The sequence below is a fragment of the Salmo salar genome, chromosome 07 (assembly GCF_965601325.2).
Source record: "Salmo salar chromosome 07, fSalSal1, whole genome shotgun sequence".
Lineage (NCBI taxonomy): Eukaryota > Metazoa > Chordata > Actinopteri > Salmoniformes > Salmonidae > Salmo > Salmo salar.
In genome coordinates this window covers 30,468,296-30,612,474 of record NC_138297.1, presented here as the reverse complement: position 1 = coordinate 30,612,474, position 144,179 = coordinate 30,468,296, and the positions used below count along the sequence as shown (strand labels likewise).

The 144,179-nt window shown below is 42.5% G+C and overlaps 6 protein-coding genes and 3 non-coding genes across 12 annotated transcripts; 2 read left to right on the top strand and 7 right to left on the bottom strand.

Moving 5' to 3' along the window:
- The first annotated feature begins 763 nt into the window (after nt 1-763).
- On the top strand, nt 764-4,679 carry LOC106608952 (mannose-P-dolichol utilization defect 1 protein). The gene is made up of 7 exons (XM_014207205.3): nt 764-938; nt 1,384-1,449; nt 2,631-2,763; nt 2,851-2,936; nt 3,096-3,214; nt 3,514-3,624; nt 4,446-4,679. The coding sequence occupies exons 1-7, from the start codon at nt 809-811 to the stop codon at nt 4,569-4,571; spliced, it is 771 nt and encodes a 256-aa protein (XP_014062680.1). The 5' UTR covers nt 764-808; the 3' UTR covers nt 4,572-4,679.
- A 20,102-nt stretch (nt 4,680-24,781) lies between these two features.
- Nucleotides 24,782-30,698, bottom strand: LOC106608953 (transcription factor Sox-19b). The gene is made up of 2 exons (XM_014207206.3): nt 29,621-30,698; nt 24,782-27,528 (listed from the first exon to the last, which is right to left on the bottom strand). The coding sequence occupies exons 1-2, from the start codon at nt 30,247-30,249 to the stop codon at nt 27,282-27,284; spliced, it is 876 nt and encodes a 291-aa protein (XP_014062681.1). The 5' UTR covers nt 30,250-30,698; the 3' UTR covers nt 24,782-27,281.
- A 23,229-nt stretch (nt 30,699-53,927) lies between these two features.
- Nucleotides 53,928-62,111, bottom strand: LOC106608954 (eukaryotic initiation factor 4A-I). The gene is made up of 11 exons (XM_014207207.3): nt 61,977-62,111; nt 60,538-60,589; nt 60,240-60,372; nt 59,657-59,796; nt 58,960-59,128; nt 58,361-58,470; nt 57,682-57,825; nt 56,639-56,776; nt 55,610-55,699; nt 54,920-54,999; nt 53,928-54,354 (listed from the first exon to the last, which is right to left on the bottom strand). Exons 1-11 carry the CDS (start codon nt 61,997-61,999, stop codon nt 54,210-54,212), a joined length of 1,224 nt encoding a protein of 407 aa, XP_014062682.1. The 5' UTR covers nt 62,000-62,111; the 3' UTR covers nt 53,928-54,209.
- Nucleotides 54,630-54,772, bottom strand: LOC123743896 (small nucleolar RNA SNORD10). Its single transcript, XR_006770747.1, has one exon. It is a non-coding gene; the product is annotated as a small nucleolar RNA SNORD10 (small nucleolar RNA).
- LOC123743897 (small nucleolar RNA SNORD10) lies at nt 57,081-57,194 on the bottom strand. Its single transcript, XR_006770748.1, has one exon. It is a non-coding gene; the product is annotated as a small nucleolar RNA SNORD10 (small nucleolar RNA).
- On the bottom strand, nt 58,643-58,785 carry LOC123743895 (small nucleolar RNA SNORD10). Its single transcript, XR_006770746.1, has one exon. It is a non-coding gene; the product is annotated as a small nucleolar RNA SNORD10 (small nucleolar RNA).
- Nucleotides 62,112-63,279: 1,168 nt separating the features above from the next.
- Nucleotides 63,280-82,787, bottom strand: LOC106608956 (sentrin-specific protease 3). The gene is made up of 11 exons (XM_014207208.3): nt 82,611-82,787; nt 81,049-81,813; nt 80,595-80,753; nt 79,831-79,942; nt 78,783-78,930; nt 70,420-70,467; nt 68,651-68,728; nt 68,247-68,384; nt 64,898-64,981; nt 64,718-64,768; nt 63,280-64,425 (listed from the first exon to the last, which is right to left on the bottom strand). The coding sequence occupies exons 2-11, from the start codon at nt 81,773-81,775 to the stop codon at nt 64,315-64,317; spliced, it is 1,656 nt and encodes a 551-aa protein (XP_014062683.1). The 5' UTR covers nt 81,776-81,813; nt 82,611-82,787; the 3' UTR covers nt 63,280-64,314.
- Nucleotides 82,788-82,800: 13 nt separating this feature from the next.
- Nucleotides 82,801-110,311, top strand: acox3 (acyl-CoA oxidase 3, pristanoyl). Of its 3 annotated transcripts, none has more exons than XM_014207108.3 (18): nt 82,801-83,027; nt 83,541-83,694; nt 83,868-84,101; nt 84,792-84,866; nt 85,249-85,338; nt 85,593-85,736; nt 85,926-86,014; nt 86,440-86,536; nt 87,805-87,987; nt 88,592-88,714; nt 88,835-88,955; nt 89,263-89,385; nt 89,704-89,817; nt 94,040-94,155; nt 100,628-100,802; nt 101,142-101,209; nt 101,947-102,033; nt 109,579-110,311. In XM_014207108.3, the coding sequence occupies exons 2-18, from the start codon at nt 83,575-83,577 to the stop codon at nt 109,696-109,698; spliced, it is 2,079 nt and encodes a 692-aa protein (XP_014062583.1). In that variant the 5' UTR covers nt 82,801-83,027; nt 83,541-83,574; the 3' UTR covers nt 109,699-110,311. The 3 variants fall into 3 exon arrangements, with proteins under 3 accessions (XP_014062583.1, XP_014062584.1, NP_001158825.1); XM_014207109.3 differs by having other exon boundaries at nt 82,894-83,161; NM_001165353.1 differs by lacking the exon at nt 82,801-83,027 and having other exon boundaries at nt 109,579-110,309.
- Nucleotides 110,312-128,012: 17,701 nt separating this feature from the next.
- On the bottom strand, nt 128,013-142,701 carry LOC106608957 (serine protease HTRA3). 2 transcript variants are annotated; one of them, XM_014207211.3, is made up of 9 exons: nt 141,019-142,701; nt 134,501-134,600; nt 134,006-134,228; nt 130,859-131,053; nt 130,606-130,638; nt 130,166-130,361; nt 129,837-129,894; nt 129,647-129,742; nt 128,013-129,383 (listed from the first exon to the last, which is right to left on the bottom strand). In XM_014207211.3, exons 1-9 carry the CDS (start codon nt 141,437-141,439, stop codon nt 129,215-129,217), a joined length of 1,491 nt encoding a protein of 496 aa, XP_014062686.1. In that variant the 5' UTR covers nt 141,440-142,701; the 3' UTR covers nt 128,013-129,214. The 2 variants fall into 2 exon arrangements, with proteins under 2 accessions (XP_014062686.1, XP_014062688.1); XM_014207213.3 differs by having other exon boundaries at nt 130,166-130,280; nt 141,019-142,699.
- Between the last annotated feature and the right edge of the window lie 1,478 nt (nt 142,702-144,179).

Sequence of the window (144,179 nt, the reverse complement as noted above, 5' to 3'; positions counted from 1 at the left end):
ATTGGCATGCTGACTGCAGGAATGTCCACCAGAGCTGTTGCCAGATAATTTAATGTTCTGAAATAAAGCTGAAAATGTCCCAGTTCTTCCATGGCCTGCATACTCAGACATGTCACCAATTGAGCATGTTTGGGATGCTCTGGATCACGTACGCGTACGACAGAGTGTTCCAGTTCCCGCCAATATCCAGCAACTTCACACAGCCTTTGAAGAGTGGGACAACATTGCACAGGTCACAATCAACAGCCTGATCAACTATGCGAAGGAGATGTGTCGTGCTGCATGAGGTAAATAGTGGTCACACCAAATGGTGGTCACACCAGATACTAACTGGTTTTCTTTTCCACACCCTTACTTTTTTTTTAAGGTATCTGTGACCAACAGATGCATATTGTTATTCCCAGTGATGTGAAATCTATAGATTAGGACCTAATTAATGTATTTCAATTGACTGATTTCCATATATGAACTGTAACTCCCTAAAATCTTTGAAATTGTTGCATGTTGTGTTTATATTTTTGTTCAGTGTATGTGTAACTGATAAATGCAAAAGAATACTTACTACATGTTCGTGTTTTTAAATGTATGCAAATTGTAAAGTATTTTATCTGTATTGGCTTGTTCGTTATGTGTCGGACACCAGTAAGACTAGCTCTCGCCATTGGCGTCGGCTAATGGGGAAGCTAATGAAATCAACAACAACAAAAATCACAGTGAGCTCTGGAACCATTGGCAGTGCATATGTGTCCGTGTAGCATGAGGGAACAGTTATTATTTGCACACTGCGACGTCACGTCACAGTTCCACAATGGCGAGCCATGTTATGGAAGAACTTCCAAAGACTTCTGTGTTGGACCCACTGAAGGGGCTCCTGCTCACTTATTTCATGCCAGAATCATGTTACGACGAGTTTTTTCTCAATTTTAACTTTCTGGATGGTAAATCAAGTTGTTACATAATTGACTGACGTTTGATTGCAAGAGCTAACTTAGCTAGTTAACGTTAGCTAGCCAGGGCTTCAACGTTGAATGGATGAGCTAGCTAGGTAACGTTAGCTTGCAAGATTTGCGTTTTTAATCGATATTTCACAATGTAACTTCTATGTTATCTTTTGCGTTTACAGTTACTGGATATAAAGAAATATATTGGACGGGATGTACGTAGGGATCGTACCCTCTAAACAGGCTAAAAAGACAGAAGAGGAGCTAACGTCAGTAGCTAGTTGGACGTTTTGTTTTGACAGCGTTCAGAGGCGGGGCTATCTCATGCCAGTGTTCCTCAATCTCTTGTAGTTCCTCAATAATTCTAGATAGGAGAAGAATGACATATCTATCTGTTCTCTCTGATAATACCCGTTAAATCATTGATTGTTTCTGTCTGCAGTGCCATGTCTAAAGATTGTGCTGAGCAAAGGTCTGGGCATTGGAATCATCCTGGGGTCTGTGATGGGTAAGACTAAGATTCTCTTTCTCCTCTCTCTATCTCGTTCTCTCTATTTCAATTCAAAGGACTTTATTGGCATGGGAAACATATGTTTACATTGCCAAAGCAAATGAAATAGATAATTAACAAAAGTGAAATGAACAGTAAACATTACACTCACTCTCAATCTTTATCTCTGTCTCTCTCTCCCTATGTGTGCAAAGCATAACTCCCTGCCCCTCTCTTATATACAGGTAACTGCCAAAATAAAGGAAACACTTGAGTAAATGATACAAAGTACTGTACAGGTGTGGTTCCTGAGTTAAAGCCCATCAGACTGTTAGATAACCATCACTAGCACATTAGAGGCTACTGCCTATATACATAGACTTGAAATCAGTAGCCACTTTAATAAATGGAACACTGGTCACTTTAATAATGTTTACATATTTTGCATTACTCATCTCATTTGTATATATATATATATGTATGTATTATATATTTGTATATGTATGTATTATATTATATTCAACTGTATTTTAGTGTATGCAGCTTATATATTCTTAATTCCATTCCTGTACTTAGATGTGTGTGTATTGTTGTGAAATTGTTAGATATTACTGCACTGTTGGAGCTAGAAACACAAGCATTTCGCTACACCCACAATAACATCTGCTAAACATGTGTATGTGACCAATAACATTTGATTTGATTAAGCAATTTACATCCCATCATGCTTAGGGTCATGAATAAAAATGCCCAGTTGCCCATTATTTTGGCTACCATGGCTAGAAGAAGATATGTCAATGACTTTTAAAGAGGGGTCTTAAAGGAGCATAGGGGGTTTAAAGTGTGTGTGTGTCTCAGTCACCAGATGTCAACCGAATTGATTCTGGAGCAGTGCCTAAGACAGCGTTTTCCACCACCATCAACAAAACCCCAAATTCTGGAATTTCTTGTGGAAGAATGGTGGCGCATCCCTCAAATAGAGTTTCAGACACTTGTAGAATCTATGCCAAGGTGCATTGAAGCTGTTCTCGGTGCTAGTGGGGGCCCAACACACTATTAAGACACTATGTTGGTGTTTGCTTTTGTTTTGGCAGTTACCTGTAGATGGAAAGATATTTACAATAGAGTTCGATCCATCCACACATTTAGATAATACATAACCCATATCTCGCTCCCTCCCACTCTCTCTCCCCCCACAGTAAAGCTGCCTCAGATCCTGAAGCTGATGGGGGCTAAGAGTGCAGATGGTCTAAGCTTCAACTCTGTTTTGCTGGAGCTGCTGGCTATCACCGGCACCATGGCCTATAGCATTGCTAACAGCTTCCCCTTCAGGTACTGAGTTGTACACACACACGGAGACATGCACAGTCACACACACAGACACGCACAAGTTAACATATTTTGCGTTTTCTCTTTCAGTGCCTGGGGTGAGGCCCTCTTCCTCATGTTACAGACAGTAACCATCGGGTTCCTCATAATGCATTATGGAGGCAACACAGTCAAAGGTAAGACACACACACACACACCTACCTGACGATAAGACTTGACACTCACTACTAACACTTCCTTTTGAGCTTACAATGTACGACTTTAAGTTAGCATACAACTAGCTGCCCTCACAAGCAGTGGCTGATGTTCTATTTCTGTGTGTCTGCTCCCTCTAGGTGTGCTGTTCCTGGTGGTGTACTTTGGTCTGGTAGCTCTGCTGCTCTCCCCTGTAACGCCAATGCCTGTGGTCATGGCCATGCAGGCATCCAACATGCCTGCTATCATCATTGGCAGGGTACGTGAAGCATTAATAGATTTTCTAACATGTATAACATAGTCATCGTGTTGTATTGTAATTATAGCGTTGTTCGAGCAGCACATTGGACAATAAATGTATTTCATATTTTCATGTTATCCTCTAGGATTTATTTGTACTTTAAATAGTTCAACTGTAAAAATGTACCCCAAAATAAATCAATAATAAAGTCAATTTGTGTTATAAATGTGTTTATTTATAGGAGTTATCATTAGTTAACAAATAATGTTATCGTTGTATTAATCTGTGATCATGTTTATTTCTCCCTGTGATTGCAGCTTATTCAGGTAGTGACAAACTATCGTAATGGACACACAGGTCAGCTGTCTGCCATCACTGTGTTTATGCTGTTCGCTGGCTCCTTGGCTCGCATATTCACCTCAATACAGGTATATATGTGTGTTCAGTGAATGTACACTGAGTATACCAAAGATTAGGAAAATCTTCCTAATATTGAGTTGCACCCCTCAATTGGTCAGGGCATGGACTCTATAAGGTGTCGAAAGTGTATGCTGGCCCATGTTGACTCCAATGCTTCCCACAGTTGTGTCGAGTTGGCTGGATGTCCTTTGGGTGGTGGAACATTCTTAATACACACGGGAAACTGTTGACCGTGAAAACCCAGCAGCATTTCTTGACACAAACCGGTGTGCCTGGCACCTACTACCGTACCCCATTCAAAGGCACTTAAAATATTTTGTCTTTCCTATTCACTCTCTGAATTGCAAGCATACGCAATCCATGTCTGAATTGTCTCTAGTCTTAAAAATCCTTCTTTAACCTGTCTCCTTCCCTTCATCTACACTGATTTTGAAGTTGATTTAACAAGTGACATCAATAAGGGATCATAGCTTTCACCTGGTCAGTCTGTCATGGAAAAAGCAGGTGTTCTTAATGTTTTGTATACTTAATGTTTTGTTACATGTACATTTTTAGTCATTTAGCAGACGTTCTTATCCTGAGTGACTTAGTCGGTATGTGCAGCTGTTGTGGGTAAAATGTGCTACTGTGTATAAAGTGTGTGTACTGTATGTGAGAGGGTGGATACGTCTTAAACAGCACACTATTCCTTATATAGTAGGTAGAGTGTCTGCTAAATGACACCTAAAGGGAAAAGGGTGCCATTTGAGGCAGTCTGTGTGTGATCCTGTCCTAATCCAACATGCCAATAATTTCTACTTTTCACTTCCTGGTTTCTCTCTACCAACAGGAAACAGGTGACTCCCTGATGGCCCTGACCTATGTCATATCCTCTTCCTGTAACGGTCTTATCGCTGCCCAGCTCCTGTACTACTGGAACAGCAGCCCGGCACTGAAGAAGAAGAAGAAGGTGTAGATAGACAGGTGCACATGAAATTAGTTGCCTCTAAATTGGCACCCTATTTCCCAATATAGTGCATTACTTTTGACCAGGATCCATAGGGCTCTGGTCAAAAGTAGTGCACTATATTGGGAATAGCGTGCCATTTTGGGATGCAGACAATGGTAGAGAGAATATATAGACAGGGTGCAGCTCAAATGGCACCCTATTCCATATGTAGTGCACTACTGACCAGGGCCATGGACTCAAATGGGGAATTGGGTGTCATTTGAGATTTGCACAAATTCACATCTAGCAATTCATACACTCTGCACTCCCCTACTGTAAGCTTAGCTCTGGACCAAATATTCTATTCCCACCACCCAAACCAAGGAACTCTCTACTTTACCTGACTTCAATGATACTGTGACTACAGCCCCGTTAGACTAGCTCACAGAGAAATCTTTAGTTTTGCCTCAGTGTTTTAGCTCAGGGAAGGGAAGGCTTGACACTCTTATTTCTCCATCCTGAACGCTGATTTTACTAAACGCCACAGAAGTGCCGATACGGAGTAGGGTGAAGTTGACGCTGATCCTGAGTCGTTTTGCATTTTTCCAACTTATGGTTAAGGTTAGGATTCTGGGAGGGGAAGCTGATCCTATATCTGTACCTAGGGGAACCTTTACCCCGGAGCTGTCAAAACACCCACTATGGTCAGTTTTCATCGTACTCCTAAATCTTTATGCCTCCCTAACAATGCACTCCATTGTTCCAGTTCTAGTACACGGGTTGTCCTCGGATCATAATCTAGAATGAAAACGCATTCCAGAACACAACCAGGAAGTCAACTATTCTAGCTATAATCAAGGGTTGAAGCAATAGAGGTTTACTGTGAAATTCTCTGTCAGTATGTTTGGGTTAAATGTTCGACCTTGAAGTTGTTGAAGCTTTGTTTCCTGAGTGTGATCTAAAGCAGCCTGGTCTCAGATCCTTTAATGCTTGTGCCAACTTCATTGCTGTACTTGGTAAACCATGTTTGGCGTGACAGAGTTACAAGGATTTGGCATTATTGCACAAACAGACTGGCACACAGGCTAGATCAAAATAACTGTACTGAATCAAATGGTTATCAGTCCAAATTATGTTTTTCTGTGTTTCTTTGTGCATATCGATGCTGTATTTGTTTAATGATATATCACATCTTTTATTGAATTCAATGAATGAGTCCACAATACTAAATAATTCATTCCAATTTGATTCAGATTAACCTGGGAGCAGAAATTTGGGGTCATTATAGTGTTATGTTGAAGTCCAATTTCTCTGTTTAGTTTTAGTTTACTTGTTGAGATTCAACTTCTCATGTTAAGGTGCTGCTCGCACTTGTATGCGTCTTCTGCGAGTGCTACAGTTCTGAAGATGGTAAGAGTTTATTTTAATGGGAAAATGTAATAAAATATGTTTTGTTTTTGTTGGGACAGCTCAGGTGTCTGTAGTTTTCTCTTATGTTTTCAGAACTCCAGTCCAAGAGAGCCTGTGGGTTGTGCAGGCTTTCATTCCAACCCTGCAGTAACATCCCTGATTTAGCAAGTTATATGATATAATGAAATAAAACTCAACTCAGTTATTTTCATTAGGTTTGTTGTTTAAGGAAGGGCTGGAACAAAAGTCTGCATACCCATTGTTCCAAAATGATTGGGTGTCATTCATTTTCATGCCACTAGATAGAGACAATTGTTCACCCTCTATTTTGTTCACTCTACTAGTTCTCCAAAGTACAGGCATTTAAACTAAACCAAAATATAAATGCATCTTGCAACAATTTCAGAGATTTTACTGAGTTACAGTTCATATAAGGAAATCAGTCAATTGAAATAGATTAATTATGCCATAATTTATGGATTTTATATGACTGGGAATACCAATATGCATCTATTGGTCACATATACCTTAAAAAAAAGGTAGGGGTGTGGATCAGATAACCAGTCAGTATCTGATGTGACCATTTGCCTCCTTCAGCACGACACACATTCTTCGCATAGAGTTGATCCGGCTGTTGATTGTGGCATGTGGAATGGTGTCCCACTCTTCAATGGCTGTGCAAAGTTTCTGGATATTGGCGGGAACATGCTGTTGTACACGTTGATCCAGAGCATCCCAAACATGCTCAATAGGTGACATTTCTGGTGAGTATGCAGGCAATGGATGAACTGGGATATTTTCAGCTTCCAGGAATTGTGTACAACTCCTTGCGACATGGGGCCATCTATTATGCTGAAACATGACGTGATGGCGGCGGATGAATGTCATGACTATGGGCCTCAGGATCTCGTCACGGTATCTCTGCATTCAAATTGACAGTTTGTGCTGAAATTCTTCGGTTGTGCAAACCCACAATTTCATCAGCTGTCCGGGTGGCTCGTCTCAGACAATCCCACAGGTGAAGAAGCTGGATGTGGAGGTCCTGAGCTGTCGTGGTTACAATTGGTCTGCAGTTGTGAGGCCGGTTGGACGTACTGCCAAATTCTCTAAAATGACATTAGAGGCGGCTTATGGTAGAGAAATAAACATTAAATTCTCTGGCAACAGCTCTGGTGGACATTTCTGCAGTCAGCATGCCAATTACCACATCCCGAAAAACTTGAGACATCTGTGGAATTGTGTTGTGTGACCAAACTGTGGCCTTTTATTGTCCCCAACACAAGGTGCACTTGTGCAATGATCATGCTGTTCAATCAGCTTCTTAATATGCCACACCGGTTAGGTGAATGGATTATCTTGACAAAGGAGAAAAGCCCACTAACAGGGATGTAAACAAATTTGTACACAACATTTTAGAGAAATAAGCTTATTGAGTTGAGTGTATGGAACATTTCTGGGATCTTTTATTTCAGCTCATGAAACATGGGACCAACAACTTTACATGTTGCTTTTATATTTTTGTTCAGTATGGGATAATTTGTCACTGCTTATACTCTTATTTTAACCACAAACTTGATAATTATTTTCCACCTCTTTTGTGATGTAATAAAAAAAATTCTATTTTTCTGCATGCCCTCTTTACCATACCATTATTTGTCACTATGTTTGCCCCCCCCCCCCCCCCCCATTGAATAGACCCTTCTCTCCTTTCCTTTCTCAAGTCCCATGTGTGTCGTTCCATCGACCCCCTGCCTCTCTGTCCTCAATCACACTGACATCATCAACACCCCCGCAACCGAAAAGTCCCACAATTGGACAACGGAAGTTTCTTAAGAAACAACTCAAAACACCATTTTTTTTTGTGACAAACAGACTCCAAAGGTTAATTAAACTTGATAGAAGGGTTGAGCGGAAGATATCTGTAAGATACACTTGTTTATTTCCACCTTAAGCCACAACAGTGACCATCTCTCTCCATCTCTCTCTCTCTCTCTCTCTCTCTCTCTCTCTCTGCAAAGTACGTCTTTCTCTTTTCATCCCTTTTCTCTCATCAGTTTCCCTCATGCTTTGTTTATCACTCACTCACCAACTTTTGTCCTTTGTTTCTATGACGGGAACGAAAGAGAGGAGCCAAACCACATGAGAGGGAAGAGAGCGAGTAAAAGGGGTAAGTAGAGAAATTATTGTCTTGGAAAGAAAGAGAGAGAAACGCCGGTTGTAGCAGGCCAAGGAGTAGGAGAAGCAGGAGGGAGATCGACAGAGGCAGGCAGTTAAGAAAAAGAGTTTGGAGAAAATAAAAATCATTTTTTTCATTGAGAGAGGGTGAGAAAGAGCGAGGGGGGGGGGGGGGGCAGAGAGAGAGAGGGCCCCGGCAGGCATTTCTGATGGTGATTGTGCAGCGGAGATGGCAAGCTCCAACTTTGTTAGTCCGTATCACCTGTGAGATAGATGCATCTTGGGAGGTCTGACTGAGCTTAAGAAGAGGCCAGTTTTGTTCCACTGCGCTCAGTTCACACACATGCACACACTCATCGCCTCCTTTAATCTCTTTAATGTGTGGGCCAATCTTTATCTACCTGCTGATTGTTAGGCCTGCATTTCCCATCTCCCCCTATCTGGCCATCTGTGAAACACCCCACCTCTGGCAGAACCTGGCGGAACACGCCATTGCCCCACCTCAGCGGTGGTGTTTTGGTGAATGCCTCAGCTGGCTGATAAGGGTAAAGCCCTTTCATCTCCCCAATGGTTTAGTCTGTTTAGTCACAGGATTAAGATCAAGTGTAGCAAACTTTTCCTCTCCCTTGTTCATCCTCTAATCACAAAAATGGATGTTTGCACCAGATGTGTTTCAGTAAGAACACACACACACACACACACACGCAAACAAAAACACATACGCATTCGCATACATGCGGGGTTCCCGAGTGGTAGAGCGGTCTAAGGCACTGCATCGCAGTGCTAGAGACGTCACTACAGACCCGGGTTCGATCCCAGGCTGTATCTCAACCGGCTGTGATCGGGGGTAGCATAGGAGCGGCGCACAATTGGCCCAGCGTCGTTCGGGTTAGGGGAGGTTTTGGCCGGGGGGGGGGGCTTTGTAAATAAGAATTTGTTCTTAACTGCCTTGTCTAGTTAAATAAAAGTTTAAAAAAATACGCTAGAACTAAAAAGGCTTGTCTCCCAACAACCATCCCACCACTCTCTCTCTTGCTCGCAGACCTGTTGAACTCTCCCACCCCTCTCACTCTCCCTCTCTCTTTCAGACCTGTTGAACCCCCTCTCTCTCCCCCTCGCTCTCCCTCCCTCTCAGACCTGTCTACCTCAGGGTGTGTCTCTACTAGCTCATTAGGGTTACCTGTCACTCTCTCACTCAGAGGTTGGCAAACATTTCCTCTATTAGCAGCATTATACCCCTGTCGAATGTCTCCTATCTGCCATAGCTACACGCCACAGCTATGTGAGACAGATCTACCCAACCTGGGACACCTCCAGTCCTGACAAAGACAGCAATACTTTCTATGATCAGTCGGTGAGTGTACATACCACCCATGGTCTTGACAGACTTTGTAAAACGTTGAGCTTGTTTTTGGTTGTTTTGGCTATTATCTGAAAAATAACATCCGTGACACTTCTCAAATATCGGTAATTTTTTATTTCAAATGCTTTTCTCATATTTCAAACCACGCATTCAACAGGTGATTTTTTTTATTTATTTTTTCATGGCGGCTAATAGATTTCGTCCCATTCATATCCACGATTATATATCTTGACATTTTCATACAGTATCTACATCTTAATGATACTGTTCTGTGAAACAAACAAAAATTGTGGGGGAAATCACCATCGTCATTCCTGTTGGGCTGTGAGTGTGAACTGTGAAGTCTTTTAAAGCTTCGGAGATTCGGAGATGATTCTGTGATGTTTCACTGCAGACGGGAGCCAGACTGCCAGACAGTCTTTCCTTATCGTTTGTGAGTTCCTTGAATTAGCTAGGGTGCTGCAAACAAAGCGGCACTAAATAGTACTATGCTAGGCAGCCAGGTAAGCCTCATGCACATACACACACACTATCAGCAGAGATCTGGCTTCTTTGACTGCAACTGTTGAGAGATGTGGGAGGGAGCAAACACACACACACACCTCCCTACCGCAGAAAGAGGAAGAAAACCATCACTGTTTTTCCATAACCTGTTAGGCCTACCTGGTTCACTCAGACCTGCAGTGGTGGAAAAAGTAACCAATTGTAATGCTTGAGTAAAAGATACCTTAAAAGAAAATGACTCAAGTAAAAGTGAAAGTCACCGAGTAAAATACTACAGTAAAATACTACTTGAGTAAATATACTTTTTAAATATACTTAAGTACAAAAGTAAATGTAATTGCTAAAATATGCTTAAGTTTAAAAGTAAAAGTATAAATAATTTCAAATTCCTTATATTAAGCAAACCAGGCGGCACAATTTTCTTGTATTAGAAATTTACGGATAGCCAGGTGCACTCTCCAAAATTCAAGATATAATTTACAAATGAAGCATTCATGTTTCGTGAGTCCGCCAGATCAGAGGCAGTAGGGATGACCAGGAATGTTCTCTTGATAAGTGTGTGAATTTGACAATTTCCCCGCCTGCTAAGCATTCAAAACCTTACAAACACTTTGGGATGTCAGTGAAAATGTATGGAGTATGACTGATGACTTACATGGCCTTTGGACCTATTATATTATGTAATGTTAGGTGTTTATTTAACCTTCTTGATGACTCCCAATAGACCTACCCAAACGGCAGGCCATACGAACGCCTTGCCCTGAAAAAACAAAACTGTTGGAGGAATATGTTGCTCATGTCTATGGCCAAGGTATTGGATAGCACATCACTCAGTCAGCCCTCATAACTCCAAAACCTCCACTGCTAATTATAGACCTAACAGGGCAGACAAGTAGACGAGAGTGGGGTAAGTTGAGCCAAAGGGTTAGTTAAGCCACCCTTTGTTTCTAGAAAACCATAAACAAAATGAATCTTGTGAACAAATATTTAGGAAGAGGTCATGATTTCATAGAGTCTGTGAATTAAGAAACCACATGGAAAAAGTGGTTAAGCAAGTTAGAACCAAAAAACAGATTTTCACAAAGTCAAATTAATTTATTGTGTTATAGGTTTCATGATGCTTGTATCTAAACCAAAGTAAATAGTTCTAAGATTGTCTTGTACATGAGTTGGGGTCTCTATACACTACAATGTGTGTAGTAAAAATAGTTGAAAGTACTACTTAAGTTGTTTTTTGGGTTATCTGTACTTTCCGATTTATATATTTGACTACTTTTACTTTTACTTCACTACATTCCTAAAGAAAATGTTGTACTTTTTACTCCATACATTTTCCCTGACACCCAAAAGTACTTTAGCAGGACAGGAAAATGGCCTAATTCACACACTTATCAAGAGAACATCCCTGGTCTATTCGAGCAGCAGCAAGGGATGAAAAAATAGACAATGACACTGAAAGAGGTACATTGATTAGAAAATAACATGTACCTGTGCTTAAAATCTCTTATGGATTAGCCCCTTTTTTTCAATTTTCGCCTAAAATGACATACCCAAATCTAACTTTCTGTAGCTCAGGCCCTGAAGCAGGGATATGCATATTCTTGGTACCATTTGAAAGGAAACACTTTGAAGTTTATGGAAATGTGAAAGTAATGTAGTATAATATAACACAATAGATCTGGTAAAAGATAATTACAAAGAAAAAAACAACCGTTCTTTTGTATATTTTTTTGTACCATCTTTGAAATGCAAGAGAAAGGCCATAATGTATTATTCCAGCCCAGGTGCAATTTAGATTTCGGCCACTAGATGGCATCCGTGTATGTCTAATGTTTTAGACTGATCCAATGAACCATTGCATTTCTGTTCAAAATTATGTATGAAGACTGCCCAGATGTGCCTAATTTGTTTATTAATAACTTTTCATGTTCAAAATTGTGCACTCTCCTCAAACAATAGTATGGTATTCTTATTCTATTCTATAGCTACTGTAAATTGGACAGTGCAGTTAGATTAACAAGAATATAAGCTTTCTGCCAATATCAGATATGTCTATGTCCTGGGAAATTTTCTTGTTACTTACAACCTCATGCTAATCGCATTAGCCTACATTAGCTCAACCGTCCCGTGGAAGGGACACCAATCCCGAAGAAGTTTTAAAAAAAAGCTATGATAGCAGAGAGAAACAACCCACTGGGCACAGACGTCAATTCAATGTCTGTTCCACGTTGGGTCAATGTAATTTCATGAAATGACGTGGAAACAACTTTGATTCAACAGGTCTTATCTGTTGACATGGAGTCTGAGCATGCTAAACATATCAAGAATCTCGAGGACCAGTTTCATGGGCTTAGTAGCCTCAAATGTTGAGAACTTGCCTTTGAATTGGCACATAAAAACAACATCCCTGTCTCAGACAACTGGTCAAGAAATTGAAGGGTTAGTGATATTGAACCGATATCTATATCTGAATGTAGGCATATATTTAAGATATACCACAACATTAAACTTTGACCTACCAGCACCATCACAGGACACCATCTCCTACTTACCCCGTGAGGCACAATTTTACTCTGTCCCCATGCTCAATTTACCCCATACCCGGGGTAAATTGTGCCAAGAGACCACTTTTTTTGACAAGCTAAGTTTTCAAAACTGTTATGTTTACATGAATTCGGATTATTTCCAGGGATAGACAACATCCTGAAATACAGTAGATGTAGATACCTTTGGTAGAAAGAATACTGTATTTCCCTTGATGTAGCTGAATTTAAAACATGGCTCAACGTACCCCACTCCCCCCTACCCATAGAACGTATGCTGTTGTCAGTCATAAAACGGAATCTTATAGCCATCCATGATCAGGCTTCCACGGTAGCCTCCCCTCCCCCTGAGCTACCTTGTTATTACCCAGTTTTATTTGATGTGATTTTTTATTAAATCTTTAATGCTGCATTGTTGGAAAAGGACCCGTAAGTAAGCATTTCACTGTTAGTCTACACCTGGTGTCTATGAAGCATGTGACAAAGAACATTTGATTTGATTTATTGTGTGACTTGGGGTACTCAGGTGCGAACATGCGAAAATGCGGCAGATCCGGCGTTCAGTGACATTGCAGCCAACCGTGTGTGAGTGCGTGTGTGTGTGTCGTGGCATAGTGTGTGTGTGTTGGTTCTGCGCCAGAAACGGACACCCACTCGCTCACCTGTGAGCAAACAACGCAACAAGCAGGTCTTTCAATGACCTGTGCAGAAAGGTGTGGTTGGTTTGTAGTCAGTCACAGACAGTCAGTGATGGGGTATGAGCTTATAGGTTTTGGGGCCTGCGTTTCTGTAGTTAACCTCCCCATGACCAGTAATAAGCCCCTAGGCCCCTTACCTACTGCAGTTGTTAGTCCCCCTATCTATTAAAAGCTTATTTAAAATGTGCACATTTTATGTTCTTAAAGGGGCAATCAGCAGTTGCTACATCCATTTTTGTGATATGGACCCATTGATTCTTGAATAATATAACTTATAAAAGGCTCATGAGATTGGTCCAACTGCCATACCCCATGTAAACATAATCATGTTTTGAGGCTAAAACTATCATTTGTATATAATGGATGGTCAGTCCTTGCATCCATAGCTCTGTCTATTAATTTGAGAGTGGTAACATTTCTCCTGCCCCATCCTTAGCTTTTTACTGAAACAAGGAGAAAACGCGATGTTATTGTTTCTACTGTTGATTGCCGCTTTAATATGTGTGTCGGGTTGTGTTTTGTTGGGATACTGTTGCCCAACTTATATTTATGTATTGTCCAAGTAAGCTTGTGTGTAAACCTCAAATAGCGGTTTGGATAAATTATTGGACATGTAAAAGAATATGCACATAAGACATGAGAAGTTGTGCAATTGCAATTGACTGTGTTCAATTGTATTATAGCATGGGTTTTCTGTGACGCTCAAACCCTTGCCTATAGCTCTACGTAAGCTATGTGTGCGCACTGTGCGGGCGGGGTTGCAGAAAGGGAGCGTGAGGAAGGTGTTTGCTCTGTCCTGCTTTGCGTGCAAGAGAGGAGTGGTTCGTAGGCTTCAAGGAATGCAGGTAAATAATATGCACAAGGAGTTTCCATGACGACTTCTGATGTGGTGAGGTTTCCTGCAGCAATGTTGACTAAATAGAAAAAGGGTTTCTCTTTTTGTGTTTAGATGATTCTCAATCTCCACCTTTGAGTGCTCTCTCTTTGAAAAATAACAGACTCAATTAGGCCAGTTGGTGCACATGAATTAATTAAAAGCAGGAACGGTTACATCCCACTGGGCAGAAATTAGTTGAATCAACTTTGTTTCAAAGTAATTTGTCAACATAGTGTGACATGGAAAATACATTGGATTTGAAAAAGCAATCAGGCAGAGGCTGTTGTTTTGAGGGTGACAATTCAACCACAGGATTATGTCATCATGGTAACCAAATTTCAACATAGACAAACCGTGTATAAAATATGTTGGATTTGTACCTTAAAACAATGTCAGATCTCAACTTATATCCACTTTCAGAAATAAAAGAATAGGCTGGGCAGCACCTCCTACTGGAGAATGTACAGTGCGTTTGGAAAGTATCCAGACTCTTTGACGTTTTCCAAATTTTTTTTAACGTTACAGCCATTCCAAAATGTATTAAATTGCATTTTTCCCCTCATCAATCGACACCAATACACGAGATTTTTTTTTTTTACATATTTGCAAATATATACAGTTGAAGTTGGAAGTTTACATACACCTTAGCCTATATGTACATAGCTAACTAAATTACCTCGTACCCCTGCACATCGACTCGGTACTGGTACTCCCTGTATATAGCCATGTTACTTTCACTCGTTATTGTTCAAGTTTAAAATGTCATGTTTTTAATGTCACATGCACAGTACAGTGAAATGCCTTTCTTGCAAGCTCCAAACCCAACAATGCAGTAATCAATATTAATGTAGCATTAAAAATAACATAAGGTAGAACAAAAACACAAGAGAAATAGAAATAAGAAGAACACAAGAAAGTATGAAGTTATATACAGTTGAAGTCGGACGTTTACATACACCTTAGCCAAATACATTGAAACTCAGTTTTTCACAATTCCTGACATTTAATCCTAGTAAAAATTCCCTGTCTTAGGTCAGTTAGGATCACCACTTTATTTTACGAATGTGAAATGTCAGAATAATAGTAGAGAGAATGATTTATTTCAGCTTTTATTTCTTTCATCACATTTCCAGTGGGTCAGAAGTTTACATGCACTCAATTAGTACACTGCTCAAAAAAATAAAGGGAACACTTAAACAACACAATGTAACTCCAAGTCAATCACACTTCTGTGAAGTCAAACTGTCCACTTAGGAAGCAACACTGATTGACAATAAATTTCACATGCTGTTTTGCAAATTTGAATAGACCACAGGTGGAAATTATAGGCAATTAGCAAGACACCCCCAATAAAGGAGTGGTTCTGCAGGTTCCTATGCTTCCTGGCTGATGTTTTGGTCACTTTTGAATGCTGGCGGTGCTTTCACTCTAGTGGTAGCATGAGACGGAGTCTACAACCCACACAAGTGGCTCAGGTAGTGCAGCTCATCCAGGATGGCACATCAATGCGAGCTGTGGCAAGAAGGTTTGCTGTGTCTGTCAGCGTAGTGTCCAGAGCATGGAGGCGCTACCAGGAGACAGGCCAGTACATCAGGAGACGTGGAGGAGGCCGTAGGAGGGCAACAACCCAGCAGCAGGACCGCTACCTCCGCCTTTGTGCAAGGAGGAGCAGGAGGAGCACTGCCAGAGCCCTGTAAAATGACCCCCAGCAGGCCACAAATGTGCATGTGTCTGCTCAAAAGGTCAGAAACAGACTCCATGAGGGTGGTATGAGGGCCCGACATCCACAGGTGGGGGTTGTGCTTACAGCCCAACACCGTGCAGGACGTTTGGCATTTGCCAGAGAATACCAAGATTGGCAAATTCGCCACTGGCGCCCTGTGCTCTTCACAGATGAAAGCAGGTTCACACTGAGCACATGTGACAGACGTGACGGAGTCTGGAGACGCCATGGAGAACGTTCTGCTGCCTGCAACATCCTCCAGCATGACCGGTTTGGCGGTGGGTCAGTCATGGTGTGGGGTGGCATTTCTTTGGGGGGCCGCACAGCCCTCCATGTGCTCACCAGAGGTAGCCTGACTTCCATTAGGTACCGAGATGAGATCCTCAGACCCCTTGTGAGACCATATGCTGGTGCGGTTGGCCCTGGGTTCCTCCTAATGCAAGACAATGCTAGACCTCATGTGGCTGGAGTGTGTCAGCAGTTCCTGCAAGGGGAAGGCATTGATGATATGGACTGGCCCGCCCGTTCCCCAGACCTGAATCCAATTGAGCACATCTGGGACATCATGTCTCGCTCCATCCACCAACGCCACATTGGACCACATACTGTCCAGGAGTTGGCGGATGCTTTAGTCCAGATCTGGGGGGAGATCCCTCAGGAGACCATCCGCCACCTCATCAGGAGGATGCCCAGGCGTTGTAGGGAGGTCATACAGGCACGTGGAGGCCAAACACACTACTGAGCCTCATTTTGACTTGTTTTAAGGACATTACATCAAAGTTGGATCAGCCTGTAGTGTGGTTTTCCACTTTAATTTTGAGTGTGACTCCAAATCCAGACCTCCATGGGTTGATAAATTGGATTTCCATTGATTATTGTTGTGTGATTTTGTTGTCAGCACATTCAACTATGTAAAGAAAAAAGTATTTAATAAGATTATTTCATTCATTAAGATCTAGGATGTGTTATTTTAGTGTTCCCTTTATTTTTTTGAGCAGTGTATTTGGTAGCATTGCTTTAAATTGTTTAACTTGGGTCAAACGTTTCGGTAGCCTTCCACAAGCTTCCCACAATAAGTTGGGTGAATTTTGCCCATTCCTCCTGAGAGAGCTGGTGTAACTGAGTCAGGTTTGTAGGCCTCCTTGCTCGCACACGCTTTTTCAGTTCTGCCCACAAATTATCTATAGGATTGAGGTCAGGGCTTTGTGATGGCCACCCAAATACCTTGACTTTGTTGTCCTTAAGCCATTTTGCCACAACTTTGGAAGTATGCTTGGGGTTATTGTCCATTTGGAAGACCCATTTGCGACCAAGCTTTAACTTCCTGACTGATGTCTTGAGATGTTGCTTCAATATATCCACATAATTTTCCTCCTTCATGATGCCATCTATTTTATGAAGTGCACCAGTCCCTCCTGCAGCAAAGCACCCCCACATCATGATGCTGCCACCCCCGTGCTTCACGGTTGGGATGGTGTTATTCGGCTTGCAAGCCTCTCCCTTTTTCCTCCGAACATAACGATGGTCATTATGGCCAAACAGTTCTATTTTTGTTTCAACAGACCAGAGGACATTTCTCCAAAAGTACGATCTTTGTCCCCGTGTGCAGTTGCAAACCATAGTCTGGCTTTTTAATGGCAGTTTTGGAGCAGTGGCTTCTTCCTTGCTGAGCGGCCTTTCAGGTTATGTCGATATAGGACTCGTTTTACTGTGGATATAGATACTTTTGTACCTGTTTCCTCCAGCATCTTCACAAGGTCCTTTGCTGTTGTTCTGGGATAGATTTGCACTTTTCGCACCAAAGTACGTTCATCTCTAGGAGACAGAACACATCTCCTTCCTGAGCGGTATGACTGCTACGTGGTCCCATGGTGTTTATACTTGCGTACTATTGTTTGTACAGATGAACGTGGTACCTTCAGGTGTTTGGGAATTGCTCCCAAGGATGAACCAGACTTGTGAAGGTCTACAATTTATTTTCTGAGGTCTTGGCTGATTTCTTTTGATTTTCCCATGATGTCAAGCAAAGAGGCACTGAGTTTGAAGGTAGGCCTTGAAATACATCCACAGGTACACCTCCAGTTGACTGAAATTATGTCAATTGGCCTATCAGAAGCTTCTAAAGCCATGACATCATTTTCTGGAATTTTCTAAGCTGTTTAAAGGCACAGTCAACTTAGTGTATGTAACTTCTGACACACTGGAATTGTGATACAGTGAATTATTAGTGAAATAATCTGTCTGTAAACAATTGCTGGAAATATTACTTGTGTCATGTACAAAGTAGAAGTCCTAACCGACTTGCCAAAGCTATAGTTTGTTAACAAGAAATTTGTGGAGTGGTTGAAAAACAAGTTTTAATGACTTCAACCTAAGTTTATGTAAACTTCCGACTTCAACTGTATATAAAAAAACTTAAATAGCACATTTACTTAAATGTTCAGACCCTTTACTCAGTACTTTGTTGAAGCATCTTTGGCAGTGATTACAGCCTCAAGTCTTCTTGGGTATGATGCTACAAGCTTGGCACACCTGTATTTGGGGAGTTTCTCCCATTCTTCTCTGCAGATCCTCTTAAGCTCTGTCAGGTTGGATGAGGAGTGTCGTTGCACAGTTATTTTCAGGTCTCTTCAGAAATGTCAGTGACCATCGGGTTCTTGGTCACCAAGGCCCTTCTCCCCCAATTGCTCAGTTTGGCCGGGCGGCCAGCTCTGGGAAAAGTCTTGGTGTTTCCAAACTTCTTCCATTTAAGAATGATGGAGGACACTGTGTTCTTGGGGAACTTCAAGGCTGCAGACATTTTTGGTGCCTCGACACAATCCTGTCTGGGAGCTCTATGGACAATTCCTTCGACCTGGTTTGGTTGTTGCTCGGACATGCACTGTCAACTGTGGGACCTTATATAGACAGGTGTGTGCCTTTCCAAATCATGTCCAATCAATTGAATTTACCACAGGTGGAGTCCAATCAAGTTGTAGAAACATCTCAAGGATGATCAATGGAGTATCATAGCAAAGGGTCTGAATAATTATGTAAATAAAGTATTTCTGTTTTTATTTTGTAATAAATTAGCAAAAATGTCTAAAAATGTGTTTTCGCTTTCTCATTATGGGGTATTGTGTGTAGACTGTTAATTTAAAAAAAATGTAAAATAAATTTTAGAATAAGGCAGTAGCGTAACAAAATGTGGAAAAAGTAAAGTGGTCCAAATGCACTGTATCTATTTACAGCTACCCTCTGGTCTCCTATCCAGGGTTTTAAGGTCGGTGCTCTCCGGAATCTTTGGGATGTCCCTTCTCCATTGAAGTTGAAATGTAAAATGGTTAAGGTTAGGGTAGGGGTTAAGGCTAGGGTTAGGCTTTAGGGTAGGGTCATCCCAAGGACACCGGATAACACTGACCAGGGTTTTAACTAGGCCCAGCCCTGCTTAGCTATGATATTTGTCACTGACTATTACCAATGTGCTATCTTGAGAAACTAAATATATTCACTGTTGCTGTAGTAGTCATTCCAAATTGTACACTCTTAGAAAAAATGCTTCCAAAAGGGTTCTTTGGCTGTCCCCATAGGAGAACGCTTTTTGGTTCCAGGTAAGAACCCTTTTAGTTCCAGGTAGAACCCTTTTGGGTTCAATGTAGAATGGAACCAAAAAGGGTTCTTCAAAGGGTTCTCCTATGGTGACAGCCGAATAACCTTTTTAGGATCTAGATAGCACCTTTTTTCTAAGAGTGTAGGTTTAACAGAGCAAACGCAATGTGACCATACTTTATCACACATCATCAATAATGCTATTTAGGCCTACAGAACATTTGAAAGTCATCAACAGCTATTGTTTCAATTGAACCAAAGATTCTTCTAAAAATAGACAATAAAATAGGCCTAAGGTTTCAAGCTTCGGTTGATTTAAAATTGTAGGATATTTAGTGATAGCGAATTGTGTCAATGCAACAACATTTCAACATTTTAAGGAGCTGTATCTTCTGTTTGGATAGTTACATCTGTGCCACTAACTTAGTTTGGCTTTAAAGATGCAGTCTGGGATCTTAAGCACAACAAATTTGTAGCATATTGTACGAATTGGATTCGTACGCTATCATATGAATTGCAATATAGATATACAGTACAAGTCCAACATTTGGACACACCTACTCATTCAAGGGTTTTCTTTATTTTTACTATTTTCTACATTGTATAATAATAGTGAAGACATCAAAACTGTGAAATAACACGGAATCATGTAATAACCAAAAAAGTGTTATACAAATCAAAATATATTTTATATTTCAAGTTCTTCAAAGTAGCCACCCTTTGGCTTGATGACAGCTTTGAACACTCTTGGTATTCTCTCAACCACCTTCACCTGGAATGCTTTTCCAACAGAGTTCCTAAATATGCTGAGCACTTGTTGGCTGCTTTTCCTCCAATCTGCGGTCCAACTCATCCCAAACCATCTCAACTGGGTTGAGGTTGGGTGATTGTGGATGCCAGGTCATCAGATGCAGCACTCATCACTCTCCTTCTTGGTCAAATAGCTCTTACACAGCCTGTTGAAAAACAAATGATAGTCCCACTAAGCGCAAACCAGATGGGATGGCGTATCGCTGCAGAATGCTGTGGTAGCCATGCTGGTTATTTGTGCCTTGAATTGTAAATAAATCACAGACACAGTGTCACCAGCAAAGCACCATCACACCTCCTCTTCCATGCTTCACGGTGGGAACCACACATGTTGAGATCATCCTTTCACCTACTCTGTGTCTCACAAAGACACGGCGGTTGGAACCATAAATCTCAAATTTGGACTCATCAGACCAAAGGACAGATTTTCACCAGTCTAATGTCCATTGCCCAAGTTTCTTGGCCCAAGCAAGTCTCTTATTCTTATTTGTGTTATTTAGTAGTGGTTTCTTTGCAGCAATTCGACCATGAAGGCCTGATTCACGCAGTCTCCTCTGAACAGTTGATGTTGAGATGTGTCTGTTACTTGAACTCTGTGAAGCATTTATTTGGGCTGCAATCTGAGGTGCAGTTAACTCTAATGAACATATCCTCTGCAGCAGAAGTAACTCTGGGTCTTCCTTTCCTGTGGCGGTCCATCATGAAAGCCAGTTTCATCATAGCGCTTGATGGTTTTTGCAACTGCACTTAAAGAAACTTTAAAAGTAATTGACATTTTCCAGATGGACTGACCTTCATGTCTTAAAGTAATGATGGACTGTCGCTTCTCTTTGCTTATTTGAGCTATTCTTGCCATAATAAGGACTTGGTCTTTTACCAAATAGGGCTATCTTCTGTATACCACCACTACCTTGTCACAACACAATTGATTGGCTCAAACGCATTACGAAGGAAAGAAATTCCACAAATTAACTTTTAACAAGGCACACCAGTTAATTGAAATGCATTCCAGGTGAAGACCTCATGAAGCTGGTTGAGAGAATGCCAAGTGTGTGCAAAGCCGTCATCAAGTTGTTTTGATTTGTGTAACCCTTTTTTTTGTTGGTTACTACATGATTCCATATGTGTTATTTCAAAGTGTTGATGTTCACTATTATTCTATAAGGTAGAAAATAGTTAAGATAAAGAAATGTGAGTAGGTGTGAATGATTAGGTGTGTCTGAACTTTTGACTGGTATTGTATATATTATTACATTTTTTTGCAGGACATAACATATCATACAAAATGTAGTACACAATTGGATGATGTAATACACAATTGGATGACGTTTTACCTCATGAGCAGCACTTTCAAATTACTGGCTGAAAATATAAAAAAGTTCTGGAGCATCACTTTAATTCCAGTTTGTCTTAATTGATATATTGGATTCATGATCTCCATCTCAACCAAAAATCCAAGTTAAATAATAGGACTAAATAAAATCAAACTTTTTTTCAAGTGCATCCCACTAGGCAAAGATGTCAATTCAACTTCTATTCCACTTTGGCTCAATGGAAATCTGTTGAAATTATGTAAAAAGGAAGTTGATTCAACCAGTGTGTGCCCAGTGGTATTTAAAGTGTGATTTTATTATATTTAGTCCTTTTATTTAGATTTTTGGTTGAGATGGAGATGTGAATCCAACATATTAATTATTAATTTGAAGACAAACTGGAATTAAAGCCAGGCTAAATCAGTGGCACAGATGGAACTATCCAAGCAGAAGATACATCTCCTTAAAATTTTAATATTTGGTTGCGTTGGCAACCATACAATTCAATTTCAATTTTAAAATACAATAAAAAGCCTATTAACAAGTTAACAAATGATATGTTGGATTCACATCTTCAACTCAAGCAAAAATAAAAGTTAAAGACTGGGATTAAGCCAGTGGCTCAGATGGAATCTATTCAAGATGTAGATACATTCATTTTAAAAGTTGATATTTGGTTGGCTTGTCAACCAAACTCAATTCAATATTTATTTTGTAATACAGTAAATAGACATTTGGTTGACAACTAAACCAAAAGTCAGACATTGTTTTTCCATTGGAATTTGATTGTGCTTTTAGGTGGTTGACAGCATGGTGATAACACATTGGAAATGCAATTAACATTTGGCTGTATTTTGAGTGGATGAATATAGGTTTTAATCTCATTGATCAACATCTCAACCAAATATTACCCAATTATCCACGTTGAAATGACGTGGTGTACCCAGTGGGATAGGCCTATGCAGCAAAATGTGTTTATGAGTAAGAGACGTTTCAGACAGTATGAGACAAGGCAAATGTCAACTTGCTCATTGATCAAATAAGAGAGACACAATTAGGCCTAACAGTCGTTGCGCGTGCATTAATTTAAAGCAGGATATTTCACAGCAAATGAGTTTAGGCTTATGAGTAAGAAATGTCTCAGCATCAGAAAAAGCAAATGTCAACTTCGACATAAAAAAAAGAACTGAGCGTATTGTAACCAGCCACCTGAGTCATAGAGAAGACTTTCTGATGACCACAGCTTCTCATAATTCTTTAAAAGTCAACACCGCCAGCATCTCGCACGCACTTGTTTAGCCCTGGCTCACCAAATCCATGGTAACCACTTGTTGAAGCCTCACTGCCCGTTGCTAAGATATTGAATGTATTCTACCAGAAAATCCTCCTACCCCCATGACCCCTCACCAAACTCAACCCTCCGAACGCATAGGGCGCACAGGCTGGCCATCATCTGACTTCCGTCATGCAGTGGGACAACAAACTTTTTTTTACCTTTATTTAAATAGGCAAGTCAGTTAAGAACAAATTCTTATTTGAAATGATGGTCTATCCCGGCCAAACCCGGACGACGCTGGGCCAATGGGCGATGCACTATGGGACTCCCAATCACGGCCGGATGTGATACAGCCTGGATTCGAACTAGGGACTGTAGTGACTCCTCTTGCGCTGAGATGCAGGGAGCCCGAGTGGACCTTTGTCAATTTATACAGATCAATATACATGAATGCTGTCAAAAGTATGAACTTTTAAGTTTAAAAGGGTCCTTGCTACACAGTTCCACCACTCATGCCATCTGGCTAACCATTCGGCGCAAACAAAATGTTATCTTATCTCCCCCTCCATACACAACTTCCCAATTAGTGTGTTTCAATTATTGCACCCTTATTTAGGAATAGACCAAATTGTTCAAATCTCCAACTGCTTGGCCCAAATTAATATTCCGAGGGGTGCATGTGGTCATGGGCCGGGGCTAGTGTAGTGTGGGCCAATTTACGCACTTTCTTGGCTAGTTTCGCAGCCTTGAGTTCAGAGTTGCCAGGGAAACGACAGGCCGTGTTGGTAGAGTTAGTTGGGTCTTGAATGTCATATTGTCAGAGAGAGAGAGGGAGAGATGGTGGGTTTACCCCCCCCCCCCCCCCTCCTCCTCCTCCTCCTCCTCCCTTGCCCCACTCCACTCATATCTTCGCCATAGCTCTCCCATCCTCCCCTCCCCTCTACCCTGCGATTAGCCTGCGCAGGCTCTCCGATTTCCATGAGAATGGCGACGGGCGGTGAAAGGGTTAAGCCTGATCTGGAGAGAAGGGGCGATAAAGCCCCCGAATGCAACGCTAATTTTCTGCTCCGCGGGGGAGCGAGAGAAAGGGAACAAAGCTCTCCGGGGGAGTCGCCGAAGACTCCGCGGCTTTACTATGTGCACCTGCGAGCTCAAAAGCTAGGGACAATGTGCCTCCGAAACGGGCAATTATGAGTGGGCCAGCCACCCGCTTTCTCTCCGGAGAAGGAAGAGGTGGGCAAGAGGGGGGAGAAGTGAAATTTAAAAGACGGGGAGAAAAGTAAATGATCGACCCTAAATCATTCTACCCCCCCCCCCCCCCCCCGCGCCTCTCCTACACCCCGGACGCCTCTGTCCCATCTCCCCAAACGTTTTTTTGTCCGCCTCCTTCCGAAGTTTTATTTTAAGCATCCCCAAGCATAATAGTGTCCACCTGTGGTGCCACTGTTTAAACGTAAACCCGGCTCGTTTTGATTGAGCGCCTGATGTCAGGCCTATGGTTATTTTCTGTAATGATCGCGGACAGATGAGGTCACTCAAAACAGCTGAGCGGCCAAAACTGAAGAATAGGAACAATTGATAACGCGTTGTAAAACATTACCAGTCACTTTGGCTGGTTTTAAAATATTGGATTAAATAATTGCATTTTTTAGAGCCTGTATTATGCTCTTATTTCTCAACAACTTTGCCCGACAAAATATGCTCCAAATAAGTCCCATATCAAAAACCTTCACCGATGAATCGACCTCCAATCTGACGTGTAATCTACGCATTATGCATACTGTCACAGAGAATAGCCTGTAAATGGTGAGTCATCTTTCTGAAAATGCTATACTGATTCACATTTTTTACAATGGAGTGCATTTCTAATGTAAACGTTTAAAGAACAAAATAAAATTGCTTAAAATGTCGCAAAAAAACTGCTGCAAACATGCAAGGAATATATTTGGAGACCAGAGGATTTAAAAACGTTTTAATACTTGTCATCCATGCCACATGAAAATGAGTTAACAAAAATACCCTTAGTACAGGGGCCTTAAATTGCTTATTTATACACAATGCACATCAAAAGTTGCAAGACTCTCAAACAAGGATTAGACAACTAAATCAATTCTAAAAAAAGTTAAGTGTCACACTTGGATTGCAATAAACATTCATGTTTCATTATTCCTTTCATATATAGTATTTAAACCCAACCAAAAATAATTTGATGTCTTCCCTTTATGCAAGTTGTTTAGTGGATTGTACAATACTAAAAAGAGACTGTTGGAACATGACAGTTCCAGAATGGTTGTAATTGTATGTGGTTCTACCACTTCCACAGCCTAAAAATGTACCCACTTGCAGTTTCAGACTGCAAATAATTCTAAAATTGATTCTAAGTTTTAGCAGCACTGGTTTACTATTCATAAATTAGTTAGAGGGTGTTGTCAGATGAAACAAAGACAAATGAAATTTAACCATCAAGTCTTGTTACACTTGAGACAAAACTTTATGCCAACTCCTTTTGTCAGTCATTTTGTAGAAGTATAAAAAGGAAAGTGGAATGTGTTATCTGAAGACCTTAAGCAGCAGGCAACTCAAATATGAAACTGAGAAGCTGGAGACATTTATTGTAAAATTAATAGATTTTATTCTCTACCATTAGTTGCCCGGGCAGAATGTAGTAACGGTGCTTGGTTGGATAAGTAGAAATCCATACAAACATTTGCCGAGCTAGAGAAAAATAATTCAAATGCAGTTTGTAAAAAATTTAATTCAATAGAATGCAGCATTTGTATAAAATGTCATTCAGTTAAGAGTATTCTATGAACACAGTTAACCTGCAGAATACAACAGGGGTATCTGAACAATAAACATTAAGAACTTGGGACAACTCCTAATAACATTTACAAAACAAGTAAAAAAAACACAAAATGGATGACTAATGCAAACAATTACATTGTCTAATATAAAACTCATTGCAGCAGCAAGGGTTTATGTTAAAGGACGTCGCAAACTATTGGCATTTTGTTTATTAGTCCAATGTTGATACAGTCCCCAAATGATTTGCATATCAGCTGGCAAGTTTAAGATATATGATTTTCTAGAAGCAAAGTGTCACTTGCTACATGATACAAAATACATCATGTGGCAAGTGACTCTTCTTCTTGAAAATCATATATCTTGAAAACTTGACTGCTGACATGCAAAACATTTGGGGACTGTATCAACATTGGACTAATGAAAAAAAAAAAAAAAAATTGGAGTGGATTTTCCTTCAACTTAGAAAAGAAAGTTGAAGACAAACCAAAATGTATTGGTATGGCGTTTGGGCATACAGTACTACTAAACACACCCGTTCATCTCACATACTTGTTTCCATTGGATCCAATGAACTCATAAGATTGTCCAACAGACTATACCATGTCATCCTATGAAATTGGATTGGCTTTAAAAACAAGCACGCTTACTCACAAAGCAGTAGAAGGCACCAAGTGGCCATAATTGTATATTCAAAAAATAAGTCACTTCATTCAAGTTACTCTGTGCATTTCTCCCTTGGTCTCCCCCATTTCACTGCACTAGCAAGCGGTTAGTTGATTTGTGATGTTCCGTTCTGAGATAGGCCCCATTGGGCCACACAAACAAAACCAGTTCAGGAATCGCAATCCTCAGAATCCTTGTTGTGGGTCATGTGATTTGTATGTCACTGGCCTTAGGAGGATAGTGATTGACTGACCCAGTTCCCAGTGTTGCGTTCCCGTGGTGGGGCCCCTCTGTTGCTGCATCCCAAATGGCACCCTATTCCGTTTATAGTGCACTACTTTTGACCATGCAGGGCCCAGGTCAAAAGTAGACCACTATATGGGGAAATAGGGTGCCATTTGGGACACAACCCGTGTCTCCCTCCCAGTTGGTTTAGTTCATTATGATTACCGATCAACCCGAGGGGCCGACACTACTGTGCCAGTAGGACAATAACAGGAGACAGAACACAATGGAACAATTGTGAACATACTACAGTCACGTGCTTTGTGACATACATAGGGGCCTGGGCGTTTTTGAATGGAAGCTTGTGATGTCAAGCTCAGTTTTTGTCAAAGAGGGGGAAAAATATATATGTACACAAACAAACATTTAATCATCATAAAGTCTATGTACAGTACAGCAGCCCGTCATAATGAGAAGTTAATCGAGAAGGGTCTCCGTCCTAGAAGTGGATGGGCGACTGAACGAAACAACCTAGTCTTGGGACAGAGGACGGGATGGACGAGGGGGGGCTCATTATTGTAGTCAAAATGCAGAGGTAGAAAAATAACCTTTTTATATAAAGTCACTGTTTTTTATAACGCAACACGGGACCATAATGAGTGGGTCTGACAATGTTGTGCCCAGCATGTGACATAACTGGTGTCCTTGTGCCTCTCCAAGCCAGCACACTCACATTGAGTCCCAGTCACTATCCCCACCAATCCCTAGATATGAGTGAGAGGCACAGTCCCACTGAGATAGTGTTGCTGGACGCTGTATCCTCCTCTCTGGGAGACAGGGTCATTGGTGTCCCCCCCGGGGATGTACATACTGATCATATCCCTCAGGTCCCCCTGGAGAGGCCCGCGGTGGTGGTTAGGTCCACCAGTCGGGGAGTGTGACACTGGCTCTGGCTTCACCATGGACATGACTGGGTTGGGCTGCTGGTGGCTGCTGCTGTAAGACATGGGGCTGAGGAGGAAAGATGCTGTTATTGACTAAATTATATGAATGTTATGCTACAGTATGCCATGTCGGGCAACGCCACTAAATTGTCAGGTACACGTGCAACAGTCTAATCGGGTCTGCGCTATTCTACATGGCAGACAATCATGTCTACTCAGTTCAATACAAATCATTTATATCCGAAACATGTCGTTAAGAACGGACCGATTATGAAGTGTCCAATTTTTTAGTTTCATCTTAAATTTGCAACAAGTTCAGTATTTTCTTTGGAATATTAGAGTGGATTTGTCAAATAAAAAGAGTGCAGATTCATATTGATTCCAAGACAGACCCATCTGAATTAAATAATTACACCTGCATGAGTCAGAAGAGGGGCATGCAATAGATTATACTGGGTGCAGACAGACATGCATAGATCTGATGTGACCAGCAATGAGTCACCTTGAGGGAGAGCCCATGGAATCCACCCTGTCTGTTTACAAACAGCATGGGATAGGGATTGGGGACAGGACAGGTCCAGACTAGTTAGGCTACCAACTACAGCACCATGAAGCAAACTGCAGACATTCTCAGTTAAAGAATTCATCAACCAACTAAAGGCGCTTAACGATATCAGGGTGAGGAATTATTTTACATTGGAAGCATGAAAAAGCAGTGTGAATGTGTTAATTATGCAAAAAAATATATTAAAATGAAACTAAATGAATCACTGGTGTCTCTCTGCAAGAGGCCTGGGAGAAGGCACTGATGCGGACAAGAGGATTGTGGGTAAAGGACCACACACAAAGCTTTCCCATAGAGTGGGCCTCTACACATGCTCTACAATCCACAGGCATGAAAACAAGTAAACAGCCTACACCTAACCAATTTGATGTTTTTAAAACTGCAGTGTTTTGTGTTGTGTTGCAGGTATGAAACTGTGCGTGCTGTTATTTTGGCCCGGTTTCTTCTTAGAGACTTAATCTCGATGAGACTAGCCTGGTAAAATAAAAAAAGGTAAAAACTAAATTGTCAAAAATATTAACGCAAGTTCTAAAGACATAAGGTAGAATGTTTTAATAAATTATAGGTTAAATGACAGGTCAACCTTTTTTTTTAATGACTTTATCCTTAAATGTGTAGTATATTTAGCATTTCTGAAAAACAAAAATACAAAGTAATCTTCTGAAAAACAACAATTGGGAGAAAGACAAAACAAAAGTTATGGCTGTGCTGGATGGGTGAGGGTTGTGAGTCATGACATGGGTTCTAATTCATCTTAGTTTTAAACAGGCAGATCCAGTTAGGCCCCATGTGTTTGTTGCCAATCAGATTATAAATGTTCACAGAAATTCATCAAATGTGTGTGAGTGGGAATGTTGGAGGTGTTTAACAAACAAGCGTTTAATAACAAAATTTGAGCAACTCAAGTAATTCAAAACCCATCATGCTCATTATCTGACACATACATTTAGAAATACACTGACAAGGCGTGAAGCTGGCTGGACCTGTACTGATTGTATACTGCATTACTAATAAAATGTATTAAAATGCAGAAGTAATGTTACATAATTTGTTCCATGTTGGGCGATTAATAATTTATGGTCCATTAAAACAGCAGGCTATATCCTTTGTGATAAACTGGTCTTGAAATAATTGGGCCTAAAGTAATGTGATTTAACAATAAGTCTTGATTTAGTGCAACATTGATTCTGCAGCAACCACTGGTTTAAAGCAGAGAAAGTGGGTGTCTGTTCAGAATAGCTCAAATCTTATGACAATAACGAGAAAACGGCAATTTGCAAACTTCCGGCTGCCGATCCACTGACAAGTTTATAGTTGGTTCCAAATCAGAAAAGAAACGTTGTCTAGGCTATATAAAAGGGTACAAGCTTTCAAGTGTTGAGGTAAGTATTGAGGGTGACCTTTTCATACAATACGTAATAAACTCAGTAAATGCAGGTGTCAGATTACAAGGGTGGCAACTGGCGAGCGAGCACTGTCATTAAGCTCTCGTTATCAAAACTGGATTTACATGAGCTATAAAACACTGTCCTTCTCAATTAGGCATTAGAATCAGAACATGCGGAATGGAATTTAGAACTTGAGCATATCCTACCTGTAAGTGTTGGCGCCGTTCATATAGGTCTGTGCTGCGGTCATGGCCTGGGGGTACTGGAGCGCGGACAGGTCGTAGCGGTGCAGCTGCTGAGTGTAGCCCAGGGCCTCGCTCTGCATCCCGGCGTAACCTCCCGCCGGGCCCCACCCGTAACTCTCCATCCTGGGGCTCCCACCTTGGCCCTGCGCTGCGGCCGCAGCCAGCAGGTTCCCGGCAGAGAGAGGGTACTTTCCCATCTGGTTGTCCTTCTTGAGCAGGGGCTTGGATTTACGGCGTGGTTTGTACTTGTAATCGGGGTAATCCTTCATGTGCACCGCCCTGAGGCGCTTTGCTTCGTCAATGAATGGCCGCTTCTCAGCATCAGTCAGTAGCTTCCACTCGGCGCCCAGCCGCTTGCTGATCTCAGAGTTGTGCATCTTGGGGTTCTCCTGGGCCATCTTGCGGCGCTGGCCCCTAGACCAGACCATGAAGGCATTCATGGGTCTTTTGACCTTGTCCATGGGGTCCCCGCCCGGAGGACACAGGGATTTGGACCCCGGGTGAGAGTTGCCGGTGACCGGAGACATGGCGGTTTGGTGCGACTGCTGTTGCCCAGAGGGCTTCAACTCGTGTTCCATCATGTTATACATAGTTGTCCGGAACTTGTTAAGTGTCTCAGTTCAAAATAAATCAAGTTAAAAATGTATTTAATAAAACGAAGTAAACAGTCACAGCCTTTGTCACCTTACCTGTCGACTTCTGCCCGGGTGGTTTTCCCGTTCTAGAATGACAAGTGGAAACCGAATGCACAAAGTGTTCCAAATCAACTAATTAGAAGACACCCGATTCGAACAACGGGGAATAAATTACGAGTCGGTGTGTGTGAAGCGATCATTAGGCTACATAAATAATCAAGCGAGAGAAAACTCAACGATAAAATGTTTAAGGAATTGTTTGAGCTGTAAAAAAATAATAATTAAAAAACCCTTCAATCTGTAAGCCTATTTCTTTCTGCGCAGGGTTTCAAACAACCACCTGTAGAGACTCAATTCTGTAAACTGAAGAGTCCTGCGTGATAACAAAAAAAGTGATTCCATTTCAATCGTGCGGTTTTTCAGGAGATAATTGTATTCGAAGGGTCCGGACCAATCCCCGAGCGCGATAGGCTTCCCCGTGCGCGCGCTCATTTGCTTAACTATAGGAGGGGGCGCGAGCTGCATGTGCTGGAGGCACTGAGGAGTGGAGAGCACTTGTTGATGAGCGATAGAAAGTGTGTGAGAGGGACGGGGTGCTTTTCAATGAGAAAAGTAATAATCCCGCATACACTCATTTAAAAGTGTGAATTTTGCTCTAATTATTTAGAATAAAGAGTTTAAAAATCATGCCATTGGCAGTTTGGCACACAGCCAGCATGCGCATGAATGGATGTTCATAAACTCGTTTTACTTTTTCTGCTTCCACGATTACGAGCAAAACGGACCAAATGTAAACAAATGATCAAACATGAATATATTTTAACATATTTCATCGACTTTTGTTTTCATCATCATTTCAAGACAATAATTTTTAGGCTATTTTATACAAGGATACTTTTATTGCGCTTGGAACAAAATTCACACAATCCTATTTCAGTCCACAACAACAGCCACAATGACAAATTACGTTTACCAAATGAGTTTGTTGTGTCTGTGAGCGTGTCTGCTCGTTTTCTAGACGTCTGACATCGTTCAAACGATTGTTAGCCTATAAAGACGTCCATGACTTCTATACATGGTATTGATACGCTTACAATGGCGCACAGAATCACGGTGGGGTTCCATGAGAATGAGGAAAAGGTCTGTTGGTTCGGCCAAATAGAAGCTTTTCTAACGCTGCAGTTCCAAAGGAATAGGTCTTTGTTAATGTTTTCCAAACCTACGAGGGGCATGCTGTCTCTATTTACCCTAGTACCCAACATCCTCCTTCCTTTCATACCATTATTTTGAAAGGAAAGGATACAGACCTGTCATCATTCAAGTGATGTCGAGCCTATAACTACAGGTGTATGCTCCTCTCCAAGCTCCATCAAAAAGTAATACATGGATGAATCACTAAAGTGGTTATCTTTGGATAATATAGACCTAGTGTATACAGTAAATTGGTACTTTCATTTTACCAATATATTCAATGCACTTTTAAAGTGATTTTTTTGTACTTTGAAACAACTCATGGTGCTGTCAGGTCACAGTGAAGTTTAGAATCTGCTAACAGTCTTTAGTTGCTCTCTGAGGTTTCTAGCATCCAGGTGACCCATGGGAAGAGCTCAGGTGAGAGAGGAGCAATAGGTGAGAAAGTTTCTGTGAGAGTCACCTGGCTGCCAGACGTTATAACCTGTTGGTGTGTGTGTGTGTGTGTGTGTGTGTTCCCCCAATAGGTGAGACAGTTTCTGTGAGAGTAACCTGGCTGACAACACCTAACTGACAAATGTTATAAATCGCTCTCTCTTTCACTCACTGTCAATGCCCCCCTCTCTCTCTCTCTCTCTCTCTCTCTCTCTCTGGGTACCTCAGCGTCTGCAAGAGTTTAAGTGCATGTGCTTGATGGCAGGTGTGTTGAAGAGTGTTTTGTGTGTGTGTGTGTAAGTGTATTAGAGGGAGAGAGTGTGTTTGGTGCAGGTGTACAGTATGTTACGTAAGAGTGTGTGTTTGTATGTGTGTGTTCTGTATACGCCTATGGAGCGCAGGTGTGTGTGAGATTGTGCATCTTGGTGGGGAGCTACAAGCCTTAGAGAGAGTGTGTGTAAATGAGTGAGAGAGTGTGAGTTTTGTATGGTGAGTGGTGTTTGTGTGTTTTAGGCCTTTGGGTTGCAGGTGTTGTGTGTGTGTGTGTGTGTGGTGTGTGTGTGTGTGTGTGTGTGTGTGTGTGTTCTGTATGGTGCAGCCAGGTGTGTGATTGAGTGTGTGTGACTGTGTGTGAGTGTATTGTATGGTGAAGCCAGGTGTTGGGTCTTCTCTGTTCGTGACTGACAGAAACGCCCAGACGCCAATCACACCGGGGATTGTGGGGCTCCACTCTGCCGTTTCCGTTTCCAAGACAACCCCCTTTGGAATCTTTTGCAACACTCCCTCCCTTTCTCCTCTCCTCTTTTCCACTCTCTCACTCTCCCAGTCTTTTTTTTTTCTTCTTTCTCCTTTTTTTTGTACAAAAACAACTCGCCAACTCAGGACCTCTGCCTCAGTCACACACTCTCACACGGACACACACACACACACAGTCTCTTTCCCCCTTTTTCTCTCCCTTCAAACACACACACGCACACTGTAATGCACCACCCACCACTTTGCCTAGGCCACTCTTTTGTCAATGTTAAAATCCTGTTTTCAAGTCCTTGAAAGTTAAAATCTGCAGAAGCAAGTTGCAACAAGGTTTTCCATTCCTACTGCTTGACAAAAGTCCAAACACTCACACCATTGTCCCGGGCCTTGCTTCAATACTAATTGACTGGTGCGGCAGCACCTGTGCTATTGTACTATATGTTTACTATTATAGCTCACTAATCACTTAAATATGGTGTTAGTTCGCATTTCTACACATAGGCTACATCAAATAAAATATATTATTTGTCACATACTTTGTAAACAACAGATGTAGACTAATAGTGAAATGCTTACTTACAGGTCCCTTTCCAACGATGCAGAGTTAAGATAAAGATACAAAAAGATACAAATAGTGACAAGGAATAAATACACAGTGAATAACGAATAACAACAAACACCTACACCATTGAGAGCATCTTGACTGGCTGCATCACTGCTCAGTATGGCAACAGAACCGCCCTCGATCACATGGCGCTACAGATGGTGGTGCGGACAGCATAGTACATCACTGGGGCCTAGCTCTCTGCCATCCAAGACCTTTATAACAGGCAGTGTGAAAGGAAGGCCCGGAAAATTGTTAAAGACTCCAGCCACCCCAGCGCCACAGACTGTTCTCTCTGCTTCTGCACGGCAAGCGGTACCGGTGCATCAAATATGATACAAACAGGCTCCTGAACAGCTTCTATCCACAAGCCATAAGATTGCTAAATAACTAACAGAATGGCTACACAGACTGAGTTGACCCTTGTATTTTATTTTTTACATTGTCTCTGCACACTCAAGGACTCTACACACCCCATCACACACATAACATGCACACACATTTATACTGACTCTACACAATCGCGCACACACATACACTCACATACAATCATAATTTACGCTGCTGCAACTCTGTTTATCATATATCCTGATGCTTAGTCACCTTACCCCTATACATATCTACCTCCATCACTCTAGTATCCTTGCACATTGTAAATATGGTATTGGAACTGACCCTGAACAGTTGAAGTCGGAAGTTTACATAAACTTAGGTTGAAGTCATTAAAACTCGTTTTTCAACCACTCCACAAATTTCTTTAACAAACTATAGTTTTGGCAAGTCGGTTAGGACATCTACTTTGTGCATGATACAAGTCATTTTTCCAACAATTGTTTACAGACAGATTATTTCACTTATAATTCACTGTATCACAATTCCAGTGGGTCAGAAGTTTACATACACTAAGTTGACTGTGCCTTTAAACAGCTTGGAAAATTCCATAAAATAATGTCATGGCTTTAGAAGCTTCTGATGGGCTAATTGACATCATTTGAGTCAATTGGAGGTGTACCTGTGGATGTATTTCAAGGCCTACCTTCAAACTCAGTGCCTCTTTGCTTGACACCATGGGAAAATAAAAATAAATCAGCCAAGACCTCAGAATTTTTTTTTGTAGACCTCCACAAGTCTGATTCATCCTTGGGAGCAATTTCCAAACGCCTGAAGGTACCACGTTCATCTGTACAAACAATAGTACGCAAGTAAAAACACCATGGGACCACGCGAAAAGTGCAAATCAATCTCAAAACAACAGCAAAGGACCTTGTGAAGATGCTGGAGGAAACGGGTACAAAAGTATCTATATCCACAGTAAAACGAGTCCTATATTGTCATAACCTGAAAGGCCGCTCTGCAAGGAAGAAGCCACTGCTCCAAAACCGCCATAAAAAAGCCAGACTACGGTTTGCAACTGCACATGGGGACAAAGATCGTACCTTTTTGAGAAATGTCCTCTGGTCTGATGAAACAAAAATAGAACTGTTTGGCCATAATGACCATCGTTATGTTTGGAGGAAAAAGGGGGAGGCTTGCAAGCCGAAGAACACCATCCCAACCGTGAAGCACGGGGGTGGCAGCATCATGTTGTGGGGGTGCTTTGCTGCAGTAGGGACTGGTGCACTTCACAAAATAGATGGCATCATGAGGAAGGGAAATTATGTGGATATATTGAAGAAACATCTCAAGACATCAGTCAGGAAGTTAAAGCTTGGTCGCAAATGGGTCTCCCAAACGGACAATGACCCCAAGCATACTTATGAAGTTATGGCAAAATGGCTTAAGGACAACAAAGTCAAGGTATTGGAGTGGCCATCACAAAGCCCTGAACTCAATCCCATAGAACATTTGTGGACAGATCTGAAAATCCGTGTGCGAGCAAGGAGGCCTACAAACCTGACTTAGTTACACCAGCTCTGTCAAGGGGAATGGGCAAAAATTCACCCAACTTATTGTGGGGAGCTTGTGGAAGGCTACCCAAAACGTTTGACCCAAGTTAAACAATTTAAAGGCAATGCTACCAAATACTAATTGAGTGTATGTAAACTTCTGACCCACTGGGAATGTGATGAAAGAAATAAAAGCTTAAACAAATCATTCTCCCTACTATTATTCTGACATTTCACATTCGTAAAATAAAGTGGTGATCCTAACTGACCTAAGACAGGGAATCTTTACTAGGATTAAATGTCAGGAATTGTGAAAAACTGAGTTGAAATGTATTTGACTAAGGTGTATGTAAACTTCCGACTTCAACTGTATATAACTTCATACTTTCTTGTGTTCTTCTTATTTCTATTTCTCTTGTGTTTTTGTTCTACCTTATGTTATTTTTAATGCTACATTAATATTGATTACTGCATTGTTGGGTTTGGAGCTTGCAAGAAAGGCATTTCACTGTACTGTGCATGTGACATTAAAAACATGACATTTTAAACTTGAACAATAACGAGTAAAAGTAACATGGCTATATACAGGGAGTACCAGTACCGAGTCGATGTGCAGGGGTACGAGGTAATTGACTAGGCAACAGGATAGATAATAGACAGTAGAAGCAGCGTATGTGGTGAGTTTGAATGTGTGTGTCAGTGTGAGTGTGTGTGTGGCGTCAGTATGCATGTGCTATGTGTGTGTGTTAGGATGTCAGTGTAAGTATGTGTGAGTGTGTGGGTAGAGTCCATTGTGTGTGCATAGAGTCAGGGCAAGAGAGTTAGTGCAATAGATGGTCAATGCAGGTAGTCCGGGAAGCCATTTGATTAACTATTTAGCAGTCTTGTTTTGTATTCTTATGGCTTGGGGGTAGAAGCTGTTCAGGGTCCGATTGGTTGCAGACTTGGTGTATTGGTACCGCTTGTCATGCGGTAGCAGAGAGAACAGTCTATGGCTTGGGCCTTCCTCTGACACGGCCTGGTATATAGGTCCTGGATGGCCACCCACTGTAGCACCTTGCAGTCGGTTGCCTTGCAGTTGCCGTACCAAGTGGTGATGGAGCCAGTCAAGATGCTGTCAATGGTGCAGCTATAGAACTTTCTTGAAGATGCTTAGAAAAATTGGCGGTCTACTTGCTCACCGATGTAGTTTTGTCAAGACGCAGCCTCGCTTGCCTCGCTTTCGCCGCTGCTTTCGAATCCCGGGAACAGGGCCTGGTCCGGTGTAAGCAGAACATCCAGAGTTGAAGTAAAAATCGTCATCCAAATCAAGGTTAGTGATAGCTGTTCTGATGTTCAGAAGCAGTTTTTCGTGATAGAAAATGATGAGGGAAACATTACAAAGATCAATGTAAAAAAACACACAAAATAGCAGAATTGGTCAGGAGCCTGTAAGACGGTAGCTATCCACTGCACCGCCATCCTAGTGGTAGTGTGCTTTAGGATGTGAGTACACAGTCTATATACTGTCTGTGACTTTGGCTGTTGTTGTTGTGAACTCAAAGACTGATCTGAAATCAGTTGGATCACATTTCTCAGTGATTTCTGTCATGATTCTAGTGGTTTGTAGCCTATAATGTTCCGTTTCAGTTAATACTGTCGGTACAACCCAGCTATGGGGAGGCGCACTCTTGAGACTTCCATTGAAGAACTAAAATCACGCCTGACGAGGCCAATGGAATCCGCGACTCGCTGGAAGCCCCGCTTTCCACAGGTGATAAGCATGAGGCTCGGATTCATTCCTTAAATTCTTCACCTCGACGTGAGCAGGAACGATTCACGCTACTAAAAAACAAACATTTTTGGAACACGAGACTATCTCACTTGGCGCCAACATAACTGTCCGTTTGTGATAGAGCGTGCTCACCCCCTGGACGTTGTGTGCTGGAGTTTGTATTTGTTTTCATAGTTTTCTAATCACAAGCAAATTGAAGAATAACAAATTGTTTGTGATAAGAAAACTAAGAGTAAAATGGCAAAAAATGCATTTAGACGACAAAGGCTAAGCCGGGTACGGGTTTTGCGACCATGCCCACAGTCATGTGGTTATTTTGTTTCTCCGATGAGGTTATTTTGTTTCGGCTTGAAGCGCGCTCAGGCGGCCCTCGCTTGAACCATATTCACAATGCCAGAGGCTGCGTTCAAACTCCTTGGATAGACTTGCAGTATTCTTGAGAAAGCTTGGGGTTACCAATGGCGACCTTCCTCTCCTGGATGCCAGTACCTCGGCCGAATTGCAGGACACATGGAGGGATTTGGGGCTGTTGTCCGAGGAGATGGAACTAGCCTCCCAGCAGGGCAATAGTGAGCCGGCTGACTCGGTCTTCCACGGTGACGCACAGGGCCCAGGTTTGGATGAGGACATGGTGTCCCTTGCAGGCTCCGAGGGTTTCTCAGTTGATGAGGAGGATTTAGTTCCAGGGTAGCCACCTCCTCATGCTATTGGTGTAGCGGGAGGAAGCCCTGGTATCCAACGTGTCATTCAGAGAACTGTGCCACGTTTGGAAGTGGAGTGACCCCCCCTCCCACAGCAGAAATCATCCAGGTTCGGAGGGAAGTACCTGCCCCCTGTGACCACCTCAGTCAAGCACCACCTGTGAGGAATTGACGACAACCTGGTCCAAGCCGCATTCAGCTAAAATGATGCTGCATGGGTATCAGGCCCTACACCCAAACAAGGGCACTGCGTTCATCCACCACTGGCCTGCTGGCCCCCCTACCTCTGAGGAAGCACAGTTCCCGCTCAGCCCAGTCAAAACTGTTCGCTGCTCTGGCACCCCAATGGTGGAACAAGCTCCCTCACGACGCCAGGACAGCGGAGTCAATCACCACCTTCCGGAGACACCTGAAACCCCACCTCTTTAAGGAATACCTAGGATAGGATAAAGTAATCCTTCTAACCCCCCCCCCCCCCCTTAAAAGATTTAGATGCACTATTGTAAAGTGGTTGTTCCACTGGATATCATAAGGTGAATGCACCATTTTGTAAGTCGCTCTGGATAAGAGCGTCTGCTAAATGACTTAAATGTAAATGTAAATATTTGCACTTCATGGATTTGGAGGGGATGGAGAAGGCGGGGCTGGTGCACACACCTCTGGTGGATGGTAAGCTGGCTGGCTATCTAGCTCTGTTGGCTAACACAGATGTGGCTAATGCTAATCCTACACTACATCCTACATGGTGGCTTACATCTACAGGCAGCGAGGGGGTGACCCGGTCTCTCCCCCTCCTCACATTAGCGTGCTCTCTGTGGCTGTGGAGCAGTGCGCACTTTCTCTTGCTTCAGGTGATGCATGTTCCCGGGTACCTCAACTTAGGTGTGGATTTGCTATTCAGGGGAGGCCCTCTCCCTTAAGAGTGGAGGTTACACCCCTGGGTGGTTACCCAGATATGGAAGAGGTTTGGCAGGGCTGACGGAGATCTTTACGCATCGCGAGAAAACATACAGTGTTGTATGTTTTTCACGGTGAGAGACCTGAGTGATCCTTTGGGAACGGACGCTCTGGCGCACCAGTGACCTAGAACCCTCATTTACGCATTCCCCCCTGTGGAACTGATTTAGCCAACTGTGGAGAGGGTGCACTGGCAGGTCTTATCACTGATTCTTGTGGCTCCTCGTCGGCCCAGGTAGCCTTAGTTTGCGGATATCATTCACCTGTTGAGCGGGGGGTCTCACTAATACTGCTGCCAGCAACGTTTGGGTCTCATAGTGCGTCCCTTTTAGATGGTTACTCATTGTCCCTGTAATATAATTACTGTACCTCAATTCCACATCGCAAAGTTTGCATTTCCTTCCCATTTAACTTCTCAAAGCATTGCCATACAGGACTTCGCTGCTGACGTTTGTCTTTCTTTCTTTTTCCAACTGTTAAAAACAATGACATAGTGGTGGAGAATTGATTCCTTGACTCCTTGCACGTCAACTCCCGGTGTCAACTCCCATTTCTGAGTGTCAATATTTGATTCTGCTAGGAATCAACTCCTAAGATTCAGTATTTTTGGAATGTACTTCCGAGAACACAAACACCTGCATCTTTCATAGTGAGCTAGTGAGGGATGGAGAGAGAGGGGCAAAGTATAGGCAGGTCGGCAACCAGGCAGACAGCGTCAGAACCGTAAACTAGGCCTATCTATCGTCAGTCAAAAGATGTATCCCGAAATGGAATGCTGTACCTTGCAATTTCTTGGCTTGCAATGTCTCGCAACTTCAGTAAAGCAGGAGCTATCATAAACTAATATGTAGGGATACTGAGATGAATTTAAAAAAAATAATAATAATTGAATTCACCTTTATTTAACCTGGTAGGCAAGTTGAGAACAAGTTCTCATTTACAACTGCGACCTGGCCAAGATAAAGCAAAGCAATGCAACACAAACAACAACACAGAGTTACACATGGAATAAACAAACGTACAGTCAATAACACAATAGGAAAGAAATCTATATACAGTGTGTGCAAATTAGGTAAGATCAGGGAGGTAAGGCAATAAATAGGCCGTAGCGGCGAAGTAATTACAATTTAGCAATTAAACACTGGAGTGATAGATGTGTAGAAGATGAATGTGCAAGTAGATACTGGGGTGCAAAGGAGGAAAAAAAATAAATAACAATATGGGGATGAGGTAGTTGGATGGGCTATTTACAGATGGGCTATGTACAGGTGCAGTGATCTGTGAGCTGCTCTGACAGCTGATGCTTAAAGTTAGTGAGGGAGATATGAGTCTCCAGCTTCAGTGATTTTTGCAATTCGTTCCAGTCATTGGCAGCAGAGAACTGGAAGGAAAGGCGGCCAAAGGAGGAATTGGCTTTGGGGGTGACTAGTGAAATATACCTGCTGGAGCGCATGCTACGGGTGGGTGCTGCTATTGTGACCAGTGAGCTGAGATAAGGCGGGATTTACCTAGAAAAGACATATAGATGACCTGGAGCCAGTGGGTTTGGCGACGAATATGAAGAGAGGGCCAGTCAATGAGAGCATACAGGTCGCAGTGGTGGGTAGTATATGGGACTTTGGTGACAAAATGGATGGCACTGTGATAGACTGCATCCAATTTGCTGAGTAGAGTGTTGGAGGCTATTTTATAAATGACATCGCCGAAGTCAAGGATCAGTAGGATAGTCAGTTTTACCGAGGGTATGTTTGGCAGCATGAGTGAAGGAACGCTGGGCGGCAGCGTGGCCTAGTGGTTAGAGCGTTGGACTAATAACCGAAAGGTTGCAAAATCAAATCCCCGAGCTGACAAGGTACAAATCTGTCGTTCTGCCCCTGAAGAAGGCAGTTAACCCACTGTTCCTAGGCCGTCAAAATAAGAATTTGTTCTTAACCGACTTGCCTAGTTAAATAAAGGTAAAATAAAAAAGGATGCTTTGTTGCGAAAAATGAAGCCAATTCTAGATTTCATTTTGAAAGGGAGATGCTTAATGTAAGTCTGGAAGGAGAGTTTACAGTCTAACCAGACACCTAGGTACTTATAATTGTCCATATATTCTAAGTCCGAACCGTCTAGAGTAGTGATGCTGGACGGGCGGGCAGGTGCGGGCAGCGATCGGTTGAAGAGCATGCATTTAGTTTTACTTGCATTTAAGAGCAGTTGGATGCCACCGAAGGAGAGTTGTATGGCATTGAAGCTCGTCTGGAGGTTAGCTAACACAGTGTCCAAAGAAGGGCCAGAAGTATACAGAATGGTGTCGTCTGCGTAGAGGTGGATCAGAGAATCACCAGCAGCAAGAGTGACATCATTGATGTATACAGAGAAAAGAGTCGGCCCGAGAATTGGACCCTGTGGCACCCCCAAAGAGACTGCCAGAGGTCCGGACAACAGGCCCTCCGATTTTACACAATGAACTCTATCTGAGAAGTAGTTGGTGAACCAGGCGAGGCAGTCATTTGAGAAACCAAGGCTGTTGTGTCTGCCGATTAGAATGTGGTGATTGACAGAGTCGAAAGCCTTGGCCAGGTCAATGAATATGGCTGCACAGTATTGTCTTTTATCGATGGTGGTTATGATATCGTTTAGGATCTTGAGCGTGGCTGAGTGTCACCCATGACCAGCTCGGAAACCAGATTGCATAGCAGAAAGATACGGTGGGATTCGAAATGGTCGGTGATCTGTTTGTTAACTTGGCTTTCGAAGACCTTAGAAAGGAAGGGTAGGATAGATATAGGTCTGTAACAGTTTGGGTCTAGAGTGTCTCCCCCTTTGAAGAAGGGATTTGGGTGAAGGAGAAATGGGGGAGGTTTGGGCAAGATCCTGTCGGGGGTGCAGGGCTGTTGACCGGGGTAGGGGTAGCCAGGTGGAAAGCATGGCCAGCCGTAGAAAAATGCTTATTGAAATTCTCAATTATCGTGGATTTATCGGTGGTGACAGTGTTTCCTAGCCTCAGTGCAGTGGGCAGCTGGGAGGAGGTGATCTTATTCTCCATGGACTTTACAGTGTTCCAGAACATTTTGGAGTTTGTGCTACAGGATGCAAATTTCTGTTTGAAAAAGCTCGCCTTTGCTTTCCTAACTGCCTGTGTATATTGGTTCCTAACTTCCCTGAAAAGTTGCATATCGCGGAGGTTATTCAATGCTAATGCAGTACGCCACAGGATGTTTTTGTTGGTCAAGGGCAGTCAGATCTGGAGTGAACCAAGGGCTATATCTGTTCCTGGTTCTACATTTTTTGAACGGGCATGCTTATTTAAGATGGTGAGGAAAGCACTTTTAAAGAATAACCAGGCATCCTCTACTGACAGAACGAGGTCAATATCCTTCTAGGATACCCAGGCCAGGTTGATTAGAAAGGCCTGCTCGCTGAAGTGTTTTAGGGAGCGTTTGACAGTGATGAGGGGTGGTCGTTTGACCGCAGAACCATTACGGACGCAGGCAATGAGGCAGTGATCGCTGAGATCCTGGTTGAAGACAGCAGAGGTGTATTTAGAGGGCAGGTTAGTCAGGATGATATCTGTGAGGGTGCCCATGTTTACAGATTTGGGGTTGTACCTGGTAGGTTCATTGATAATTTGTGTGAGATTGAGGGCATCTAGTTTAGATTGTAGGACGGCCGGGGTGTTAAACATGTCCCAGTGTAGGTCACCTAGCAGTACAAGCTCTGAAGATAGATGGGGGGGCAATCAATTCACATATGGTGTCCAGGGCACAGCTGGTGGCAGAAGGTGGTCTATAACAAGCGGAAACAGTGAGAGACTTGTTTCTGGAAAGGTGGATTTTTAGAAGTAGAGGCTCGAATTGTTTGGTCACAGACCTGGATAGTATGACAGAGCTCTGCAGGCTTTCTCTGCAGTAGATTGCAACTCCGCCCCCTTTGGCAGTTCTATCTTGTCGGAAAATGTTATAGTTAGGGATGGAAATGTCAGGATTTTTGGTGGCCTTCCTAAGCCAGGATTCAGACATGGCTAGGACATACGGGTTGGCAGAGTGTGCCAAAGCAGTGAGTAAAACAAACTTAGGGAGGAGGCTTCTAATGTTAACATGCATGAAACCAAGGCTTTTACGGTTACAGAAGTCAACAAATGAGACCGCCTGGGGAATGGGAGTGGAGCTAGGTGCTGGTAGGTTGGGGGTATGGTAGGATGTGAATACAGTGGAGGTAAACCTAGGCATTGAGTGGCGATGAGAGAGGTTTTGTCTCTAGAGACATCATTTAGACCAGGTGAGGTCACCTCATGTGTGGGAGGTGAAACAAACGGGCTAGATAAGGCATATTGAGCAGGGCTAGAGTCTCTACAGTGAAATAAGACAATAATCACTAACCAAAACAGCAATGGACAAGACATATTGACATTAGGGAGAGGCATGCGTAGCCGAGTGATCATAGGGACCAGTGGGAGGCTAAGCAAGCTGGAGACACGGCGATTCAGACAGCTAGCGAGTCGGGGCTAGCAGAAGGGCCTTAGGGGGGATATCGCGACGGAAGAGGTCTGTTGTAGCCCCCTTGGACGGTTACGTCGGTAGACCAGTCGTGTTGGATTGGCAGGGCTCCGTGTAGGCAGTAAAAGGGTCCAATTGGCAAAATAGGTATTGTAGCCCAAGAAATTGGCTGATGGTCCTCTTCAGCTAACAGTCTGATATGCTCTAGACAGCTAGCGGGCCGCGGCTAGCTGATGGGCCTTCAGGGGACGTCGCGACGGAGGAGCCTGTTGAAACCCCTCGGGCGAATTACGTCGGTAGACCAGTCGTAGTGGAACCGGCGGGGCTCCGTGTCGGCAGTAAAAGGGGTCCAGGCCAATTGGAAAAATAAGTATTGTAGCCCAAGGACTGCTTGATGGACCTCTTCAGCTAGCCGGGAGATGGGCCTAGCACAAGGCTAATTCCAGGCTCACTGGTGCTTGCTTTGGGACAGAGATGTTAGCCAGGGGGTAGCCACTCGGATAGCAGCTAGCTAGCTGCGATGATCCAGGAGAAAAAGTTGAGCTTGCGGTAGGAAACCGGAGATGTGGAGAAAAAGCAGTCCGGTATGCTCTGGGTTGAAACGCGTTGTGCAGACTGGCAGGAGTTGACCAGGCTAAGGTTAGCTGATGACTGCTAGCAGTGGCTAACTGACTATTAGCTAGTAGCTAGTTAGCTGGCTAGCTTCTGTTGGGGGTTCCGGTTCTAAAGTATATAAAATAGCAGATCCATACCACATCGGGTGAGGCGGGTTGCAGGAGAGTATGTTGAAACTGAGGTTAAAAATATATTTTTAAAATATGTTGCAACTCCCTTTGCCAGGGAACTGTTGTTCCAGGCACACGGGTGTTGGAGATTTGGTTCCTATGGCCCTGGCCCCTGAGATGGCCAATCTGATGGCTATAGGTTTGCCTCTGAACATTAAAGCTACTATTCAATCTGCAAGGGCACCCTCCACGAGAGGGGTGTATGCATATAAGTGGCAGCCGTTTGAGCTCTGGTGCCCTAGATAAAGGACTTGTTCATTTTCAGTGCTCTGTGAGGGACATCCTAGTGTTCCTTCATGAGCTTTTCGAAGCAGGTTCAGGGATTCTCCACTTTAAAAGTGTTCATGGTCGCTATATCAGTGTGTCATGTGGGAATTGACGGAGCCACACAGAGGGCCCACCCCCTGGTTGTGCGATTTCTGAAAGGCGTGCGCTGCCTCAAAACGGTCTCTAAACCTATTCCGCAAACATGGAATTTGGCTCTGGTTTTGGGGCGCACTTTGAGCCTCTGGAGTCAGTGAACCTGAAGATCCTCTCCTACAAGATATCCCTGCTAATGGCTTTTAGCCTCGGCTAAACATATTTGGGACCTCCACGGATTATCCGTGCACCCTTTCTGTACTCAGATAATTGCTGCAGCACCCTCAGCACCCCTACTTCCCGTGGCAGGGCTTCCAGCGAGGCTCAGATTTCATTGGCCTTGTCAGACGTGAATTCAGTTCTTTAATCAAAGTTGCGAGAGTGCAACTCCCCATAGTTGCGTCATCTTTATGAAACTGACATTTGACCAAAAAAAATCTCAAGTGTAATTATTCCTAAAATTACCTCTTGGATCACTGAGATTACTTATCTATTTCAGAATAATTATTATTATTATGTTTTCAAATCAGATATGCATTTTACCACAATATCGACAAAATTCTCATTCTCAAATTCTCAAAATGTCTAATATTTTTTCCCATTGCTCCCCAAATGAAAAGGCCTGACTTAAACATAACACTGAAAATACAAATATTTTAAATGAAAGTATACCATTATAATAAAATGAAATCAGACTTTTTCCCAGTTTTAGCTTTTTAACCATTTCGGTAATGATAAGGCCATGTGAGGTAAAGGGGGTGTTTGAGAATAAGAACCTCATTCCGAAGGCATATAAGAGAATAAATGAATAAAACTTTATTTACAAACTGATTGGAGTTTTTACAGGAACTTGAAAAGTGTTACGGTAATGAGACACATGTCCACATATACTGTATTTGTATTATTGTTTCATGTAAACTTCAACTAGTATACAATTTGTATAATTTATATACAAACTACAGAAACATATTTTGTTTTTTATTCAAATAACTTAGGTTTTTCTAAAGTAAAATTGTATAAAATTACCCAAGAATTTAATCCGAATGCATTTCGGAAATGACAATTTGGGGTGAAATGCACAACTTTTCGGCTAAAATCTATTTTTAAAAAGACACGGACAAAAACTAGAAGTCTTAAACCTCAGAATGATAGCCGATTTTTGCAGATGCATCATGGTTTCATGAGAATCACCCAGTTGTGTTGTGCCTCGTTTCCCTCTTTCAGGGAACAGTAGTTATAACATTACCTTATGTGGGCTACATAATATATGTTTTTTTTTTTTTACTTAAAACATAATCTCTTTGGTATAGGTATAAGATTTCTTTCATGATGTTAGTGCAGGGGTTCTTAAACTTTTTCAGCCTGGGACCCAAATGAGAAATTCTGTGTTTTCCTGGATCCCAGGCTTAGGAAAATATGGAACTATACGTAAATATCGGTATATTTCATTGCCCTTAGGCCAACAAAAAAAAGCAAGAAATGTTTTCATGTTTATTTTTCCCAATTAAAAACACTCTTACTTACATACCTGTCTAGGTTGGAACTGTTGCTATTAAAATACAATAAATAAATAATTTCACTCTGAACTGGAATAAACGGATTGATCACATCACACAGATGTATAACAGAACACACACACACACAGGCTTTTTGATCGTGCAAACCTAAGTAACAGTACAGATTTTTTTTTTTTTTAATCAGGCCTACTGTACATTTTACTGTATAAATGATTGTTGATATAAAGTCTAGGTTGGAACTGCTGCTGTTAAAATGCATATTTTCTATTCTGAACTGGAATAAACTGATTGATCACATCACACAGATGCAGACCAGAAAACACACACATACACACAGTCCTAATGAGAAGTTTTCAACAAGCATGTCTATTCTGGGCTCAGTTTTTGGCAGTGCAACACTGAGGTCATGCTCAGCATTGACACTGTTTCTGTACTTGAGAACCCTGACTTGCATAGGTATGTGGTGCCAAACTGGATCTGAACATCTTACTGCTTTCTCAGTCAGGCAGGAGACAGAACTGTGTGAGTGTTTGTCTAAAAAAGTATCTTGCTTCAATCAGTTTATTCCAGTTCTGAATAAAAATGATTACTTGTAACAGCAACAGTTCCAACCTAGACTTGTTTTCAATTATAATTTATACAGTAAAATGTACAGTAGGCCTGAATTTTTCATCTGTACTGTTTCTTATCAGTAGCTAGTTAGCTTGCTTTGGCTAACGTTAGCTATTAGCTGTGTAACGTTACAAGGCCAGAGGATTGTTTGAAAGATAAACTCACATCTACTACTATGAGAGATAGTACTCCCTTATTTCTGCTTATCATCACCTGTTATAAAATGGCAACAATGCCTTGTTAGTTGACTTACTTCTCCACTTTCGAAGCACTGTTTCCTGAAGCATTCTGCCCTGTTCTGAAATAACTCCCTGGGTTTACTGTCATGTTGTGCCTGGATGTTTGGTCAGGACGTGTCGTTTTATTAATTTGCTCGTTTTGAGAGACTCATTACTAAGCACTTCCCCACACAAAACACATTGTGGGCGCTCCTCGTTACTTCTCAAAGTTTGTATGAAAGAGACAAAAAGTAATCACTGTATATGCGTTTCATGACGATTGAGCTCAGTCAGAACTTGTGGCAAGCATGAGTCCATTTCATGACAGCGGTGAGTGATGGCGAGCGGGAATAACAAGTTAGTGGCTTGAACCGCAGCGCTGCAGCGTGTGGGTCGCGGAGTGATCTTCAAGAAAACTGCTGAAAAAAGATCCGGTAAACCGCGAAGCACATGGGCATCTCCCTCTCCCACTCCCACTCGCACAGCTGCCAAACTGAGCAGAGACCGCTGCTAAACAGAGAGCGCACTGAACCGAGAGCGCAGTTGCACTTGGCCAAATCAATGCCAGTAATTAATAAAATAATTTTACATTTACGTCGCGACCCACCATTAACAGGTCCGTGACCCACATTGGGTCTTAAGAAACGCTGTGTTGGTGGTTTGTAGTCTATAATGTTACTTGGGCTACAGTTTAGGCTCACATATGCCTAAGGCTAAAGTAGGTTAACCTTTCCTTTAATGATGTTAAACACTCTTGAAACTCGTGTCTATACTTGCAGTAGCCTACATAACACCATGGAAACGCTGTGTTGGTGGTTTGTAGTCTATAATGTTACTTGGGCTACAGTTTAGGCTCACATATGCCTAAGGCTAAAGTAGGTTAACCTTTCCTTTAATGATGTTAAACACTCTTGAAACTCGTGTCTATACTTGCAGTTTTCTACATAACACCCTGGAACCTATCCTATTTGTAGATAATTATTCAGGAACTTTCAAAAACAACACAACAAAATATAACAAAACCAAAGTGGATGTATAATATCAAACTTGTCAATAGAGACAATGTAGGGGGATTAGTCTGGTGTTATTGTATCAATCATTTCTCCTTTCTTGTCCATGTGACAGTTTCGGCGTCATTACATATAATTATCCTCACACCTCTGCTCCTTTCTCTGCTCCTCTGTCTCTCTCTCTCGCCCAGGGCGTGTTGAGACGCATCTGCCACCCTCAAAGCAGGTGTTGATGGGCGATACATGACGTTGATATCCGCTGAAGACTACTGTGGATGATTCTAGACCGTAGCGGTAGTCTACCGCACTGCTGTGCGCTCCCCGACTACTGTTGCCGCGTTTGCATTGGTGACAAATTAGCAGCACATTTATACATGACAATGCGCAGCGCGACGGGAGGGTAACGGTGAATAGAATAAGGAACGCGTTTAGCCAGTGTGGAGTGTCGAATCTAGCACGTCATTACTAATATGTCAACCCCGAGGGAGGGATAGTGAGAGGTTTTCGCACCTCGGATAATGCGCGATTAGGGCGATCAGGGGCAATTTGGTGATTTGTTGGGGATTAAAATAAATCAATATGGCTTTACCACACTGCGATAAGAGGCTGATAATCACGTATCAACTGCCCAGAAATATATATTTTTTTAATCGTGGATATCAAAACATTTATTATAGTACTTTATTAAAAGTGAGTCATTCTCACAAGTGTTTTGGGATATACAGTGCCTTCAGAAAGCATTCACATCCCTTGACTTTTTCCACAGTTATTGTGTTACAGCCTGAATTCGTGTCACTGGCCTACACACAATACCCCATAATGTCAAAGTGGAATTATGTTTTTCGAAATTTTTGACAAATTAATTAAAAATGAACATCTGAAATTTGTTGGGTCAATAAGTATTCAGCCCCTTTGTTATGGCAAGCTCAAATAAGTTCAGGAGTAAAAATGTGCTTAACAAGTCACATAATAAGTTGCATGGACTCTGTGTGCAATAATAGTGTTTAACATGTTTTTTAATAACTACCTCATCTCTGTACCTGACACATACAATTACTTGTAAGGGTCCTTCAGTCAAGCAGTGCATTTCAAACACAGATTCAATCACAAAGACCAGGGAGGTTTTTCAATGTTTCATAAAGAAGGGCACCTATTGGTAGCTGGGTAATAAAGCAGACATTGAATATTCCTTTGAGCATGGTGAAGTTATTAATTACACTTTGGATCAATACACCCAGTCACTACAAAGATACAGGTGTCCGTCCTAATTTAGTTGCCGGAGAGAAAGGAAACCGCTCAGGAAGTTCACCATGAGGCCAGTGGTGACATTAAAACAGTTACAGAGTTTAATGGCAAGAGAAAACTGGGGATGGATCAACAACATTGTAGTTACTCCACAATACTAACTTAAATGACAGAGTGAAAAGAAGTAAGCCTATACATAATACAAATATCGCAAAACATGCATTCTGTTTGCAATAAGGCACTAAAGTCAAACTGCAAAAAATGTGAGACAAATTCAACACAACACTTCACCTAGTACCACTCTTCATATTTTCAAGCATGGTGGTGGTTGCATCATGTTATGGGTATACTTGTCATCGGCAAGGACTAGGAAGTTTTTTAGGATAAAAATAAACGGAATAGAGCTAAGCACCGGCAAAATCCTAGAGGAAAACCTGGTTCAGAACCTGGTTCAGTCTGCCTGCCAACACACACTGGGAGACAAATTCACTTTTCAGCAGGACAATAATCTAAAACCCAATATCAAATATACATTCGAGTTGCTTATCAAGATGACATTGAATGTTCCTTGACCTAGTTACTGGTTTGACTTAGATCGGCTTGAAAATCTATGACAAAACTTGAAAATGGCTGTCTAGCAATGATCAAAAACCAACTTGACAGAGCTAAGAGGAATTTTCAAAATAATAATGTGCAAATATTGTACAATCCAGGTGTTTAAAGCTCTTAGAGACTTACCCAGAGGGGAAAAAAATATTTAATCTATTTTGAATTCAGGCTGTAACAACACAACAAAATGTGAAATAAGTCAAGGGTTATGAATACTTTCTGAAGGCACTATATGTAATTCTTGAAAGTTACATTTCTCTTTATGATTTATTTATACTAACCCCCTAGAGTCATAAAATAATATTTTCCTCTGACACCCTTTACCAGAGTGGATGTCAGTCCCTCAATGTGCATTTAAGAAGCGTAGCATGGCATCATAGCCATTGAGTCCCACTCAGGGCAGGGTATGTCTAAACCCTATCTGAGGCTTTATTATCAAATTAATTTGCGCCAGACCAAATAATGAGGATCAAATGCTATGAATATCACACCCAATAACACTGGGTTTGATGGAAAGGAGGGGAAATGAGAACGAACAGAAATTAAGTGGGATGAAATCAACTAAGAAATGGGGTTAAAAAAGAAAGAAAGATAGATTAGAGAGGGGCAGAGAAAGAAAACACGACAGAAAGAAAGAAAGGAGAGAATAAGAATGGAGAGTTGAAGGAGTGAAGGAGGGAAAGGAGAAAGAAAGGACAGAGGAGAGAGGGAGCTGGCTGAAGAAGAGAAGGGTGGTGGGTTTTTGGTGCTGGTGGAGAAGGACATAGAGGGAGGGAAGGAGGGATGGAAAGGGGGGGGGGGGTTGTTCCTCAGTCATCTCTGACAGGCCCATTGAATGGCCCTCTCTTCTCATGCTAATATTGCCTTCAGTCTCCCAGCCATCCGTCACAGCCCAGAAAGACCTTGGCAGGCCCTTTACGAACCTCCCACTCGCATAATCCTCTGCCCCACAATCGAGCAGGAGGGAGAGGGAGGTGGCAGTTGGGGGTTACAGACAGATACACCCAGAGTAGTGAAAGTGGTTCGGGTTGGACATTGCGCCACCTACACTGTGACTGAGTGTACACGTGTAATAACATACAGAAACATAACATGTGATGAGGTGTCAACCAAATGTAAATGTATAGGGAAGTTGGGAAGTGGAGCACTCAGACCTGTTTGTTTGGGAAGGGGAAAGAGAGGTCTATGGTGGAGTGAGTGAAGGGATGGAGGGAAATGGTGTGTGTGTCCTGGTGTGTTGAGGAATCTTGAATAAAGATGCCTTTGGGCTTCAGTAGCTACTGCTATAACTTAGGTTACATAGGGACGTTGAGAAAGATGATGGTAGATTAACTGACCAACAGGCTTACAAAATACCAATAATTAAAACGGCAAGGAGATCATTTAAGGATGGCTGGTGAGTATCAAAATTCCCTCTCCAAAAGAAACACTCACAGACCCAGCAGCACATAACTATGGCTTATTGGGGCTTACTGGGGTAGCTAGAGCTAGGCTACACATTCTGACGAACTTTCGCAAAAGTGGACTTCTTCACATCTAACAGAAAACGACATCTTGTGGTCGTCAAGCAAAACTACACCTCTAAACTCAGACTTCATATATAGGACAGTTTTCCTAAGATTATTTCCTTGGCTGTGAAAAAATTACTATGAGTACATAGCCAACATTATAGCTTCCCCCCCCTTTTTAATGTATAATTGTGACATACACCGGATAGCTGCAGCGAAATGTGTTTTACTAGGTCAGCCATAGTAGTACTGCACCCTTGGAGGAAATTATCTACTGAAATATCTCAATGAATCATTTAATCAGATTAAACCATTTTTGACTTTGAAGGTTTGATTTCTGATACTATTTTTACAATGCTTTTATTTCCCACTACGAACTGGCCAACTGCGACAGGAAATGTAGTAAGAAGCCTAGAAAAAGTTAATGCCTAATATGTCAATCTGTTACTATGTATTTTCACCAGACACACTTGCAACAAATCAACCCAACTCTGAAAGTGCCATGCACATATCACAGGGAAATTACTTAAAGATGTGTATCTGTTACAGAGGCTGTGTTTACACAGGGGGCCCAATTGCTTCAAGACTATTGGTCTAGTAATACCAAGGAATCATGGCAAAGTTCCAGTAGCATGCAGGTATCACAGAAATGTAGCAATAAAGTGAATGCTTTATGCTGTTTAGATCTGTTAATATGTCTAATCACTAGACTAGAGCAACTTGAAAAATATCTACTTCCTTAAAGTTGCCATGTTTTAGCCTTGTTTGACCTTCCTCGTAAATATTTATTTAATTGAAAGTGCAATTTTGTAGTTAGCCTTGTCTGACCCTTTGGAACAGGATAGTAGTACCACCAGAATTAAGGCAAAATTGCAGTGGCCTATTCACAAGACAGGGATACCATTAGTTCAAAGTAGTTTAAGTTGGGTAGCCCAACTAGGTTTATGTTGCCCCCTGGTGGCAATCTTAAACAGTACCAGTTTTTGTAACCCACCAAAAACTGCCATTGAGCAAGGAACTTCACCCCCTATAAAAGTGATTATTCTGTGCCAGCCTATCCAACCTAATGTGCATGTAAATCAGGTTGCTTGGATAAAAGCAGAAGACAAATTCCCATCTCGCTTAGACTAACATACCACTCTTTAGGAAGTCACTTCAGGTTTACTTGATTTATGGAGAACTGCCCCAATGTGAAAGTGGATATAAATGCACTTGAACCACAATGGCAACTTAAGGTGGAAGATGTCAAGTACCAGCTTGTAACCCACCTTCACTCTTCAAAAAGTCTAGCAATAAAAAGATTGAGATTTGGACAATGAGGCCCTTGATCTACTTCCCTGGAGTCAGATTAACTAGTGGATATGATTTGTGTCCAGTACAAAGTGAGACAGGAGTTGAGAGCATTAGCCCTGGCTCACAAAACGAGCTTCATACTGGACAGACAACAAAATGTTATCCACCAATTAATCTGAGGAAGTTGCTCTAGGGTCTCAATATCCAAATTATCCATTTAAATCAAATACTAAGGTTAAGCTAAATGTCTGAAATTCGATATGAATGCACATTGTAACCCACCATCACCACTCTTTAAAGTACAACTTGATTTATCAAACAAGGCTGTTTGGTATACAACCTCAACATGAGAAAGTGGATGATATGAATGCAACTTGAACCATGGTTAACTTGTTAAAAAGGAGAAACACCTTTTATTTAAGACCATTAAAATAAATACTATACAGAACCCAATGTAGAAAAGTTGATACATTGCCTCTGTCTCAAAAAAGGTTAATTTCATAATCACATTTTAAAAATAGCACTGACAAATCAATAAATCCCCACATCCCTTTCAACCCACCCCACCCAATGACAGCCCATATTTTTTAGCTGTTAAAAAAAACAAAACATGTTATAATAGTAATCTCTATATACTCAATCATTTGTAGTTTGGTCCTTTACGTGTAAAGACCCCCCCAACAGTTTGGTGAGGTAGGTTACAAAAGTGACACCACCCTTTCAAATCAGTTATCTCTGGAAAGAAATAAGACCTGTCCTTTGAAATTCCCACAGCAGGGTTCTTGTGACAGTTCGAAACAGGGTATGGATTGTAATCCCCGCCATAACCTATTCTGCCGTGAGCGGTCAGTTTCCCTGCAGCCCCACCAATAAGCAACAGGTTTCAAACAAAAAAATAATAATGCTACCTCACAACTTGGACTATACAAGATAAAGCAGAAATATAAACAAGAGAATAGCACAGCAGAGAGCTGACATCAAGAGGAAAACATGTCATACTCATTCATGATTGTGTTTTTTTTCCTATACAATTTTTTTATTTGTTGAAGCCCCTTTCTTAAACAAACCTTTAAATACCCATTGAGAGAATAGGGTTGGATACCAATTTCAGTAGATACATTGTAATCTTTAGAAGCAGTATTCTGGCAAATGGTAATGTAATAACACATCTCCAAGACCAAAAAGTCCATGGTATATTTTGTCGCACACTTACTGAAGAACTCAAAACACCCACTGACTGTAGATCAATGATACACTTTACAATAGTAAGAACGGTGCATCCAAAATGGCACCCTATTGCCTACTGTGCATTACATAGGGTATGTATGGTGCAGAATCAGACAGCCAGAGTCAGCATAAAAGCAAGTCACCCCCCCCCCCCCCCCCCCCACGACATACACAAATGCCACTAAATTGCATCATGGGGGGGGGGTAGAGTGGATATCATAACCATGACTATCCAAGTTAAGATAGGCTCAAGTTGGAGGGGGCACAGAAGCCATTATAGTAATGAATGTGGCCTCTAACTATACGGGTTATTCTTTAACAACCATTATCAATTCTAAACTTCAGTCTGAGTAGCACGATTGCCCCAATCATGTCAGGGAGTTGAGCTAAAAAAAACACATCAAAACATATTTTTGACTTTGGAAAGACAATGGGAGGGGTTAGGTAGGACTCAAATTAGCTTAACTGCAGACTAAAGGAATGGGCCATAAAGACCCCCCCCCCTCCCACAGTTCAGAGAAAATTGAGTTGGGTTAGAATACTACTAGGTCAAGGATCAGAATCATGGTGAAACAGGATCAGATTGCAGGGGAGGGATCTAGACGGATCCCAGGTAAAGGTGGTGGGACCAAGGATCCTCATTTGAAGGGGCAGGGGGACGTTTTTGTTCAGTATTTGATGAAGTGGGAGGTTGGGACGGAGATGGAGGGGGGACCTGGGGCCGAACTAAATCCTCTAGAATGTAGAAACTAGATGAGGTCAGCCACGTTCATTGGCATCTCCTCAACGGTGGTGTTGTAGAACGTCTCAATGTCCCGCAGCGTACGCTTGTCCTCCTCAGTCACCATGTTGATGGCAACGCCCTTACGACCGAAACGACCACCTCGACCAATCCTGACAGAGGAAGCAGAGGTTAGGTTGGACATTAGGTTCCATCTAAGCTGACATGTAGTTGAAATGCGACTGTGGCAGGTAGATATGACCCTTCATTACATGTTAAATGCTTTGAGCCACTGGAAAAGCGCTATACATTAATGCTATTACATAACGATTGACCATTTAAACCCCCCCCCCAATTCGTTACTTAAATCTTATCTATTGAATGAAATGCGACTGAACACCGAAAGGAGTCACAATTTCAACCAAATAGTATCAAACTACATAACTCTGTATTCAGCCAGTGTGGAATCTGATCATGAGTTCCAGAGCCCTGAGGTTCAGAACACGCCAGCCAACAGAACGCTGACAGGCGGAACTAGAACACTCAGGGGGTTCCAGAGTCAGTTGACACGCATGGATTTCATCATTATACAGCTATAGTTTAGCATGTCAAACACATCGGTGACCTGGTATCAATGTCATTTGCTTTTATGTCAACCACGTGTGAAGTCAGACATATTTCCACAAAGGACAATAAAGTGTAATAAACTAATGCTGCGAGCCGTAGTATTAGTCTCACCTGTGGATGTAGTTCTCCCTGTTGGTGGGCAGGTCATAGTTGATGACCAGTGACACCTGCTGGACATCAATACCTCTGGCCTGGGGGACAAGGAGAGAGACAGGGACAGTCAGTCTCAGGTTAAAAGGTGACCAGAGAAGACAGGCCGATGGCATTTGGGACACAGGTCACTGTACAAATAGGCACAGGTGGCCAATGACAGAACAGTCAGTCATACTGTACTGATGTATAATGGTTGAAAGTCAAGCGCTGTAAAAGAGGATTGTACTTTAAACATTGGAGGAAGCCAAACTGTTCTATAGAAATTGAGGATCATGCCAACTAATTCAACCCTTGAGCAATACCATGATACCATCTAGACTAGAGGGAGAAGTAGCAGCGGAAACATTTATTGTGCAATACTTATTTTGAATCAGCCAACAGCAAGGGGAAAAAAAAAGAAGTTATTTTAGCAAAAGGTTGTAAACTGCTAATAAGTCGTGAGGAGGGACTGTGAGCCCAGTCACTGTGGAGAGCAGATTCTAGATTCTCTACCAGAGACCTTCATTCCAGACACAGCACACAAGCTGGGAGGAGAGTTATCTCTGGACTTAAATTAACAGGAAGTGGGTGGGGAACCATTACAGCGAGACACCATTGCATGGAACAGGGAAACTACTTGAGCTCGACGTCATTGCAGAAGTGACCTACCAGCAGGTCAGTGGTGATAAGAACTCTACTGGAGCCTGAGCGGAACTCCCTCATGATCAGGTCTCTCTCCTTCTGGTCCATGTCTCCATGCTGGAAGAGGACATAACATATACATCTTATTAGCTGCATATACATACTAGGCAGAGGTTATGTGGGTGTAGCTAAATGCTTGGGTTCCTAGCTCCTACAGCCTTAGTTATAGCTAACAAATATAAAAGTAAAATGTAGTTCAGGGTGAATGGTAAGCCATTACCACGTTTTGCTGAGGGGTAGATACAGGTCATACGAATCCACAAACTATGCCAATGATCGCCATGTGAGATTTTACACTTGGACATTGTAGAAAACCTTACTGCATGGTAACTACAGGAGTTGGACTTCAGGTAACATCTAAATACTGTGCCCATAGCATGAACCAGCCTATTCCTCACTGAACAGAGTTGACTGGGATGAATATGGAGTCATTCTCTCTTCCCCTGGCAGATATAAGACTCAGTGCCATTAGAGGACACCGCCTTGCCCAGTTGACAGGGGAGATGAGGGCAGAGCATAGATAAAAAGAGCTATGCTACTTCTATGGGACAGCCTCACATAGCGGTGTTAATTAAAATCAGAGCAGAGTTAAGGACAATATTCTTAGAATTGTGACACTGAACAAGTCACTAAGCCCTAGGGAGTCTAAAATGACTCATGACAGCAACTCAGTCAACTTGATCCCAATTATTTATTTTAACTTGCCCTTTATTTCACTAGGCAAGTCAGTAAACATCTTAATTGTATTATTTTACAATGACCTACCAAAAGCCCTAGTTCAGTGACGGGGATTAAAAATTAAATAGCACAAAATACCACCAAGTCTAGTAAGAACATAGAGACAGACAAGATAAATTCACAAACCAAGGCTGTAGCCCAAGTTAACTTCAAGAGAAGTGTTTATACATGCAACGATTCCCAACTTTTTTAAAGCCTCGTTAGCCTCTTACCTAGAGCAGTTTAAGGCCACAGATATTCAGGTTCATCGTCTCTTACCAGAGCAGAGACGGTGAAATCCCTGGCGTGCATCTTCTCAGTGAGCCAGTCCACCTTCCTCCTGGTGTTTATGAAGATCACAGCCTGGGTAATGGTCAGGGTCTCATAAAGGTCACACAGGGTGTCCAGCTTCCACTCCTAACAGGTGAGACAAAGGAACAGATCAGGGGGATGACAAAGCAACGGAATATAGCGTTGATACACCAGTTAGGCAAACCCGTATTCATGCACAATATGGAGTTAGGTAGATTTGTGCTGGGTCATTATGAGTGAACCCTCCATCTAAAGTTCTCACTTTCAATTTACACTTCTCAGCTTTCTTTAACCTTAGTCTGGAAAGCCAACGCAACTTAGCCTTTAATTACTACAAGTCTCATGAGAAGTTATAGTCAAAACTAATGCCCAAGACCCAATGTAGGGCATTTGTCCAATAGAGGGGTGTGTTTTCAGGGTGACTGTCAGATCATACCCCCAGAGCCCCAGTAACAACCAGCTGACAGAAGGCCAACCCAGGCCCAGGGGATTCTGGGATCAGTTGACACACATTTCATAAAACAGTCATTACCTTAATGGCAAGATATGGCTAAATGTATACAGTGGGGGTTTACACCATGCCTATGGTTCTGTGATGAGCTAAGGTGACATGTTGCTACTCAGTGGGGCTTTTGTACCCTTGGTTCAGTAAAGTAACCAAAAGGTTGCAAGACCAAATCCCCGAGCTGACAAGGGAAAAAAATCTTGTTCTACTCCTGAACAGTTAACCTTCTGTTACTAGGCCATTATTGAAAATAAGAATGTTCTTAACTGACTTGCATAGTTAAATAAAAGGTTTTTAAAAAGTTAATCAATTAAGTTTAACCAAATGTTCACATACCGGCTGTCAGAGGCGTTTACCATGTAAACAATCTTTAAAATGAGAACAAAATGACTGTAGGTACAATCAAAGCAAGCCTTATTCTAAACTCTAAGGGCTAAGTCCACATAAAACTCCCCCAATCCCATCTTTAACTGAACCTAGATCTGTGCCTAAGGGCAACCCTCACCTCTTTCTCAACATTGATGTAGAACTGGCGGATACCCTCCAGGGTAAGCTCCTCCTTCTTGACCAGGATGCGGATGGGCTCACGCATGAACTTCTTGGTGACCTCCAGCACATCCTGGGGCATGGTGGCAGACAGCAGCACCACCTGGAGGGGTTTAGAGGTTAAAGGCAATTAGTTAGAATTAATGACAGATGCTATGCCCACACTAGCTACTACCTGGCAGCACCCAACTCCCCAAATAGAGCACTCACTTTAGTCACTAGAGAGAATAGGGTGCCGTTTTAGACAGCCATGGTCAACTACATGGAGGTTGTTAGGCATGTTGAAGTCAATGCCAACCTCAATCACATGAGGGACAGGTGTGGGTGACTTGTTGTAAACTGACAGGTGAGTAAGTTGTAAACTGCCATTAAGTCGTGAGGAGGGACTGAGAGCCCAGTCACTGTGGAGAGCAGATTCTAGATTCTCTACCAAAGACCTTCATTCCAGACACAGCACACAAGCTGGGAGGAGTTATCTCTGGCCCCCATACTATAGGGAGAGGGACAGTTTCAGTGTAACGCCACTGCATCAAGTTAACACTTCCCGTAAGCAATGACAGATGTTTCTAGTAATGTCAACTACAGACACATGTGGCAAATGTCTCTAGCCAAAGTTGGTACTACACAAATTGACATACCTGTGTGCTGGTGGGGAGCTTCTGGAAGATCTCGTAGATCTGGTCCTTGAAACCTCGACTCAACATCTCATCTGCCTCGTCGAGCACAAACATCTTGATGTTCTTGGAGGCTGGATGGAGGGAAGGTGTAGTGATGCCATAAGAACCAATTAAAACACGCATATACAAATATTAAATCCATCATTACTGGTAATATCACCACTAGCAATGTTAGAGGGATGAAATGCCAAATTAAACTTTTCCTACTACTTCACAACTAAAAGTGCCGAGTCATTGAACGCTGTATTCAGCCAGTGTGGAATCTGATCATGAGTTCCAGAGCCCTGAGGTTTAGAACACGCCAGCCAACAGAACGCTGACAGGCGGAACTAGAACACTCAGGGGGTTCCAGAGTCAGTTGACACGCATGGATTTCATCATTATACAGCTCTATAAACGTAGCTGGTCACTGAAACGTATAAACACCAATTCAAACTGTACAAGCTACATCTGATAGTTGAGCACATGCAAAATAAAATATTCTAAAGCCTCACTCCAAGACCAACTTCAACCGTTGATTGTCAATTAACCATTTGGGCAGACACTAGACCAGCACTTACCCAGGTATTTGCGGTTCAACATATCGAACACGCGGCCAGGGGTCCCCACCACTATGTGAGGGGCCTCAGCCTGGAGCTTGGTAACCTCGTTACGGACATTGGTCCCTCCTATACAGGCATGGCAGGAGGCGCCCATGTAGTCACCCAGGGCCAGGATCACCTTCTGGATCTATTGAGTAAGGAAAGAAATGTATTAGATAAAGGGGTATTGTTTTGAGTTCTGATAGGTGAGGTTTGTGTCAGAGGTGCGACAAGAATGAATGTCAGTTTTAGTGACAAGGTTATTTTATTCCCAATTCATTTGGCATTGGAGTATTGTGAAGCATGTGTAGCCCATTACAGGAAAAATCTATGGCCTGGTTGACTTGTACATTTCAGGTTTGGCCAGTACATTTCCTGTTATATGCTATACAAACTGTTATAATGTACAGGTTTTATAGATCTGTGCCCATAGCATGAACCAGCCTATTCCTCACTGAACAGAGTTGACTGGGATGAATATGGAGTCATTCTCTCTTCCCCTGGCAGATATAAGACTCAGTGCCATTAGAGGACACCGCCTTGCCCAGTTGACAGGGACATTAGGTTACCACACACAGGAGGCTACAAGTTTAGAATAGTGTGACATTTTTGGTGTATTATAGTTACATTTCTGTTAATTAACTGAAGTAATGTGCCCATTCCCCCAGGGACATACCTGCTGAGCCAGCTCTCTGGTGGGGGCCAGGACCAGGGCTTGGGTGCCCTTCAGCTCCATGTCGATCTGCTGCAGAATGGAAATGGCGAAGGTGGCAGTCTTCCCAGTACCAGACTGAGCCTGTGCAATCACATCATAACCTGGAGCAGGCAGGATGGGAGATTGTCATGATTTTTATATAAAGAGCTGACATTGACATACCATACACCTCCCCACTGATTACATTTACTATACCGTTAACGCCACATTTGACTGGTCTTTTCATCTGTGCCCATAGCATGAACCAGCCTATTCCTCACTGAACAGAGTTGACTGGGATGAATATGGACTCATTCTCTCTTCCCCTGGCAGATATAAGACTCAGTGCCATTAGAGGACACCGCCTTGCCCAGTTGACAGGGGGCTTTAAGTCAAGCAGAAGTCGTGACTTGAGCAGTTTTAGTTCCCTTTGCTTAAGTGAATGTTAGAGGTCTTTAAGGTGACTAGCTCATGCTTTCTTAAGAGTTAAACTCCCTCATAAGGTTTATAACATTTTAAAAAGTGTACACCCAACCACCTGAAGTGTGAGTGGTTGAATACTCACCCTTGATACAAGGGAGGATAGCCCTCTGCTGGATAGCGGAGGGTTTTTCAAAACCATAGGCATAGATTCCCCTGAGCAGCTTCTCGCCCAAGTTCATCTCATCAAAACTGTCCACGATCTCATTCCAGTTGCTCTGTAGAAAGTAGAATACACATTTATCATACACTTATGCAAGTGACTTGACTACCTAATGTTTAGCATCAAATTAAACTGATAACACGTATCAAGTTGTAACTGGCGCACTTGAATCTCTTTTGCATTCAATTTAGCAGCTGTAACAATGAAGCATATTACTCACCTCAATGATCCCATCTGGCTCCATGCCCTCTGGGCCATTATCTCTGGGAGGTCTGAAAAAGATCAAACATGGCAGAAGTCATTAGCAAATTCCCTGAGGGATAACAGTAAACTATCCTACACATTTTACAATGTAAAGCTGACTTTCTTAAGCTTGAAGACAAATATTGTCACTTATAGGCTACACTGGGCAGGCGATACTGTTCACGTGATAAATTGTTTCTGGTGGAGACGTAATTTCTACTAGAAGATCATTCAAATTAAGTCAGTTAACAGTTTCGTAACCGTTTTGTAAGTATTGCTAAACAGCCGAGTTGCACAATGGAGATTGTGTAGCGTAAAACACGTAGAGAGTGGGCGGGTGGCAATTCCCGGAAAAACGCCCATGGTCGAAAGGCGGCCATTTCTTTCTCAGACATTTCAAGATGGTCGTTTACCAAGGCCCGAATACCAATGACTGCTAGCAGCATGCGTAAGCGACGATTGAACGTGTAAAATACTTGTTTAAAAACAAATTAATTACATGTTCAAAAACGGATTTAACATAATATTCCAATTGATAGTAATCTGAAAATAATTCTGGTTTACAAGGGCTGGCAATCTACGTGTTAAGCATTAGCATGCTAGATAGCCAACTAGGCCCAATGTCGATCACTCCCGAGTGAATTGGCAACTAGATCAATATTAAAGTCAACAAATCGCGATTTTTTTTTTGAATACAATACCTATGCACTTGGGATGTGATAAATATGCCAGACAAAACGGACAATAGTAAGACAATAAGGCCTGCCATTGTCACGCCGGTAACTACGACCATGTGCGTGACATTTTCACCCCCCGCCCTTTGCTCGAGCCATCCAGCTGGACCTGGCTGACTAACCACACCATGTTGACCTTTGCCCACGATCTTTCGATTAATATATCGACGTATTTTCAAAAGTGCGGCTTATTAAAACCAGATTACAACACAGAAAAGCCACATCAAGTACGCGTATTCCGTAAAGGCCTAGGCTAAACCAGGCTCAAATCAAGTTCGTCACTCACGTGCTTGCCGAGAAGCCGGCACCGCAGCATCTCGTACTGCAAATTAGGCTAACGTTCTGGCAGCGGTTTTCCAAACATTAAAACAACCTTAATTCGTACGATTTCACAACAAAAAAGTAAAATGCTGTCGATCGATGTTGGTTATATATTACGAGTAACTCGCTAAATAAAAAAAGGCCGAATTGAGGGACCTTTACACATATGTAGTTAGCTAACGTTAGCATACGGGCTAGCCAGATATCGAACAAGTCAAATACGCTCAACATTAACGCTTTAAACGTCGCATACATTTTCAAATAGTATGCGTTACGATAATACATATTTTTTTCTAGTTGATATTACAAAATGATCAATATTACGCAATACAGTTCCAAAAATGTGCGTTCCTTACTGTACCTGTCTTCATATTCAGCCGACATTATCACAAAGGAAGAGAATGTGGCAGAAACCTTATATATACGTCTACGGTTGAGCAAACTAGCGATTTCATTGCAACAGTGCCCTATCAATCAATTCTGACTCCACCCATTATGATATATCATTGGCTAACTCATACGTCTTTAAGAAAGTGATTGACAGCTTAATCGCGTTTATTTACACTCAAGTAGGCGGGATATAATATATAACCCTCCCATCGCATGTAACTATTGGGCAAAAGCATGCTTGAAGTCAGTTTTCATTGGGCATTTCCTTTGCAACGTTGAAAGCGCTCGAACACTGATCTTAGATCAGCGTTTCCGATCATGTTAAAAACGTCAACTTTCTAGAATGAGAATTCTGAAACCGATGCAGGAACAGTGCATTTAGCACCACATATGACCAGAGCCATCCCCTGCCAGTCTTTACGTCACTCCATTAGGCTCTCGTGTGGCGCAGCGGTCAAGGCACTACATCTCAGTGCAAGAGGCGTCACTACAGTCCCTGGTTAGAATCCAGGCTGTATCACATCCGGCCATGATTGGAGTCCCATAGGGCAGGGCACAATTGGCCCAGCGTCGTCCGGGTTTGGCTGGGGTAGGCCATTATTGTAAATACGATTTTTTTCTTATTTAAACGGACATACCTAGTTAAATAAACATAAAAAAATAGTAATTTCACAAATTACAGTAATAATTAGATGACGTGTCTCCTGCTGTGTTGCAATGAACACATGTTGTACTTGTACCCTGAACTTTTTTGGAAGAACATGAGTCATTTACAGCCTCAACACCAAACTAGACTACCCTCTATTTTTAGTAATGGAGATAAAACGTATCTAATGACTAACATTGTCTGCTTTGGTAACTCACGCCATAAAACAGATGTGACGGACAACCTCCACTCTACCTTACCCTCTAATATTGGTTCAAAAAGCACACCACACTGTGTTAGAATTATAATGACTGGAACTATAGAAGTCAGTATGAGCAATCTACCTTCCACATCAATGTGTAACTACTATAAGCTAGCACTTGGCCACTACCAGCAGGAAGCAAACCTTTGCTCCAGCAAAATCATGAAATATATTTATAGTGTCATTTAGGTATGCATGAATAGCTTTGTCTTTTTAGATATGATCACCCAGACAGACAAACAAAAAACAAACCAGCACACAATCCAGAACATCTAGATGCCACACCACAGTACTAGAGAAATCCTCCTCTTCCTCTATTCACACTAGCTAATAAATACATTATACAAAGCATGAAAGAAATTCAACTTTCAATTCTGTTCCTTGCCATGTACTTGTTTATTCTGATCAACCATAAATGTTTTTTTAAAAAGGTATAAAAACAATCAATTTACGTTCCATCAAACTTCTGCTCGAAAAACAATATAAAAACAAAAAACATACCCATCAACAATGTCACTTTTAGTTAAAGAGGGGAAAATGTAATACCGCAAATGTGTGCCAAATGTCACCACATTCCTTATATAGTGCACTACTTTTGACCAGAACCTTATGGTCAAAGTAGTGTACTATAAAGGGCAGAGAGTGCCATTTGGGAATCAAGGTTGTTTATAGCCGACATGGTCCAACCAATGACTCCAACACGACTTAGTAAGATTGTTTTTATTTTAAATCAAAATAAAAACATCACTGCCCTCCAAAATCCACCATGAACAATAAGCATAGCAACATGTTTTTCTACTGACAAAGACCAAAAAAAAAAATGAACATAAGTGAAGATAGAATAACCACTCCCCCCCCAATCGACGCTTGTCCATTTGGGGGGGGTTCCTGCACCGGGAGAAATTGGGAGAAAGAGAAAAGTGTAAATAAAGTGTATTTTTATTCAAATGCACCATTTCACCACCAGAGTATAGTAGACTTGGTTTGCATCCGAAATAGAACCCTATTACCTATATAGTGTACTGCATTTGTCCAGGGCCCATGATCAAAAGTAGTGCACTACATATGGAAATAGTGTGCCTTTTGGGATATAATCGAAGACTTGGCCTCTGTCAATCACAAGAAAACAAACATCAAAATTAAATAAAAACTAGGGTCATGGGAGAGAATAAAAAAAAAAAAAGGGGACAGATAACAGGGGTCGAAAAGATAAAAAAGGTCCACTTGTAGTTGTAAAGTCTCTGGATATCAATGTCGTCAAGGGGAAAAAAATGTTTCCTTTGAAAAGTTCTTGTTTCCTTTCTTTCAGTCACAAGCTCGTTTAAAATAGGTCATTATAACCATCCCTCGCTTCCTCAGAATCCCCCACTTCTTTGTTAAAAATCCTCAAAGGGCGTGGTGTCACAGCGAGAGCTTGCAGTGACAGAGTTCCTTGTACATGAGTCTCCTCAGTTTGGGCATGTCCTGCTGGCCGAAGCTGAACGGCTGACCCAGGGCTAGAGTCTTGCAGTACTGGAAGGAACACCGACAGAGACAGGTTAGAAATCATGCTTCCCCCTAGTGTTGGACACAAAGGCCCCGAAAGCAACATCCAGGCCCTCTAGCACCAAATTGCTCTACCTTGCCATTCAAAGGGCAACGTTAAGCAGTTAGAATATTAAAGCTATCCAAACCTCAATCTAAATGAGTGACAAGGTCTTGGGAGTAGGGACTAGGCTTGATTTAGAATTCAGCACACAAGTGTGTAGTACAAGGACAGCTATGGACCATGGCTCTCTGATTATAAATCAGGACTTGGACCTACCTGAAGAACAAACGCCCCACAGTCACTGTCATTGTTCTGACGGCCCACATTCTGAAACACAAACAGTAAATGCACTCAGAATATACCCCCACCAATGTCAAACAAACAAAATCTGTTGTTCATTCATGTAAAGCAATTATTGTTACACTATGAATCAGAATTGAAGACAAACCAACTCACCATTTTGAAATAGCCTTTCCACCCTGTAAGGAAATCTCTCTGGTCTTTCTTGACAGCCTCCGCCTGCAGATACTTTGCAATATGCTGAGGTGGAAAACAAAAGAACGAATTTCACTTCATTTCAAAGACAACCAAATAAACAACCAAACAGACCATTCTGAACGAGGTGAAATAAATCAGGTGCTGTAACAAATAGAAATCGAGGTGCCACTAAATCCTAAATAAACGCAGCAAAAAAAGAAACGTCCTCTCACTGTCAACAGCGTTTATTTTCAGCAAACTTAAACATGTGTAAATATTTGCATGAACATAAGATTCAACAGCTGAGTCATAAACTGAACAAGTTCCATAGACATGTGACTAACAGAAATGTAAAAATGTTTCCCTGAACAAGGTTTCCCTGAACAAGGTCAAAATCAAAAGTAACAGTCAGTATCTGCTGTGGCCACCAGCTGCATTAAGTACTGCAGTGCATCTCCTCCTTATGGAGTGCACCAGATTTGCCAGTTCTTGCTGTGAGATGTTACCCCACTCTTCCACTAAGGCACCTGCAATTTCCCGGACATTTCTGGGGGGGAATGGCCCTAGCCCTCACCCTCCGATCCAACAGGTCCCAGAAGTGCTCAATGGTATTGAGATCCGGGCTTATCGCTGGCCATGGCAGAACACTGACATTCCTGTCTTGCAGGAAGTCACACACAGAACGAGCAATATGGCTGGTGGCATTGTCATGCTGGAGGGTAATATCAGGATGAGCCTGCAGGAAGGGTACCACATGAGGGAGGAGGATGTCTTCCCTGTAACACACAGGGTTGAGATTGCTTGCAATGACCACAAGCTCAGTCCAATGATGCGGTGACACACCGCCCCAGACCATGACGGACCCTCCACCTCCAAATCGATCGCGCTCCAGAGTACAGGTCTCAGTGTAACGCTCATTCCATCGACGAAACACACGAATGAGATCATCACCCCGGTGAGACAAAACTGCGACTCGTCAGTGAAGAGCACTTTTTGCCAGTCCTGTCTGGTCCAGCAATGGTGGGTTTGTGCCCATAGGCGACGTTGTTGCCGGTGATGTCTGGTGAGGACCTGCCTTACAACAGGCCTACAAGCCCTCAGTCCAGCCTCTCTCAGCCTATTGCAGAAAGTCTGAGCACTAATGGAGGGATTGTGCATTCCTGGTGTAACTCAGACAGTTGTTGTTGCCATCCTGTACCTGTCCCGCAGGTGTGATGTTCAGATGTACCGATCCTGCGCAGGTGTTGTTACATGTGGTCTGCCACTATGAGGACAATCAGCTGTCTGTCCTGTCTCCCTGTAGCGCTGTCTTAGGCGTCTCACAGTACGGACATTGCAATTTATTGCCCTGGCCACATCTGCAGTCCTCATGCCTCCTTGGAGCATGCCAAAGGCATGTTCACGCAGATGAGCAGGGACCCTGGGCATCTTTCTTTTGGTGTTATTCAGAGTCAGTAGAAAGGCCTCTTTAGCGTCCTAAGTTTTCATAACTGTGACCTTAATTGCCTACCGTCTGTAAGCTGTTAGTGTCTTAACCTCTCTTGGGGAGGTGGGACGCTACGGTTCACACTATTCAACAGCCAGTGAAAAATCAGAGCGCCAAATTCAAAACCACAAAATGTCATAATTCAAAGTTCTCAAACATTCAACTATTTCACAACATTTTAAAGATACACGTCTCCTTAATGTAATCACATTGTCCGATTTCAAAAAGGCTTTACGGCGAAAGCATAAAGTTCGATTATGTTAGGACAGTTCCAACACAAGAAAAAACACAGCCATTTTCCTAGCAAGGGCAGGAGTCACAAAAACCAGAAAACCAGCTAAAATTATGCACTAACCTTTGACGATCTTCATCAGATGACACTCCTAGGACATCATGTTACACAATACATGCATTTTTTGTTCAATCAAGTTGATATTTATATCCAAAAACAGCATTTTACATTGGCGTGTGATGTTCAGAAAATATTTTGCCTCCAATACTGCCGGTGAATGAGCACAACAATTTACAAAAATACTCGTCATAAACGTTGATAAAATATTAAACTGTTATTCAAAGAATTATAGATGAACATCTCCTTTATGCAACCGCTGTGACAGATTTCAAAAAAGCTTCACCGGGAAAGCACACTTTGCAATAATCTGAGTACTGCGCTCAGAAAAAGACATCAAGCAATACAGATACCCGCCATTTTGGAGTCATTTAAATCATAAATAGCATTAGAAATATTCACTTACCTTTGATGATCTTCATCAGAAGGCACTTCCAGGAATCCCAGGTTCACAATAAATGTTTTGTTTGATAAAGTCCATAATTTATGTCCAAATACCTCCTTGTTGTTTGCGTGTTCAGTAAGCTACTCCAAGTGTAGGAAGCGCGGCCAAAATGTCACGACGAAAAGTAAAAAAGTTATATTTACGTTCGTTCAAACATGTCAAACGTTGTATAGGATCAATCTTTAGGGCCTTTTTAACTTAGAACTTCAATAATATTCCAACCGGACGATTCCAATGTCTTGAAAAACGTTTTGGAACACAGCTACCCCTCACGTGAAGGCGCGCCAATGAACTCATGTGCTTTCCTGAGTCAACAACTTCCAACTTCCTTTGTTCGCTCTCTGTTCACCATAGACGTCTCAAACAACTTTCTAAAGACTGTTGACATCTAGTGGAAGCCTTAGGAAGTGCAAAATGAACCCTAAGTCACTTTGTGTTAGATAGGCAATGACTTGAAAAGACTACAAGAACCTGATTTCCCACTTCCTGGTTGGATCTTTCTCAGGTTTTTGCCTGCCATATGAGTTCTGTTATACTCACAGAAATCATTCAAACAGTTTTAGAAACTTCAGAGTGTTTTCTATCCAAATCTACTAATAATATGCATATTCTAGTTCCTGGGCCCGAGTAGTAGGCCGTTTAATTTGGGTACGTTTTTCATCCGGCCGTGAAAATACTGCCCCCTACCCAAGAGAGGTTAACGACTGCTCCACAGGTGTATGTTCATTAATTGTTTATGGTTCATTGAACAAGCATGGGAAACAGTGATAAAACCCTTTACAATGAAGATGTGTGAAGTTTAGAATTTTACGAATTATCTTTGAAAGACAGGGTCCTGAAAAGGGGACGTTTCTTTTTTTGCTGAGTTTACATGACAGAGAAGAAAAAAGGTACGGCACAAAAAAGAACATTCACTCAGATTTTAGCAAGCAAAGTTTCTCTATGTGACCCATGGTCAGGTCTCACTTGGGAAAGAGGTGTTCTGACCGTAACTGGACTTCCGAGTTAAATAAAGGTTAAATATGCATTTGAAAGATGGCCGTCTCACCTTTGGGCAGCGTCGGTTGAGAGTGCGTTGGGAGTCGAAGTAGGTGATTGCCCTACGGGGGATGTCTACGCTGACCAGGGACCAGTGGACCTCCAGGTGGATGGGGATCAGGAGGAGATCCTTCTTGAAGATGTCCACCTGGGAGAGAAGAGGTAGGAACATGTTAAGGCGTTGGTGGTTTAAGGCCCGGATCTCTATGCGTAACAGATTTTCCCCACTCATTATATTCGTGACAGGTGCACAAATGTAAATTGGTTCACAATTTGTTGCATATTTAGTTATAATGCAATATACTGACAACATTTGATTGCTTGATTGAGAAAGGATAATGCAAAGCAGGTATATTGAGGACAACGCAACAAAAAAAAAACTATTAGATAACGAATATCTTTATGGATCCTTACATTCTTTGTCCATCGTTTGACTCCATCGTAGCCTTTCGTCCTCAACTTGTCGTAGAAGAAACTGTTGAAGAAGTGAACCTGGGAGAGAAGAAAAAAAAAGACATCAGATGCTACAGATGTTCTCCCTCACTGAATATAGTGTCAAGAAAAAGTATGTGAACCCTTTGGAATTACCTGGATTTCTGCATAAATTGGTCATAACATTTGATCTGATCATCTAAGTCACAACAATAGACAAACACAGGGTGCTTAAACTAACACACAAATTCAATATTTGTATATTGAATACATCATTTAAAAACATTCATTGTGTAGGTTTTGGAGCCAGGAGTCAGCTAACCTGGAGTCCAATCAATGAGACGAGATTGGAGATGTTGGTTAGAGCGGCCCTGCCCTATAAAAACATTTTTTTTAGTTTGCTATTCACAAGAAGCATTGCCTGATGTGAACCATGTTTCAATCAAAAGAGATCTCAGAAGACCTAAGATTACCACTTGTTGACTTGCATAAAGCTGGAAAGAGTTATAAAAGTATCTCTAAAACTGTGGATTGATGAACATCAAGGTTAAGGCAAATGGTCTATAAATGGAGAAAGTTCAGCGCTGTTGCTACTCTCCCTAGGAATGGCCGTTCTGCAAAGATGACTGCAACAGCACAGCGCAGAATGCTCAATGAGGTTAAGTAAAAAACAAAAAGTTCCAGAAATATCTGGAACATGCCAACATCTCTGTTGACGAGTCTACGATACATAAAACATTAAACAAGAATGGTGTTCATGAGGACACCACGGAAGAAGTCACTGCTGTCCAAAAAAACATTGATGCACGTCTGAAGTTCGTATAAGAACACCTGGATGTTCCACAGCGCTACTGGCAAAATATTCTGTGGACAGATGAAACTACAGTTGAGTTGTTTGGAAGGTACACACAACACTATGTGTGAAGAAAAAAAAGGCACAGCACACCAACATCAAAACCTCATCCCAACTATAAAGTATGGTGGAGGGAGCATCATGGTTTGGGGCTGCTTTGCTGCCTCAGGGCCTGGACAGCTTGCCATCAGACGGAAAAATGAATTCCCAGGTTTATCAAGACATTTTGCAGGAGAATGTTAGGCTGTCTGCCAATTGAAGCTCGACAGAAGTTGGGTGATGCAAAAGGACAACGACCAAAAACACAGAAATCAATCAACAACAGAATGGCTTCAACAGAAGAAAATATGCCTTCTGGAGTGGCCCAGTCAGAGTCCTGACCTCAACCCGATTGAGATGCTGTGGCATGACCTCAAGAGAGTGGTTCACACCAGACATCCCAAGAAAATTGCTGAACTGAAACAGTTTTGTAAAGAGGAGTGGGCAAAATTCCTCATGACCGTTGTGCAGGTCTGATCGGCAACTACAGAAAATGTTTGATTGAGGTTATTGCTGCCAAAGGAGGGTGAAGCAGTTATTAAATGCAGGGGTTCACATACTTTTCCCACCCTGCACTGTGAATGTTTACACTGTGTGTTCAATAAAGACACGAAAACCTATAATTGTTTGTGTTATTAGTTTAAGCAGACTGTGTGTCTATTGTTGTGACTTAGATGAAGATCAGATCAAGTTATATGACAAATTTATGCAGAAATCCAGGTAATTCCGCAAGGGTTCATACTTTTTCTTGCCACTGTACTGTATTCAGGAGAAATATTATATTAATATTTATATAAAATGTATATAAAATATTAATATTATTAAGTATGTTGTATTATACATTTAAAATGGTTCCTACCTTCTCGGACACCGAGTCCATCACAAGGTCACCATACATGTTCATGACCTAAGAAGAGACATTGAATAAACAATGCACAATGCCTTGCTTTTAATCTGTTCAAAAGTAACAGATATTTGCATACAGGGCTCAATCTTAAGTAGACATACCCACAAATAATTTTGCATAAGTCATGCAATTTTTCAATGCAGAAAATGCTAAATGTATGCAGAAATTCATGTTACAAATCAAATCTTAGTCACATGCGCCGAATACAACAAGTGTAGACCTTACAGTGAAACGCTTACTTACGAGCCCCTAACCAACAACGCAGGTAAAAAAATATATAGATAAGAATAAGAAATAAAAGTAATTAAAGAGCAGTAGTAAAATAACAATAGCGAGACTATTTACAGTTGTGGCTAAAAGTTTTGAGAATGCCAAATATTAATTTTCACAAAGTCTGCTGCCTCAGTTTGTATGATGACAATTTGCATATACTCCAGAATGTTATAAAGAGTGATCAGATGAATTGCAATTAATTGCAAAGTCCCTCTTTGCCAGGCAAATGAACTGAATCTCCAAAAAACATTTCCACTGCATTTCAGCCCTGCCACAAAAGGACCAGCTGACATGTCAGTGATTCTCCCGTTAACACAGATGTGAGTGTTGATGAGGACAAGGCTGGAGATCCCTCTGTCATGCTGATTGAGTTCAAATAACAGACTGGAAGCTTCAAAAGGAGGGTGGTGGAATCATTGTTCTTCCTCTGTCAACCATGGTTACCTGCAAGGAAACACGTGCCGTCATCATTGCTTTGCACAAAAAGGGCTTCACAGGCAAGGATATTGCTGCCAGTAAGAATGCACCTAAATCAACCATTTATCGGATCATCAAGAACTTCAAGGAGAGTGGTTCAATTGTTGTGAAGAAGGCTTCAAGGCGCCCAAGAAAGTCTAGCAAGCGCCAGGACCGTCTCCTAAAGTTGATTCAGCTGCGGGATTGGGGCACCACCAGTACAGAGCTTGCTCAGGAATGGCAGCAGGCAGGTGTGAGCGCATCCGCACGCACAGTGAGGCGAAGACTTTTGGAGGATGGCCTGGTGTCAAGAAGGGCAGCAAAGAAGCCACTTCTCTCCAGGAAAAACATCAGGGACAGACTGATATTCTGCAAAAGGTACAGGGTTTGGACTGCTGGGGACTGGGGTAAAGTCATTTTCTCTGATGAATCCCCTTTCCGTTTGTTTGGGGCATCCGGAAAAAAGCTTGTCCGGAGAAGACAAGGTGAGCGCTTCCTTCAGTCCTGTGTCATGCCAACAGTAAAGCATCCTGAGACCATTCATGTTTGGGGTTGCTTCTCAGCCAAGGGAGTGGGCTCACTCACAATTTTGCCTAAGAACACAGCCATGAATAAAGAATGGTACCAACACATCCTCCAAGAGGAACTTCTCCCAACCATCCAGGAACAGTTTGGTGACGAACAATGCCTTTTCCAGCATGATGGAGCACCTTGCCATAAGGCAAAAGTGATAACTAAGTGGTTCGGGGAACAAAACATCGATATTTTGGGTCCATGGCCAGGAAACTCTCCAGACCTTAATCCCATTGAGAACTTGTGGTCAATCCTCAAGAGGGTGGACAAACAAAACCCCACAAATTCTGACAAACTCCAAGCATTGATTATGCAAGAATGGGCTGCCATCATCAGGATGTGGCCCAGAAGTTAATTGACAGCATGCCAGGGCGGATTGCAGAGGTCTTGAAAAAGAAGGGTCAACACTGCAAATATTGACTCTTTGCATCAACTTCATGTAATTGTCAATAAAAGCCTTTGACACTTATGAAATGCTTGTAATTATACTTCAGTATTCCATAGTAACATCTGACAAAAATATCTAAAGACACTGAGGCAGCAGACTTTGTGAAAATTAATATTTGTGTCATTCTCAAAACTTTTGGCCACAACTGTACAGGGTGGTACCGGTTAGTTGAGGTAAAATGTACATGGAGGTAGAGTTATTAAAGTGACAATGCATAGATGATAACAGAGAGTAGCAGCGGTGTAAAAGAGGGGGGGGGGCAATACAAATAGTCTGGGTAGCCATTTGATTAGGTGTTCAGCAGTCTTATGGCTTGGTGGTAGAAACTGTTTAGAAGCCTCTTGGACCTAGACTAGGCGCTCCGGTACCGATTTCCGTGCGGTAGCAGAGAGAACAGTCTATGACTAGGGTGGCTGGAGTCCTTGAATATTTTTAGGGCCTTCCTCTGACACCACCTGGTATAGAGGTCCTGGATGGCAGGAAGCTTGGCCCCAGTGATGTACTGGGCCATTCGTACTACCCTCTGTAGTGCCCTGCGGTCGGAGGCCGAGCAGTTGCCACACCAGACAGTGATGCAACCAGTCAGGATGCTCTCCATAGTGCAGCTGTAGAACTTTTGAGGATCTGAGGACCCACGCCAAATCTTTTCAGTCTCCTGAGGGGGAATAGGCTTTGTCGTGCCCTCTTCACGACTGTCTTGGTGGACCATGCTAGTTTGTTGGTGATGTGGACACCAGGTAACCTGCTCCACTGCAGCCCCGTCGATGAGAATGGGGGCGTTTTCAATCCTCTTTTTCCTGTCGTCCACAATCATCTCCTTTGTCTTGATCACGTTGAGGGAGAGGTTGTTGTCCTGCCACCACACGGCCAGGTCTCTGACCAACTCCCAATAGCCTGTCTTGTCGATCAGGCCTACCTATGTTGTGTCATCAGCAAACTTAATGATGGTGTTGTAGTCGTGCTTGGCCACGCAGTCCTGGGTGAACAGGGAGTACAGGATGAAACTGACTACGCACCCGAGGGGCCCCTGTGTTAGGGATCAGCGTGGCGGATGTGTTGTTACCTACCCTTACCACCTGGGGGCAGCCCGTCAGGAAGCCCAGGATCCAGTTGCAGGTGTTTAGTCCCAGGGTCCTTAGCTAATCAATGAGCTTTGAGGGCACTATGGTGTTGAACGCTGAGCTGTTGTCAATGAATAGTATTCTCACATAGCTGTTCCTTTTGTCAAGGTGGGAAAGGGCAGTGTGGAGTGCAAAAGAGATTGCATCATCTGTGGATCTGTTGGGGCGGTATGCAAATTGAGTGGGTCTAGGGTTTCTGGGATAATGGTGTTGTGAGCCATGACCAGCCTTTCAAAGCACTTCATGGCTACAGACGTGAGTGCTACGGGTTGGTAGTCATTTAGGCAGGTTACCTTCGTGTTCTTGGGCACAGGCACTATGGTGGTCTGCTTAAAACATGTTGGTATTACAGACTCAGACAGGGAGAGGTTGAAATTGTCAGTGAAGACACTTGCCAGTTGGTCAGCGCATGCTCGCAGTACACGTCCTGGTAATCCGTCTGGTCCTGCGTCCTTGTGAATGTTGACCTGTTTAAAGGTCTTACATCAGCTGCGGAGAGCGTGATCACACAGTCTTCTGGAACAGCTGATGCATGTTTCAGTGTTATTTGCCTCGAAGCCAGCATAGAAGTAGTTTAGCTCGTCTGGTAGGCTCGTGTCACTGGGCAGCTCTCGGCTGTGCTTCCCTTTGTAGTCTTATGGTTTGCATGCCCTGCCACATACGACAAGCGTCGGAGCCAGTGTAGTACAATTCGATCTTAGTCCTGTATTGACCCTTGCCTGTTTGATGGTTCGTCGGAGGGCATAGTGGGATTTCTTATAAGCTTCCGGGTTAGAGTCCCGCTCCTTGAAAGCGGCAGCTCTAGCCTTTAGCTCAGTGTGGATGTTGCCTGTAATCCACGGCTTCTGGTTGGGGTGTGTGTGTACGGTCACTGTGGGGACGACGTCATCGAAGCACTTATTGATGAAGCCAATGACTGATGTGGTGTACTCCAATGCCATTGGAGGAATCCCAGAACATATTCCAGTCTGTGCTAATAAAACAGTCCTGTAGCTTAGCATCTGCTTCATCTGACCACTTTTTTTCCTAGTCACTGGTGCTTCCTGCTTTCATTTTTGCTTGTAAGCAATAATCAGGAGGATAGAATTATGGTCAGATATGCCAAATGGAAGGCGAGGGAGAGCTTTGTATGCGTCTGTGTGTGGAGTAAAGGTGGTCCAGAGTTTTTTCCCCTCTGGTTGCACATTTAAAATGTTGGTAGAAATTTGGTAAAACGGATTTACGTTTCCCTGCATTAAAGTTCCCGGCTACTTGGAGCCGGCGGCTCTGCGTGAGCATTTTTTTATGGCGTAATACATCTCATTCAATGCTGTCTTAGCGCCAGCCTCTGACTGTGGTGGTATGTAAACAGCTATGAAAAATACAGATTAAAACTCTAGGTAGATGTTGTGGTCTAAAACTTATGAGATACTCTACCTCAGACGAGCAATAGCTCGAGACTTCCTTAGATATCGTGCACTAGTTGTTAGTTACAAAAAATACATAGTTCGCTGCCCTATCTTACCAGACGACGCTGTTCTATCCTGCCGGTGCAACGTATAACCAGCCAGCTGTATGTTGATAGTGTCGTCGTTCAGCCACGACTCCGTGAAGCATAAGATATTACAGTTTTGAATGTCCCGTTGGTAGTTTAATCTTCAGCGTATATCATCTATTTTATTGTCCAAAGATTGCACGTTTGCTAGCAGAATGGAAAGAATTGGGGGTTCATTCAATCGCCCACAAATTCAAGCAAATCTGGGCCCATTCCCGAGAAAGCAGTATATCGTTCGCATCGGGCTCGTCAGACTCGTTAAAAGGGGGGAAAAAAGGATTCTGCCAGTCCTGATGTCCAGAAGTGATTTTCGGTCATAAGAGACAGTAGCGACAACATTATGTACAAACTAAGAAAATAAATAAGTTACAAACCAAGCAAATGCAAAAACAATTGGATGGGGGCACGTAAAACGTCTGCCTTCTCCGGCACCATTTTACATGAGCAAATATCAAGTTAGAATCCTAGACCCTAGCATGTATGTGGCCTTACAGCGTATGAAAAATGTATTAGTGTGGCTCCACAATAATTGACTATACAAAATACAGATAAAAAAAATAAAAAAAAGGTCAAACATATTTCCTCTGGCGTCATCTATAATACATTACATCAATTGTAACATGCATGCATTAACAAAAAGCTAAGTACAGTAGATAAAAAAGGACATTTAGGCACATATAGAAACACCTTCATTAGAGGATAGGTGGCAGGCTTTGGCACAGGCATTTTACAGTGCCTTCAGAAAGCATCATACCTCGACCTTTTGTTGTTACAAACTGAGATTAAAATGGATTTAACTTTTTGTAATCTACATACAATTCTTCCACTTTGACATTGGAGTATTTTTTATTTTTTTTTATAGAAAATAAAACAAATACTTGATTCAACCACCTGAGTTAATCGATACATGTTAGAGTCACCTTTGGCAGCGATTGCAGCTGTGAGTCTCTGTGTAAGTCTAAGGGCTTTGCACCCCTGGATTGTCCAATATTTGCCCATTATTCTTTAAATTCTCCAAGCTCTGTCAAGTTGGTTGTTGATCATTGCTAGACAGCCATTTTCAAGTCCTGCCATAGATTTAAGTCAGAACATTCAATGTTAAATTATGTTACCTTTATTTAACTAGGCAAGTCAGTTAACAACAAATTCTTATTTTTCAATGATGGCCTAGGAACAGTGGGTTAACTGCCTTGTTCAGGGGCAGGACGACAGAATTTTACCTGGTCAGCTCAGGGATTCGAGCTTGCAACCTTTTGGTTACTAGTCCAATGCTCTAACCACTAGGCTACCTGCCGCCCCCACATACATATATACACACACACACACACACACACACACACACACACACACACACACACATATACTGCTCAAAAAAATAAAGGGAACACTTAAACAACACAATGTAACTCCAAAGTCAATCACACTTCTGTGAAATCAAACTGTCCACTTAGGAAGCAACACTGATTGACAATACATTTCACATGCTGTTGTGCAAATGGAATAGACAACCGGTGGAAATTATAGGCAATTAGCAAGACACCCCCAATAAAGAAGTGGTTCTGCAGGTGGGGACCACAGACCACTTCTCAGTTCCTATGCTTCCTGGCTGATGTTTTGGTCACTTTTGAATGCTGGTGGTGCTTTCACTCTAGTGGTAGCATGAGACGGAGTCTACAACCCACACAAGTGGCTCAGGTAGTGCAGCTCATCCAGGATGGCACATCAATGCAAGCTGTGGCAAGAAGGTTTGCTGTGTCTGTCAGCGTAGTGTCCAGAGCATGGAGGCGCTACCAGGAGACAGGCCAGTACATCAGGAGACGTGGAGGAGGCCGTAGGAGGGCAACAACCCAGCAGCAGGACCGCTACCTCCGCCTTTGTGCAAGGAGGAGCAGGAGGAGCACTGCTAGAGCCCTGCAAAATGACCTCCAGCAGGCCACAAATGTGCATGTGTCTGCTCAAATGGTCAGAAACAGACTCCATGAGGGTGGTATGAGGACCCGACGTCCACAGGTGGGGGTTGTGCTTACAGCCCAACACCGTGCAGGACGCTTGGCATTTGCCAGAGAACACCAAGATTGGCAAATTCGCCACTGGCGCCCTGTGCTCTTCACAGATGAAAGCAGATTCACACTGAGCACGTGACAGACGTGACAGTCTGGAGACGCCGTGGAGAACGTTCTGCTGCCTGCAACATCCTCCAGCATGACCGGTTTGGCGGTGGGTCAGTCATGGTGTGGCATTTCTTTGGGGGGCCGCACAGCCCTCCATGTGCTCGCCAGAGGTAGCCTGACTGCCATTAGGTACCGAGATGAGATCCTCAGACCCCTTGTGAGACCATATGCTGGTGCGGTTGGCCCTGGGTTCCTCCTAATGCAAGACAATGCTAGACCTCATGTGGCTGGAGTGTGTCAGCAGTTCCTGCAAGAGGAAGGCATTGATGCTATGGACTGGCCCGCCCATTCCCCAGACCTGAATCCAATAGAGCACATCTGGGACATCATGTCTCGCTCCATCCACCAACGCCACGTTGCACCACAGACTGTCCAGGAGTTGGCGGATGCTTTAGTCCAGGTCTGGGAGGAGATCCCTCAGGAGACCATCCGCCACCTCATCAGGAGCATGCCCAGGCGTTGTAGGGAGGTCATACAGGCACGTGGAGGCCACACGCACTACTGAGACTCATTTTGACTTGTTTTAAGGACATTACATCAAAGTTGGATCAGCCTGTAGTGTGGTTTTCCACTTTAATTTTGAGTGTGACTCCAAATCCAGACCTCTATGGGTTGATAAATTGTATTTCCATAGATTATTTTTGTGTGATTTTGTTGTCAGCACATTCAACTATGTAAAGAAAAAAGTATTTAATAAGATTATTTCATTCATTCAGATCTAGGATGTGTTATTTTAGTGTTCCCTTTATTTTTTTGAGCAGTATATATATATATATTATATATATATATATAACACACATACACATGCATGCAGTCCATGTCCCCATGTGCAGTTTCAAACCGTAGTCTGGCTTTTTTTATGGCTGTTTTGGAGTAGTGGCTTCTTCCTTGCTGAGCAGCATTTGAGGTTATGTCTACATAGGACTCGTTCTACTGTGGATATAGATACTTTTGTACCCGTTTCCTCCAGCATCTTCACAAGGTCCTTTGCTGTTGTTCTGGGATTGATTTGCATTTTTCGCACCAAAGTACGTTCATCTCTAGGAGACAGAACGCGTCTCCTTCCTCAGCGGAATGACGGCTGCGTGGTCCCATGGTGTTTATACTTGCGTACTATTGTTTGTACAGATGAACATGGTACCTTCAGGAGTTTGGAAATTGCTCCCAAGGATGAACCAGACTTGTGGAGGTCTACAATTTTTTTCCTGAGGTCTTGGCTGATTTATTTTGATTTTCCCATGATGTCAAGCAAAGAGGCACTGAGTTTGAAGGCTGGCCTTGAAATACATCCACAGGTACACCTCCAATTGACTCAAATGATGTAAATTAGCTTATCAGAAGCTTCTAAAGCCATGACATTATTTTCTGGAATTTTCCAAGCTGTTTAAAGGCACAGTCAACTTAGTGTATGTAAACTTCTGACCCACTGGAATTGTGATACAGTGAATTATAAGTGAAATAATTTGGAGTTTTTTTTTTTAACACTTTCAGGTTTGTTTATCAGTTGGTGCCACTTTAGTTCATCGCTCTCTGAAAGTGCTGACTGAATCATTTTGGTAATTTATAGAATACACTGCGCCTGTATGAGTGAGGGGAGTCATATGAATGGAGTTAAAAACAAGGCTGACATGGTATATAAAAATGTACAATTGTAACATCACAAGCCCATAAAAAAATACATGTTGACATAGACGTGCATTTGACAAATTACAAAAGTGTTAGTAAAGGGTCCCACCCACTTGGTCATTGAGCCAATTCTGTCCATACAACGTGCTTAAGTCATCCATGGTGAGGACATGACGCTTGTAGTTGACACGGAACCCTCGCACCATGGCCGTGCCGGACGACCTCTGGTAGGACTGGATTAGGTGTTGGACCACTACTTTCCTGTTGGAAATGGAAAGATGAGATGAGCTATATGGAACTATTACAAAAGTTTTTCTGCATTATACCACCTTGTCTTTTTGGGAAATATCAGATGGCACTGTATCAGTCAAGGATTACTTGAACCATAAACATTTGTTTCTCGTTAAAACTTTACACTGGGCAACAGTTGGGTCATATTCATTAGTGCACAACATAGCGAAAACAAGCGTTTCTTATTGGAGAGTCCAACTTGTCCGTACCAGTTTCAATCAGTTTTCTTCCGTTTGGTTCCCAAGCTCTGGTGATGAACAGGGGGTTCCATCGCAGATGGTTTACATCACGATCTTCAAGTTGTAACATTTGTGTCTTGTCATGACTCATTTCCATGAACATACTCAGAACTTGGGTGATACTAATGACATGTGGGTGGTTTCATCATGTGGGTGTTTCCCATTCCCTATGTTCCAATTCACTCCGGCAGAATGTGTTGGAAGTGTTAAAAACAACTCATTTGGAGGTCTAAAAATTATAGAATTGGAATAATTCTAATTCTATGTCCGAAATTAGAGTGCTGCGTAGAAGCTAGAAGGAATGCGTGACTACTCTCCAGGACAGATGGACTTGGTTTACATTCCACCTGGCCTTGGCAAAGAGCACCAGGCTTTTTATGGCCAACATTTAAAAAGGAACCTCACATTAGGCAGACATCAGGGATATCAGATTGTGTAAATATTAGGCTGTGTTGGTGTCATTCTCTATAAGACATTATGAGTTTGTACTGTATGTGTGGGCACTGTGTGAGAATGTGCAACTGCGCGTGTATTGTTTTGCATGTCTGTGCGTGTTCGCACATCTGCCTGTGTGTGTGAACGTGTATACTACGTGTGTGTGTGTGTGTGTGTGTGTACACACGTCTCAGACCTGTGAGGCTGTGAGAAGTTGTCATTGAAGATGTCTTTTAATTTCTCCACCACATCGTCAGCGTGGATGGGGATCAGACTGCCGTACTTCTGGAGGGAGTCATCCAGGATCCCTGAGACAACGGGAAAACAATACAGAATGTTGGGAGAGTAATATGGAATCACACTGACTGTAGAGGATTCTGTGACCTTGAGCAGCCAAGGACAGTCCTATATTCATATCCTGTTGGTAGCAGATGTGTAACGCTAAACCATACTAACATGTACACATTACCTCAACTACCTCATACCCCAGCACAATGATTTGAGAAAAGAACAAGCTAAATTTCTTACCTGAACAGGGCCCCGTTTCCCAAAAGCATCTTATGGCTAAGTTCATCATTAGACCCATTGAGGTCAATTCTATACAATGTAGCAATTTCGATCTTGTCTCATTGCTGCAACTCCCCAACGGGCTCGGGAGGCGAAGGCGCCCGGCACAAGGAGTCGCTATAGCATGATGAGTCATGTAAAGCCCCCCCCCGGCCAAACCCTACTCAAACAACGTTGGGCCAATTTTGAGCCGCCCTATGAGACTCCCGATCACGGACGGTTGTGACAGCCCGGGATCAAACCCAGGTCTGTAGTGACACCTCTAGCACTGCACCACTCGGGAGGCCCCCTGCCCAATGATTTCAATAGCAGGAAATCCCTGAGTTACTTCATTAAATAATTTAAACTAGAAAAGGTCATTTTCCCAAAGCAAAATTGTATGTTTCAGTTTACCATGCACACAGCTCATGTGTTCCTCAGTGAGAGTGACCTCCACAGGTTTCTCTCTGACGATGGAGTACGATGAGGCCTCTGGTTCCCTTCTTCCGCTCTCCCCCAGACCACCCATCTGACTGCACTGGTAGTCTCCTGAGTAACCATTCAATCGGTTGTCTGCATGGACGACAAAAGTCTAGTAAGTGAATATTATGAAATAATTATAGTATAGTTTATATAAAAATGGTGATACCTTTTGAGATGCATAGTCACAGTCATTGAAACATATCAGCCCAGTGCCAACACAAGCGTTCCAATTTTGCCAACAGTGGGTATATTAGATAAGAATTGCATTTGCCAGCAAAAAATAGAGACTTGTGTGTACCCTCTCAGTTGTTTTGATCATATCAACAGCCCTTTCGAACACTGAGTCTTCAGTTTATCAGATACACCTTCCATGGGATCATCTCACCTCTTTCAGACCCAACGAGCCTCTCGTCATCTGACAGTGGGCTGCTCAGACCCGGGTCCACTCCCCTCCTCTGGCGGTTGGAATACCAACTATACCGACGCCAACTCCTTGCCCTCCTGTGCCCCAGGGTGCCCACCCACTGTGCCCGGTGACGCCAGGTCTTCCAATGCTGGGTGAGACGGAGCCGTAGGCCTTCATGGGAGTGGAGCTTCCTCCAGCGCCTCAGCCTGCGCTGCCTGAGCCCGTTGAGCCTGGACTGGATAGGGACAATGGGAAAGTCCCTGGCTTCAGGTTCGGCCTGGTTGTTGTCATGGTCATCCAGTGGTGATTGCAGCTGGTGATGATGATTCTGCTCTTGTAGGGATGTGGTGGGGACCATGTGTGGGACCTCCCATACGACCTCAGCCTCCTCTCCTTTTTCCTCAGCCTTCTGTCCTTCCTCCTCCTCAACATCATCATCATCCCAGCCCTCACCTTCAATGTCTTCCTCATCATTTTCCCCCTCCATGTCCATGTACTCGGCCTCCCAGGCCACCCTTTCCTTCTGGCCCAGCTTTAGGGGCATGGGGCTGGGAATCTGGTGGGTTGAGGTTGGGTCCATCTCCAGGTGACCCCCAGAGATTGCTACACCACCACCTCCTCCATCCCCACTGTCCTCCTGGCCCACAGCTAGGCCCAGCTGCCCCTGCCAACAGTTCTGTGCTAGGCTGCTACCACTGTCCCTCATGGTCCACGGGCACCCCACGACCTGCGCCAGCTCGTCGCCTGGGGAACAAATAAGGGGGAGAAATTTGAGACAAATGTCACATGATGCACCTCCAATGTTTTTCAGTAGGTAGGACACTACTATAATAAGCAAATCTACAACATGCAAAGCAAGTGCATAGAATTCTGCAACCATGACTGTAACCCCATGTTGGTTTCTGCAACTCATTAGGCCATAAATTAGTACATTACTTTCCGGTTAGCCTAATTGTTGTAAGCAGCTCAACGCTTCAAATTTCAACATAGCGTGCATTGATGCATTTACATCCTGTGCCTTGCGAACGCCATTCATTTTGGTAGTCATTAATTATAACGTTCATCTGGCGAGCTAGCAGGCTGCACTTTATATAAGAAACCTGTGTACTGGAAACAAAAGATACAACTATTGACGATGCAGAAAAGTGAATGATATGTCACAATGTATTCAATGTTGCTCACAAACGCTGGCAAGGTGGCTAGTTAACTATGCAGTTGATAGCTGTCGTTTGCAGCTAACGTTAGCAGCTGATAACTAGCTAACGTTAATGGGATAGCGATTAAACATGTTTAACTTGCTTCGACAGGACCGAAGTTAACTTTAAACTATCAAAACTATTTTACAGTTTAGTATGTTGTTTTGTATGCACATTGTATAAGCAATGCACGATTAACCAATTAAGCGAAAAACGATGCTAGCTACTTAGCAAGGATATAGCTAGCTAGCTAGCTACTTCGCAAGCTAACATTAGCTAAATAGCAACATAAACTGCCGGTCGCCTATCGTTTTTGTCTCAAGTAAAATGCAACCCCACACTCACCGTTAAACTGCAGTTTAGTGCAAATGTGTTTCTAATATACAGTTAAACGTTTGCGTAGTGTTCTAAATAATTTTTGGGACCAAAACAGACGCGACTTTTCTGTTAATAAACCTCATTCAATGAAGCAGACACTGATGTAGTAAAGCAATCGTCACCACCCCCCAGCTAACGTTGATCCCTTTCCGGACTTCCGGTTTCAAGAAAATAACATCGCTTTTAACAGAAAGGGATGGCACGGTGAATAATAATAACATATATTGAAATAAATGTTTGATAGTCTATAAGAGGTGCAAAGGAAGAAACAGTGCAGCAATGCGAATTTATGCTAAAAACCCTCTCGACTGACAACACACGAAACCCGTCGCACTGCATCGCGTCATTTATGACCTAGCTTAAGCGGTGCAGGGCAGGGTACAGGTAAGAGTAGCACATTTTCGGCAAGATTTTGCTTCTCATGAAGTTAGAATAAATGTGTTATTTAAGTTATGGATGTGCTGCATCATAGAAAATAAACATTATACACAGTGGAAGCAGTGAAATTATGACAGGTGGTGAGTTCTCGTGCAGTGAGCTGTGTTCTGTTATGAAAGTTTGTTTATTTGCTTGTTGGTGTCAACAAAATGGCACGTTGATGTAATCTAGGTGATTGTGACAATCAATGTTATGAGGGTGACAGCTATTTGCTGGTAGAGCAACACGTTTTTGAAAGTCTACGTGATGTCATTCATGGTTTTGTCAGAAATTGACCCTTGCTCTATATAGCTGATTGTCTGGAAGGGACTTTTGAACTACACAACACGTGGCCTCCACTGCCATTGCGTGCTCTCTATCTCGCTCTCTCTCTGCAGGTTCTTAAGAATGTTATCCAGCTAGCTAAGCATCTTGTCCTTTTTAGTAAAGTGCCTTACATAATATAATGAGTGTCCACAGCTACACCAAGGCTAAGTACGACCGGAGTGACAAGATGGAGATGGGTCTGCGTGACTTCCCTAGTGGACCTCTGGACATATACAGGAAGAAAGCATCCTTCAATTGGAAAGAGATGGTCATGTTCCTTGAGGGAGAGGACATGCTAGCATTGAAGGTAGGCTTTGTAATGAGCATTAAGGGTAGGCCATGTTAGAGCCTTCTATTTGCAAATAGAAAGCTCTGGGCTATGTAAAGAAACTCTGACAACAGAAACTGACTGTTAGACCTATTCTTAGAGGAATATCTTACACAAGTCACTTTATAATATTTTCTCCCACAATTCCACAGCAACACGTGTTCCGGATGTTGGAGAACGACCCTATCTTCGCCCGGCAGCCCGGCGAGGATATGTCAACGGAGAGGATGCGTGAGGTCACTTTCAGACGGTGTAAACAGCTGTTCCGGTATGACTTCTTGACACGCGATGACATCATGGCGAACCCGTGGAGGACGGTAGTGCTCAACGACTGTCTGGGCATGTACGATTGGTCATTGGGCGCCAAGTACTTCCTCAACAAAGGGGTGAGTTTAGATGGATGGAGGGAGGGAGGGAGAGAGAGTTAGATAGTGCTCAAGGACTGTCTGGACATGTACAACTGGTCACTGGGGGCTAAGTTCTCCCTCAACAAAGGGGTGACGGTTGTCAGTAGTGTTGTCAGTAGTTACGACCCTAAGTTTTGGTGTTTTATTAGGATCCCCCATTAGCTGCTGCAAAAGCAGCAGCTACTCTTCCTGGGGTCCACACAAAACATGAAACATGTCTATTAATGTTCTATATTGTTCTGTATTATGTCAAGAACAGCTCAAGGACAGAACTACATCCTTTTTTTAAGGCACACGTAGCCTACATATCAATATACACAAACTATCTAGGTCAAATAGGGGAGAGACGTTGTGCCGTGAGGTGTTGCTTTATCGTTTAAAAAACAAAACAGGTTTGCTGTTCATTTGAGCAATTTGAAATGGAGTGGAGTTCCATGCATTAATGGCTCTATATAATACTGAATTTGTACTGGATTTGGGGACTGTGAAAGTGAGTTCACCCACTCACTTTGATGATCTCCCATGCAAGTCTATCTATTGCCTCTAAGCCTTGACCTTTAGTCATATGCATGTTGTAGAACCTCTGTACAGTATGACATTATACATGTATCTTCTCAAGAGTAATGATATGAGAGGTTACAGTATAATCATATTCATGCTCTGTTTCAGATGTTTGGTGCGACTGTGGCCAACTCCGGATCCCAGAGACACAGCCAGTTTGTGCAGGATACAGAGGACATGATGGTAAACAAACAATCATCAGCATTCACATGAATTGATATTTACCTTCTTCCTTTCAAATGTATTGGAATCAATGTAAACACATCTTAAAAGTGATTTCATAGTTCCTTATTGTGGCAGGTTATTTCCTTTCAGTGTGTTATGTAAATATGCTCTTTGACCTCTATGCTGCTGGCTATGCATAGACTCACTCGAATGCTGTAACTAAAATACTACTTCTTACACAAATGGTTATTTAATAGCATTTTTTTATTATACAACAGACCGTTTATTTCTCTATTTCAAAAAACATGTATCCCCGTCACACAAAGCTGTTGAAATACAAGGTAACTGTCGTGGTGGCCCACGTCCAAAGCTGCACCTGTTGTTGTTTGTCTGTCCACAGACGTTTGGATGCTTTGCATTGACAGAGCTGAGCCATGGCAGCAATACCAGAGCTATGAGGACCACAGCCAAGTATGATCCCAGCACACAGGTGGGTGGGACACAGTTCACCGCAAGGCCTCTGACTCCATTTAGAACAGTATTTTATTCTATACTGAATATTGAATTATTTCATCTGTAGATTTTGAATGTGTCAGTCTCCTTTTTTATTTTATTGCCTTTTGTTTGTATCTTGCAATTCAGCTTTTAGCTGTGTATGTATACACGACCAAATAAACCTATATATATTATGATCCTTAGTCTGTACTAAGAATACACTATACTCAAATGAACTCTCTCTTTCAGGAGTTTGTGATCCATTCCCCTGATTTTGAGGCTGCCAAGTTCTGGGTGGGGAACCTGGGGAAGACGGCTACACACGCTGTGGTGTTCGCCCAGCTATACACCCCCGACGGAGCCTGTCACGGCCTGCACTCCTTCATAGTTCAGGTACAGTGAGCTTATTTAAATGAACCTTTTGCATACATGTACTACTTTTTGTCCTCAGAGTTAGCAATCCTTTATGATTTCCCAAAAACAAATCACAAAACGAATCTTAGATTTTAAAACTAAAATATGCTTCTACTGTCTTTGCTGGTGAAACTGTGATATTGTAACCTAAATGAATGTGTTTGACAGGTCAGAGATCCCAAGACTCTGCTGGCGATGCCAGGAGTAATTGTTGGAGATATGGGCAAGAAGCTCGGCCAGAACGGACTGGACAATGGGTAAGTTCAATACCATATGTTTTATTGCGAATAAAACAATGTATTTCTCATCATCACACCATCATCACACTATGGCATTCAGTCAAAATGAGCACCAGTAATAATATTACTGTAATATTACTAAAGAGAGTAATATTCATTATGAACTTTGGTGGTGACACTCCGCAAGACCACCAGAGGGCACTTGAATCCTACTTTAAATTACTATAGAACTTCCACAATGTCCTGTGAAACAGACATTTCAACCATGAGAATGTTCTTTTTAATGAATGTTTTAATATTCTCTCCCAGGGTGTGCAGGATTTCTACACTACCAGTGCTTAGAATTAGGCTGTACTGTATACATCACCACACTAACTATAATTTGAAATGTATTCCTAAGATAGGCTCAGACTTTTGTGCATGTCTTTTGTTTCCCGTACCAGGTTTGCGGTGTTTCACAAGGTCCGAATCCCTCGGGAGAATATGCTGAATAAGACAGGTGATGTCACCCCCGAAGGACACTACGTCACACCTTTTAAGGTGAAGAAACACACACACGCATGAACACCTTTTGTTCCTCTCTGGAAAAAAGATATAAGGAAGGAAGTAGAAATCACATTTTTACAACTAACTATGATCAAATATATACTTTCTGTTCTTCTCTGGCTCAGAGCAAAATAGTTTGTCGTTGTAAAGTTCTAGCCGGGACTCCAACCTTCTAAAGAACTTGGCTAGACTTTACTCAGTTGTGACAGTGATGGGATGTCAAATTAAAACGTATATACAAACATTCTGGTTCGTAGTCTTCAGACAGCCACGCCTGATCTCACAGTAAAACTCTTTAATCTGTTTTTGTTCCAAACAAACATGGATGGGTTCGACCCGACACACGTGCACGCACACACACAAACATTGATGGGTTAGACAATCATGTAAAAAGAAAATACAAGGGCTCTCTGGGTTCTCTTGAATGATGGGAACTTGGCCTGAGGAGGCGTCTGAGAAAACAACTTGGCCTGAGGAGGCTTCTGAGGAAACAACTTGGCCTGAGGAGGCTTCTGAGGAAACAACTTGGTCTGAGGAGGCTTCTGAGGAAACAAATAATGACCGGGGGAGGAGGTAGGCCTTAATTGTTCTGCGGTTCGTTTCAAGTTTTATTAGTCGTATGTATGGGATACACATGGTTTACATTGTCCAACGGAATGCTTACTTGCATGTTCCTTCTCGACATTGCAACAACAATAAGACATAATAAAAGATATGAATACAAACTTAAAGTAAACGGCTCAGTAGAATAGAATAAGCATTTAAGTATAATACAGGAGTTATGATTGGATCCCCAGCAAGGCCCTGCAGGCTGGTCAAAATTGGTACCTTTTTACTGCTGGTTTAATTGGTAACTAGGAGCCTAAAGGAAGAAGGGGTGAGAAAGAAAGGGTGAGGGAAGGGTTGGAAAATGCTTCTGTACACATGAGAAATGTAAGGGGAGTGCGTCTTAAAATAAGTACTCTAAACAACCTGAACATTTTCATGATCGTGGAAGTCAACAGTAAATAGAAACATGGACTTGGAGAACTTAACTCTCAACTTTGTTAATCAGTTGATTTAGTATTTGAGTGGGATTTCCCTCTTGAATCAGATTTTAAGTGAATACTTACTTGACAAGAGTTTTACACTCTTGCATAAGCCCTATTTATCAAAGTTTATTTAAGGGCTCCCAGAAATAAGCTATGAAACTATAGAAAAACTGAAAATATTAATATTCTCAAACTCAATGTCAATCCCTCCCTCCTCTCTCTGGCCCCCAGGACCCTAACAAGCGTTTCGGGGCGTCCCTGGGTGCCCTGTCGGGGGGCAGAGTCTCCATCTCCAGAATGGCTGTGGTCAACCTGAAGCTAGCCATGACTGTAGCTATCCGTTTTTCTGCCACCCGACACCAGTTTGGACCTAAAGACGACCAGGAGATTCCTGTCATAGAGTACCAGCTCCAGGTAATGTACAGTTATGGACCTTTCAGTTGGTTCATGGTTAGGTTGGTGGACATAGGTATAAGCCAGGAGTTTTCTCCCATTTTTCCAGAGACATTCCTGAGGATATCTGTCCCTAATAATCATTCCACTGAAGGTTAAATACGTTTTCTGTGGACCCCAGAGGGGTATGCTACAAAGCAGGATCAATAAGTTAGCCAGCTAATTTGCCTAAATATCCAGAAATAACTTTTTAGAAATATTTACTCAACAACCAAAAACACATGCATTTAGCTTTCTTAATAAATCAGAAAATCAAAAGTAATTTTGTTTCTTAAAAATACCCTGTTGTGGGCAGGTAGCGTAGTGGTTAAGAGCATTGGGCCAGTAACGGAAAGGTCGCTGGTTCGAATCCTCGAGTCAGCAAGGTGGAAAAATCTGCCGTTCTTGAGCAAAGCAATTAACCCCCAACAATAACTGCTCCCCGGGCGCCGATGTCGTTGATGAACGCAGCACCCCGCACCTCTCTTATTCAGAGGGGTTGGGTTAAATGGGGAAGGCACATTTCGGTTGAATGTATTCAATTGTGCAACTGACTCTGTATCCCCTTCCCTTTGTCTGGTTGCAGCAATGGCGTCTAATCCCATACCTGGCGGCCGTGTACGCTCTGGACTACTTCTCTAAATCCATCTTCGGGAACTTTGTGGAGTTCCAGATCGGTATGATGATGAAGGACAATAGCGACAGACAGGTAAAGGGGGGGGGGGGGACCGAGGAAGGGAGAGAGAGAGACAAAAGAATAAATTGGGAGAGCGAAAAAGACATACACATACACCCATAGTTAGTTCTGTGCGGTATGTGTTTTAACTAGGCGGAGCTGGGCAGAGAGATCCATGCCATCTCCTGCTCCAGTAAGCCCCTGGGTTCCTGGACGGCTCAGAGGGGTATCCAAGAGTGCCGTGAGGCCTGCGGAGGACACGGATACCTGGCCAGTAAGTCACACACATAATAATAAAATAATAAAACCCTAGCCCCAACCACAACCCTAACCCTAGCTTCATGTCCACATCCTGGTTCTACCTAACCCCAGCCTCAACCCTAACCCTAACTTCATGTCCACGTCCTGCTTCAACCCTAACCCCAGCCTCAACCCTAACTTCATGTCCACATCCTGGTTCAACCCTAACCCTAACTTCATGTCCACATCCCAATTCAACCCTTGCCTCAACCACAACCCTAACTCTAATCCACATCAAATCTGTCTCCTAATAATGATGCTGGATGTTGACTCCCTTGTAGTGAATCGTCTGGGGACCATCAGGGATGACAACGACCCTAACTGTACATATGAGGGAGACAACAACGTGCTTCTGCAGCAGACCAGCAACTACCTCCTCAGCCAACTACATGCCAAACAACAAGGTTAGTATTAACACAGGAACACTTTGTTTCATGGTCTGGTTCTAAATGCTTTATAAACCATTATGGAACTGCTTTGTAAATCATTACATATCAGTTTCAGAGAAACTGTGAAATCCTAAAGACCCTGGGGGCAGCTCATTATTTGTATGCTATTGAAATATTTTGATTTTACGCATGAGATTGTAATGTTAACTGTTTGTCTCACTGTTTCATGTGCTGGTTTTGTTGTTGTTTTTGTAGATGGAGTGAGGATTGTTGCCACAACTAGCTTATAAACTGCTTATGAATGTCTTATAAAATATTATTTGTTCGTTGTAGATGGAGTGAGGATTGAGTCTCCACTAGAGTCTGTCAACTTCCTGGAAGACTTTGACAGCATTCTGGAGACCAGGTTCACGGCAACGTCGGTGGAGGAGTGCATGGACTCTGCAGGTAACAACACACACACACACACACACACACACACACACACACTTGTCTCTGCAGGTACAACACCCACAACTCTCTCTAGTCACTACTCTGCTCCGTGCAGAAATTGCCTATGGCCAGTCAGTTATGTAAGATGCCCAGTGTTATTATACTACTGGAAAGCGCTTTACTGGAAAGCTATTTGTCATGATGCCAGAGGTAACACCCACTCTCCAGTTGTCACATCTGGTAGAAGGCAAGCAAGGCCATGCTGACCCTCTGAAGGACCCCATTCCTCCGCCAGGGCAAGCTGCCCCTGGAAGTGCCTGTTTAAAGCCCTCACAAAATCCCCATCTTTTCTATTGTAATATAGATCAACCATAGCTTTTAATTATAGAGGGCTGGAACAAAATTATCTACATTTAAAAAGCAATCTAAACATACGCAAATAGAATGTGTTGAATCAAACACAGATACGCACACACACACACACACACACACACACACACACACACACCGGCTTCAGCTGTGTTTTGCATGCTGCTGTGAGACTGAATGAATGCCCTTCCAAGGTAAAGCCGTCCAGACAGCCTCAGTATCAGAGGGGGAACAGATGATGTGAACCTTGGTTAAAGCCTCTTTCCTCATATGGCATATATATATATATATATATATATATATATATATATATATATATATACATACATACATACATACACACACACACACACACACACACACACACACACACACACACACACACACACACACACACACACACACACACACACACACACACACACACACACACACACACACACACACACACGCAAAGCCTTCTCTTCCCCATCTGCAAAACATCTGGTCCATTTATTGACATTATACCACAGAGGGTGACTCGGGTCGCTGGTCGACGAGCGACCGAGGTCTACTCTGCCACCTAATTGACTGAATTGGAACGAGAAAGGGGGAAAATAAAGGCAGACATTTTGTGTACCGGATCGGTCACTGTCTGTCACCATCGTACTGTTTGTGTTGCCACAGTGAAGGCCAAGCAAATGCGTCTGTCTCATAAGAAGGAGTAGGTGGAGTAACGTTCAAGACACGTGCAGGTGTGCTTCAGTTGCTTCCAACACTGTTGTGTTAACTGGGTTGGTTGCTAACGCACGCTGGTGACTTACTGTCATTGTTATAGAGATGGTCATCTCGTCCTGTTATGATGGGATGCGCAACCTGTGCCGTTCGAATGAAGTCGCCCGACAACGGCACCACCACAGTACTCCCTAAAGGAGTATCTCATTCTCAACATGTTGATGACCAACTTTTGTTCTTATTTTCTCTCCACCAATTTGATATTTTTACTCCTTCAAAAGTGAATTATGTTAAACTTGAAAAATGAAGGTTCCTGTAAACTAACATCATCTGAACACTAAATCGTAAACTCTAAAGCTCCCCAATTAGGGCTGACCCCATTTAGTCGACTGGTTGATTGTAGGCTGTTGGTTGACCGAGATTTCTGTAGTCGAGCAGTGACAAAACAAATGTAATATCATGGTGTACAAGACGACACCTATCTGATTCGTCCTGAGTGGACTGATCCATTGTGGAGGGCGTGGGGATGGCACAGTCCATCAGTCTATGACGTGCCACTGAAATTGTATATGGTTATATTACATAAGAACAATGGTGCAACACTAATAAAAATAATATCATTTTATAACAAATGCGCTTTCTCCCTCCTTGGGTAGCGGTCGCTGTCCACGGTTCTGAAACACTGCGCTGTTGAATTGCCGTCTTTTCCTAGACCATGTTGCTATGTGCATAATAGCAAAGTTAACCAGCATATTAGTGTTGAGAACAATGCAGCAGCAGAATGAGGAGGTGAGAAAACAGCCCTTGCCTTATTGTCTAAGAAAAGTGAAGAGAGAGGAAACCCGAACTTAATTAGGTCTATAATCAACAGCCTAACTGTTTAATGTGCCTGGCTTTATAAATCATCCATATATATATCTACAGCAATAATACAGATTCTGCTTCTGTTGACTGTTTTGAGTGTTTGTTTATTAGCCTAGTGTAATAAAGTCTTTACCCTTTTAAAAAATATATATAATAACAGCCTCTCTGGTATTATTTATCATTTATTTAGTGTTTACACTTCCAAATAGTAACACTTTTTCTTGATCTCCTTGTTATTATTACAATTATTATGATCATCATTATAATAATAGGTAATAGGTCATTATCATTAGTAGGCTTAGTTTAGCAGGCTTGTTTAACCACCATCGAGCTGTGGGCCTAAGAGCACATCCTGTTTAGTCTTAATACCATAACTTACTTAGGCCTATTTTTCAATACTTCTATAGGCTACTGTATCAATCAATCATTCATTCGTTCATGTCATCACACAGCATAGGAGTCACTCATGATTTGAAATGCAATCTGGCATTTTAGTTTTAAAATAAAGTGAGCCTTGAATAATTGGCTTAAACAATAAATAAACCGTTCCATTTTAGGAAATGTCATTCACGAATGAATGCAACTATTTTTAGCCTTTGCTGTAATAAAAGGTTAACAAAAAAATACCGTTACAACAAACTCTGGTGTGCTTATACTTTATTTTGTGTTGTTTACAATGTTCCAAATGGTCAGAAAAATTATATTGTAATCTATACAGCACCTGTTTGGCGCACACAAATCGTTCTGAACGGTTATTCAACTCGGATTTCCAACTCGGCAACTCGGGCTTCATTCTAGAAAACTTGGGAACCAAGCTCAAGTTATCAGTGTGGCCCAATCACCTAGACATGTTGAAATACTGTATCTTCACACCGAGAATAAAAACCACCAGGCTTCGGTCATAACTGTCAATCTATTGGGAAAAAAATAAAGAATTAGAGGGGACAGTTTGGAAAAAAACGTATCCCATCTGAATTGTCCTGGAATAATGGACATTCTGGAGTAATAATTACATAATTAAATCTAGTAATACTAGTCCCGTGCGAATAGGTATTTGGGCATATGCATGCGATATATACACGTGTCACCTAAAGAGTGCAAGGGTTGAAGGAATAGGGAATGTTTTTCCTAAACAAATGAGGGATTTCGGTATTAGAACTTTTCAGTCCGAAATAGCTGGAATTATATTGCAGCTTCAGCAACACGGACAACACGATAAACACTGTTGATATTCTGTGGTGGTCGCTGCAGCAGGGAGGAGAGAGATCGACCGGGTGCTAGGCACAGTCACTCTGCTGTCTATTTTTAACACAGCGCAGCAAGTCTTAGCCCGGCAGGCACGATCAAATCAAATTGCTGGTCGGACTCCCTCTAGTCAGTTGTCTTAATTATTTAATCAAACCGTGTGCTTAAAGCATCAGACAAGCTCAGTGAATATAGTTGATTTGATAAAAACACATCGGATGTGTCAATACATGGAAAAATACAGGTTTAATCGATTGGTTGAAAGAACAGATGACTCTTGGTCGACAAAGATTTTGTTTTTTTCTGGGACAGCCCTATCCCCAATATTCTCCTGTTATAAGTCTTTCCTTCTCTGACCCTTCAGGGTTCTCAATGTCTCTGGTTAGTGTGTGTGTTCCTGCGTCTCCAAACCTTACAACCATAAAGCTTCTCATATCCTCCTAATAATCATTCCAGGATCATATGTTTGTTGTTATTCATCATCATGTTACACACTCCTCTGCATACCTTGGCCCTAGAAGCTGTGAAAACAACCATCACACACACACACACACCTGCACTCGCTCAACCCCCACTCCTTATAAAGCTAGCCCAATAAAAAATAGTGTTATCATGGTCAGAAGGATTCAGGTTAGTCACTCACTACCTCTTCTATGTGATCTGACTTTTTGATTTCTAACAGACTATGACAGGGTTGTCCAAGAGATGTTCCATGACTTGCTAGAAGATTAAGTGTATTATGATAGAGAACAAAAAGTTGATTTGATACTGTATGCATTGGAAATCGTTCTTGATACTCTTCCATAAGTTCATATTTTAAATATTACCTGATAATCTCTGAAGTCAAACTCATTTCCTTTTTAATATGCTCATATTGTAAATATTACCTGATGAAATCTGTGTTTTAAACACTAGAAAGCTTACTCATGTCTTCCATTATTTAATATTGTATATAAAATAATGGAATAAATAATATTAGTGGTTGAGATCTGTGTTTTTATGATCTGAAGCCTAACATATTTCCTTGTCTCTCTTTCCACCTCAGTGCCGTTGGCAGCGTATAAATGGCTGGTGTGTTTCCTACTGAGAGAGAGCGAGAGGAGACTGGCTAAGGAGAAGGCTTCTGGCAAGGCTGACTTTGAGGCCCGCAACAACAGCCAGGTAAATAGTACACACACACAAGCAACGCATGCACGCACACACACACACAACAGGAGGGGACTGAGTAAGGTTAGATAAAACACTGAACTACTGGTCCTCCACTTTCATCTTCATCATCACCTTCGTGATTTTATTTTAACTTTATACAGCTGTCTTGACATTGATGTCATTGCATTTCAGAAGCTGAAAGGTCCTCATAAGATACTGTACTTCTGGGCTATCTGCTTCTCTACAGGCACGTGTACCAACCAAGTGCTTCTAGAACAGTCATTAGCTAGGCTTCCATCCAATTGGCGAAAGATTTTCATGTAAATATTCGAAAACAATATGTGCATTTTCCCACCAGAGATGTTTCCATCAAATTGACTTGTTGCGGATGAAAGGTTGTGCGTCATGACGTAGTGCACATAAAAATAACTTTTGTGGTTAAATTCCCATGTACCGAATATATGGGCACATTTGCTTTTTATCGCAACAGTTTTTGTGACAAAACCATAGGTAGAGTTGAAAATGCAGTGGAAACCCATTTAACTTAAAAAAATGGTTTTGTCACAAAAACTGTTGCGATAAAAAGCAAATGTGCCCAGTTTGGTCTTGGCAAATGCGCTGTAGCCCAGGGGTTTTCAAACTGTAGTCCACACCCCACTAGGGGTCTGTGGCGGTAATATGTGTAACTCTGTGTTGTTGTTTGTGTCGAACTGCTTTGCTTTATCTTGGCCAGGTCGCAGTTGTAAATGAGAACTTGTTCTCAACTGGCCTACCCGGTTAAATAAAGGTGAATATTAAATTTGTTTGATGATCTGAAACATTTAAGTGTGACAAATGTGCAAAAAAATAAGAAGACAGAGTATATATATATATATATATATATATATAGTGCTGTGAAAAAGTATTTTCCCCCTTCCTGATTTCTTATTTTTTTGCACATTTGTCACACTTGAGGCCAGTTGAGAACAAGTTCTCATTTACAACTGCGACCTGGCCAAGATAAAGCAAAGCAGTTCGACACAAACAACACAGAGTTACACATGGAATAAACAAACGTACAGTCAATAACACAATAGAAAAGTCTATGTACAGGTGCAATTATCTGTAAGCTACTCTGACAGCTGATATATAGTACTGTGAAAAAGTATTTGCCCCCTTCCTGATTTCTTATTTTTTTGCACATTTGTCACACTTAAATGTTTCAGATCATCAAACAAATTTAAATATTACACAAAGATAACCCAAGTAAACACAAAATGCAGTTTAAGTGATACTTTTATTTAAAAAAGCTATCCGAACTTTCATGGCCCTATGTGACAAAGTAATTGCCCCCCCTTGTTAAATCATGAATTTACTGTGGTTAATCAAATTTTTTGGAAAGCTGAGTTCAATTTCACTAGCCACACCCAGGCCTGATTACTGCCAGACCTGTTGAATCAAGAAATCACTTTAATAGGACCTGCCTGACAAAGTGAAGTAGGCCAAAAGATCTCAAAAAAGCAAGACATCATGCAGCGATCCAATGAAATTCAGGAACAGATGAGAAACAAAGTAATTGACATCTATCAGTCTGGAAAGGGTTACAAAGCCATTTCTAAAGCTTTGGGACTCCAGCGAACCATGGTCAGAGCCATTATCCACAAATGGAGAAAATTTGGAACAGTGGTGAACCTTCCCAGGAGTGGCCGGCCTACCAAAATTACCCCAAGAGCGCAGCGACGACTCATCCAAGAGGTCACAAAAGAACCCACAACAACATCTAAAGAACTGCAGGCCTCACTTGCCTCAGTTAAGGTCAGTGTTCATGACTCAACCATAAGAAAGAGACTGGGCAAAAATGGCATCCATGGCAGAGTTCCAAGGTGAAAACCACTGCTGACCAAAAAGAACATAAAGGCTCGTCGCACTTTTGGCAAAAAAACATCTTGATGATCCCCAAGACTTTTGGGAAAATATTCTGTGGACTGACTAGACAAAAGTTGAACTTTCTGGAAGGTGTGCGTCCTGTTGCATCTGGTGTAAAAGTAACACAGCATTTCAGAAAAAATGAAGGTTTTGGAGGGGACTAGTCAAAGTCCGGACTTGAGTCCAAATGAGATACTGTGGCGTGACCTTAAAAAGGCGGTTCATGCTCGAAAACCCTCCAATGTGGCTGAATGAAAACAATTCTGCAAAGAAGAGTGGGCCAAAATTCCTCCACAGCGATGTGAAAGAATCATTGCCAGTTATCGCAAACGCTTGATTGCAGTTGTTGCTGCTGAGGGTGGCATAACCAGTTATTAGATTTAGGGGGCAATTACTTTGTCGTAGTGTGTTACCAATTGTTATCTTGGTGACTATGGTCCCAGCTGCCTTGAGATCATTGACAAGATCCTCCCGTGTAGTTCTGGGCTGATTCCTCACCGTTCTCATGATCATTGCAACCCCACGAGGTGAGATCTTGCATGGAGCCCCAGGCCGTGGGATATTGACAGTTCTTTTGTGTTTCTTCCATTTGCGAATAATTGCACCAACTGTTATCACCTTCTCACCAAGCTGCTTGGCGATGGTCTTGTAGCCCATTCCAGCCTTGTGTAGGTCTACAATCTTGTCCCTGACATCCTTGGAGAGCTCTTTGGTCTTGGCCATGGTGGAGAGTTTGGAATCTGATTGATTGATTGATTGCTTCTGTGGACAGGTGTCTTTTTTACAGGTAACAAGCTGCGGTTAGGAGCACTCCCTTTAAGAGTGTGCTCCTAATCTCAGCTCGTTACCTGTATAAAAGACACCTGGGAGCCAGAAATCTTTCTGATTGAGAGGGGTCAAATACTTATTTCCCTCATTAAAATGCAAATCAATTTATAACATTTTTGACATGCGTTTTTCTGGATATTTTTGTTGTTATTCTGTCTCTCACTGTTCAAATAAACCTACCATTAAAATTATAGACTGATCCTTTCTTTATCAGTGGGCAAATGTACAAAATCAGCAGGGGGTCAAATACTTTTTCCCCCCACTGTGTGTGTGTGTGTATATATGTGTGTGTGTGTGTGTGTGTGTGTGTATATATCTATCTATACAATCGAATAAAAGTTAGTCAGGAAGAATTGAAAATTCCCAAAACCAGGCATTCAGGCCACATGGCCATTGATTTTGTTATAATGTTTGAGCAGAGTAATACAGCATTAGTCATGGAAAAAAATGCATAGAATTGCAGGAAGTTACCTTTTAAAACAAAAAAAGTGTCTCAACTCCATGCCAAACTGTGTATAATTGTTGTAAATTAGCTTCAAAACTGCAACATTTTATCTCAGCTCAATATATATAGATATATATTTTTTTGTGTGCAGAAAATTACCTTTACAACGGCAACATTTTGGGTTGCCAGAGTGCCTGGGTGGGGGTCCCAGGGCAAGAAAAGTTTGAAAACCCATGCTCTAGCCAACAGCTTGCAGATACAGTGCGGGTGGGCTAGCCTACATGATGAGATTATTATGGACAAGAGCGAGATAGCCAAGCATCGATCATCACGTCACCAGAATAAGACCATCGATATTTATTGGAAAGGAGCATGAAGCTCATCACCGTGCAATTTCACCACCCTTTGAAGTTCATCGTAACTTACTTCATCTGTAGCCTTATAAACTGCGTTCTTTCTCGAGTCGTAGTGGGACGACCACACAACCTGTCATCGCGTGACTCTAAATTTACTTTGATATGATGGTTATTATATCAATATTTGCACAAAAGCCATTTCCACCGCAATTTCTCCCATAAATAATTTCACAAACACAAAAAGATCCCACCTTGTCTAGCGTATTGTTTTGTCAACATTTGGAAAGTTTACCGACAAATTTGCTGTTTCCATCAACCTGTCATGAAATGTACTCTACTCTCATTAAGGCGTTGGGTGGAAACCTGGTTATTGACATTATACAGTCACGTCTCAACTATAATAAGGTTTAGTCCAATGATCTCTCCTGATCATTTGGGTATTTTCAGTGCTTTATAATATAATATTTTACGTGGTGGCATGGTGACTATATTTCACCTCCATCAACTCTCTCCTCCCCACATAGTCCATGAAGGCAAGGCTCCCACATTCCAGTAGATACTGTTGCAGTCACAATACAGGATGTCCGAGAAGAACACACACGCACCATCACAACATGACCCCACAGCCCTGCACTCTGAATTATCTAATGGTTCTATGATATAATAACACAAAACAGATGGTTTTAAAGCAATGTTAAGACTGTAAAGATACAGCTAAGGTAGTGTGTAAGAATGTAAATATAAACAAATCTTCGTCGCGCAAGCATTATTACGAAGTTTGACAGTTTTAGCCTTCCTTGAGCACGTGTCATTACGAATCGAGGTTATTTTGGGTGTGCATGTGCTTGTTTCGTACAATGCAAAGTCAGTTGAGCTGTATTCAGTATCAGTTTATAGGCCCAAAATCCTAACTTGGGATTCAAACACACAATCTTACATAAATCAGGGTTTACTGATTTATGTAAGATTACTGAGTGCAGTCCTTTTATCTTCTGGAAAGTCTTTGATAGTCCCGGTGTGACTGTAGGAAAGGAAGTTTAGAGTAGATGAGATTGATGGCGCGGAACACTGATGAGACTGCTGGAATTTCTTATGGAACCAACATTAGGAATGTGCTGAAGTCAGGAAGACATCTGTTACCGCTGACACTCAGAGAGAGCGAGTAGGGGGAGAGCGAGCGAGAGAAAGAAGACAGAATATTTTCTGTCTTATCATATCTCTTCTCTGCCTCTTATCTTCTCTCTTCTTTAAAGGGTGCGTGTGCGCATCGCTTTAGAGCTGGGACGATAAACTGACAATTATCGACACCAACCGCTTATCATGGACATTTTGATGTTATTGTCAATTACTATAAAATAGCCTATAGGGCCCTACTAGAGAAATGTGAAGTTTGAAATTAAGTAAGCTTGCTAATATGGGTGATTTTGTTATTGCGACAATTGATAGATACAACATGAAAAGTAGTAGTAGTTGTAAGGGTAATACAAAAACAATAACTGTGGTGCACATTTAATCGTTCAATTTATCGTTATCGTGATATGGATTTTTCTCCATATCGCCCAGCTCTAGTTTGTGTGAAGAGTGAGCGTTTGCTTTGGCAACTTTCCTAGGCCAGTTGGCTCAGCGTGTATGGCCGTGGTGTTGTCCTAACCCGAACCCTGTATCTGGTTGGCTTAGAACAAGGATTAGCTAAAGACGGCTATAGTGTCAGCTCACACTTGCCTAATAACAAATGCGTTTATAACTGCTGAATCGGATCAATCAGAATGTGTTTTGACATATCTCATATGTTGCTGGCTGACTCCAGTTATTGCATGGTTATTGTCTGATAAGACTACTTCATACCAATATGGTAGGCTAATTCATGATTGCCTGCAATGAAAACCCCTCATAGGAACCGAACCCACTGCTGCTAGCAAGAGGGTTCTTTGCAACCATTCAGACAGCGAAGAACCTAGTGAAGAACCCTCTCCAAGAAAAAGGTTATTTGAGTAGAAATAGTGTGACATAGAACCATTGCTCACTTCAAAACAATTCTCAATAACACTTTTTTTCTAGAGTGTATGACCAAAACAAGTTTGAACTCCACTATGGTGCCACATTATGACCAAAGGAAGTTTGTTTTCATATTCGGTCTATTAAGTGTCAGTGTTTTTACTATTTTTCAAAAAAAAATTGTCCATTACTGATGATTACTTCACCCATTGCTATAGAGGGACAGATGGACTGACTGACCTAATAGAAGGGGGGGGGGGAGTCCACAGAGGTACAGCCAGAGAGCGATCTCATACCCACACTTGGGTTCAAATAGTTGAGCCTTTGCTTGAGCCTGGTTTGAGAGTGCCAGATGGGTAGGAGTTTGCCATTTTGGGACTTTTCCATCAGTTCCTTTGGTTCTGCTGCGCGGCAAGCTCAATCATGCTCATCAAGCAAAGCTAAAAGTATTGGAAATTAAACAAATACTATTTGAACCCAGGTCTTGTGTGAAATGACATGCAGAGAGGAGGCAGATCCAGAGTTCTCTTGTACCCAGACCAGGGGACTAGGCGGGGAACACAGCGACCTTGGCAGAGTGGTAGAGGAGTTCAGGGGCATGGGAGAGGATCTGTGTTCTCTCTGCGGACATGGAACAGGAAGGGTGGGCATCGACCAGTCAAGGCCGGACAGGGGGAGAGGCACAGACGCACAATTCAATACCAGGGCTGAGAATGGGGTTATGATAACTGGAGGGGGGTGGTGGATTGGGGTTTGTGTGTGTTTTGTTCAGTCTCACTCCTGCAGTGTTTGGAAATTGGAATCTAATAACACTGTTTTGTCTCTTGCTCTCTCTCTATGCGTGCGTACGTTTAACTAGGAATAACTTTTGTCACTTTGTGTCATTCCTGCAGTGTTAGTACAAGTAGTTGTGCTCTCTGTGTGTTTGCGTACGTGTGTGTCTGTGCCTATCCAGGTGTTCTACTGCCGTTCCTTGTCCATCGTGTACATAGAGCACACCGTGGTGCAGAGGTTCCACGACCAGACCCATGATGAGGACACACCGGCTGGTCTCAGACCAGTTCTTAAACAGCTCTGTGCCCTCTACAGCCTGTGGACCCTCAGCAACCACATGGCCACGCTGTACCAGGGTCAGGTTCATTTGAGTGCTGGCCGTCTTTCTCATTCAAGTTTGACTTCCCCATATTCATATAGGGTCTGATCTAGGATCAGTTTACCCTTTTACATAATAAAGAATAAGATAACATGGACCAGGTAGGCCTGATCCTAGATCAACACTCCTACCCGGAGACACTTGATTCATACGGCCCCTGGTCAACATCTCCCAAAGACTGTGTCCTTGTAAGAGTTGCGCACGCCTGATTATGTATTATATTCTGTGTGTGTGTGTGTGTGTGTGTGTGTGTGTGTGTGTGTGTGTGTGTGTGTGTGTGTGTGTGTGTGTGTGTGTGTGTGTTGTGTTCCTCCAGGGGGTTATTTCTCTGGTTGGGAGCCAGCTGATTGGATCCAGCAGGCCATCCTTACCCTCTGCTCTCAGGTCAGTTCTCATATAAACTAGGGTTGGGCGGTATCCAGATGTTCATACCGTTTCTGTACCGTACCTGGGTATACACTTGGGCATGTATGTTTAATACAGTTAAAAATACATTTTAATTTGGGGGGGGGCTGGGGGAAACAGGGATTTGGATCCAGGATGTCTCTGCTATAACCAATAAGCTTGATCTTGACATCTCGCCCACTTAGCTAGCAAGTTAACAAACCAAATGTATAGCTGGATCCCTGAGCTGGATATCATTTATTTGACACATCTTGGATTTCTTATAGTTATACTTAACTTATAGTTAGTTATAAGCAGTGGCGTAGCACGCGCCCCCCAATTAAAAAAATAAATAAATATATATATATATATATATATATATATATATATATATATATATATATATTATTTTTTAAACAGTATTGCAAATCATACTGTTGTTATCTAGAGATACCTGTGTTTACGGTATAAACAGAATATTGCCCAAGCCTAACACGCACACACAAATGAGATTGGCCTAAATAACCCATTAAATGTCATGTGGTCTTGAGTTAAAGTGATGATTGATTCATATGTTTGGTTTGGAGGACTGAGGGGGATGACCTCAAAGGTGTTTATTGGCTTGCAGTGTGCTCTCTTTAGAGAACAATCACTGTGTTTGTCTGTGTGTATAGTCTTTCTGTCTCTCTCCCTCCATTCTTCCCACTAGTCCCTCTCTCCTTCTCTCCCTCTAACAGCTGAAGGACGAGGCCATAGCTTTGGTGGACGCCGTTGCCCCTCCTGACTTCATCCTCAACTCACCCATTGGCAATGCGGACGGGGAGGTAAGACAAGTCAGACGTGTGAAATGTGTCAGCGCCAGAGTCATATCTAACCCTGATCCGGTGCATTTAGAGTACATTTTAGACACCGTCACAACTCACTATACAGAAACAAAAATGGAAATATGAAAGGTTAAACTAGAAACAGAGGAGCCGAATGAGATTGTGGACCTATGGCTGCTTAACTTGCAGGAACAAAGCATTACACACACACACACATACACATACATACACACACACACACACACACACACACACACCACACACACACACACACACACACTTGTCTGGTCTTACTCATTTACCCTAGTTTAATGGCTGGAGGTTAGTTAACATGACAAACTGCCAGCTCTTTAACAGAATGTATAGGTATGCATAATCCTTTTACTCATCTATTAAAACACACAATCCTTTCAGTGCTCTTCTGTTTGGATAACGAATAACACTAGACTTAATACTCATCCATTGATTAAACCATGTCTGTTTGAGTAATGCTAGTAACCTATTCATCCATGAACTCAGACAGTGCTCTTGTGTTTGAAGAGTCTGTGGAGACACAACAACAATGTATGAGACACTGAACACTGAGTTTCCACATAGACCATCACAATGGTCCAAACAGCAAAAGGTCTCAGTAAAACAATACAGAGTGTTCCGCTATTCACCTACTCTTAAAGGATGGGTGGGAACACTTTTTTTTACTGGAACAGAGCAAGAGGAGAGTTCCAGAGGCTGCTGTCGTCTTCCAGTAAACACACTGACCCAAACCTATAAACATACAGACCCAAGTGTGTCAGCCAGGAGTGAGGTTGGGGAGGGACTGTGTGTGTGTGTGTGTGTGTGTGTGTGTGTGTGTGTGTGTGTGTGTGTGTGTGTGTGTGTGTGTGTGTGTGTGGGTGTGTGGGTGTGTCCACCAGGATAATGCATTACTAAGGAGGGATGATGTCAGAGTGTGTGTATGACCTTTAACTGTGTGTGTCATCTGTTATGATTGGAGTCTGGCTTTCAAATGCTCCCCTTGTCTTTCTGGGCTCAGAAAATGGACGCTTTGTTTTCACTCTCTGAAGACTCACAGCTGCTTTCGTTGGCAGACAGTACTCACACTTGGAGATCTATGTTAATACTGGACCTGGAGAGAGTGGGATAAACATGCCTTCTGAGCTGAGTAGTAGAATAAATCTGTACAATTGTAAGCAAATCTAAATTGATCATTAATCAATATATTTATCATCATTGTTATTTAATAGTGACACTAATAGTAGAACAACAGAACAGTCACAGAAGCATGAGATGGAGTTCTGTGGTGGTAGTACTGGTAGTAGCAAGAATAGTGTTTGTCTTACCTGCTTTTGCTAGTAGCATTGCTATAAAATGTTGTTGGTGTTGCTATTAATGCATGTTCACAGGTGCAAGTTTCAGAGCAGACGTTTAACTATATTAGGGTTGTTTTATGGTGTCGTTGAAGCAATGGCATTTCCTTCCAACCTCACGCAATGGTGAGAGTCTGACCCTCTCTGCTCCCTGGCTGTGTGCTGTATAAGAAACATTTAGCTTTTTGACATTTAGCTTTAGTGTGTTTGAGACACACACTAAAAGTGTGTGGACACCCCTTCAGATTAGTGGATTTGGTTATTTCAGCCACACCTGTTGCTGACAGGTGTACAAAATCGAGCACCCAGCCATGCAATCTCCATAGACAAACTTTGGCAGTATAATGGCCTTACTGAAGAGCTCAGTGACTTTCAACGTGGCACCATCATAGGATGCCACTTTTCCCACAAGTCTGTTTGTCAAATTTCTGCCCTTCAAATTTGTCAAATTTCTGCCCTTCTAGAGCTTCCCCGGTCAACTGTAAGTGCTGTTACTGTGAAGTGGAAATGTCTAGGAGCAACAACGGCTCAGCTGTGAAGTGGTAGGCCACACAAGCTCACAGAACGGGACCACCGAGTGCTGAAGTGCACAATGTCAAATACAGGTAGCCTAGTCAATTAATTAACATCCAATCACATTAACCGTTACTCTCTCGCGGGAAACCTTCACTCAGACATTTAGAAACGAAACATGACAATTTGAAAAATAAACCACGGGAGTTTTTTGAGCGTGAATAAAGACGACTTTCAAGTACTAGTAAGATAAATATAAAAGCAACCGATACCATTAATAAGAGGGGGCTAGAAGCGTCTTATATGGTGAGCTACCGAGTGGCTAGGACAAGCAAGCCCCATACTATTGTGGAGGACTTAATTCTTCCTGCTGCCGCGGATATGGCTGGGACAATGCTGGGGGAAAAGGCCCAAAAAACTGTACAGACAATGCCTTCATCAAACAACACTGTTTCACAACGCATCAGTGACATGGCAGGAGATGTTTTGAAACAATTACTGCTTCGCATACAAGCCAGTGAATTCTATGCGTTACAGCTGGATGAGTCAACAAACGTGGCGGGCCTGGCACAGCTCCTGGTATATGTCCGTTACGTTGATGGATGGTCAATTAAGGAAGACATCCTCATCTGCAAACCACTGGAAACCAGGACAACATGAGAGGATATTTTTAAAGTACTGGACAGCTTTGTGACATCAAATGGACTTTGGTCAATATGTTGGTATCTGTACTGATGGCGCAAAAGCCACGACAGGGAGACATAGTGGAGTGGTAACGCGCATGCAAGCGGTTGCTCCCGACGCCACTTGGTACACTGCAGCATCCACCGAGAAGTTCTGTTGACTCATCCAGCAACAGCGCCTCTTCACCCTCAGGAGGCTGAAAAAATGTGCCTTGTCACCGAAAACCCTCACTAACTTTTACAGGTGCACAATTGAGAGCATCCTGTCGGGCTGTATCACCGCCTGGTACGGCAACTGCACCGCCCACAACCGCAGGGCTCCACAGAGGGTGGTGCGGTCTGCACAACGCATCACCGGGGGCAAACTACCTGCCCTCCAGGACACCTACAACACTCAATGTCACAGGAAGGCAAAAAAGATCAAGGACAATAACCACCCGAGCCACTACCTGTTCACCCCGCTTCCATCCAGAAGTGAGGTCAGTACAGGTGCATCAAAGCTGGGACAGAGAGATTTAAAAACAGCTTCTATCTCAAGGCCATCAGATTGTTAAACAGCCACCACTAGCACAGAGAGGCAGCTGCCTACCTACAGACTTGATATCATTGGCCATTTTAATAAATGGAACACTCGTCACTTTAATAATGGCACTTTAAGAATGTTTACATATCTCGCATTACTCATCTCATATGTATATACTGTATACTGTATCCTTCACTATTCTTTACTGTCTATTGCATCTTTCCTGCTCTGTCACTGCTCATCCATATATTTTAGACTTATATATTCTCATCCCATTCCTTTACTTGATTGTGTGTATTAGGTTTTGTTGTGGAATTGCTAGATATTACCTATTACTGCTGCACTGTCGGATCTGGAAGCATAAGCATTTCACTACACTCGCAATAACATCTGCTAACCATGTGTATGTGACCAATAAAATTTGACTTGATTTTGCTGCCAAGGGAATGCCTGAAAGACGAATTGGACACTACAGTGAAAATGGTTAACTTTGTTAAAGCAAGGCCCCTGAGCTCTCGTGTTTTTTCTGCATTATGCAATGATATGGGCAGCGACCATGTAACGCTTTTACAACATACAGAAGTGCGCTGGTTATCAATGGGCAAAGTATTGACACGTTTTTTTAAATTGAGAGACAAGCTTAATAAAGTTTTCTTTACTGACCATAATTTTCACTTGTCTGACCGCTTGCATGATGACGAGTTTCTCACACGACTGGCCTATCTGGGTGATGTTTTTTTCTCACCTGAATGATCTGAATCTAGGATTACAGGGACTGTCCTCAACTATATTCAATGTGCTGGACAAAATTGAGGCTATGATTAAGAAGTTGGAGCTCTTTTCTGTCAGCATTAACAAGGACAACACACAGGCTTTCCAGCGCTGTATGATTTCTTTTGTGTGCAAATGAACTCAAGCTTACGGACAATGTCAAATGTGATACAGCGAAGCACCTGAGTGAGCAATTACACAGGTTCTTTCCCTAAACGGACGACACAAACAACTGGATTCGTTATCCCTTTCATGCCCTGCCTCCAGTCCACATACCGATATCTGAACAAGAGAGCCTCGTCAAAATTGCAAAAAGTGGTTCTGTGAAAAATGTTATTTAATCAGAAGCCACTGCCAGTTCTGGATAGGGCTGATCTAGAGTTTCTTGCCTTAGCAAATCACGCTTTTAAGACACTGATACCCTTTGCAACCACGTACCTATGTGAGAGTGGATTCTCGGTCCTCACTAGCATGAAAACTAAATACTGGCACAGACATAGACTGTGTGGGAAATGATTTAAGACTGAGACTCTCTCCAATACAACACAACATTGCAGAGTTATGCGCATCCTTCCAAGCACACCCTTCTCATTAACCTGTGGCGAGTTAGTCACCATTTTTGACGAACAAATAAGGTTTTATATGTAAGATGGCTAAATAAAGAGCAAAATGATTATTTGTGCCCTGGTCCTATAAGAGCTCTATGTCACTTCCCACGAGCCAATTGTGACAAAACCCACACTCATTCTTATGTTTAATAAATGTGTTGTATAGTGTGTGTTTGTGGCAGGCTTACAATAATGGAAGAAAAAAACAACATTTGAGAGTGCGCTGACCCTGGTGCTAGAGGGGGTACGCAGCTGGAGGTTGAATGTTTTTGAAGGGGTACTGGACGATAAAAAGTTTGGGAACCACTGATGTAGTGTATTTGGTTGACTGTATATTAGGTAGAAACACATTCTTTTTTAATTACATTGACATTTAGCTTAACACGATCCAGAGACTCATAACAAATGTGGAGCAATGTAGATCACCACGACAACACCCACCCAAACCCATATCAAGTGTGGGCCAAGAAGTACTAACTACTACTGTACCGGTGAGGTCAGTGATATAGTGCCTGTGTCACAAATGGAACTCTATTCCCTTTTATAGTGCAATATTTTTGCCAGGGCCCAGTGCACTATATAGGGAATAGGGTGCCATCACCCTGCAAACATTGTGTGAGTGACTTGACCATTAAAATTACATAAGTCATGCATTGTCCAATCAACACCCTGCCTGAGGTGTTGCCGGGGAAACAGTGCTGGAGATTGAGCCCAGAAGCACAGGGGATTTCTAGAACTTCCTAGAAATTCTTATAGAATGGGGTTGGAAGCATTGAGGGGAATATACAATAATATACAGTACTATATGTATATCTATAGCTAGAAGATAGGGGTCAAATGTACCTTGAATATACTGAACAAATGGACCATAATGATTTGTGATGACAACAATAGCCCTGAGCACATACAATATTAGTGTCTGCATACTTGACTTGTCATAAAGGCCTTATAACAATATAAATTATTAACATAACATATTGTAATCATTAGTGTGGTCTGTCTCTAACCCCCTGTTGTGGTCAGTAAATCATAGAGATCAGATAAGACTTAATGCTTCTTCTCACTCCTGTGTTGTACACACTAAACATAAATATAAAAGCAACATGTAAAGTGTTGGTCCCATGTTTCATGGGCTGAAAAAAGTTCCACGACATGTTCCATATGCACAAAAAGCTTATTTCTCTCAATTTGTGTGCACACATTTGTTTACATCCCTGCTAGGGAGTATTTCTCCTTTGCCAAGATAATCCATCCACCTGATGTGTGTGGCATATCAAGAAGCTGTTTAAACTGGATGATCATTACGCAGGTGCGCCTTGTGCTGGGGACAATAAAAGGCGACTCTAAAATGTGCAGTTTTGTCACACAACACAATGCCATATATGTCTCAAGTTTTGAGGGACCGTGCAATTGGCATGTGGACTGCAGGAATGTCCACCAGCGCTGTTTCCAGATAATTTTATGTAAATTTCTCTACAATAAGCCGCCTCCAATGTTGTTTTAGAGAATTTGGCCGTATGTCCAACCGGCCTCACAACCACATACCACGTGTATGGCGTCGTGTGAGTGAGCGGTTTGCTGATATCAACGTTGTGAACAGAGTGCCCCACGGTGGCGGTGGAGTTATGATATGTGCGGGCATAAGCTACGGACAACGAACACAATTGCATTTCATCTTTGGCAATTTGAATGCACAGAGATACCGTGAAGAGATCCTGAGGCCCATCGTTGTGCCATTCATCTGCCGCCATCACCTCATGTTTCAGCATGATAATGCACAGCCCCATGTCACAAGGATCTGTACACAATTCCTGGAAACTGAAAATGTCCCAGTTCTTCCATGGCCTGCATACGCACCAGACATGTCACCCATTGAGCATGTTTGGGTTGCTCTGGATCGACGTGTACTACAGCGTATTCCAGTTCCCGCCAATATCCAGCAACTTCGCACAGCCATTGAAGAGGAGTGGGACAACGTTCCAAAAGCTATAATCAACAGCCTGATCAACTCTTTGTGAAGGAGATGTGTCGCACTGCACGAGGCAAATAGTGGTCATACCAGATATTGACTGGTTTTCTGATCCACGCCCCTACCTATTTTTTTAAAGGTATCTGACCAACAGATGCATATCTGTATTTCCAGTCATGTGAAATCCATATATTAGGGCCTCATTTATTTAAATTGACTGAGTTCCTTAAATGAATTGTAAGTCAGTAAAATCTTTGAAATTGCTGCATGTTGCATTTTATATATTTCTTCAGTAACTCCTATGTTGTGACCCAAATGGTACCCAAATCCCTTTTTATAGTGCACCACATTTGACCAGAGGAGCCCTCCAGTGTAGGGAATAGGGTGTCATTTAGGACACGGACATACTAGCCCAGCTGTGACTGTCTTATCGAGATACTGTATACAGCCACCTATGTCAAATCACCACATTGGTAACGTGTGTGTGTGTGTGTGTGTGTGTGTGTGTGTGTGTGTGTGTGTGTGTGTGTGTGTGTGTGTGTGTGTGCACAACATCTCAATCATAAACCTCAGTGTTTTTATAAATATTGTCTCTTGTCAGCGTTACTCAACCAGCTCTTCTCAGAAACATCTCAGTTCATAACATAACAAACCTAGTTTAACACAGCTATAAACATAATGCTTTGTACAGTTTCTGAATGTGAAAGGTGGTTTTTGTGGATGTTTGTGACATTAAGTATGTCCGGTTTGTTAGTGATCAATATTGGATAGACGCGAGGGGATTAGCAATAGGCTATGGCATTTTTTTCGTCACTTCCCTTTGAAAGCCATTCTTTGTCCCGACATACTAGTTAAATAAAGGTCAAAATAATAATATTGTGAGCAATGCATGATTAAGATTAGTTGATTTTGACCTTTCATAATTTTGCTTGTAATGCCAACAGTTCTTCAAGTTACTTGCCCCAATTACACACAGCAAACCGCCACTAGGATTCCAGCATGTTACTAAAAAAGAACAAATCATCAATCCAAACAGTTTGAAATCTTGTCATAGTCACACAAAACACTTCGTCCTGTCAATTCTCGATGGTGTTGTTTTCCTGTGTTCCAGCTCTATAAGAACCTGTGGTCCACGGTGATGCAGGGGAACAAGGTTCTAGAGCGCCCGTCCTGGTGGGCAGAGTTCACCTCAGACAAGCCTGTGGTGGGTTCCCTCCGACCCAAGCTGTAGGTTTGTAGATCACGGTTCTAGAGTCCTCTGTTCCCCAGTTAAACCACCCAGTTTCATCAGCCCAGAAGACAACAAGAAGAGAAGCCTTCAGATTAGATGGATCTCCTTCTCCTCACTTTGAAATATGAACTTTGTATTATCAGATATGAAATTAATGACATATTGGGCCTTTTTAAGAGTGTAGAGGCAATGCAATTATAAACCACTGTCTTCCTCTGAATATGGTAAAGAATGATAATCAACTATGTTTGTGGTAATTGTTGGAATCAGTGCCTATGACGGGAAGCACTCTAAAGAGAAGAGATTATGTTCAAGTACATTTGTTAACACGTTTCAATAGATTTGATGCCAGCTTCTTGATATGATTATGTATCTAACACTACATAAGGTTGTCTGTTATGTATAATTAATGTAACTATAAATTCATGTAATGTGATATTTGTGAAATAGAGCTTATTTTGATTGCCAAATGATGCAATGAGGCCACGTATATACTTACCACACATATAATACTGTGGTAATATATACATGTAATAAATTGTGCACATTTTGTAAAATAATGACTGAATAAAGGGTTTGTAAAATAAACAAAATATTTCTACTAATACAAATACATGAATTGCATTGATGGATTATTTCAGTGAATCAAAAACTCCTCATTTGATATTCTCAGCTCAAGTAACCATGCATGCTTGATAAGTAGTAACCTTGCCTGAGACCTGAAGACTTGTTAGCTCCCAAAGCATTTTAGCTCCCCAAGCTAAAAGGTTTTAGCTCAGCTGGCTAACACTCGTATTTGAACTAGCGCTCTGCTACCTGACCCAAGCCCGATGGGGCCTACATCGGGTTAGACAGGAGAGATTTTTTTCACAAAAAATAATAATGCTCCTTGAGTTGTTGGAGTTTAAAGTGATGACAAGTAGCTAGCTAACTGCTCTCTCATGTCTCGTTATTGAGCAGCGCAGCCCAAGCAGAGCTGTTGCTATGGATACTCACAGACCCAGACCCGATATGAGCAGAGCGCATGCAGGAGCGAGACAGAGATGAGCAGCTAATGGACTTTACTAACGGCGGAAGTTATTTCTGATATTCCGGCTTTCGGGCAGGGCCCGAGCCTTCAATTTGTCAGAAGCAGTCGGGCCTGGGTAGGGTAGGGCCTGAAGGTCTCGGGCATTGGTAGGGCTCGGGCTTAAAATTCATGCCCATGCAGGGCTCTAATTTGAACTCGTGGGTCACATTAGTCGTTTTTTACGATCACATAACATTTAATATTGTTAGTCCTTTTATATACTCGTATTTTCTCATACCTATCAGTTGGGCATTCAACATTCATTCCAATCAAAATCAGATTACATCCTTCTAAACTCACTAACCTCCCAGAATGTCCAGATATTGTTTCTTTAAGCAGGGGGTTTGGTCATATAAATAGACATGGTTTTAAAAATAGCTTTTGGGCACCGCTGGCTTCTAAAATTAGCTATGTATTCTTAAGGAGGGACCGGTCGAGGTTCATCCATCTATGGGTCCGAACAAAGTTTGAAAACCCCAAAGATCCATTCTTATCATCACAGCATCTAAGCTAAAAATGTACTGATATTGTTTTCTTATGCAGGAGCTCGAGTCATGAATAGTTATGGGGCACACAGAATTCTACATTTGGCTATGTCCTCTTAAGAAGGGCGACCAATGTTTAGTTCATCCATCTATGGGTCTGAACAAAGTTTGAAAACCTCAAAGATTTCCCCAGTTTTGTGTTGTTAGTGTAGTGGTGGGTTAGCCTGGCGACACATGCACGCAACACACGCAAGCGTACACACGCATGTACGTCGTCTGGGAAATAAATGTTCATTATTCCACACTACAACCCTTGTCCTCCAACCTCTGGCCCTTCAAATTAAGCTTACATAAGGATGTGGAGGACATATTTTGTCCCATATTTTACAGTGTGTGTGTCAGTGTGTTGTAACATTCACTTAATCTCGGAAAGAATTGATCCTACATGTTTATGTTGCCGTTTCTCAGTGTATTTCAAACTTTCAAATCAGATAAGGGGTATTTATGTAGTAAAAGTGTGTTTAGGAGATTGCCGTGTAAGATATGTATATAATACCAGAGCGCCATTGAGAAAAGGGTTAGTCAGTCTCCAAACTTTTCTAGCATGAGCGTGATGTTGTGAGCTACTCATTTTTTTCTAACTTTCTAATAGGCTAGTTCTTCTCTTCTCCTCTCCCCTACAACTCTTCCTCCAGGTCCTTAGTGAACAAGAGTGTCATAGGGTGCAGACCAAAACGCAGCGGGGAAATGTACACTCATCTTTTTATTGAGTGAAGAAGGAAAACACAAACAACATATACAAACAAACTGGACAGTCTTGTCAGGCAAACAGCTAAACAAGAACAATCTCCCACAAAAACCCATGAAAAACAAACTCTTAATTATATGACCCTCAATCAGAGGCAACAATAACCAGCTGCCTCCAATTGAAGGTCCAACCCCAATAAACTAAACATAGAAATACAAAAGACTAGACAGAACATAGAAATATACTAACATAGAACAATGACTAACAAACCCCGGACTAATAAATCAAATACCCCTCTACCTAAACACATACACAAAACACACTCTGAACCACATAAAACAAACACCCCCTGCCATGTCCTGACCAAACTACAATAACAAATAACCCCTATACTGGTCAGGACGTGACAAAGAGAAAGTAGTGCACTGTTTTCTGTCAAAATCCTTGGTAAAATAATTGTTAGTAAACAACTCTAAGGGGGCCCTATAATATCAGTGTTGTTTTTTTCCCCAAAATTATGTTTTCTTGGTTTTATTTTAGTTGGTTTAAGATTTTTTTTGTTTTTCACTCAAAAAAATGTAATTGTTTATAGAGAAACATCAAAATTGAATGTTCTAAGTCCATGTCAATGCTTAAATCACATCAGGAGACCCTTTTCTTTTAGGTCTGGAAGAAAACTAACACATTTAAAAATGTTTTGTGTAATTCCCCTTTAATTGCGAATCTGGCCCTTTAATTGCACATCTAAAGAGTGAGGAATGTGCCATCTAATGTGCCGGTCTAGCGATGGTTCTGTAGGCATACTGCTGCTGCTCATTTCATGGCAAAGTTTCCAAATAACAAATAATAGATACAAATTATATACTTGCTCATGATTTACTTCTGCCAAGTTTGCCTATTTTGCAGATATCATTTAATTGAGAAGGTTTAAAGGGGAAAGTATTTATGTCAACCCACAAGACGATTAGTACATCAACTGGCTGGCTGCACACCGTGTGAGACAAACGCACGCACCACACAGACAGATGGGCAATATTGCTGGAAATGTGGGATAATGTCAATGTTGCGTTGATTAGATAGTAGCTGGGAGCTTGCGGTGTCTGATATTTGTTTATGGCAGTTTGCGGTGGAACACTTGGCAATTGCATGTACTTAAAGAATTACTTGTCGAGCTACTGTTGGAGATCCCTGGTCTAAACACTTGACTTTAGCCTTATTCCTTACACAATAGTTCACAATAGATTCAGTGAGATTTGTCCCAAATCTGTCAATGTTTAATGTCAGTAACCTGGTGCTTAGAGAGTCTGCCCTAAGATTGGAAGGATGGGAGTTCGATCATTGGAAGGATTTTTTAAAATTGAACCTTTATTTAACTTGGCAAGTCAGTTAAGAACACATTCTTATTTACAATGACGGCCTACCGGGGAACAGTGGGTTAACTACCTTGTCTAGGGGCAGAACGGCCCAACGCTCTAACCCCTAGGCTACCTGCTGCCCCAATTATTATAAAAAAAATGTTTCACCTTTATTTCACCTTTATTTAACCAGGTAGGCCAGTTGAGAACAAGTTCTCATTTACTACTGCGACCTGGCCAAGATAAAGCAAAGCAGTGCGACACAAACAACAACACAGAGTTACACATGGAATAAACAAACGTACCGTCAACAACACAATAGAAAAGTCTATATACAGAGTGTGCAAATTAAGCAAGACTAGGGAGGTAAGGCAATAAATAGGCCATAGTGGCGAAATAATTACAATTTAGCAATTAAATACTGGAGTGATAGATGTGCAGAAGATGAATGTGCAAGTAGAGATACTGGGGTGCAAAGGAGCTTAAAAATAAATAATATGGGGATGAGGTGGGCTATTTGCAGATGGGCTATGTACAGGTGCAATGATCGGTAAGCTGCTCTGACAACTGATGCTTAAAGTTAGTGAGGGAGATATAAGTCTCCAGCTTCAGTGATTTTTGCAATTCGTTCCAGTCATTGGCAGCAGAGAACTGGAAGGAAAGGCGGCCAAAGGAGGAGTTGGCTTTGGAGGTGACCAGTGAAATATACCTGCTGGAGCTGCTATGGTGACCAGTGAGTTGAGATAAGGCAGGGCTTTACCTAGCAAAGAGTTATAGATGACCTGGAGCCAGTGGGTTTGGCGACGAATATGAAGCGAGGGCCAGCCAACGAGAGCATACAGGTCGCAGTGGTGGGTAGTATATGGGGCTTTGGTGACAAAACGGATGGCACTGTGATAGACTGCATCCAATTTGCTGACCTAGACTTGGACCTAGACTTGCCTTGCGGTAGCAGAGAGAACAGTCTATGACTAGGGTGGCTGGAGTCTTTGATAATTTTTATTGTGCCCAGCACAAGGTGCACCTGTGTAATGATCATGTTGTTTAATCAGCTTCTTGATATGCCACACCTGTCAGGTGGGTGGATTATCTTGGCAAAGGAGAAGTGGTCAAAGGGATGTAAACAAATTTCTGCCCAAAATGTTAGAGAAATACGCTTTTTGTGCTTATGGAACATTTCTGGGATCTTTTATTTGAGCTCATGAAACATGGGACCAAAACTTAACATGTTGCGTTCATATTTTTGTTCAGTATTAATTCAGCAGTTGTTCTGCTAAAATCGGAGTAGATAGCCAGAGTGAATTTACGATTGCACCCAATGTTAGCGAGCAGCTTGTTCATGTCGAAAGTAAAATGTCAACATCATGAATTGCACGTAGACTTATGTAATTCATTTCTTGGAGACCAATTTAACTACTTCTGACCTACAAACAACAACTGGTGAATCCAAGATAGATGACTTGTTGAAATTCATTATTTCCTGTTTAAGGATGGACAGGACCAATGAATTAAAGTTCTTGGCAGTGCAAACAGTGTAGACACTTGTCTTCCCTGTAGATGACCATTGGCACCTAAATACACTATATGACCAAAAGTATGTGCTCGTCGAGCATCTCATTCTAAAATCATGGGCATTAATATGGAGTTGGTCCCCCCTTTACAGCTACAACAGCCTCCACTCTTCTGGGAAGGCTTTCCACTAGATGTAGGAACATTGCTGTGGGGACTTGCTGCCATTCAGCCACAAGAGCATAAGTGAGGTCGGGCACTGATGTTGGGCGATTAGGCTTGGCTCGCAGTCGGCGTTCCAATACATCCCAAAGGTGTTCAATGGGGTTGAGGTCAGGACTCTGTGCAGGCCAGTCAAGTCCTTCCACACCAATCTCGACAAACCATTTCTGTATGGACCTCGCTTTGTGCACAGGGGCATTGTGATGCTGAAACAGGAAAGGGCTTTCCCCAAAATATTGGCACAAAGTTGGAAGCACAGAATTGCCTAGAGTGTCATTGTATGCTGTAGCGTTAAAATTTCCCTTCACTGGAAATAAGGGCCTAGCTCAAACCTGAAATAGCCGAATCCACTCATTTGAAGGGGTGTCCACATACTTTTGTATATATAGTGTATGTGTGTTTGGATGGGTTCTTGTTGCTACAATTCTCCAGGCTTGACCACCGCATTAGATCTTCAGCGATACATGTGGTTGGGTTGTCTAGGACAGCCATGTTTTTTTCTGCTGTCTCCCTCCTTTCTATGTCTGTACATTCGCTCATTCTTTCCTTTCCTCCCTCCCTTCCTCCCTCCCCCCACCCCCCCCTCCCTTAAATGTCTGTCTGTTCTGCCATCACTCTTTCTTTTCCTCTCCTTTCTTCTTTGTCTCTTTTCCTCCCTCATTTTCTATATCTTTTCCATCTCTCCTACCCTCTCTCTCCCTTTCCTTCAATGTCTGCTCTTCCATCACTCCATCTTTCTCTCCTTCCCTCTCTGTCTCAAACTTTCTCTAGGTTCACTGACTGCGCCTCTATGCGTTACATTCCAGACATTCATTCTAGAACCCCAGGAGATTCTAGGAGGCCAAATTCTAGCTGTTTGTTTTCTGGAAGGACAAGTTCATTCCAATTAATTTCGAATAGAAGACTATAACTCAATCCAAACTGCCAGGTCATAAAAAGTCTCGCTGTGTCTATTACTGTATTGTCAGCAATATTTAAAGCTTCAACTCAACTTAGAGCATACTGAGCATACATTAGCCTAGATATGAATGTATTATTTTATACCAAACATTATGAACTGTTTCACAGGGTTTGAAGCTCATAGCTGCAAAAGATAAAGATTAATTCTGGTCAGAATAAAGGGGTGTGCTGAGCAGAGGTGAATTTTGAGGTAGAGCTATATATTGGTGTGAGACTGCACCAGTGGTTTGGGTTTGAGACACTCCTTTTCAAACACGTGGTCTGAAACAGAGATGGAATGGAGGCTCCAGCTGTGTCTAGAGAGAGGGAGAAAGAGAGAGAGACTGAAAAAGAAGAAGGATACTCAATGCATGGGATCCACACAAAACTGTCAACCAACTTCGGAGAACTAGACATTACCCATAAAAGGGTAATGTCCCATTATTTCTGATGCATGTCCTACTGAACCATATTTGTATGCCAGAAAGTATCTTACATTACTTGATGATACACCCACTTGCGTTACATTACTTAGAGCATCTTGCATTGCCAAAATCCATAGTCTCACGTTCAATCTGAAGGGAAAGGCTTGATTGAGGCAACTTGAGCTACGTTTAGACAGGCAGCCCAATTCTGATATTTTTTTCACTAATTCGTCTTTTGACCAATCAGATCAGCTCTGAAAAAGATCTGATGCGGACAGAATCTAATGTGATTGGTCAAAAGGAAAAATGAAAAATCTTTGCGCTGCCTGTCTAAACGCAGCCATAGAACTAAAGAAGGTCTTGGATATGAACTTGGGAATACATTTTATGGTCACGTCTGTGTGTGTACTACTCAAATTGAGTACTGAATTGGCATGTTAAACAGAAAAGGCTTGACTCCTTCCCCATTCACTTTCGTCTAGCTAGAATACAAACACACATAAACAACCATCTACCACCCTCAGATCTCCAATCATCTTCTGGCCTTGTGGTCTCATACCTCCACGCTTGCCGTGTTCAAAATAACTGGGAACACGGGAAAAAAAACAAGCTCTGACTGGGGAAAAAAGTTTGTAATTCCAAGTCGGAAACTCTGGCATCTTTCTAGAGTTCTGACTTTCCGACCTAAAGATTAATGACGCCATGATATGACCTACCTTTTCCCCAAGTTCCCAGTTGTCTTGAAAGCACCAAGAATTGAACCTCTTCCAGCATCACAGAAGTTCTACTTCCTCTCATTCCACCCACAATTTCCTGTTCTTGTTTAACTATCTTGGATCAATTAACTGCCAATGTCTGTTTGTCTTGACCTGAGATTAAGACACATCTATTTCTTATTTCTTATTACATTTTTTTATTTTTACCCCCTTTTTTCTTTCTCCCAATTTCAATTACAATCTTGTCTCATCATTGCAACTCCCCAAAATGCTCGGGAGAGGCAAAGTCATGCATCCTCCGAAACATGACCCGCCTAACCGCGCACCTTAACACCTGCCAGCTTAACCCGGAAGCCAGCCGCACCAATGTGTCGGAGTAAACACCGTTCAACTGGTGACCGGGATCAGCCTGCAGGCACCCGGCCCGCCAGAAGGAGTCGCTAAGGCGCGATGAGCCAATTAAAGCCCCAAACCCTACCCCAACCCGGATGATGCTGGGCCAATTGTGCGCCGTCCTATGGGAATCCCGGCCACGCCCGGTTGTGGCACAGCCCGGAAATGAACCCCGGTCTGTAGTAACACCTCTAGCACTGCAATGCGGTGCCTTAGACCGCTGCGCCACTCTGTTGCACATATTCATCACATATGCAGGAGAAGTGAGACATATTCATCACATATGCAGGAGAAGTGCGACATATTCATCACATATGCAGAAGTGAGACATATTTATCACATATGCAGGAGAAGTGAGAGTTTGTTGTCGGTTAGTTTCACCGCTTGCATGTTGGTTTCTCAACTCTGTTAAATTTACATTTCCTAAGGTAGATGTTGACATGACTTTTATATCTATTTTCTCTTTAACCACAATTGCAAAACACTCACACTTTCATAGGCCAGTTTAAGGAGAAATCTAAACATTAGTCAATCTGTATCTCTAGTGCTAGGACCATGTCCTTCTATGAGAGAGGCAGAATCTATCAACACTTATTTTTAAAGTGACACCAGCGAGTTAAGCCTGTATACACTATAGTAAAAGCACTTCACCATTTATAGTATCAGTCCTCTCCAGCGTTTATTTCGTAAACATTAAATTATACGTTGGCTTTAAAATTAGAGCTGACAGAGATGAGACGCACGCATGCACGCACACACACACGCACACACACACACACACACACACACACACACACACACACGCACGCACGCACACGCACGCACACACACACACACACACACACACACACACACACACACACACACACACACACACACACACACACACACACACACACACACACACACACACACACACACACACACACACACACACACACACACACAGGGTTACAAGAAAGAGAGCCAAACCAAGACCAATTGCACAGGAGATGCAAGCCTTCTTATGTGGGAAGGATCTTTGGCCTCAACTCTCCTCTCCCAAATACATGCTCTATGATCCCCTTTGGACATTTTCCACTGACTTCACTGACTTTCCCACCCCATATTAGCTAGCTTGCATTTTAACTAAAATGTAAATTAAGTTTTCTGCCAATTTTCCTTCTGAGTCATGAAAGATGGCAGTTTAGAATGCAGAGGATTATCATTCATTGGGCGGATTGTGAAATGAGAAGTGAAGTGATACATTTATTAGATATATCTGTGGTTTGGTTAGCCAAAGTCAACAGTATGGTTGTTATCTGATTATATTTGGTTTCTGTCATCATGGAGATTCTCAGGATGGAGAAAAACAGTGTTTTATAATCTGTCAAACTCCTATTATGGTAGTTACCCAGATTAGGTTCAAGTTTTAGTTTAAGTATATTGTATCTAAGTTCATAGATTCAGTATATATAATCATTGATGCTATAAAGTTATAACACCATCCTCCTTATCTTGGCATTGCCCATAAGTTATACTAAGTTCAAGTTCATTAAAAGTACTCCCATGCGAGACTCATACATACAAAGTCGATGTTGCAAAAACCATGATCGAACCATCTGAAAACTAGCTTTCCTTCGACACAGTCTGGAAATCTAATATCTGGGGTTTAGGAATGCTTCTGTAATACTTTATTATATATCCATGACGGAGCAATACACTAAATCACATGGCTCCTACGTCCATATTGGATTCATCAGTTACCCACACAGATTGGGGTTTGAGGTTAGGGCTGGGAAACTGGAGTTCGGCGGCCTCGCTCTGTGCCAAGACTTATAGGAACTGGGCTGAAAGGCTAGTATTACCATGGCCTATATAGGTAATTTTACAGAAGTGGGGCAAAATGGGGCTAGCCTATTTTTCCCAAACTTTCAGGATATGTCAGGTAGATGTATATACTACTCACACACTTTGTTTGTATTTGCATACCAGAATTACATACCACCCCACTGTAATATATGTAATTTCATTAATGTAATGTATCAACAAGTTGCAGTAAAGAGAGAACCATAATTTTGTTTAACCTTCTATTACAGATTCATTAACAAATATATATTTGCATACCAAATTAACAAAATAGCAAAAACATAATTTTTAACCTGATTTTCAAAACCTTTACATGAATTTAGAGAAATATAATCTCTATTGTTCTCTGTAAATGTATAATGTTGGTTGTATAAATCTGTCACTCCCTGACCATAGAGAGCCTTTTATTCTCTATGTTGGTTAGGTCGGGGTGTGACTAGGATGGGTAACCTTGGTTGTTTTATGTCTATGTTGGCCTGGTATGGTTCCCAATCAGAGGCAGCTGTTTATCGTTGTCTCTGATTGGGGATCATATTTAGGCAGCCATTTCCCCACTGGTTTTTGTGGGATCTTATTTTGAGTTAGTGCATGCTGCACGTCTTATGTTACGGTTCATTGTTTGTTTCCTTTTTGTTTTGTAAGTTTCACAAAAATAAAGATGTGGAACTTAGAGCACGCTGTGCCTTGGTCCGTCTCTCCACACAGCCGTGACAGAAGATCCCACCACAACAGGACCAAGCAACGTGCCCAGGAGGAGATGGCCTCCTGGACTTACGAGGAGATCGAGGAGAGAATATCCTGGACTTGGGAGGAAGTCTTGGCAAGATACGAAAGCTTGCCGTTGAAGCAGACGCAGGGAGAGAAGGGAGGACAGTGACGATGCCGGGGTTCGCGGCCACAAAGACAGCCCAAAAGACAGCCCGAATTTTTGCCGGGGGGGGGGGGGGGGGGGGCACACGGGGTGGTCAGCGGAGCCGAGGAATGAGCCAGACACCGTCAGGGAGTCGAAGGAGGAACTCGATGAAAGATTCCGGAGAGAGGTGGTGGCGATGAGAGAGCTGCAGCGTGGGCGTGCTGAGGAGTACGACATCAGTCCGGTGTCATCTGCACCGGTTTCACGCATCTGGCCTCCAGTGCGCCTCCCCAGTCCGGTACGTCCTGTGTCTCCTCCACGCACTCGCCCTGAGGTGTGTAATTTGTGCCAGTTCTACGCACCAGGTCTCCAGTGCGCCTCCACAGCCCAGTACATCCTGCACCAGCTCCCCGCACTCGCCGTGCGAAGTGTGTCATTGTTCCAGTACAATTTGTGCCGGTTCTACACACCAGGTCTCCAGTGTGCCTCCACAGCCCAGTACGTTCTGTGCCAGCTCCCAGCACTTGCCGTGGGGAGTGTGTCATCTGTCCGGGACAATTTGTGCCAGCTCTATGCACCAGACCTCCAGTACGCCTCCACAGTCCGGTACATCCTGTGCCTGCTCCTCGCACTGGCCCTGAAGAGCGTGTCACCAGTCCGGTGCAACCTGTACCGGCCCCACGCATCAGGCCCCCAGTGCACCTCCCCAGTCCGGTACGTCCTGTACCTGCTCCTCTCACTCGTCCTGAAGAGCGTGTCACCAGTCCGGTGCAACCTGTGCCGGCTCCACGCATCAGGCCTCCAGTGCGCCTCCCCAGTCTGGTACGTCCTGTGCCTGCTCCCCGCACTCGCCCTGAAGAGCGTGTCACCAGTCCGGTGCAACCTGTGCCGGCTCCACGCATCAGGCCTCCAGTGCGCCTCCCCAGTCCGGTACGTCCTGTGCCTGCTCCTTGCACTCGCCCTGAAGTGCGTGTCAACAGTCCGGAGCCTCTGGCGACGGTCCCCAGTCCAGAGCCTCCGGCGACGGTCCCCAGTCCGGAGCTTCCGGCGACGGTCCCCAGTCCGGAACCCCCTGCGACGGTCCCCAGTCTGGAACCCCCTGCGACGGCCCTCAGTCCGGAACCCCCTGCGACGGCCCACAGTCCGGAACCCCCTGCGACGGTCCACAGTTCGGAACCTCCTGCGACGCTCCACAGTCCGTTGTGGCCAGAACTGAAAAAGCGTGTGTGAGCAAGGAGGCCTACAAACCCGACTCAGTTACACCAGCTCTGTCAGGAGGAATGGGCAAATGTATTGTGGGAAGCTTGTTGAAGGCTACCCGAAACGTTTGACCCAAGTTAAACAATTTAAAGGCAATGCCAAATAGTAATTGACTGTATGTAAACTTCTGACCCACTGGGAATGTGATGAAAGAAATAAAAGCTGAAATAAATCATTCTCTCTAGTATTATTCTGACATTTCACATTCTTAAAATAAAGTGGAGATCCTAACTGACCTAAGACAGGGCATTTTTACTATGATTAAATGTCAGGAATTGTGAAAAACTGAGTTTAAATGTATTTGGCTAAGGTGTATGTAAACTTCTGACTTCAACTTTATGTGGTGGTCCTCTGTAGCTCAGTAAGTAGAGCATGGAGCATGTAACTTTTAAATGGATCTCTATATCTCTACTGTGTCAATTGTTTCGGTTGTGACCATTTCGGTTTGTACAATTTTGACTTATTTTGAACTTTAAAGAATCTCCATAGCTAACATATGGCTGGCTATCTTTCATTTGGACAGATGTACATCCCAGCAAATATACACTACCCTTCAAAAGTTTGGGGTCATTTAGAAATGTCCTTGTTTTTGAAAGAAAAGCCCACTCCTCTTTCTATTCTGTTTAGAGCCAGTTTGCGGTGTTCTGTGAAGGGAGTGGTACACAGCGTTGTACGAGATCTTCAATTTCTTGGCAATTTATCGCATGGAATAGCCTTCATTTCTCAGAACAAGAATAGACTGGTGAGTTTCAGAAGAAAGTTATTTGTTTCTGGCCATTTTGAGCCTGTAATCAAACCCACAAATGCTTGATGCTCCAGATACTTGTAACGATCGTCGTCGGGTGATGAGGAAGTGGACCAAAACGCAGCTGGGAGCGAACACATGTTTATTCTTTACACTGAAATAAACACGTACACAAAATCAAGAAAATGCCGATACGTTAACTGCTCAAAAACAAAGAGACAACACCCCACAAACAGCGTGGGGAAAAAAGGAACTTAAATGTGATCCCAATCAGAGACAACTAGCGACAGCTGTCTCTGATTGGGAATCGACAGAACCCAACCTAGAAATAAACCACATAGAGCTAACACAAGGCTATAACGCTAACATAGAAAACAAACCAAGGAAAAATACCCAACATGACACACCCTGACCCAAAATACCCGAGTTCACCTGGTCAGGGCGTGACAATACTCAACTAGTCTAAAGAAGGCCAGTTTTATTGCTTCTTTAATCAGAACAACAGTTCTGTACGCCTATGTAGATATTCCATAAAAAATACTCTGTTTCCATCTACAATAGTCATCTACAACATTAACAATGTCTACCTTGTATTTCTGATCAATTTGATGTTATTTTAATGGACAGCAAATTTGCTTCTTTTTTTTTGTCCCATAACCATACTTTACATATTTCTTGATATATTAGATGTTCAGTCGGTAGTAATACTTCTTAAAAAGATGAAGATTTATCAACTTGCTCCCTAAATTTCTCCAAAATGTTTTCAGATAGACTACTCATCATGTGGCCATGCTGGAGAGGGGTGCAATCCCATCACCTGGTGATATTTGTAGGGTCGTAGTTTAAGGCACATTCATTCTACAGTCTTTTAAAGTGTGTGTTTCGGTAGTGACCTCAAAAGGTGGGACAGCATTTTTAAGAGAAAGATATAAAAATGTTTTCAAAACAACTTATTAGATCAGTATTTTAAGTTTAAGTTTAGGAGTCAGGGTTTGGGACAGCCACCTCTCAATAGAAATAACTGTACAAACAATGACTTTATACTATATTAATTTAACAAGATGCTTGTTATTACCTTGGATTGAATTAGAAATAACAGTTTTTTTTCATTGTTTTTTGGGGTGGGACTGTAATTTGCACCACTTCTGCAGAATCACCCATATCTGATGTCGTTGTCTTAACTACCAACAAATCTCCTGTATGTCTGAGTAAATCTTCCAATGTACATACTCAGCTAAACCGAAATGTGCATGTTCATAAGGCTGAAATGTTACAGTGTTGCAGATAGAAATGTAATTTATAGAGCAGACATGATAGATTATGCTCTGTGACAAAGAATATTATCTGTTCAACATGATGTATTTCTATCTGGACTTTCTTCAATGTTTCAACCTCTGGAATAAGGACATTTATTGAGAAAGCATAGGAGTGCTAATGTAGCATCAGTTTAGCATTTTAGGTCATAATAAATTAGATTATTTGGACAGGAGGGACCTGATCCTATATCAGCTATTCTACTCTGAGACGCTTGATACATATGGCCCCTGGTTTCTTCTCTTTGTTTGAGCGACTCAAACTAAAGCAGGGTGGAGAATAGATTGAGTTTCTTTTTAATACCTTTTACCTAGAAATCGTTTCTGGAATCACAAAGCTTTAAACCAAACGTGTTCCTTGGCTGTTCCTTACTCTTTGGGGGATCTGTTCCAAGTTCCAAATGGTGATTGGTTACTCATTGGGTTAAGAGTGAAGTTGAGGGGCAAGTCAACACCCTATTGTGATGATAATATTCATAAAGGGTTTCAGGAGGGTTATGCTTGAGCAAGATGGATAAACCATGACCTAAGTCGTATAGTCAATATTGATGGGGGACTACTGAACCCAGACGAAAATCATTTTATTGTTTTATGAGATCCAAGAGAGACTTCACACTGAGAAGACTATTAGTCGAGGCACACCCAATAAGGTTGTTATACTTCATAAACAATGGATCTGCAGTTACATGTATAGCCCTATTCACCGGGTACAGGGAGAGAATCAAATCAAATGTATTTATAAAGCCCTTCTTACATCAGCTGATATCTCAAAGTGCTATACAGAAACCCAGCCTAAAACCCCAAACAGCAAGCAATGCAGGTGTAGAAGCATGGTGGCTAGGAAAAACTCCCTAGAAAGGCAAGAACCTATGAAGAAACCTAGAGAGGAACCAGGCTATGAGGGGTGGCCAGTCCTCTTCTGGCTGTGCCGGGTGGAGATTATAACAGAACACGGCCAAGATGTTCAAATGTTCATAGATGACCAGCAGGGTCAAATAATAATAATCACAGTGGTTGTCGAGGGTGCAACAGGTCAGCACCTCAGGAGTAAATGTCAGTTGGCTTTTCATAGCCGATCATTCAGAGTATCTCTACCGCTGATGCTGTCTCTAGAGAGTTGAAAACAGCAGGTCTGGGACAGGTAGCACGTCCGGTGAACAGGTCAGGGTTCCATAGCCGCAGGCAGAACAGTTGAAACTGGAGCAGCAGCACGGCCAGGTGGACTGGGGACAGCAAGGAGTCATCAGGCCAGGTAGTCCTGAGGCATGGTCCTAGGGCTCAGGTCCTCCGAGAGAGAGAGAGAGAGAAGAAAGAAAGAAAGAAAGAAAGAAAGAAAGAAAGAAAGAAAGAAAGAAAGAAAGAAAGAAAGAAAGAAAGAAAGAAAGAAGAGAGAAAGAGAAAGAAAGAGAGAGAGAATTAGAGAGAGCATACTTAAATTCACACAGGACACTGGGTAAGACAGTAGAAATACTCCAGATATAACAGACTGACCCTAGCCCCCCGACACATAAACTACTGCAGCATAAATACTGGAGGCTGAGACAGGAGGGGTCGGGAGACACTGTGGCCCCATCCGACGATACCCCCGGACAGGGCCAAACAGGCAGAATATAACCCCATCCACTTTGCCAAAGCACAGCACCCACACCACTAGAGGGATATCTTAAACCACCAACTTACCATCCTGAGACAAGGCCGAGTATAGCCCACAAAGATCTCCGCCATGGCACAACCCAAGGGGGGCGCCAACCCAGACAGGAAGATCACGTCAGTGACTCAACCCACTCAAGTGACGCACCCCTCCTAGGGACGGCATGGAAGAGCACCAGTAAGCCAGTGACTCAGCCCCTGTAATAGGGTTAGAGGCAGAGAATTCCAGTGGAGAGAGGGGAACCGGCTAGGCAGAGACAGCAAGGGCGGTTCGTTGCTCCAGTGCCTTTCCGTTCACCTTCACACTCCTGGGCCAGACTACACTCAATCATAGGACCTACTGAAGAGATGAGTCTTCAATAAAGACTTAAAGGTTGAGACTGAGTCTGCTTCTCTCACATGGGTAGGCAGACCATTCCATAAAAATGGAGCTCTATTGGAGAAAGCCCTGTCACCAGCTGTTTGCTTAGAAATTCTAGGGACAGTTAGGAGGTCTGCGTCTTGTGACCGTAGCGTACGTGTAGGTATGTATGGCAGGACCAAATCGGAAAGATAGGTATGAGCAAGCCCATGTAATGCTTTGTAGGTTAGCAGTAAAACCTTGAAATTAGCCCTTGCCTTAACAGGAAGCCAGTGTTGAGAGGCTAGCACTGGAGTAATATGATCACATTTTTTGGTTCTAGTTAAGATTCTAGCAGCCATGTTTAGCACTAACTGAAGTTTATTTAGTGCTTTATCCGGGTAGCTGGAAAGTAGAGCATTGCAGTAGTCTAACCTAGAAGTGACAAAAGCATGGATTAATCTTTCTGCATCATTTTTGGACAGAAAGTTTCTGATTTTTGCAATGTTACGTAGATGGAAAAAAGCTGTGTCCTTGAAACAGTCTTGATATGTTCGTCAAAAGAGAGATCAGGGTCCAGAGTAACGCAGAGGTCCTTTACAGTTTTATTTGAGACGACTGTACAACCATCAAGATTAATTGTCAGATTCAACAGAAAATCTTTTTGTTTCTTGGGACCGAGAACAAGCATCTCTGTTTTGTCTGAGGTTAAAAGTAGAACATTTTCAGCCATCCACTTCCTTATGTCTGAAACACAGGCTTCCAGCTAGGGCAATTTTGGGCTTCACCATGTTTCATCAAAATGTACAGCTGTGTGTCATCCGCATAGCAGTTAAAGTTAACATTATGTTTCCGAATGACATCACCAAGAGGTAAAATATTTAGTGAAAATAATAGTGGTCCTAAAACGGAACCTTGAGGAACACCGAAATTTACAGTTGATTTGTCAGAGGACAAACCATCCACAGAGACAAACTGATATATTTTTCCGACAGATAAGATCTAAACTAGGCCAGAACTTGTCCATGTAGACCAATTTGAGTTTCCAATCTCTCCAAAAGAATGATGTGATCGATGGTATCAAAAGCAGCACTAAGGTCTAGAAGCATGAGGACAGATGCAGAGCCTCGGTCTGATGCCATTAAAAGGTAATTTACCACCTTCACAAGTGCAGTCTCAGTGCTATGATGGGGTCTAAAACCAGACTGAAGCGTTTCGCAGAGGAAGAGAGGAATGGGAGATTCGATATAGGCCGATAGTTTTATATATTTTCTGGGTCAAGGTTTGGCTTTTTCAAGAGAGGCTTTATTACTGCCACTTTTAGTGAGTTTGGTACACATCCAGTGGATAGAGAGCCGTTCATTATGTTCAACATAGGAGGGCTAAGCATAGGAAGCAGCTCTTTCAGTAGTTTAGTTTGCAGCTTGAAGGTTTAGAGGCCATGGTTATTTTCATCATCGTATCAAGAGATATAGTACTAAAACACTTGAGTGTCTCCCTTGATCCTAGGTCCTGGCAGAGTTATGCAGACCGAGGACAACTGAACTTTGGAGGAATACGCAGATTTAAAGAGGAGTCCGTAATTTGCTTTCAAATGATCATGAGCTTTTCCTCAGAGAAGTTCATGAATTTATCACTGCTGAAGTAGAAGCCATCCTCTCTTGGGGAATGCTGCTTTTTAGTTAGCTTTGTGACAGTATCAAAAATACATTTTGGATTGTTCTTATTTTCCTCAATTAAGTTGGAAAAATAGGATCATCGAGCAGCAGTGAGGACTCTTCGATACTGCACGGTACTGTCTTTCCAAGCTAGTTGCAAGACTTCCAACATGCTCAACTCATCCTCTTAGGTAAATAAATCAAAGGGTCCTTGGAGCCAACAATCCATCATATCAGAAATGGGGAAAAAAGGGGCCAGCATGAGCACCCACTTAAATATGAGTTGCAATTAAATCTTTGTTGGAATTGTCTTTCTGTCATAGCAACATGTCAAGTTTGTATACAGAGCTAACTTAGCAGTAGCTGCATTAAGGAGATTAGCCAACAATACACAGACTCTCTGGCGGACCAGAATAGTCCTTCCAGACATCCTCCTAGGACATCAGACATACATTTATGACCTGTGACAAGACAAGTAAAACTGTATGACTATTTTTAGGACCCTTAACTTAACATAAATACGTCTTCACCTTACCCCATGACTGATTGTGCTGGTGGAGGATGGAAAAGTATGCCCCCTTCAGTGTGTGTGTTTGTGTGCGTGCGTGCGTAGCAGCCACAATAACCTGATTGTACTTAAACAAGGCTAAGCTCCTTACAGCCTGCAGCAGTAAACATTCCTAGCTTCCTCGTCAACCATGTCCAAGTACAGCAGAATGTTGTCAAAGGAATCACACCCACACACGCATGTACGCACACACGTCTCACTGGATCAATGCAAGAACGTCCTATACAGCAATTTATTTTATTTTATACACATTATAAAAGTAGCAAAAACTAAAACAATCACTCCCATTGACATAGCCTGTTGGTAAGGAATCCAGATTTGTAAACATTCAATCTGTTCTTAAGTCATGATGATTAAGATATAAGTAACTGACTGTAAAGGGAATTTATTTATTCATGCTATAAGCACAGGTCAATATTGTAAAGTGTTTATAAAACTGCTTATAACACCTTTACAAACCCTTTATAAACCCTTAGGACATTAATGTAAAGTGTTCCCAATGGGTCGGTTATAGTAGAAGACATCAAGAATCCAGTAACAGTGAGATTCAAACAGACATTTGCTTACATTTTACCAGTTGAATAAAAATTTGGTCTTTCTTTCAACTTATAACTGACCAAAAAAACAACATTCACAGTTGGTTATGGAATGGTTTCAAACTGAAAGCATTGGACACATAGCTACTGTACTCGCATGTACAGAAATAAGTTCTGTTCAACAGATAACAAAGCCTATAAAAGCAGTGTAACAATGGACAAATCTTTGAATTAACTATATGCTAAACTTGTCTTACCAATGATCAGTTGCATTGGGAGTAAGTGAGTCTCAAAAAACAGCTAGTATGCTTTGACAAAGACAGATGATACAAAACACAAAAACAACAATACTAAAAATCAAGTGTTTCATTTCGCTGGGCGTTCCAACATTCAGTCCTAAATGCATCCAGATTCCAGAGTTTTCTGGCTGGATTTACCAAGCAAGGGTCAGTCAGTCTCTTGTTTCCAGATCAAGGTTCCAACAAACACAGTTTTCTGTTTCTTGACTTGTTTTTGTTGATCGTTCTCTCCGTGGCTCTGAGTAGTTAAAAGTCACCCTTTAGGCACTGAGTTAGGATCAGTTTTACCCTCCCAAAACAAATACAAATTGACCTTAGATCAGTAACTATAGGGGCAGCTTTATCAGTGTATAGGGCTCTCAACCAGAGTTTTTGTTTTGTTTTATTTTGTTTGGTCATTCTACTTTTTCAGTCTCCCGGGTTCCACACCACGGTTGCTGTGATTACGGCATGAAGACGTCGTCTGGCTCGATGTTGAACAGCTGGGAGCATGTTCACGAGTGACGTTGTAACGTTTACAGAATGTTCCGATAGAAATATATCTTGAATACAGTACTCCTGGCCATTGTCTTCATGATTACTGGGTTACTGCATAATGACATCAGGCTGGATGTTGAAGAGCAGGTCGTCGTTGCCCCTCCTGACCTCCAGCAGCAGGGCTGTCTCCTCCGTGAGCGCCCCTTGTAGGTCAGCTGTGGTCAGCAGAGGACGGCCGTTCAGCTTCACGATGATGTCACCGTCTCTGATACCACCTCTGTGTGTAGAAAGGAGGATGAGGGTAAAAACACATTATTTTGAGATGGGAAAGGCTATAGTGCAAAGAGAGACACTTGGGTAAAGATATTAAAAGTATGAAAGTGAGTGATAAATTACTCCTTTAAGAAAACCAAGAGATGTAATGAAATAGTCCATGCTAAATTTCCATACGAAGTCATCTTGACCCTTGTCAGGGAAACTATGCTATTTGCACAGTGTATGGTAGCTTTGACAGTGTATGGTAGCTTTGAGGCCACCTACTTCTGTGCAGGAGAGTGAGGCACAACTTCATGGACGTAGATCCCACTAGAGACATCAGGGAAGTCTGAGTTCTGCTGCTTCAGCTCCTCAACCAGCCTACACAAGACGAATTAGAAACGTCTGTCTTAGTTTAACACAGTATTATTGGTAACTGTAGTATTGCACAGTGTCATGCTTGTATAAGACTTACGCTGGGTTGATGGTGAGCATCCTTATTCCAATGAACCGTATCTTCAATGATCTCACTTCTTTAAAATAAAAAAACAATAATTTGCCTTTAACATACATAATAATACATAATTTGCCTTTGTTGAATTATAATGTGATCATACTAGTAGCTAATAGCTGTCTGGCTATCTCAGACATAGTTACCTTTGCTCTGCTTGTCCATTGATTCGTTGAGGAAGAGTGTTATCCTATCATATACACGAGGGGCGGGCCTGGCTTTACTTTTCGTGTCCATTGATTCGTTGAGGAAGTGTGTTGTCCTATCAGAGGGGAGGGGAGGGGCGGGCCTACCTTTGCTCTGCTTGTCCATTGATTCCTTGAGGAAGCGCGTGATCCTATCAGAAGGGATGGCGAAGGAGATCCCAGCAGCCACTTTCAGAGTGTTGATGCCAATCACCTCCCCGTCCTGGTGGCAGTCAGACAAACAACTTAACAGAGTGTTACGAATAGGAACTGGATCACAACTGATACCGATCACCTCCCCGTCCTGATGGCAGACAATACAGGGTGAAAGGTTATAAGGGGTTTAGAACAGAGCTGGCTCCATTGAATTAAATAGAACACTACAATAGACATTAACATCCTGGTAACGTGACCAAAAAGATGGCCATCTTGGGATACTTTCATACTAGTGTATTTTAAAAGCTCTACGGCTGTCTCACTACTGCTTCTACTCAATATTATCACAGTGAAGATCGTGAAAAAGTGTTGGGGGCTGACATAACACTTACCAAGTTAACAAGAGGTCCGCCTGAATTTCCATACTGAGAAAATATCAAAAACAATAAATCAATCAATTATTCAGTCAATCAATGGGATGTGTATATATTTGTCTGTGTATTTGATCTCTATGATCATACATGCCCTCTTCTAAAATGTCAAAACAGACAGCTAGACAGCCTTTTGAGTTGGTTATAAGTGAAGTCTGCTATAATTGCCCTTTAAATAAAGTTAAGCTAAATTGTATTGAATTGATTGTCTCACGTTGATGATGGCGTCCGTCTGTATATAGTCCATGTCAGAGTCTCTGATGCCCAGCTCCTTCCCGTCTCTCTGTGCAGTGCTCACGATCCCTGTGGTAACCGTGTTCTGGAGAGCGAAGGGGCTGCCAATGGCAACCACAAACTCACCAGGTCTAAGGTCGGCCGAGTGGCCTAGCAACAGCACCGGGAGCTTTTTCTGAGAGGGAGGAAGGGGATAGAGAAAGAGGAGAGAGGGAGAGAGGGCCGGAGAGAAGCTTTAAAGGGGTGCTGAATTTCCTGATTTGGACTCATTTTTCAGCCTGGCCATTAAGAAATGCAGCGGACATGACTGACACCAAACGAGAGTTGTCTGGGGGGTTGGTTTAATTTGGGTGTCTCTTGTGTGTGTGTTCGCATGTGGCAAGCGTTTGTACATTTAGTACACAGTTACAGTCACTAACCCTTCCAGATAACTTGTGTCTTGAAGTCGCCTAGGCTAGCTAACTTCTTTCGCCAATTAGCTTCAGCTGGCTGGTGTGCAACCTTGGCAAAGTTGGTTTGACATTGGATAGATAGCCTATCTCTGGGGCTAGTTAGAGACTGTCAATAAATTACACAACGTAATTGAGACAATATTTTTATGTTGCACATCTTTTAGTTGTCTCATTAAATGCTTTCAATATTTGTATATTAATTATCCTTTTTAAACTTTGTAGTACATTTTGACACTAGAATACAGTGAGGGAAAAAAGTATTTGATCCCCTGCTGATTTTGTACGTTTGCACACTGACAAAGAAATGATCAGTCTATAATTTTAATGGTAGGTTTATTTCAACAGTGAGAGACAGAATAACAACAAAAAAATCCAGAAAAACGCATGTCAAAAATGTTATAAATTGATTTGAATTTTAATGAGGGAAATAAGTATTTGACCCCTCTCAATCAGAAAGATTTCTGGCTCCCAGGTGTCTTTTATACAGGTAACGAGCTGAGATTAGGAGCACACTCTTAAAGGGAGTGCTCCTAATCTCAGTTTGTTACCTGTAAAAAAGACACCTGTCCACAGAAGCAATCAATCAATCAGATTCCAAACTCTCCACCATGGCCAAGACCAAAGAGCTCTCCAAGGATGTCAGGGACAAGATTGTAGACCTACACAAGGCTGGAATGGGCTACAAGACAATCGCCAAGCAGCTTGGTGAGAAGGTGATAACAGTTGGTGCGATTATTCGCAAATGGAAGAAACATAAAAGAACTGTCAATCTCCCTCGGCCTGGGGCTCCATGCAAGATCTCACCTCGTGGAGTTGCAATGATCATGAGAACGGTGAGGAATCAGCCCAGAACTACACGGGAGGATCTTGTCAATGATCTCAAGGCAGCTGGGACCATAGTCACCAAGAAAACAATTGGTAACACACTACACCGTGAAGGACTGAAATCCTGCAGCGCCCGCAAGGTCCCCCTGCTCAAGAAAGCACATATACATGCCCGTCTGAAGTTTGCCAATGAACATCTGAATGATTCAGAGGACAACTGGGTGAAAGTGTTGTGGTCAGATGAGACCAAAATGGAGCTCTTTGGCATCAACTCAACTCGCCATGTTTGGAGGAGGACGAATGCTGCCTATGACCCCAAGAACACCATACCCACCATCAAACATGGAGGTGGAAACATTATGCTTTGGGGGTGTTTTTCTGCTAAGGGGACAGGACAACTTCACCGCATCAAAGGGACGATGGACGGGGCCATGTACCGTCAAATCTTGGGTGAGAACCTCCTTCCCTCAGCCAGGGCATTGAAAATGGGTCGTGGATGGGTATTCCAGCATGACAATGACCCAAAACACACGGCCAAGGCAACAAAGGAGTGGCTCAAGAAGAAGCTCATTAAGGTCCTGGAGTGGCCTAGCCAGTCTCCAGCCCTTAATCCCATAGAAAATCTGTAGAGGGAGCTGAAGGTTCGAGTTGCCAAACATCAGCCTCGAAACCTTAATGACTTGGAGAAGATCTGCAAAGAGGAGTGGGACAAAATCCCTCCTGAGATGTGTGCAAACCTGGTGGCCAACTACAAGAAACGTCTGACCTCTGTGATTGCCAACAAGGGTTTTGCCACCAATTAGTAAGTCATGTTTTGCAGAGGGGTCAAATACTTATTTCCCTCATTAAAATGCAAATAATTTTATAACATTTTTGACATGCGTTTTTCTGGATTTTTTTGTTGTTATTCTGTCTCTCACTGTTCAAATAAACCTACCATTAAAATTATAGACTGATCATTTCTTTGTCAGTGGGCAAATGTACAAAATCAGCAGGGGATCAAATACTTTTTTCCCTCACTGTACATGTTTCTGAGTCATATCGTGATGTGAGATTCAGAAATAGAGATAAAGAGAGGGACCGGGCTGTGTAGGAATTCTTTGAGGTCTTTCTCACTGCTCACGCGTTTCCCTGTCTTTCTCTCTGTAGGCCGATCCATTGTTTTGGAGACTTTAGGGGCTTTCGTTGACTGAACACTTACGTAATATGGTTGACTGGCCCATCTTAAAATCTCCCTACTTATCCCTAAAGTGGTAGGGTCCGTGTCATAAACTATGCACCTGGGCCTAAAACATTCAGCTACACCCAGGGAGGAATTGAATTGAACTGTGTTTCACCACGCCTGTTTAATCCTATCACAAACAGGATATGACATCAGTCATAACTATTTGTGACCTCAGACATTCATGACATCCATCCAAATAGCTATTCAACTCATTAACATACAGGAATTCCCCCTGCTTTTTTCTTTTCTTTGCTGTTTCTTTGTTCCTATTCCCCCTGTATTTAACAGTAAGACCATATTGTAGAATACAATACAGCTATTATGTGAACCAGAACATAGTATTTGGATGGTTCCATTTGAAAAAATACAGTGTCAGTCTTCCTCTAACCACAAACATTGTTGTCACATATGTCTCGTTACAATGAACAATAGGTCTAGAGATTTGACAATAGGGCTATGCATAAGAACATGCCTAAGACAAAAAAAGCAGCATGTCTTTTGTCTGACTCTTACGCAATATCTAATTCAGAAAGTAAACAACAATTGGATTTGGAATTTCAGTGTACTTCCTGAATTGATTGGAATTGAAACGAAATTGACCACAATCCTGAGACACTCCTCTCACCAGTGGGTTGACTTTGATGGTGGCGATGTCTGACTTCTTATCGATGTCCTTGATGGTCGCTTCGTAGACGTCACCATTGTGCATCTGGACCTTGAGCTGCTGACGGCCCGACACAGGCCTGGTGCTGGAGACTACATGGGCGTTGGTCACTATCAAACCTGTGTCTGACATCACAAAGCCTGACCCACTGGACAGAGGGACATTCCGGCCGAACAGAGGGTGCCTGGGGGTCAAGAGGTCAATATAGAGCTCAAAAGAGGTCAAGATAGAACAACAACAAGACAAGAGTTTACTGTGATGTGTTTTGTGTTTATTGCTTATGATGAAAGATTACATAAGATCTACACTGTTGTGAAGTTACTACCAGTAAGTTATATGTGATAAAAAGGATTATTTTGGTTCAACCATCATTACATATACTTTACAGACACAACACACACTGTAGTGCGACTACATAAAATTGTGTCTGAGTCTGCCTACACAAACACACCGTACCTGAGGAAAAGTTCAATGTGGACAACAGCCGGCGCAATCTTCTCAACCACGTCAGCTATGAAGTTAAACTTGTACCTGGGACTGGTGGGGTGTGAAGTACCTATACTAGCAGGAAGAATTACTCATGTTAATAATATAACACATTCACTCCTCTACACTATCACCTCTCTAACAATAGTACTATTGCTTCTTAACATGTTACCTGCAACCTTATGTGCAGAAAAAAATATATTGGAAACGCTTTACTTAAACCATCCACATATAATGATGTATAACTTGTTATAAGCATGTATGAGCCTTTATAATGTTGTATAACGCTTTTATTAAATGCACTGCTTAAAAGTGGTCACAAAGTAACTGGGGCCAGGAGTGGTTTCAGGTTTGATCAAGTGGTCCGAAAAAAATTTGACTTTAAAAATAGCCACAAGAACAGCAACAACAACATCAAAATAGCAATGACACATATTTCTTTAGTCCGACAAGTACAGGTTCTTAGGTGAACTTCCTTTGCAATACCCTGCAATATTTTTTTTCTATACTCCACCCCTTCCTACATGAAACCTCAGTAATTTGGTCTAAAAACAGCCGGGTAGTTTTGCCGGGCTGCGCTCCTTCAGGGCCATGAAAAAGCCTTAGTGGCCTGTGCATGAGTGTGTGGGTTTGTGTGTGTGGCGTGCTGCAGTAAACTAATGTTAATTACAGTCGGTTATTTCCAGCACATGGCGGTCTGCTCCGCTGACTGGCGTTCGTTCTCCTCAGCTGACCGTGGCTTCCTGTGACTAGACTGCCTTGGCTATGTGTGTGTGCGTGTATGTGCATGCATGTATGCGTGCGTATGTGTGTGTGATCGCCTTGGCTCGTATAAACAGTCAGGTTACACAGCTGATTTTAGAGAGCAAACAAACAACACACCCTGTCCTGGAACTAGCTGGCGGTGTACTAGTGACCTAAATATGAAAAGCATGATGTCCATTCAGTTACTCCTATTCATCTCATGCAGTGTTAGCAGGGCCAGGAGTTTTTCCTGCACAGATGACCTGCTCAGGAAAAACTTCCTATAACTACGGTCCAGAGTTTTTCTTAGTCAGGTCACATGGCTAGGGAAAAACTCCTGTCTCTACATTTTAGACTCTACATGGCTCTACATCTGGCTCTACATTTTAGACTCTACATGGCTCTACACTTAAGATTCTACATGGCTCTACATCGGTCTCTACATTTTAGACTCTACATCTGGCTCTACATTTTAGACTCTACATGGCTCTACATCGGTCTCTACATTTTAGACACTACATGGCTCTACACCTGGCTCTACATTTTAGACTCTACATGGCTCTACACCTGGCTCTACATTTTAGACTCTACATGGCTCTACATCTGGCTCTACATTTTAGACTCTACATGGCTCTACATCTGGCTCTACATTTTAGACTCTACATGGCTCTACATCGGTCTCTACATTTTAGACTCTACATGGCTCTACACTTAAGATTCTACATGGCTCTACATCGGTCTCTACATTTTAGACTCTACATCTGGCTCTACATTTTAGACACTACATGGCTCTACACCTGGCTCTACATTTTAGACTCTACATGGCTCTACATCTGGCTCTACATTTTAGACTCTACATGGCTCTACACCTGGCTCTACATTTTAGACTCTACATGGCTCTACATCTGGCTCTACATTTTAGACTCTACATGGCTCTACATCGGTCTCTACATTTTAGACTCTACATGGCTCTACATCTGGCTCTACATTTTAGACTCTACATGGCTCTACACCTGGCTCTACATTTTAGACTCTACATGGCTCTACATCTGGCTCTACATTTTAGACTCTACATGGCTCTACATCTGGCTCTACATTTTAGACTCTACATGGCTCTACACCTGGCTCTACATTTTAGACTCTACATGGCTCTACATCTGGCTCTACATTTTAGACTCTACATGGCTCTACATCGGTCTCTACATTTTAGACTCTACATGGCTCTACATCTGGCTCTACATTTTAGACTCTACATGGCTCTACATCTGGCTCTACATTTTAGAACTTTTCCCAACACATCCTATCCATTTGCTAATCAAATATTTGGCTATGGTCATCCTCCTAACCAATCGGAAATTGTTGGCTATGGGAGTGGAGAATTAAACACGCAAGCAAAGGGGAATCTCAGAAGAGCATATTTCAGCACTAGGCTACAAATTGGCCCTCTTCAGTTGGCTAACCAAGCATTAGAAAACCAAACCAGTGGATGGCACAATCTTGGCAGTAACCATGGAAAAATCCAACTCGGCTATTATTCTAGCCTGCTCCCAGATTTGTTTGTGCTGTTTTGCCAACAATAACCATATGAGAGTAACAAATCATTACAAACAAATCTGGGACTGCAGGCTGCTATTATCCTGAGTGGTGGACAAAAAGCTTTGAGATGACTCTGGAAAATGTGTTTTTTGATCGAAGAACAGTTTGAAGATACTAAACATGTCATTAGCCTGAAGGACAGCCCATTCTAATGATAATGACAAGATCATTTTAGGTTTAGTCTAAAGTGGTAGTAGGCCTATCTGAAATAACTCAAGGATGACTTGAAATACATGTTGTAAGTTGAATGGGTTCATATGATGATATAGTATTTGACTGAAGTAAGTAAGAGTGAGTAATTCTGATCTTTTGCCCAATTTTTATGGTTGATCAAAAGATCCATTAGTGGAAAAAGATCAGAATTGGCCTGCCTGTTTAAACATAGCCATATAGACTGAGACGTGAGAGGCAAGTGAAATGTACGTGGGATCTGAGAAGTAAAGACAAAAATGTAAACAGTACTCATCATATGCTAATATCATACACATATTCACTACCATTCAAAAGTTTGGGGTCACTTAGAAATGTCGTTGTTTTTGAAAGAAAAGCACATTTTTTGTACTTTAAAATAACAAATTGATCAGAAATACAGTGTAGACATTGTTAATGTTGTAAATGACTATTGTAGCTGGAAACGGCAGATTTTTTATGCAATATTTACATAGGCATACAGAGGCCCATTATCGGCAACCATCACCACTGCGTTCCAATGGCACGTTGTGTTAGCTAATCCAAGTTTATCCTTTTAAAAGGCTAATTGATAATTAGAAAACCCTTTTGCAATTATGTTAGCACAGCAGCTGACAACTTTTGTTCTGATTAAAGAAGCAATAAAACTGGGCTTCTTTAGACTAGTTGAGTATCTGGAGCATCAGCACTAGTGGGTTCGATTACAGGCTCAAAATGGCTAGAAACAAAGAACTTTCTTCTGAAACTCGTCAGTCTATTCCATGCGAGAAATGGCCAAGAAACTGAAGATGTTGTACAACGCTGTGTACTACTCTCTTCACAGAACAGCGCAAACTGGCTCTAACCAGAATAGAAAGAGGAGTGGGAAGCCCCGGTGCACAACTGAGCAAGAGAACAAGTACATTAGTGTGTCTAGTTTGAGAAACAGACGCCTCACAAGTCCTCAACTGGCAGCTTCATTAAATAGTACCTGTAAAACACCATTCTCAACGTCAACAGTGAAGAGGCAACTCCGGAATGCTGGCCTCCTTGGCAGAATTGCAAAGAAAAAGCCATATCTCAGACTGGCCAATAAAAATAAAAGATTAAGATGGGCAAAAGAACACAGACACTGGACAAAGGAACTCTGCCTAGAAGGCCAGCATCCTGGAGTTTCTTTCAAAAACAAGGACATTTCTAAGTGAGCCCAAACTTTTGAACGGTAGTGTATATGTCACAGGTGTTGTAGGAAGGAGCGGACCAAAGTGCAGCGTGATTATCGTTCCACATTTTTATTGAACTGTGAAACTATGCAATACATATAAATAAACTGAATAACAAAACAAACCGTGACGCAGAGGTGAAACATACACTAACTCAAAGACAATCTCCCACAAACCCAGGTGGGAAAAACCCTACTTAAGTATGATCTCCAATTAGAGACAACGAGGTGCCTCTAATTGGAGATCATCCCAAACAAAACCCAACATAGAAATACAAAACTAGAACATAACAACAGAAAACTAAACTAGAAAACCCCCTTGTCACGCCCTGACCTACTCTACCATAGAAAATAACAGCTTTCTATGGTCAGGACGTGACAGTACCCCCCCTTCAAAGGTGCGGACTCCGAACGCACCAACACACAAAAAAAAGGGACGTAACCTCCGCTCCGCCCGCTGATCCCTCCGCTTTTGTGTCACCGGACTCTGGATCGTCGCCGAAGGACCCGGACCGTGGATCATCACCGGAGGTTCTGGACTGCGGATCATCACCGGAGGTTCCGGACTGCGGGCCGTCTCTGGAGGTTCCGGACTGCGGGCCGTCTCTGGAGGTTCCGGACTGGGGGCCGTCTCTGGAGGTTCCGGACTGGGGGCCGTCTCTGGAGGTTCCGGACTGGGGGCCGTCTCTGGAGGTTCCGGACTGCGGGCCGTCTCTGGAGGTTCCGGACTGCGGGCCGTCTCTGGAGGTTCCGGACTGGGGGCCGTCTCTGGAGGTTCCGGACTGGGGGCCGTCTCTGGAGGTTCCGGACTGGGGGCCGTCTCTGGAGGTTCCGGACTGGGGGCCGTCTCAGGAGGTTCCGGACTGGGGGCCGTCTCAGGAGGTTCCGGACTGGGAACTGTCGCCGGAAGCTCTGGACTGGGAACTGTCGCCGGAAGCTCTGGACTGGGAATGCGCACTGGAGGCCTGATGCGTCGGGCTGGCACAGGTGGTGCCAGACTAGTAACACGCACCTCAGGGCAAGTGCGGGGAGCAGGTACAGGACACCCCGGACTGGGCAGGCGGGCTGAAGGCCTGATGCGTGGGGCTGGCACAGGTGGCGCCAGACTGGTGACACGCACCTCAGGGCAAGTGCGGGGAGCAGGAACAGGACACACCGGACTGGGAATGTGCACTGGAGGCCTGATGTGTGGGGCTGGCACAGGTGGCGCCAGACTGGTAACACGCACCTCAGGGCAAGTGCGAGGAGCAGGCACAGGGCGTACCAGGTTGGATAGACTCACTGGAGGCCGGGTACGTGGGGCAGGCAGGATATACTGGGCCGTGGAGGCACACTGGAGGTCTCGCGCGTAGAGCTGGACCAACCCGTCCTGGCTGGATGCTCAACCTAGCTCGACAAATGCGGGGCACAGATCGCACCGGGCTGTGAATGCGCACTGGCGACACAGTGCCCATCACACTGTGCTTGCTTCGTCACTCGCTCCCCACAGTAAGCACGGGGTGTTGGCTCAGGTCTCCAACCTGACTCTGCCAACCCCAGCCTGCCTCCAGGGTCCTTTCCCGTCCAATATCTCTTCCCAGGTCCATTCCTGTTTCTCCTGGGCACTCTGCTGGGTCCATTGGTGGTGGGAGATTCTGTCACGGTTGTCGTAGAGAGGAGCGGACCAAAGTGCAGTGTGTGTGTCGTTCCACATTTTATTTATACTGTGAAACTATGCACTACATAAATAAACTTAATGACAAAAACAACAAACCGTGACACAGAGGTGAAACACACACTACTCAAAATTAATCTCCCACAAACCCAGGTGGAAAAAACCCCTACTTAAGTATGATCTCCAATTAGAGACAACGAGGACCAGCTGCCTCTAATTGGAGATCATCCCAAACAACACCAACATAGAAATACAAAACTAGAACATGAACATAGAAATACAAAACATATGTGCTAGCTGTAATTTTGTTCACATTATATACGAGCTAAAAAACAATAAGAGCTAAATAACAATAATAAATGTCCTCTGTAGTGGACATCAGGATGTGCCACCTATGTTTTTTGTCTAGTGTCCCCATTTACTGTCATGTTTATTTTACCTAATGGCCACTACAATGCACATACGATAATAATAATACTTTTGTTTTTTTTTCTGTTTTTTTTTTCACACTAAACGCTTTTGTTTTTGCTGGGTATTAGGAGGAAAAAAGAACACAGGAAATGCTAATAAAAAATAGACAGGAAAACAAACACTACATTCTGACAAGTGAACTCAGTCATTCACTGGCTGGTCATTAGTTTTATCATGCGACACTGTAATCTATAGGGAGTCTGGCTGAGAATAATTATGGTGATCAGTTTCGCTCCCCCAATCTTAAACTAAATGATTTGGAGAACCACAAACCTGGCCTCAGGTCAGTGTCTAGGGGCAAAGTTGTAGGGTTTAACTTTAATGACCCAGACAGTCTGCTGTCTGCCCCTTTCGACAAAGGAGGGGTTTAGGGGTTGCTAATTATATTCCTCTAGCCTAGACTATATTTATGTCTCTAATGGAACCCTATTCCCTATATAGTGCATTGAGCATTGAGTCCCCCAAAAAGTAGTACATCTATTAAATTATCCATCCATGTCTATTGCATGAAGTGCAACTGTGTATGCAGCCTATACATTTCTGCTGTTACTGATTCATGTTGAGCTACAGTATGCCTATATGTTGCAGCTGTTATTGTTGTTGTTGTTTTCTTTTTAGACACAAATGACTTACCTTTGTTATTGTTGATTTCGCATGGTCCCTTCTGGACCGAGTTGATGGCGGGCAGCCCCTGCTGCAGAGCCTTCCTACTCTGCGCCTTCAGCTGACACACGTTCCCATAGGTAATGCCGTCACTGCCGCAAACTTTGTGACCCAATTTGCACTGACAAAAGCCCTTGGCTAGCCGCTTTCCGGCCGGGTGCTTGCATTCGAGTCCATCGCCGCAGGGTAGGTCATCTTTGCGCCCGCATGGGTCGCTTTCTCCCTGGGCGCAAACCAGGCAGCAGTTGCATCGGTCTGGAACGTACCCCATCGCGCAGCTAGGGCTGGGGCAAATGCTCACGTCGCACCGCTCTGGGCATTTTGGTTTGGGCTCAGCCCCGACGAAGTTCACGATATAGTAAAGAACGGTAGCAAACAGTAGGACCTGCATCGTTTGCGATCAAGTGCAGTGGAGATATGATAAAATAAAAACTATAAAATAATAACAAATAATGTTAGGCTAAGTATTTACACGGTCATGTTCGGTGGTAAAACGGTCGCGGGTAATTTGGGAAGATTGAACAACGAGCAACACTCCACACTTTTACGCATCTCTATCACAGGACTGTTGAGATAAAAGTTACGCTTGCAGGGCAGATATCCGGGATTTTCTTAAAACTGGAAAGTTCTCAACTCATATGCAGCCCGTTCTTGGTCCAGATTAAATTGGAAACGTTATCCCAAAGAAGTGGAAACTGATCCCAAATATGCCGTTATTGTGCGTCTAATCGATGCACTGTCGCTATATTTGCAATGAACACCAATGAGTCTCAGTACAGCCGTGCGGTGTCTTTTGTTTTTTCAGGTTTTTGAAGATCCAACATCATTCGTTGCGTCTGGTCTGGATCTGCCCCTCCAAAGCGCAAGTGATCTTGACCAACCACCATGTCACAGGAGGACAACAATGGAAATAAATCCCAGACATTATTGTGTGTTATCTTCGATGATTTTATTTGTATTTTTCAAGTTTTATGTGTGCTTGTTTTTAAAATCGTCGAATTAATAAACTAAGCCAAAGTAGCTCCGCAAAGTAGGTCTTTGACGATAAAAACGCGACCCCAGGAAGCGGAGAGTTGGATCCTCTTGACCACGCATAACTCTTCGGTCTACTCTTTATCATATCTAGCATGAACGTTGTCATCATACCTTGAGATGCCTGATTTGGAAATGAACGTTGTTGTCAGTAGCAACACAACCTGGACAATATTATACTGGGGGCCAAAAAAGTGTCGAAATAACTGATGTAAATTATTGGGTCTCTGTCAAACAACATGGGCATCCATGCAGCTAGTGACTGATCTGACACGTTCTATTTTTTTCCTTTTCAAAACATTAAGTAATCCATTCCTCAGTCTGGATGTGAATGAGTGCGTGGTTACGTCCCAAATGGCACCATATTTCCTATATAGCAGACTACTTTTGAGCCTTATGGGCCCTATGTGCCATTTGGGACACATGCTGTATAGTACCATGTTTTTATAAGTACCCCTTTTAAGGACAATTTAAGATGACCTGCCAGTACAGACATAATTGCAGATGTGGTTCTGTTTTTAGCACATACTTCTTTCTTTCTTTCTTTCTTTCTTTCTTTCTTTCTTTCTTTCTTTCTTTCTTTCTTTCTTTCTTTCTTTCTTTCTTTCTTTCTTTCTTTCTTTCTTTCTTTCTTTCTTTCTTTCTTTCTTTCTTTCTTTCTCTTGTTCTCTTTCTTTCTCTCTCGTGCTCTTGTTCTCTCTCTAAGGGGAATGGATATAACATGGTTAGAGCTAATAAATGTTTGATGGTAGAGAAGTGAGGGTGTCCAACAAGTCATGTGGGATGCATCCCAAATAGCACCCTATCCCCTGTATAGTGCACTACTTTATACCACGGCCCATAGTGGGTATGTTTATTTGAAAACTCGATGTCAATCACTCCTCGGACTTTTCGGAAACACTGGACCTCTTGTTCCAGTCACATGTATCCATTATGCTGGCCGTTAATGGGCAGGGTTGCAAACTGTTGAGGGCCCAAAAATGTGACACTTTTGTTTTGCACTGAAACATGCAAAAAATCCGTTCAGGGTGAAATGCAGGTTTTAACTAATTAAACAACAAAGAATATGATCTATATGATCAGTCTCTGTGTGTAAAATAAAAAGTGGTTAATGTGAACCCAACTCACAGATAAAAAATGTAAAGAAAGCAATCCAATGTTATTTGTTGCTTAGACTTTACTGCAAATGACACTCAAGTCTTGAGAAAAAAACAATACACTAATATTGCAGTTAGCCATGACAGCCTTTATAATAGAACGCTTGTGACCACACACATCTAAATATTGCACTTGGGGGGAAAAAAAACATTATTTTTTATTTAACTAGGCAAGTCTGCTCTAAACAAATTCTTATTTACAATGACGACCTACACCGACCAAACCCTGGACGACACTGGGCCAATTGTGCGCCACCCTATCGGACTCCCAAACACGGCCGGTTGTGATAAAGCCTGGATTTGAACCAGGGTGTCTGTCGTGACGCCTCTAGCACTGAGATGCAGTGCCTAAGACCGCTGCGCCACTCGGGAGCTAGCTTAAGTAGAAATAGAATGAAACAAACAGGCATTCTATTTTTGCTCTATTATAGTGGCCACTATAGTAGGGAAAAGGGGAAACCTAGTCTGTTGTCCAACTGAATGCATTCAACTGAAATGTGTCTTCTGTATTTAACCCAACCCCTCTGAATCAGAGTTGACATAGGCTACAGGTGTGCAAAAATGTCTGACTTTCTCACCCCGGTCTCCATGGTCAGGCTCCTCACCTACCTCTTCGATACCGTTCAGGCCAGGGGACGTGCTGCTGCTGTAAGTTAACTGGCAAACTGCCTTTCCACCCTCTTTACAGTTGATGCTGTAACTAGCAAATAGGTTGTCTCTTCAGTCGCGTGCCGCATTCTGTTGTTATGTGAACGATTGGCTGAGCCTTGGATACAGCCAGTATTGCTCCAAACCTGCATCACTCTTTCGCATACAGTCAGTCGTCATCCAAAGCCCCCCCCCCCCGCCCGAAAGGTGATTAGTTTCGGTCCCTAAATGGGGAAGCAGTGCTTGGTGATATTTTGACGATTCCTAAGCATACTTTAGATGTGTTATTCATAG

Coding starts and splice junctions, on each gene's coding strand:
- LOC106608952 (XM_014207205.3), top strand. CDS start 809: ATGGCGAGCCATGTTATGGAAGAACTTCCAAAGACTTCTGTGTTGGAC. Junction 939..1,383: donor CAATTTTAACTTTCTGGATG/GTAAATCAAGTT, acceptor TTCTGTCTGCAG/TGCCATGTCTAAAGATTGTG. Junction 1,450..2,630: donor CATCCTGGGGTCTGTGATGG/GTAAGACTAAGA, acceptor CTCCCCCCACAG/TAAAGCTGCCTCAGATCCTG.
- LOC106608953 (XM_014207206.3), bottom strand. CDS start 30,249: ATGTATAACATGATGGAACACGAGTTGAAGCCCTCTGGGCAACAGCAG. Junction 27,529..29,620: donor AACGGCGCCAACACTTACAG/GTAGGATATGCT, acceptor TTTCCTCCTCAG/CCCCATGTCTTACAGCAGCA.
- LOC106608954 (XM_014207207.3), bottom strand. CDS start 61,999: ATGTCGGCTGAATATGAAGACAG. Junction 60,590..61,976: donor TCGGCTGAATATGAAGACAG/GTACAGTAAGGA, acceptor GATCTTTTTCAG/ACCTCCCAGAGATAATGGCC. Junction 59,797..60,239: donor TATCCTCCCTTGTATCAAGG/GTGAGTATTCAA, acceptor TGCCTGCTCCAG/GTTATGATGTGATTGCACAG.
- LOC106608956 (XM_014207208.3), bottom strand. CDS start 81,775: ATGAGGGACAGTGGTAGCAGCCTAGCACAGAACTGTTGGCAGGGGCAG. Junction 70,468..78,782: donor AGAATTGGCTCAATGACCAA/GTGGGTGGGACC, acceptor GTCTCTTCTTAG/GTCATGAACATGTATGGTGA. Junction 68,385..68,650: donor TCAAACGATGGACAAAGAAT/GTAAGGATCCAT, acceptor CTTCTCTCCCAG/GTGGACATCTTCAAGAAGGA.
- acox3 (XM_014207108.3), top strand. CDS start 83,575: ATGGAGATGGGTCTGCGTGACTTCCCTAGTGGACCTCTGGACATATAC. Junction 84,867..85,248: donor AGGATACAGAGGACATGATG/GTAAACAAACAA, acceptor GTCTGTCCACAG/ACGTTTGGATGCTTTGCATT. Junction 102,034..109,578: donor TTGGCAATGCGGACGGGGAG/GTAAGACAAGTC, acceptor CCTGTGTTCCAG/CTCTATAAGAACCTGTGGTC.
- LOC106608957 (XM_014207211.3), bottom strand. CDS start 141,439: ATGCAGGTCCTACTGTTTGCTACCGTTCTTTACTATATCGTGAACTTC. Junction 134,601..141,018: donor CGAAATCAACAATAACAAAG/GTAAGTCATTTG, acceptor CTGCTAGTATAG/GTACTTCACACCCCACCAGT. Junction 129,743..129,836: donor ATGCTCACCATCAACCCAGC/GTAAGTCTTATA, acceptor CGTCTTGTGTAG/GCTGGTTGAGGAGCTGAAGC.